Genomic DNA, 136,217 nt, shown 5'->3' with positions numbered 1-136,217 from the left:
CTATAGCATAACGAAGACAGTTCCTTTAGGTTTTCACTTGCTTATGCTTTCTAAAGACCTCGTAATAACAGCAGGATTTCTGCTTAGCCTCTGATACACAAACATTTAAACCTCTCTTCCACGTGGTTCCCCAGATGATGTCCTCGAGAAGGAATACACGGACTGCTGTGAACTGCACAAACCCGATTCCACAGCTGAATCACCGAGCTGTAGGGCTTGGAAGGGACCTCAAGAGACCACCAGGTCCAAGCCCCCTGCCAAAGCTCACCTCTGGGGCCACGCACTGATCGACTCCACGCAGGTAAAGTCGCTGGGATGACTCCGCTCAGACACATCAGCTTCTCGTGTTACTCCAGAGCTATCCAGTTCCTTAGTTTTCCTCTTTTATTGCGTTGTTAACACCACTTGATAAAAGCATATAATTAAATCGGGGGAAAAAAAAGAAAACCGAGAGAGTTCCCGCAGAAATCTTCACACGTTTTTCCCAGGCAGGCTGAAGTTAAACAGTACCCAGGGAAGTCACTCAATTAGGTTGCCTTCAATTGTTAAACTGAGCAATTGAGCCTGACAGAGAAAGAGACGTGGTAAGAGCGGAGATTACTGCAGCCTTAAATTCACCCTTGGAGCAAAAGCATCTCAGAAAATCACAGAAAAAAGGGCTGAAACACTCAGAAGAGGGGGATCAACTATAACTAGACGGCCCCCTGAGGTCCATCTTTGCCTTCCAGTTTGATTAAGCCATTAAAAATCAAAACCAGATATGCCCTGCAGACTCAGCTCTCTTCAGTCACATTCATCTTGCAGTTGCATATAAATCTGATCCCAAAACATTAGCTCTGAGTAGTGCGTTGCGTTTTTCCTTTAAAGGCCTGTACAGAAACTGTCAGCATGACTTTAAAGAATCATTGACAATCTAATTAAAAGACTCACCAAAGGATAGTATCTGGAAGTGTTTAATTTTTCACATGCTTCCTCAGCTCCAAAGTACAAAACGAACGCTCCTCCTCCCTCCCTCAGCCAGGGAGGACTCAAAGCTGCCAGTAAATCAGGATGAAGATACAAATTCTTTGCATGGTTTTAGATTACCTGACTTCAGGCAGTTGCTGAGCACTGAGAAGCAATATCTAAACCTCTGCTAGCGAGGACAGCTTGGCTATTCACAGGAGTCTGGGAGATTCACGTCTTGAACTAAGCTTGGAACGAATGCATGAGCCACGAACAGAGGAAATCTTGGCAAGACAAAACAGTCTTCGGTTTGAGAGAGACAACTGTTGCTGGGAACACCTCGACAACGCTTTCCACAGCCAAAAAAACGAAGCCCAGCTCTTATCTGCAAGGCAGACAACCGCTTTGTCTGCAGGGGACTGAATGGCTGAGGCCTTCTGCTGAATCCACTCCTTTTGTCAGGCAGGGATCACCTCCCTTTAGAAACAGAAGGCAGCAAACAAATAAAACAGGCACACCAGGTCCCGAAGTGCCAGATCCCAGCAGAGTCGAAATTTCTGACCTCAAACTGAGATTATCTGAAACACAAGCAATAACACGAGCAATCTTCGCCAGGAGCCATTTCAAAACAGTAACTGGTAATTACAGTCTCAGCTCTAAAATCATCACGGTTTAAAACGCACGTGGAAAACAGAACGAGCCAACACCTCCCATCATTAAGAAGAAGCCACAGGCGTCCCAAGCAGGTGACATTTGCCAACCTCAACGCTTTCCACATCGACTGTTGGATTCAGGCCAGGCCACGAGTCCCACCCCGCTGTTGCAGTCACCTCTTGCACACAAGCAGTTGGGGCAGAGCTCAGCATCCCTCTGCGTCGATCGAGGTTGTTAGCCCAGCGGCACTAACCCTCCCACGACACGGACACACCATCATTAACTGCTCAACAGCAAGGAGGAGCAGATTTAAAGCGTAACTGGAGAGCAGAGCAGTCCTCCAGCACTCGTTTTTTCTCATGACCTGGAGTAAGTTGTTGGCATTTCAGTTCGCCTTTCTGTAACAAGTGATCTCCCCTCATAAAAGGGTCACCAGGAAGATTTATACAGCATTTGGAAAATGGGAAACACTGCAGTGGGAAGTATTGGCATCAGTTTCATGTAAAGAAGGTGTAAACCTAAATGCATCTTCATCCAACGAACAGCAAAGTCACTCAAAAAAGTCCCTTCGGGTTCCTGAGCTTTTTTTTTTCTGACAGCAAACCTGCCTGACCTGTACCAAGCCCATCTGCTTCATCAGGTAACCACGCACCCAAGGCCACAGCGGTGCCCGCCTTGCATTTTTGGTGACCTCTCCAAACAAAGCTTCGTTTGGGTAAACATACCCAAAACCGCGCGTTCTCGGTTGGGCCTGCCTGAGCCAACGCACGAGCTACAGCTGCAGGTCAAGCAAAAAGAGATTACTGCAGCTCCTGACTCATCCCACGGCGCTATCGGGAGCTGAAATCCTCCTGCCTGAAGCAATCACCGGGGCCAGAGAGTTCCTGCTGAAATCCAACACCAAGGACAGTCCCGTCCTGTCCCCCTCCACGGCAGCTCTCTTCCAGCCCAGCCTGCAGAGCTCCTAAATGATGATTTTAATTCGTGTTCAACATTCACAGCCCTGGTGGGATGGAGGTGAAGATGCTGAGAGTCAGCCCTGGACCCAGCCCTGGCGCTCTGGATGCCCAGCCCTAGGATTATTTTTAAGCAGGCTCCCCCACAGGTTGTTGGTGTGGCTCCACCGACCCGCTGGTACCCTTATTACTTGCTCTCCCTTCCTGCAGCTGTTTTCTAACACCCACAGGCGCCTCTCCTTTTCCTTGACGCACACCCTCCTCCCAAACCAGAGGCACTTAAAAACCAGCGTGTTTTCCAACACTCTAAATCCACCAAACCACGCAGGAAAACACGTCGCAAAAAGCACACGGCATCCAGAAAAAACCCTGCAGTTAGCGTGTTTGAAGCGTAAGAATCCAACCAAAAAGAGCCAAGCGCTGGCAGGCTCCAAACCCTCTCTAAATTCACAGCCAGCGGGAAGGGGACAGCCAGGCAAACCCAAACAAAGCTTCACCTCCTCCAACCTTCACGTTAACACAGGTTTTAGGTCAATAAAGGGACTGGGGAAGCAGGTGCCAGGCTGGTGGGGCAGCAGGTTACGCTGCAACGCTGCCACGACTCCCATCCCGAAATATGAAGGAAAATCCCACCTGATAGGGAAAAACGACCCCGCTCTGCAACTTGTGGCTTAATATAGGGTTAGATAAAAGCGAGAAGGCACCGAGGCCCGCGTTTATCACCCTCTGCGCCCCCTGACACCCACCCCACAGCACAAACACCTGGCGCTGGGGGCTCCAGAGGTGCAAAAAAGCCCCAAACTGCTCATTTTTGAACATCCAAGGGCGCAGGCGGAGGCGTGAGGGTGCCCTCCTGAGCCCGGCGTCCACCCAAGGGCTTCGAAGGAGAAGCGGAGCCCGCCAGGAGCTCGCCTCAGGCACCGGGGGGGGCACGAAGGGCACCGGGGGGGGATAACGGGGCTGGGGGGGGGGAAATGGGGCAAGGAGAAACGGAGCGAGGGGGTAACAGGGCCGGGAAATGAGGGGGTAGCAGGGTAAAGGGGTAACGGGGCCGCCCCCGCAGCCCCCCCACATCCCCTCAGCCACCCCCGGGCCCCCTCAGCCGCCCCCCGGGGTCCCCCTCACGCCACAGGACGGCCGCAACCCCCCCCCCTTCACCCCGTCCCCGTGAGGCAGAGAAGCGGCGCAACCCAACCGACGTCCCCCCGGCCCTGCCCGGGCTTCGAGGCCGCGGAACCGGGCGGATAAAGCCCGGTCGGGGGCCGGTAGCGGGGGTTTGGGGGGGGGGACCGCGGTCCCGGCCCGCACTCACCGGGGCTCGGCTCCGCTCCGCGCTCGGCTCCCGGCCGCCAGGCCTCCTCCCCCCGCCCACCCCCGCCAGGGCTTGGGAGGAGGCGGGGCCTCGCCGGGCCCTGCAGCCAATCAGCGCCGAGGGGTTGAGGCTTCGCGCGCGCCGAGTGGCCGAGAGGCGGTTGACGGGCGCGGCGGGAGGCCAATAGGAGGCCGGGCTGCCTCAGGGTGAGGGCGGAGGGGCGGGGTGCAGAAGGCGCGCAGGTAGCGGCGCAGGGAGCGCGCAGGTAGCGCGCAAAAAGCGCGCAGGGCGCTGCGCTGCCTTTGGAGGGCTCCGGGAGCGGTTTTGAGGGGTCTGGGGTGCGCAGGATGGTCCCCAGCTGCCCCCTGTGCTGCTTGGGAGGGTGTTCTGCCCAGCCCCTGGTCCTGCAGGGTAGTGCAGAGCCTCTGCTCTGTGTCCCCGGGGGCTGCGCCGCTTCTCTGCCCTCCCAAAGTCAAAAAGAGCGGGGTTGTTTCAGGCTCCCTCCTCAAAATAATAGGTTTTGCCCTCCTGCACAAGGCTCCCACAGCACCCAGGGGATCTTCATCAGCTCTTCTCGCAGCTCTGGGGTACCTTCATCGGGGCATCTCGGCTACGAGGGCAGAGAGGGCCACCAACACGGCGAGGATTTTGCACAGCAGGAGCAGAGGAGGCCCCACTAAGGCATTTTCTGCCACTCTTCTTTTTCTTTCCCAAAAAGGCTCTGCGAAGAGCCAGCCACCCTCCAACCATCCTTTTTTTTTTTTTTTGGAATGTTTTATAGGATCACCCTTCCCACAGAAAATAGCACGTTAAAAAACATCCGTTCAAGTACAACAGCAGCAGCAGAGCAGGAGCAAGGTTTTATCAGCACCCCGAGCAGAGCTGGTAACGCAGCACAGCAGCAGGAACCACTTGGCTGGCGGCATGCAGAAGCTTTTAGCTGTGGCTTCAGAAGCTTTCTGGATGTTTCAGCTCTGTCTCACCTCCAAGTCCACAGCTGCTTTCAGACCACGAGGCACACGGCCTCTTCATTATCCTAACAGCCCTCTTGGATTCAGGGAAATGCTGCTCTGCTAAGAGGTAACCAAAGCCTGGGTTCCCCAGCACTAGCTTCTGGCCAGTTCGTCCCGTCTTTGGTATCACCATCCCCGCTACCAGCCCCCAATTTGCCCATCTCACTGGAGCAGAATACGACCTCTCCTCCTGGAAGCAAATGGCAACATCACGAGCCATGTTGGTTTTGGCCATCCCGCTAGAAATCCTTACGTGCTTGCGTTTAAAATGTCACGTTGGCTGAAAATCCCAAACAAAGAAGCAACACAGAATATGGTCAGCAGTAAAATAAGTTAGAACAGCACAACAGGACAGAACACATTCACAAATGATGGGATCCCTCCTCAGCCCTCCCATTACCAGATCAGGCTGCTGGCCTCCATCGGCAGAGAGCAGAGGAGCAAACCAGCACCAGCTGCCATGGTACGCACCAGGCTCCTGTCAGGAGAGATCCACCTTTGCTCTTATTGTATAGAACAAAGCACACGGAACAGCCCTGTCTCGTACACAAGTAACATACAGAACAACAGGGGGGAGCAGATCATCTTCAGGCATTAGATGATTCAAGGAATGATTACTACAGAGCTGGTTTGCAGCCTTGGAATGCACAAAGCCATTTCAGCTGTAGCTCCCAATAAAAAGTTCACCGCAGCCTCACAAGCTAGGCATTTGCATCAGGTATTCCAGGTCAGTTTAACTGCAAGTTAATCCATGCCGCTTCGTTCCCCCCCTTAGACTTCATGTACATAGGTGCTCTGAAGCTCCGTTGCTCAGTGGGCTGATGATTCACTGAGCGAGGCTTCCCTTCTGACCTGTCCACAGCTCCCTGAGCTCCACTTTGCAGCCAAGGTCTCGCAGGGCAGCTTTGGCCACATCGTCACAGTCCCTGTGCGTTGCACGAGCTTCTGTTATTAGGTTCTCAGCTCCCATCTCTAAGATGGGCTGAGAAAAGTCCCGGCTCCGGGAGACCAGGTTGCGGATCAGCATGCAAGCCTGTTTCTGAGGAGAGAGAAAAACAAGAGGGATTAGCATCTCACACAGGAAAATACCAAGTGGGATGCTGGCACACACAAAGCAGATCTGGCTCCAGCTAAGGAACCTTTTCTGAGCAACCAAATGTGAGATGCTATTTTCTGGGAGAATAAAATCCATAGACAAAAGCATGGCTGCTATTTTACACTGATGTTTATGCAACAAAGCCTCCTGCTTCCATCTGAGAGTTACTGATGTTCCAACAGCAGCCAAGCAATACAAAGTACTTCTTTAAACAATACTAAGATTTATTTTTTTTTACCGCAGAGCCACCTTTCCACCCCCCATGTATGCTCTTCCATGTACCTTTCCTGTCACTTTGCTGCAGTAGCTTATGCTGCTCTTTCAAAAATATTTCCTAGGGTATTTTAATATTCTGGAGAGCACAAAAAGAGAAATCATAAGCTAACTCCTTGCCATGGAGTTTTGTCAACTCTGGAGAAAACGTGGCAATGTCTCCTCTCTGACGCATCACAGTAGCACAAGATGGCTCTGAAAGAGTCCGTCCTCACCCTGCTCTTTTGAAGAGAAGTAATGCCTTCAAGAGAAGCACTCCACAGTCACTTGAACCTGAAAGCAGGTGGGTTTGAAACCCAAACTGAATTTTGTTCTGACTATGTCAGGATGACAGACACAGGGTGCCCTGCATTTAGATGCTGTAACTATCTTCCCAACATGCTCGACTTGTCAGTGTTCATCAAGTGAAGGACAAACGAAGCAGTGAACACAACCAACACCAATCCTGAATGAATAATCAAGAGCTCTAAGGCAGGTACCTGGACAGCCACTTCTCGAGGGTGTGCTTTCATGGCCTGAAGAGCTGCCAATGCCCCTCCGCCTTCCATGATGACATTACAGTTCTCAGGTTTGCGCAAAGCCAACATGCACAGCGCTGCACAACCTTGCTCACAGATCTACAAGGCAAAGAGGAACTCAATTGCTGAAGATGTTGCTTTAAGAAAACTAAATCATTCAAATTCTGTTTTCCTGTTTGGAGGATTTTTTTTTAATAAATAATAATTTTTAGTTTCCTCCACTAAAACATCTTGCTTCTCCTGAATGTAAATTAAGTTTCATATGGTCACTTAAAACAGATTTTAAATAATTTCAATAGTGACTGAAATCTGATCTGTAGTCCCAAAGCATAAAACATTTTATCCACTATTCCCTTATTCAAGGACAAAGAAAAAAAGTGATGTAGTAAGGTGGGCATACCTTTACATTTACAAAAGTATTTGCCAAAGCATGCACTTAACCACTCTCCGTCAAGTGGATGTCAAGGGTTTAGCACATTGTTCACGTTCTGAAAACAATTTTGTTAAATGCAATCGTTTAACAAACGTACTTAGAATATATCTGCTCTCAGCACAAGCTGTTTATCAGGAATAAGAGCACAGCTGCGGGCCGTTCCCCTATACAATGTGAGATAAGGCTGCTACATTATGCAGCCCAAAGCCCTCCCTTCCCACCCACTGGGGGACGTCATCGTCAGCCCAGCAGCTGCATACCTGAGGGTTGGCAAGGTGATGGCTTATAGCGAGCACGATGAGGTCGGTCCCACCAGTGCTCACTATGGCATCTTTCACGTCATCGTTACCTGCAACCGCTCGGATGGCGCTCAGCACCTGCTTCACCACATCCTGCGTTCAGCAAGAAAAAAAAAAAAAAAAAGAAAAAAAGCTTAGAAAACAGAATTAAAAAGTTTCACAGGCTTTTGAAAGCCACTCAGAACATCCCGCAGCAACTCCACTCGAACAGCTGTAATTGCCAGCAATGTTATTCTCATGTTCTCACGTGTCAGGTACACCTTCTTGTTAGGCACAATAATAAGGAACTTGTTAGTTGGCAGAGGTTTTCAAAGTTTAAAGAATAAAACATCAACCCTCTTGAACCTCTTCTAGCTAGAATGGTGGAAACCCAGCAGAGCTCAGCTTTTCTGGGAGGAAGCAGAGCTCTGCTTGTGAACCAGGGAGGACGAAGGAAATGGCCATGAGTATGGGGCACAACCACTCCGTTCTTATCTGACCAAGCAGGTGTAATCTAGTTCTGCATATAAGGCTTCTAACAGGGAGGTAAATGGGATCAATGGCTGGATTTCAACACTAAGTGCACCTAAAATAATGCATTAATTCTAAGGTTTATTCACAGCCAGGATTTAAAAAAAAAAAAAAAAAAAAAAAAAAATTAAAAATCACAACCTGCTGCATTACGCCCTCTCCCCCAAGTACACATTATTTCACTTACTGGATGGTCAATGCTGTCAGCCAGGAGAGACACCATGAAATTTAAGCCCCCAAGGTCCACAATTTCTTGACAGAATTCATTCCTGACAGAGAGGCGAGAAAGGGTGGCACACAGCTCACTGAGAACACCAGAGTTATCTGTGAATGCTGTGGAGGAGAGATGATGAATGGAGGTAAGTATGAGCAAGCAGAGCTGCTAGCAGAATCAAGGTGGTTTAGTTTGCTTCATTAAAAAATTAAAAGCCACACTACCCCAGGAAACAGTGACTTCCCCTTTATAATTAAAACAGATCATCACAGATGACATTCTGTTCACTCTGTAGCTAGACTGATAGAATACCTTTCCCTGGCAGAAATGCAGCACCTCAGCAGGGATAATGTGTCTGTAAACCTGCACTGGGCTGTAAAATCCTTCCTAAAGAGACTGACAGATAGCTCTGATAACTGTCACCTTAGTGCTGCTGATAGCTCTGGAGCAGTCATTGTATTTCTCTCTTGGGGCACACTTCAAAGGAATTAAATCACGTTAGTAGCAAATTTCCAAACCACCTCTGGGGAACTTCAAGTTACGGCAAAGCACGGGTTTGAGATAAAAAAGCACAGACGATTCCAAATTAACATCAACAGCCAGGGGGTTAATTGTACCTTTCGCGGCCTCAATGAGCACCCTTAATCCGTCGTTCTCCAACACGATCATTTTGGCATGATCGTGAGCATGACCAAAGGGCACACGGATGTCGTCGTCGAACGTCATGATCCTGAGCGCCGAGGAGGCCGTTCGGACGACATCAGCGCTGTCTCCGTGCTGCACGATGGCTCCGGTCAGGAGCGGCAGCACCCCACCTTTCACAAAGTCCTGGCGGTTCTGCTCGTGCTTCAGACAGGCGTGCCGAATGCATCGGATCCCAGCCAGAGTCATGTCAGCATCCTCTCGATATTCTTTCAGGGTTTGTAGCAGTAGATCCTGACCAGCAGCGTCAAGCAGGTCTGGCTGCCCATCCAAGATGGCAGACAGAGTACAGAAGGCTTTCAGCATTAAATTTCTGTCTCCCGAAGCCAACTGGCAGGCAGAGAATACCACAGAGTAGGCACCGTTCTGCCCAGCCAGGTAGCGGAAAGCCAGCTGCTCTTTGCACTGGTCAGAGAAGACCACTAGCTGCTCGGCCATCTCATTGAGATCAGAGTCAGCAACACATCTCGCAAGGGAATCTAAAGTCTAAAAGACAAAAGAAAAGAAAAAAAGAGAGAGAACAAGAGTTACTTCTCAATCTGAACTATGAAGGAATGAGAACAGCTCTTTAGAGTTGGTTAAATTTGTTTATTTATAACAATGTCCTGCTTTTAAAGCTCAAATTAATTTGAAATAGCTAAGAAACAGCTGTTTCTTAGAGCAGCATTTTGTCTTCAACACTTTGTCTTCATGCATCAGTGTCGCAACATCCCTGAATGTCAGTCTGACCAGCACCAAAGGAACTGGGTCCCACTAGCACATTTCACAGGGGCCAAGGGCACGCACAAGTACTTTAATTTCTGGCTGGTGCGTGACTGTATTCAATCCTCAGAAGAGCTAGCTAACAGCTCCCACTTATGTTACTCATATTTCCTTCATTAAAGTTCTTCTGTGCTTTGACCACACCTTACAAAAGCAGAATCTGCTTCTGAGTTGTGAAAGAAATTCAGCGTTTCCTAGCCAAGAAATGTTGGTATTTTGCACTTATGCAGATAATGCTACTGAAAAGCACAAGCCAGCTCTTTGACGCTAGCTCTGAGATCACGTGGGATTAACCACTCGTTTAAGAGCTCACAAAGAAATGGGGCAGAGGCAGTAGAATATGTGTCTCATGATTCTTAGTCTAATACTCAGATTCTTAGTTAACTCTGACCTTTAGGAGACAACACAAATGTATAGTCCTACCAGCAAAATTTCATGCTTTTGCTTTTGACCATTTTCAGAGGCAGGCTGCCGCACAGCTTTCACAATATTGCTTAGATCAACACCTAAAAGGAAAAAAACAAAAACGAGATTCATATTAGCTACAAGAGCTTAATTAAAATTTAAGTTAACTACAGCTAACAAAGACAGGCTTGTTATAAAGCATGGATCAATGCATAAAGATGCTGAAAGGCTGCCAAAGTTCTGGTTAACTCTGATTGTCAGGTACATCCTGGAACAGAGAACTAATTCTGACTAAATCACAGCTGGGAAAAAAAAATTCAATTTCATTCACAAAACCACATCTTGCACTTTCACTTAAAGCAGTTTCTCAATCATAATTACTCCGTTAAACTAGGTTAGCGTTAATAATATCTACATTCCGCTTTACATAGACTTCATTTCAATACTGAATGATCAATCTTTGCACATTGGTTCTCCGAAATTTTGAGAAACCTCGATCTGTAATAACTTAATTGCAACAGTGGAATTAATCTGCAATACCTTGGGACTCAAACTGCTGCACAGCCTCTCTCACCGCCTCCTCCGGATCCATTTCAAATTCCGTGATGTTTTCCTGCACGGCATCATCAAATGTTTCCTGGGCAATCTGCTTGGATCCCATTTTGCTGGAACGGAGTAAACTCCAAACTGCTCCTTTGTCCTGTCAGGAGGAAAGCCCCCAGTTAGCTTTGCTGCGAGACCTTGTGAGGTTAAGACAAGACACAGCCAGCGACCTGCTCACAGCACGGAGCTCAAAACCGAAAAAAATACTACAAAAGGGTGATTTTTTAACGTGTAATAAGAGGATAAAAGAATTCGGGGGGCCTGCAGAGGCCCAGGATTGGGGCGGGGGGGTCGCTGCAGCTGGGATGCGGATGGGAGCGGGACCGGGGCCTGGCTCTCAGCCCTGTCAGCCGGCCCTGCACCCCCGGGGGCTACCAACACCCGCTCCTGGGCTACCACAACCCACCCCTGGGCTACCACAGCCCACCCCCCGGGCTACCCAAGCCCGCCCAGGCCCCGCGCCTCCCTCAGCGGGCCCGGCCGGCCCGGAGGGCCCAGCACTGACCCCGGAGAGGGCCCAAGACCCGTACCCAGACGCTGGGGGAGGCCGAGAGCGCTCAGCAGAGCCCAGTTCGAGCCCGGTTGCCCCCCGGTTGCCCCCGCCGCCCACCTCCGCCTGACAAAGAGCAGCGCGCTGAGGCGCCTGACCCGCCCCGGCCGCCGTCCTCCCTGGCTCGGCCCTCTCAGTGCGCATGCGCCGAAAGGGGGAGGGAGGGGGATGAAAAAAGTCCCGCCCACCTCCCCCCTCCAGAAGCGGCGCGGAGCGAAAAAGAGCACGGAAGCTCCCAGCGCGCATGCGCGCCGCGCGGACTCCTCCCCACCGCTTTCGGTCGGGCGCGTTTTGCGCAGGCGCAGTGTGCGGGAGCCGCCACAGGCTGAGGGGAGGGGGATGGGGGGGGAGGGGGGGAGGAGCGCGGGGGCTGCTGGGAGGCTCCCGGGAGGCTGGGGGGGGGGTGCGGGGCCGGGCGGGGGGCGCCGCCGCCTCGGTGAGGGCAGGGCCGGGGCCCGGCGGGGCGGGTCCGCGGGGCGGGGCGGGGCTTCCCCTCCTCACGGGGCCTCCGAGAGGGGCGGCGGGCTGCCAGGGCCCGGGGGGGGCCCGCTGAGGGGTGAGGAGGGCGGGAGGTGGTGGTGGTGGTTGCGGGTGTTGCCCCCCTCACGCCGGGCTTCGCCTCAGGTTGGGCGCGGGGGGGATGGGAGGGGGCTGAGGGGAGATGGGGGGGGCTGAGAAGGGGCTGAGGGGGCTGAGAAGGGGCTGAGGGGATGATGAGGGGGCTGGGGGGAAGGTGAGGGAGCTGAAGAGGGGCTGAGGGGGAAGATGAAGGGGAGATGAGAGGAAGATGAAGGGGCTGAGGGGGAAGATGAGGGGGAAGATGAGGGGGCTGAGGGGGAAGATGAAGGGGCTGAGGGGGAAGATGAAGGGGCTGAGGGGGAAGATGAGGGGGAAGATGAGGGGGCTGAAGAGGGGCTGAGGGGGAAGATAAGGGGGCTGAGAAGGGGAGATGAGAGGAAGATGAAGGGGCTGAGGGGGAAGATGGGGGGCTGAGGGGGAACATGAGGGGCTGAGAAGGGGTTGACGGGAAGATGAGGGGGCTGATGAGGGAGCTAAAGAGGGGCTGAGGGGAAGATGAGGGGGCTGAGAAGGGGAGATGAGAGGAAGATGAAGGGGTTGAGGGGGAAGGTGGGGGGGCTGAGGGGGAAGGTGGGGGGGCTGAAGGGGGGCTGAGAAGGGAGCTGAGGGGAAGATGAGGGGGCTGAGAAGGGGAGATGAGAGGAAGATGAAGGGGCTGAGGAGGAAGGTGGGGGGGCTGAGGGGGAAGGTGGGGGGGCTGAAGGGGAAGATGAAGGGGCTGAGGGGGAACATGAGGGGTTGAGAAGGGGCTGAGGAGGAAGATGAGGGGGCTGAGGAGGAAGATGAGGGGGCTGAGGGGGAAGATGAAGGGGCTGAGGGGAAGATGAGGCAGCTAAAGAGGGCCTGAAGGGGAAGATAAGTGGGCTGAGAAAGGGTGCTGAGGAGGGGGCTGAGGGGAGCTAAGAGGGATGAGGGGGAGCTGAGGGATGGGGGGGCATGAGGGGAAGCAGTAGAGGCTGAGGGGGAGCTAATAGGGCTGAGGGGAGAGCTGAGAGGGTTGAGGGGGGGACTGAGGGAGGAGCTGCCGCCACCAGGCACTCTCGGGAATCCGCCTTGGCTGAACCCGGTGGGCGCCCGGAATGTGCCGGCAGCGGGAGGATCTCTCCAGCGGCCGTGCCCCGGTCAGGGACCGCATTGTGCTGTTTTGCTACAGGGGGAAAAATGGCCTCTCGGCGGATCACACGGGAGACGTTTGATGCTGTGGTGCAGGACAAAGTTAAGAGGTATCGCATGGAGCGGACTGACGCTATAGACGACACAATCCATCATTTTAAAGGTAAAGGAACCCGGGCATGACGTGCCGTGGATTACAGCGGCTGCCGTGGTGATAGCTCTCTTCGATTTCTTGGCTGCTGCTTAGGCGTATTTGCCTGAAACGTGGACTCGTGCTGGTGTTTTTCCACATCCATTTTCGTTTTAGAGGCTAATGGCTTGGTATGGCTAACGCTATTTTAATGTGGAGTGCAAATTCCAGGCAAAACCCGAATTTTAAACAAAGGAATTCTGTTTGGGCTGCATCTGAGAGTGGGTCCAATTTCAGGGCGGTCTCCAGAGACATCACTGCAGGGTGGAATTCTGTTGATGTCTGATAAGTTAAATAAATGTAGGAGTGCATTTGAGGCTTTTGAATCTTTGTATTTCGTGTTATTTTTAGAGAGAAAAAAAAAAAAAAAAAAAAACCAACTAAAAGTGGGATTTTAATTTAGGGAATGCATACAAAACATCTGCAAATTCTTTTGTCTCCTAAATTTCATATTTAAAATGTCTAGGTAAATAACAGGGATTACATTCATACAAAGCTGGGTGTTTTAAAACGAGATCTGTTTTCTTTAAGTTGTCTTAGCTTCAAAGGAATTACTTCTTTTAAATACTTAATCATTTGCCTTCTGAATTTAAGTTCCAGATTTGGGATTCCTGGATACCGTACAGGAAATTCTAGTATTTCTGACTGCAGTGTTATCTCAGATGATTGCATATGAATTTGTAGAAAATATCTTCTGTTCAGCTGCGGAATCCTGGCATTCGGTGTGAGAACAGAGCTTCTGATTTTTTTACACTAGAGAGGTCTCAGTAGAAGCATTATTCACACAATATTGGAATCTTCCTAGACTGAGAAAGTTGTGATCGAGTAGAAAAGAGGCTTTCTAGCAGAACTTCTATTTCAGCTTTAACAAGAGCAGAAGAGGATTTAATAAATTGTTTTGCAATGTACACATAGGCATTTTGGGTCATTTGTTGCTTTTTACATATTAGGAGTTGTTCAATGGATATAGAAAAGCAAACAGGGCTATCCTAAAGTTCGGGATGCACACTGTTCTTCAAAAGTTTTGGTACATCGACTCTGCAAGCATCTAAATGTGCCTATTATATTTTTTTTTCCTAAGACTACTTCAGTGCATCAGCGTATTTATGTTTTTATCGTTGCAGCTCATTCAAGGCCTGTCCCAAGACCAAGATACGAAGACAATTTCCATGATGATGGACGATATGACAATGCTCAGCACCACCCCCACGATGAATGGAGTGAAGACCCTAGAGACGACTTCCCGGGACCATCTTACAGAGCTGCGAGCCCTCTCATTAGGAAAGAGAACTATTACCACGAACAGTACGGCCGCCCGGTGACTCGTGACCGGGAGTTTGGCCATCCAGCATCTCGAGAACGGGAATTTGGCCGCCCAGCAGCTCGTGACCGGGAGTACGGGCGCCCGGCTACGCATGACCGGGAGTATGGGCGCCCAGCATCTCACGACCGGGAGTACGGGCACCCGGCCTCTCACGATCAGGAGTACGGGCACCCCGCAGCTCACGACAGGGAGTTTGGGAACCTGGCTTCTCATGACCAGGACTACGGGCATCCCGACGCTTGGGAATCCACTGGAGCGCATGAAGCTGACTTTAGTTCTGCGGATATTTTAGGTGATTTTAGATCGCCGGGACTCATGGAAGATGAGTATGGCAACATGGAAAGCCAGGAGTACGAGGTGGAGTTTGGGATTCAGTCTGACAGCGAGTTCCGACCCCCGGTGCGGAGGGGCAACATTGGCAGGGGCAGAGTTCTGCGAGGAAAACGTATTGCGAGGGGGGCTGCTAAAACGAAAATATTCAAAGGAGATATCAAAGCTCCCCTAAAGAAGTGGAACACGAAAAAACTGCAGCCAGGCCCTGAGCAGAAGCCAGCTGTGCAACCTGATCAACTGCCAGAAATTGCTGAGCGTCCTAACCTGAGGCCGGTGCCTCTCCAGCGCCCTATTCAAAGGCCAGCCCTAACAGCCCAGAGACCTATTCTCAGGCTTCCGAAGCCTGCGCATGTTTTTAGAAATCTCAATTTTGATCTTGTGGACAAGTCTGACATTTTCTCAACGTTTGGAATACAAATCATAAAGTGGGCTGGATTTCACGCCATAAAAAACGATGCGGAATTTTCCCGGCTCTTCGGAGCTCTCTTTGAGCTGGAGACAGAAACCTGTGCGAAAATGCTTGCTTCGTTCAAATGCTCCCTCAAGCCAGAACACAGAGATTACTGTTTCTACACTATCAAGAGTTTACAACATGCTGCTTTGAAAACTCCCAAGGTGGACAATGAATTTTTAAATATGCTGTTGGACAAGGGTGCTGTGAAAACAAAGAACTGCTTCTTTGAAATAATAAAACCTTTTGATAAATATATAATGAGGCTACAAGACCGCCTGCTAAAAGGTGTTACACCTCTGCTCATGGCCTGCAATGCTTACGAGTTAAGCATTAAGACCAGTGGTTTTGGTAACCCCAGAGTAATGGCAAGTGCTTTTGAGACCACTGTTTCTCTTTGTCGTAAGTCTTTAGCACTTCTGGGTCAGACCTTCGCGTTAGCATCTGTTTTCAGGCAAGAGAAAATACTTGAAGCTGTAGGGCTCCAGGAAATGGCTCCAGCACCGACGCTATTCCCCAATTTCGACGATTCCACATTGTTTGGAAGAGAGTACATTGAAAACTTGAAGGCTTGGTTAGAGAAAAGTGGATATCCAATTCAGATGAAAAAAGCTGAAGCAGAGTCCACAGTACAGCTTCAAAAACCCCCTCCTGACACTCAAGTTACAAGTGAGTGAACGGCTGTAGAATGCCTCGCAGTACATAATTGCTTTATTTGTCACTACTGCTTCATCTCGTATCTTTTATGGCTTTACTAGGTCAGGAATTCCAAGTTCTGGGAACTCCATGTAAATCCCTAGCAGTGCTGAGGCAGGTAATTTTGTCTGCTGTAGCTATCACTTCCAGTTCTGTGCTAGGCTGTACAGATGGAAGTACATCCCCTTCCTGCCCTCTCCCACGTGTGTGAATGTTTCAACTCAAGGATTTTCACCTTGTGCATTATTGCACAACATGGAATTTGAGGAAGGAAGGTGAGGAGAGCAACCTAGGGACACAGACTGTGCTTTCAGCTGGCACAATTTGGCTGCCTCAGCTGCCCTATCCTCTTAACATCACATCTTCCAGATAGGCCATGACCACACCTGCAGCTGGCTATGTTACAGAATAAATATTGGCATATAAGCAGAGTCCGAGACGTTACCATTACCAGTTTTATCAGATGCAGGCCCATATTTTTAAGTTGTTTACATAAAATCTATAGGAATGCCATTTTCCCTGCTGTCTTAGGCCAGTTCATCCTGTCTAAAGCATTCCTAGCCATGACTGTACTCATCTGCTCTTCCCTAATTGAACTTCGGATACTTTTGCAGTGAGGTCTTGCACCACCAACACCAAGTGACTAATAATTTGCAACTTACCCCTTTCAGAGTAGTGCTTGAATGGGACTTATTTTGTTAATTCTCTTTAATTTCTTTCAGTACCAAGAGAGGGCATTTTTTGTGCCAATACATTGAAAAATTGCAAACGTCAGGATGCCAAAGAATAACAAAGGTGATGTATTCATACCCTGTCGATGAAAATAACTCAATGGCTGCATTTTATTTCTTCCTACAGTCCCCCAGCGAGCTGATCGGAAAATTGTAGAGACAATTGAACAGCTAGTGAACAGCATTGTTTCGGGAACCTTGTCTGCCAAAGAGAGAAATGCTCAAAAGAACAGTCCTGAATACTGGTAGGTGTGTTTGAACAGTATGCCCTGCTACTGCTTTGCTCTCCTGAAGGTGTTTGGATTATATTTCATTAAATTCACTATTTTATTCAACGGGTGTAAGATCAAAGCCTGTTGTATGTTTAACTAGATTATTTGAAAATCCGCGTGCTTCCTAATGTCCCTGGAAATTGTCCTCTTGCTCCTGTTTTGTGTAGTAGACCTCGTTCCTTTTGATCTGTCAAGAATGACTGTATGTCAATCCAAGTTCAAGATACTCAAAATGATTTACATTTACAAGGTGAAAATATTAAACGAATGCGGTTAAAATAAATACATAGTAACGTTTCAGACTTCCTAGTGTTCTACAAGTAATGTTGGAAAATGAAAGCTGAGATGCTTCCAAGTGTAATAATCTTTTAATATGACAGTATCGCTCCATGTGTGAATTGCAGCATAGCTGATTAATTACAAGCCAACAGATTTATGTCAAAACCTTCCGTCATTTATTTGCTTGGCATACTTTATATTTACTTGTTGCTTTCAGAATGAAGTTGCCTCTTAGGCTTTCAGGTTTAGGCTTTGTTTTATGTGTATAATTTTCTTTTTATTTAGGTTCTTGTCTGATGAAGATAGTCTAGAATACAAGTACTACAGGCTGAAGTTATCAGAGGTGCAGAGACGGACATCATTGGGAAAAGAGGCAGCTGGTGAGGGCAGAACACTAGAAGAAGCTGCAACAGAATCGGTCAGAGCTATGTTGTATGCCAGGAAAGTCGCAAGTATTAAGAGAAGGCTATTTAAAAGGAAAAGGCTGGGAATTATAGCACAACATGGAATTCGAGGAAGGAAGGTGAGGAGAGCAACCATAGGGACACAGACTGTGCTTTCAGCTGGCACAGTGCTGAAACACCAGGACAAGCATCTTCAGAGTTCAGTCGAATCCAAGCCTTCTATGTCAGAAGCCAACACATCTGAGAAGAATTCTTCTCTTGATGCAACCTCATCTTTGCAATGTGCCACCAGTTCAGAGGCCCCTCTGCCAGCAGAAGAAAAGGCGGATTCTGAGGATTTATTGGCACCATCTGAACTTTTCCTACCGTTGCCCTCTCAGTTTCCTGATGGTAAGTGACAGTTCAGGATTAGATTTTAAACTGCAAATTAAACTGGAAATTCTAATCATCATTTGTTTTGTGAAAGTAGATAGTTCTAAACTGTGCTGACCTTCCAGCGATGTAGGTTTTGTATGGCTCTGTAGATAAGGAGTGTTCTGTTTTCTGCAGTGGATGCTAAAACGATGGAAACTGCTGAGAAGCTTGCCAAGTTTGTTGCTCAGGTAGGACCAGAAATTGAGCAGTTCAGCATAGACAACAGTGCAGATAACCCAGATCTGTGGTGAGTAACCTACACGTTTATCTGTCTGACCAGTAAGAAAAATCAAAATATAGCTAAACGATTTTTAAAGTGAGATTTCCTTTTATTATTTTTTTGACACGCATGCTTTTATTTGATATGTTTAGGGATGGAGGATTTTGAGCAATACTTCCTCTTGTCCTGTTCAGCACCTCTATTAATGGTAAATGTCCAAAATAACTAAGAAAGAAAATCATTTCTCCAAAATGCACGTATACTGAAATATTTATTCTTTTTCTTTTGTATCCTAAGTAGTCAGCTTGCATCTTGAAGTAAGTGTTCTGCCAAAAGTGTTTTCAATCTTTTTTATTTTTTCTTTTAAATGAGGCTTTGATTACAATGGCCTATGTGCCCCAGCATAAATTAGCACAGATCTTTCACTTCTAGTTGTACTGTGCCAACAAAATTGGAGCCCTGTTGTTTTTTCTGTCTCCCTCAGAATCAATAAATCTATTTCTACATACACCACATAACTGAAATTTGGAAGGCCTGAATTCTCTTCTGGGGTCTGCTGTTTGCCTTCTGGGTGATCTAGAGCTAGCTTTTTGTCTTAGTTTGTCCATCTGCATAATGAAGATAATTATACTAAATTCTTCACAATGCAATTTGGGAACCACACCTCTTAAGAGCTAAGGAGAATGACTGCTGTACTTAGCACATGTTGTAGGGGAATCCTACAGTTCTTCAAAAACATCTGGAATGACTATTCAAAAAGCTAGTAAGAGATTTATTTGTAGTATCTTGCTTGTAGATAAGAAAATCTTACTGATATTAGTTTTCACTCTAATTTTTGTTCAGGTTTCTACAGGATCGAAGCAGTTCTGCTTTCAAGTTTTACCGCATGAAAGTCTATGAGTTATGTCCATCTATCAACTTCAGTGCTGTGCCAGAAGCAACCGATGCTGGGGAAAATGCTAAACCTGAAGAGAGAAACTTGGATATTTCAGAAGAGGAGGAGGAGGAAGATGAAGAAGAAGAGGAGGAAGACAATGAGGAGGAAGCTGAGTTTGAGGAGGATATTTCTCGACCTTCGGAAGAAATGGAGCAAGCAGAGGAGGGAGAAGAGGATGATATCTCAGCAGGTAGAAGTGCGGAAAACCTTGCTGAAGAGTTGATTTCCAAGACAGGAGAGGAAATTTCAACAGGTGAAAAGCAGCTAGCTACATCATCTGATGGTGCTATACCAAATCTGTCAACACAGGCATCAACTCCTGCTCCTGGTACCCTATTTCCCCGTAAACGAATCAGCAGCAAGTCTCTGAAAGTCGGTATGATTCCTGCCTCTAAAAGGATATGCCTCATAGAAGAACCAAAAGGTGAGTGCTACAAGTAAGTTTTGTGTATATCAGTACAGAATTTGTGTGTTTTATGTACTTTGTTACCGATGGTTATTGGCTGAAAGATTAACAAAAATGAATACAGTGTTCACTTGAGATGGAAAAGGAAGTTCTGAATAAATGGTGTGACATTTTTTTTTTGTATTGTGGCATAATAGCAAACTTGGTTATTTGAGATAGAGATTAGCTGCATAAAACATCATTCCTCACCTCTAATGTATGTGAATGTTACCTTTTTTCTGGGGCTTAAAAAACCCACAGTAGTAACTTTTGCAGGTTTCGGTTCATCAGTGTATGACAGGTTTAACAGGCCTAGGTATAGCACTGAACACGTTTTGAGTATCTGACAACTCTATAAATATATTTAGACTTTGGATTGGCCTGCTAAATTTTGTCAATACAGCCACAGCAGAGAGGTGGGTCATGATATCATGAAAGTTGAGAGATAAGTAGCTTAAAGCTGATCATATGTGCTCTGCAGCTGCTTTAACAAATGTGTTTTCTCTGTGTAATGATATTTATTGGTGAAGGCTGTCATTTGTGATATGAAAATGATATACAATAACCCCATATAGGTCCAGTCTGAATTTTCTGTCAGAGTATTACAGAAGCTCATGGAAAAGGAAGGCCTAAAGTCCTTATCATCCATCAGTGTATTGCTGGCAAGATATATCCCAAACTCTATGCATGAATGCACTTGATTCTCCTTTTTTTTATGTAGTTTGGGGGGCAGAGGGGAGTTGTCTGACTCTTTGTTTTTGTTGTTGGGTGGTGGTTTTTTTTTTCATTCTGATCTTTCTTGATGATTCTGGCCTTAGGCCAAGGCATTGAGTTAGAGTTCCACTTGAGCATGTACTTTTTGAATTCTGTATTAAAATTGGTTTTCTTTACAGCTGATTCTTGTCTTTGATTTGACTTGCAGTGCACGAACCTGTCAGAATAGCTTATGATAGGCCTCGTGGTTGCCCAGTTACAAAGAAGAAGAAGGTAAAGAACTCTTCTGGTTTGCCATTGCATTCTGAGAATCAACTGTCTTTATAGGAAATAGCCTCTGAAACTGTGTTATTGTCAAAAATTCAAATTAAAATCGTAAAAGCCTGGTTCTCAAAAAGACTAAATCTGAAGAGAGCCATGACTCCTGTTATCTTGTAACTACCTCTGTCAAAATTAAATATTCTATGATTAAAGCACTATTGAATAGCTGTGTGTTAACCTTTTTTTTTTTTTTCTTGAAAGAAAGGAGTGCATTGCTGTCTGGAAAATGTAATTTTTTTAGAACATTTAGTGAAATACCATTTGCCTGCTGCTGTATTTGTAGTATGGATTCAGTCATTAGATCATTTAGTGGTTGTTAATAAAAAAAAAAAAAAAAAAAAAAAAAAAAAAACCAACATAACTACCATTTAAAATATGAAAGTGTACTCTATTTTAATAATGTAATTAAACAGATTCTGAACCCAAAATATATATATATATATTTTTTTTTTTTTTTTGGTAAACTAGCAATACAGATGTTTATTATCATACTTCTTTTGTGTGGCTACAGGAAGTGCTGCTTAAAACATAATTTTGCATTTCCAGAATCTTAAAGACAATTAGTTTATACGCTTTTTTGGGGGATTAATTTTTAATATATTATCTTCTTCTATACAAACAACAAAATCTTTTTAAATTTTTTTTCCTCCCCACAGAAACCAAAAGATTTAGAATTCTCACACAAGAAACTGACAAACAGGAATGTAGGTTTCCAGATGCTTCAGAAGATGGGCTGGCAAGAAGGACATGGCCTGGGTACACGAGGAAAAGGAATCAGAGAGCCTGTAAAAGTGTATGTAATGGGAACAAAATGCAGAAATCTGACAGCTGTGGAAAAGGCTGGGATTCTGGTAGCAACTATTTTAATCTAACCCACCTTGATGTGGCCAGTTCCGTGTTTTGTTTCCTTTTTGATGTTTCCTCTGGCCTCAGCAAAGTTGAGCGTGGAGACTTCACGCATTTTTCTGGCCAGGCTGGGCAAAGTGTGGTCTGGAAGGTGGCTGTTCCTTGCTGTGCAATTTGACATCACTGAAGGCTGCAGTGTGAATGCTGCAGGGTGTGGACACTTCTAAAGATACCCGGGTGCCTCTGTTATTCAGGAGGTGTTTTGGTTGGTGTATTTATCTATTTTTTTTTCACCTAGTATTATCTTGGGAATCTCCTTGCTGCCATGCTAGGTACATACATAACACATAAATAGATTTTAGGAATATTATAAACAGTACTCCCTAGATGTAGGCAACAAAAATATTTTCACTGTAAATACGTAATGCATTCCACTGCATGCTGAAAGAGGTAAGTGCATCTGCAAGGTAAGTGTGTTTTTTCCTTTTAAGCGTAGTTTTGTTTTTGAATCTTCGTTTTGTCTTTTAAAGTTGCTGTATCCAGTGTCCACTGCTGCCAGCACAGAGAACGGATAATATCTCCTTCAACTCCCTGACTGAATAAGGAGGCAGAATCAATTTATTTCTATCTAAATCCATCTGCTAAGCTCTCAAGTCCATGCATATAGTTTGTGCGTTAACATTCTGGGTTCTGCAGGGATTTCTATTTTCTTTTCATGCTTTTCACAGTATTGGTCATTTTAATTGGTGGCATACTTCCAGTTGTTTGTTTTCCTTTCTTTCTAACGGCTCCCTGTGGTCTCGTGGCCATTACTTTATTTTCCATTGATCTTTTATCTGCAGCAAATGGACAATGACAGAGCAGTGCACCTCTCCTATGGCTGTCTGGTGATCACAAATGTTAGAACCTCGGGTTCTTAACTTCAGAACTTGTTGGGAGCAAAGATAATAGTAATTTTATTTAATTTCTAAAGCACAAGTCTTGCCGCACAGCTAATCGTAGGCTAATTGTAGCTCATCTGACAGTTAGTCCCTCACATTCTAAAAGTTTCTGGCTGTGGTTAAGAACTGCATTTTTAGTATGTGAAAATACTGTTTTTCCAAAGTAGTGAAGGTCTGCTTTCTGTACCCCTTACAAAAACTTGGTTACTTTTTCTGTAACAAAGAGGTAAGTCCATATCTGACTGTTTTCATGGTGTCTACCTCTCTTTACTTTCCAGCCAAAGTCATTCTGTGGACAATACAACAATCTCAGTGAGAATGAAACCAGTGCAAGTTAACATTTTGCATTCCCTTGTTTGTTGCTTTGATACAGTGCTGGTTTGTTTGTTTTTTTCACCTAGCAACCTGTAGCCTCTACACTTTCCTCCCCATTTCTCCTCCTAGCTCTTCTGCTGATGACTTGTTTAAAAGTCCATGTGCTGTCTTATCTCCTCTGAGCAAAACGGGAAGGATTAATAATCGTAGCCACTCCAATCCCAGCATAGAGTTTATCTTGATCATTATATAATGCTGGTATCTAAAATTGATACATGGAAGCACATCAGTTGTTAGTGGAACCTGAGGCTAGTTTTTATTGGAAAAATTATGGTTTGTCTTTGAAAGGTTGCAAGAGCAACTAGTATTTTAATTTGTTATTGTAAAAGATTTACAAATTGGGTGGTGACTCCTCAAGGAAATGATGACTCTGAACATTTTAAAGGGAGTTTGATGTTAGCCTTGTGTTGCTCTTCCCTGTCTTGAGAATTTTAATTGTCACAGCTAGGGGTCTGGCCAATTCTATAGTTCAAGAGGCATCCTAAAACCAAAACAAACAAAAAAACAAAACACACCCACTTAAAGGCAGAACACTGTTGTGGAATAGACATTACAGTGAGTAATTATCTTATGTCTTTGATTAGTCTCTTTATTCTGAAAGTAGCCTAGAAGAGGAACTATAGTGTAACCATCAGCAAAAAAAAAAAAAGTGTTCTTTCTAATTGGAAGTATGAAGCAGCCATTATGTAATGGAAGCAGCAAATGAGGTGTCTGCTTCAAAGAATTCATGCTCTTAAAAAAAAAAAAAAAAAAGTTCAAATAAGTGTTTTAAGAGTGTGTATATGTAAGGTATTTAGTATTCTGTAAGCTGTCAAATTCTTTTTGGGAAGGCCTTAAATGCAGGGAGCATATAACTCCATGTGGGAACAATAGGCCTTCATTAGATCAAGAAATCAAGAGGATCTTTTAGGTGCTTTACTTCTAAATGTAATTTAAAATGTGACTTTACTTGTTCATACAGCTGCAATGTCAGACTCAAGTACCATTCAGAAATAAAAAGAGCATCCAGGATTTCTGCTGTGGACTGTAAAGTTGAATTTCCTTCTCAGAGCCTTTGAATGTTCTTTTAGACTTGCACAACAACCTACTTGGCTTAAGTGGACCTGTTATTACAGAACTTAGATAAGAACCATTTTTCTCTAAGATCCTCAGATTAATTTCAGTACATGGGGCAATCTGAGAAGTTTTTCCTACTTCATGTAATGAAATCTCTAATAGGTAACACTTACGTAACTGACCTGGAGGATAAAGCTGGCACGGGGTTCCATTCCTGTGGCAGAGTTTTCATTAATCTTAGCTTGGTAATGGGTATGGCCTATGCAAATAGCCTGGAGAAGGAGATGTTTTTGTTAATTATTTGTGTCTCTGCATTCTTGTGGGTCATCCTCTCCCATCTGCTTCCAGGGTAAAAAGCTGTTTTGATATAGTTGAGGCCCGTCTGCTTCTGTTGGCAAGTTTGGATGAAGAGAGATGAGTTAATGACTTTTTTTTCTTGAAAGGGCAGGACCTCCAGGTTTTGTCTATGGTGTCTGTTGTGCAAGACTTTAGCTTGCTTGGGGTACTAGAAATCTCAGGCAAGCAGCATTATGTTCCCTTGGTAAAAATTTCATCTTTCATGCAGAGTTAGTGGTGTTTCCTACTTACTCCTCAATGTCTCTGACTTCTGCAGTTTTTGAATTGTAAGAAACGAGGCAATTTTCACCATCTTTTCAACAGAGAATCCTATCTGCCATGAATAAAGTGGTTAATACAAAAATTCATGTAAGAATTTGATCTGTTAGATGATTCTATCTACGCTGTTCCCTTAATATGGTAGGAACATTTTCTTCTAGTGGGTGTTTGCATGTGTAACGGGAGGTGGGCATTATTTTCTAGTTGATCTGGTATGTCAGGTACCAAGCCTTTGCTCTCTTCCTCCCCCCAAGTGAAGCAGAGGTACTTTCCACTCGAATTGTGTCTATTGGAAGGTATTGTTAAGATCTCTTCTGCACATTGTCAAATGTAACGGAAACAGTGTGTTCTAACTATTCATTTTACTCCCTAGGGGTGCTACCTCTGCAGGGGAGGGCTTGGGTGTTGCAGGGGAAGAAAATAAAGAAGATGCATTTGATGTTTTCCGTCAAAGAATGATACAAATGTACAGGCAGAAAAGAGCAAGTAAATAGGTATGTGCAATGGGCAAGTCTGGTTTGTGAATTCCTGCAAACATTAAAATACCATTATTTTTTTTTTAGTCTTCCCTTACCAAGAAAATATGGTTGTTTCCATGGGTTTATCTGGCTCCTTAACATTTCAAGAAAATCCAGCCCTACCTTGAACTGCTGAATTACCCCAAATCTTACTTTCTAGGTATGACATAAAGAAACTCGCTCACTAGAAAGTGCATGGATATGCAAAGGCTGCTGTGTGAAAGATCTTCAGCAGAGTATGCCAGTATGAAGAACAATTTGTTCTGTAGTAGTGGACTTGAACGCTAATGTATTAAAACATTTTCCAAGGTTAAAGTTAGTCTTGTATTTAATTGTGCAAGCTAACAACTTGGATGTCATCTTCTGAGGAAGAAACAACTGATTTTGTTCTCGGAAGTGCCTGTTTACCTCTCTCTTTGGCCAAGTTTGCCTGTTTTGTGATGAGATGGCTTACTACAAAGCAACATGACTAGCCTGCTTCAGCTCTGTTCCTTTCTGAAGCCAAGAACCTTCTCAGAAATTCAGATCTTAATGCAAGGCAGTCCAGTTTATATTTTACTACATTTTGTTGATGGGCTAATCTTCTGATTCACTTCTGGAGTCTGCATAAAGCAGTTTCTTTTCCTCTACACACCAATTTCAAGAAGAATCTCTACCTGTGTACTTATTTTATATAGGATTCTATATTATAAGTGTAGGATGAGTAACTCAGTTCATCTGAGTCTGAGAACGCTAAACTCTTCCTTGAAAACTTCGGCTGCTAAGGTTTTCCATTGTAGCAAGCAATCAGTACATATTTTATGTGTAATTTTTGATTTACACAAATTTGCAGCTCTTGTCCAGCAAATTCTTGAGTAATCTCTTTCCTTCTCAAAGAAGTTTTAAGTCATGACCAGGTGCAATCCATTTGTCTGCAGAAAATGCTGAAGGAAGATACTTGGAAGTCAGATAATCAGAAGCGGAGCATCAGTTTTTTAAGACCATCAGTTCAGAGAGTTATTTCTGTTTCCATTAAACATTTGTTTTGCAGAAGTTCTTGATTGGAAAAAATCCCAGGAAATAAGACAAAAAGCTTGACGTTCTGAGGGACTATTCCAGAACATACTGAAAGAGAAGACTGGATTAATCTACTCTGCTTCAACAAAAAGCAATTCCTAACTTCTTGGTGAAGCAGCTCTGAAGACATGAAAGTTTTAGCAGTGTTACCACAAGGTCCAATCATTCATCTTTTTCAGGCTAGCACATCAATAAGAGAGAGATCTGTGACTGGATTACTGAAAGTGACAGAATGTAATATCACACTTTTTAGCATACTCCTTTCTCAAACAAGTCAAAAGTCTTCACTTGAATGTTACAGTACCGAAACCTACTTCACTGACATTCTCTTTAAAGAGTTTATCTTGAGCTGACGCATGTTCTGCTTACTAGGATTGAGTGCTGATGTTTTCATCCTGCATCATGCTTCTTGCAGAGCAAAGAGCTTGTGGTGCACCACTAATAGCACCCCACAGTAACGTGGCAGCATCTCAAGTTTCTAACTGATAAATACGCAAGAAAATGTGCTCTTCAGTTATCAACTTGCCTGTACCTGCTGTTTAAAGAACAAAATTATACTCTCTCTATTAAAAAGCCTGCTGGTTGAAAGGGAGTGTCTTCGTTTTCATTCTGTAGCAACAAACTTTTCTTGCCTGTAACAACCAGTTCTAGTTACAAATGCAAGCTTGTTTTTTTTCTTTACAGTATGAGTCTGTGAAACCAAAAGAAACAATATCATGTCATGGTGTAATTTTCTGATCACTCAGTTTTAGTTGCTTTGAAGCAGATGATCAGTAAATAAAACCATAATGGCAGGTATAGAAAAATATCATGCTGGTAGTTGTTTTTCCATGAGCATCACGTGTCTTCACCTTTACATTGCAAGAAGCTGAAGCCTGAAGGCCAGAAATACAAATGAGTTTATCTGGTTATTAAACTTGATTAAAGGATAGGTTAGGGGGTTCTCATAGGCTTTACTTAGAAGTACTTAAAATCCATGAATATTTTGGACCACAGGCTACTTTAAAGTTCATCAGTTACCATATTTGGCAGTGTACACTTATCTGTTAAGTTCCCGTTTGGGTTTGTTCTTCACTGCCTCTCTTTCTTTCCTGTGCCTGTTTAGCAGTTATGCAATGTAAAACTCGAGCCTTTCGAAAAGGAGATCTATCAGTCACAGCCTGTTTTAGAATGACAATCTGGAACCAATATTGTTGGCTTCTGAGCTATTTCTCAGATCCACTCAGAAGCTGTTCTTTTAGTTTCATTGATGAAGCTGCCAGTATTTCTGTTCACGATTTGTATTTCCTTGCAAACTTCCAGTTCACCTCTTCTTTGACGTTCACATTTTGGAAGCAGTCTTGATTATATGTTACACTCCTTGCAAAAAGGCACAAGGCAAAGTGCAGTTTCACTTTGGATTGAAATCCACTCTCTCGCCCAGATCAGCATTCTGTGATATTCTGATTTAACCTGAGTTTGTTGGGCACAGTACCATTTGGGGTGCGTTTGCTAAACACCTACTTACCCAATCTGGGAAAACTGTTGGTGTCCAGATTGGAAAATGGTACTTTCCTTTCTGATTGCAATTCAGAGTGTAATGCTGTCTTGAAAATAAAGGTGAACATTGGGAAAATCTTAATCTGCTACCCTGGATGACTGTAGTGTGGTCTATCTTTCTTGTGCCAAACTTTAATTTTGGACGAGATATCAGCAGAGCAGTATTGGTGCTGAGATTCCAGTGTTGCTCTCAAAGTGGGTTGCCGTTTGCCACTTTTATCTTGTGTTACCAAGAGATGACCCTACGCTCCTTTTCCAAAAGGAATTTCCTTATATTTTGTCCTGCTTTTGCAGGCAGCTCTGATTTGAAAATTTAAATACGTGTACATGTGAAACGTTTGTTATGCAGATACATTGCCTTGTTTAAAGTTTACTAGCTTCTTTTCTGTTATTTTAGTTCCAGGCTCTCTTCCACGAAGACTGCAAGCTTCAGTGAACATTTTAACTAACTTCAGTGGTGTGTCTACTGTCTTTTGGTTGTTTTTTTTTTTTTTTTTTTTCCCATTAATCTTGTAGAGCAATTTGCTAGTTTCTGTTCCGTGCAAATTGGCAGTAGTGCTTAGCTAGTAACATTAGCTGCTTATGTTATTGGATAACTGACATTTCTTTTTAGTGTAAGTAAACATGTTAGCATTGTTAATCTTTTAATATCTGCAATAAATGTAGAACTAAACAATTTCTGGTTTAAATGTTTTGCTTGTGAATTTGGCCATCTGTAAGAGATATGCATCATTTTTGGCACTAACAAGTGGAATTGAGATTATGCAGTGTTACATTAGTGTAAAGCAGGATTTTATAGTATACGAGGGAAGGAAGGTCCCTCTGTTTCTGTGCTGCTAAGTGTTTCTGTTGAGAATACCCACTAAATCATTTCTTAGTCACTGTTTCATGTGGCTTCCAGTGCTTTAAACCCATACACAGCAGTGTTACTCCACAGGAATGCCAAAACCAAGGTGCCCCAGTCAGAATGCAAGAGTTTTACCTTTTATTCCCATATCCCAGGAATTAGTTGTCTCTCTGATTTTCTTTACGTACTGACTTAAAGAGAGCAAAGCTTTCTCTTTACGTATGTGTGTGTGGTTTACTGTTGCCTTTAAATTCAAATTCCTTTATAAGACAGGATATGAGGGGGAAAATTGCAACAAAATGAAATTTAACAATTGTGCAGCCACCTTCTATTTAGAGGTGAAGTGAGAGTGTTTATTTTGCTAAAGATACTGGCTAGGTGTCCTGTCCCTTGCTTTTATACTGACAGCTGTGGCATGCTTTACTAGACAAGCTGAAGTCCTGGCTATGCCTTTTTCTTCCTTTTCCTCCTTTGCCTTCAACAATTTATTATATTTAAGGACCTGGTTCTAGAAGAAGGGATGCTTGCTCTCGTTGGAGAGAAATAAGGAGATCCCCATTTTGGGGGAGGTGCTCTAACAGAGTAAAAGAACTATAGTTAATAAATAATACACTGTTTGGAGTAATTGTGTTGGAGTAATATGGATTTTTTTTGCCTTCAAGGCTTTTCTTTGGTGTAATATCAGTGATATTTTTCCTATTTATTGGTTTTTGTTTGTTTATTTTAGACAACACTACAGCATCCTTAGTGTGAACACTTAATCTGTGCTGAGATGTTACTTCTCAAAATCAATGTACAGTATTTTTTTTCTATTGATATTCCGTTCTGCTTTAAAGTTAATCCTGATGTATGGTGCCCAAAGAAAGTCTGGACTCAGAAATTCAAATACTGTTATTTTGGATTGTTTTCTATCCTACAAGCAGGTATATTTTCTAATTGAAAATGAACTCCTGGAAGTGCTGTACCATCTGTCATTCTGCATATCTCATGACTGAGTGGCCAATCACAACCAGACTGTAGATTTGAGCAATAATAAACACCTGAAATGAGAATATGCTCAAAGAACAATAGGGTACTTCGGAAATAACTAGTTTTTGTGAACCTTGTTAAGTAGGTAACTTGCTGGATTGCAGCAAGTGTGGAAAATGTTTGCATTATCTGTGGGCAATAAAGTTACTGCTGTTTAAGAAAGTGCTAGCACACAGTGTGTTCTCTTCACTCTTTGGTTCCTAATTCATGTCATTAGAAAGTTGTGCTAATTTCCTTGAAAATCACTTCCTCGCCAAGACTTTGCTCTGAGAGGGAAGTCATATCTCATTATCCTGCCCCTAGGTAATGAAGCAATGGAAAAGCGGCAAATACAAAGGAAGAAAATCCTATTTTTAAACAACTTCCTCTTTGGCAGTTGTCTGTTACAGACTATTTCATTCATGGGATTAACAAAAGTTCCTATCTTTCAACAGTTTACAAGACCTGTTTCAGAAACTGGAACTGTTGTTGGATAGGAAATCAGAACTTTGAAAAACAATCTAAAATGAGAGAAAATTGACAAGTCCCAATCCATAAATTCTGGCTTTATTTGCCTCAGCAGTTACTGTGGGCTATTTTCCACTGTTAGTGGGAGGAAGGGTGGTAAAGGCAGTTTGGTGCAGTTCTGATTTATCGTGTACACCACATACAGAAAACTCCAGTGAAATAGCTGTTCCTGTTCAGTGCTGGCAGTGACACGTAAGTCGCTCTGAGGATGCAGATCCCTTCTCAGATGTGTACGTATGTGATGTGTATGCACCTCCCAAACTCGGCATTTAATCCTGTGTGTAACCACTATATGATACTATATAATAAATACTAAATACTACTAATAATAATAATAAAGAAGACAAATTGTTCTGGGTGTAATTTGGCACGGAGAGAAGAGAAATAAAAAGCAACTGTCCCTGCCACCTGCCACCAGTCACTTCCACACCTTGGCCCCACCGTGGTGCTGGAGAAGCATGCGCTAGGAAAGCCAGAGGGAACGAGGGGCTTCATTAGGCACCGGGGAGTGGGATTTTCCTTCTATTCCCTCTGAAGTCCCCTCACGGCTCCTGGTATGGGGACCCCAAGCGGCCACGGCCCCCAGGCCTCGGTCACAGCATGCGGGGTTGTGACGGGAGCGCCACTCCCTGAGGCGCTGCGGCCATCTTAGGGGGGTGGGAGTGGGGTCCATGCCCGGCCTCAGGGGTTGCGGTGTGGGGTGCTGGGTTTGGGGTTATCCCCTGAGGGGCCGTGGGGTGATGGTTGTGGTGTGGCTGGGTGGCCCTGCTCCTGTCCTTCAGGTTTGGGCCACCTCTGCTCCGCTGCGCCACAGGTGCCGCCCAGCAGTGCCCCTCAGGGAAGGGGTTGGAGCAACGTGCTATGGGAATCCGGGCTGGGAATTAAGTTTTTTTCCACAGAAAGAACAATGGGATGGGATGGTCACAAGCGCCTGGTGTCGTTTACTGCCAGGACTAGATGTCCCAGGTGCTGTGAGCAAAGCTGGGCATGGGAAAGTCTGAAGTGTGTGGAAAACGTCTGTTCCCAAATAGCACGGTCATATCGAAGGAGGCCTCTGCTGGTGGCCAAGAAAACATTTTGGCACTTACAGGCACGGGCAATACCTGTGCAGAATCACACGCTGGATTACAGTACAGGGTCAAACACAAGTTATTTAATAGTATTTTGAAGTTTCCAACCTGATTTATTAATTTAAAACTATTTTAACACAATATTTGACTTGGCTTATGCTAATGTGAACAGTTTCCTCAGCTGTTGGCATTGCAACCAGATGAAAGTGCAAACAGAACAGAGATTCCCTTCATGAAAGCAGATGTGGAATCTGACTTCGTGGTTTCTGTAATTGCAGATGACACTACCTAGCTTTAATTTTGCTTTGAGTTGGCTGGGGGGCATATTCTTTTAGGTGTGCTGCCAAAATTTCAGGCGCAAGAGTATCTGATTGAAACTAGTTTAATACAATATAAATTCTTTTTTCATAGCATGGTTGATTTGTATACATATATTACTTTATAATACATATAGAAACTGGTGAATTATTGTAGAGAAGAAAGCAGTCGTAGCGATGATTTTTCTTAGACCCTTAAAGTAGCTGACTGCTGCAAAATGCTCCCACTAGTTCTTACTCTTTGTAAAATCATACTTAGATACCCTGCTGAAAATCCAAAACATTTCAGCTTGCAAATGAGAATCACAAACTCAGTGCAAAGCTAATAAATAAATGCATTGTTTGCTGGTAATAACTTGGACTTGCCATCAGAGTAGGATATAGTTCTGATTAGTATCAATATAAGTAATAGCTATAAAATCTTATAAAAGGGGCACAGTTGACCATGTCTTACAAAAATGAAGGTAACCAATGTTATGTTAACTTATGCTTTCACATTCTATTATAGGCAATTTCTTAGAAAAGCTACCTTACAGTTATGCTCTGCAAGAAATGTGGGGTTATTAACTAGTTTGTAGACTGTGAGGAAAATAATGATTTTTGTCTTTCAAAGTTTAGTTGAAATAACTAAACATCTCGAAGGAAATTCAGCATTTTTATAAACCTTTCTGAAATGTAACAGTAATTGTAATCATGTTTGTTATTTTTTATTTCTAGTGCATTGATAATTTTGCCCGGAGTATTGGATATAATACTTCTTCTGACTTGCCTGACAAAGTCTTGCAGTTTGTTAGAGATCACCCTCTAATGGATAATTCTGTAAATCCATTCGGTAATAGGCTTGTGCACTGAAGAGAAATTCAAATTACACCATGATTGTAGTAGACAGAGTCACTGGCCTAGATAAACAAACATATGATGTTATGTTTCTAGGAACAGGTAAGTGTTTTAATTTTAGCAAATGATACTTTTCATTTTTATGTATTTTGTAGCAGAATTTTTATGGAGACTTCAAAAAAGTAGAAGTATTCATTAGCTGTGTTTGAAGTTTTGCATTCAGATGCTGTCTTGCTAGTTTAATATTTTCATACCAGTTAGATTAAATGTTTTTGGCTTGTTGGACATTAAAAGGCTCTCTTTAGAAATTTTCCATATCAAAGGAGGCTTCACATAATGATATTTGCAAATTCAGGGATTGTTTGAGGTCTTTTTTCCTGGAGAAAAAAAAAAAAAAAAAAAAAAAGTCATTGCTTCTCCCTTACTGAAATAAAAAATAAACAGTGCTTTGAAGAATTTCAGAAATTCCTTATGCCTAGGAATGTCTTCTAAATCTCCATCTAATTTCATCATGAAATATCAGGCTGCGACGTTATGCAATGTTAAAACAAGTTTATCTTTAAAAATACATTTCTTTTTATGTAGATGACGGATATTTACATAAAGCTTTCACTCGTGATGGAGAAATGTTCATTGTGGAAGAGCTACAGCTGTTTCTGTCCCCTAAGACTGTGCAATTTCTCCAGCTGTCTTGTAAAAAGGTAGAACTTCTGTCCCTGCATATGGAAAGTGACTGCTGTAATAGCTTGCCTCAGGCCTTGCTCTTCTGCGTTGTTCTGACTTTTAAATAGTCTGTAAATGCTTCATAATTCTACTTCTATCACATACTCATTAATATCAGAAGCACAGTACATCTTCTTATCTGTAGAATTTTGTGTGTGTCAAAAAATAACTGAAACAAGCCTTTATGATCATTAAAAAAATAAGGAAGGAGCTCTGACATTTTACATGCTGTTTACAAAGCTGTTTTTTTCTAATTTGTATTGCCATTTATTCTTATAAGCTTTTTAGATAATGATTTTTTTAACAAATACCAAAAATATTGTAATTCATGCTAGAAAATAGGAGCTTAAGATCTCACTGACATTGTAAAACAAGAACTCCCTCCTGTGTTTCTAGGGAATGCTCTATGTAGGATCCCTATCTCAAGTAGTCCAGCTGCCAGCTCCTGTATGCCACCGATACAAGCACTGCTTGGATTGCATCTTGGCAAGAGATCCTTACTGTGCATGGTCTGAGTCTCCTAATGAAGGTGTTCTACTGGCAAATCAAACTGGTGATACAAAATAAAGTGCTGTTGTTTCACCTGCACACCTGATGTCAGATTGCTTTATAAGTGCACTCTTGCTGTCTGCAACACAAAATCAGGGTGATTCCTAGAAATAGCATCACACAAGCTGAAACACTTCTTTTCTGTGTTTTTATTATTATTATTATTATTATTATTATTATTATTATTATTATTATTATTATTATTGTTTGTGTGTGTGTGTGTGTCTGTTTGGTTTTTATTTTTGCGTTCCCCCAGGAATTTAATGCAAAGTGTGAAATATGGGGATGCTTCCAGCTGCCTTAACATAGGTATGTGAGCATTTGTTGAAAGAAAGAATATTTTAACATTATGCAATCAAAATATCAAAACATTTTCAGTGTGTGGTCACTGGAATTCTTACGTTATTGAAAACCACAGAATTAAAATCATGCTGTTTATTACTTTTGAACTAAGAAAGATGAGAAAAACACACTGGACTCGTACCACCTAATGCTCTCAAACCCCCACAAAGTCAGAATACTTTACTTCAGGCTGAAACTCTTAAGGGAAGCACAAGTGTAACCCATTTGGAGCTACTGGTTTCCCTGTTAGTAAAGGGATTTCGTTGTCTTTACTCCTAAAAAAATCATTACCTGTTTTTAGACTGGTGGGCTCAATTTGATATTTATTTGAATATGTATCTGGCTTTGTAAGTTCAACTAAATTTTCAGTGTTCTTACTTAAAAACATTATCTTCATCATTTCAGAATATAACGTGAGAAAATTGGTCTTTCCCCCTGAGAACGATGTTCATCTTAAATGTGTTCCTCTGTCGAATCTGGCAAGAGTAGTGTGGAAGTTTAATGGGAGCAGACTTCAGGAGAAGGACTCTAAACACCTCCTCTGTGATGGAGGAATACCAAAATTTAATGTGATAATGGATGAGGCTGGATTCTCTGGTTGTCTCTCAGTAGAGAAATCCAAAGGGAAGGAATTCCTTATCACTGGGGCCTGCTGTGGCTTTTATGTCCATCAAAATAGAGAGAAGACAAATATTAATGCCGCAACAAATAAGTACAACGAAGCAGGAGCTGAGGGTTTTAAGTCTTCAGTACCAGCTTCTTTACTGAAAGAGGCAACAAAACAGAAAGCTGTGGACAGCCGAAAAGAGAAGGTTGTTTTAAAACTCCTGGGGGCTGGTTTTGCACTTCTTTTCTTATTTGTTTGGAATTTCTACAAGGGTCATTTATCTCTGCCTTGGAAGACGAGAGAAACCAGTTCAAAAACCACCAGTGCAGATTGTTTGGGAAGTCCAGCATTGGCTACAGAGGGATCAGGCAGCAAAAAGGAGAGTTCAGCCACACAAATGGACACGTCTTTTGTTAACGAATAAACGCTTGTGAGCTTTTCTTAAGGAGTGCAGCCCCAATGCACGGCACAGTGCAGGTTTTACGGAGAGCTTGCAGCTCACAGAGATGTTTGGTTAAGATGATGTTTCCTGTTAAGGACTGTGGAATGTAAATTTGGGTAGGAGTCAGAAGCTCGGAGTTGGAGATGACAAGCTGCATTGTGTATTACACAGATGCGTTACCACGTAGTGCTTAAAAACAAAATTCCTTCTTTGGGTACCTTCTTGACACCTTAAAACCACAAGAATAAATTTCTTTCAAAAATTGATGCTGATCTACTTTTTTGTAATGTTGGAGTTGCCCAATTACATAAATTAATACTTCAGAAGCTAATAATACTTAGTATTTAGTGCTTTTCACCTTCAGACTTTGTGTTTAATCTACGAATAGCAACTAATTAAGTCTCCCAATTCCCCAAGAGGTTGCTACTACCCTCATTTTTCATGAGGTTAAATTACTTGTCACTGACCATAGTATTCATGTCAGATCTAATGCTTTGTTAGAAGTTCCTGAGTCATCTTCCTGTGTTTTTTCTTTCTCTATTTTCCTCTCTTTTCCCTTTATTTAACCTTTCAAAAGGCTTTCCATACATTTATTTTTCTAATGTGTTTTAAGTGACCTTTGTGATGCATCTTTCCCTGTCCGAAAATGCCATGAGCTGACTTATGTACTGCATCATTGTTCCGGATTTATTTCTGAGCTTTGGTCAAAACTCAGACACTGTAGCTCCTTTTATTAAAGGCCATTGAAAGTTGAGCATTTTTTCTGAGACACTTTTTTTTTTTTTTTTTTTTTTTACATTTTCTAATAAATGTTCTCTTATGTTTTGTGGTTAGAAAAATAACACGGGTTCTCTGTTACTGAAGTCCCTGAACAAAGGCTATGCTGCCTCACTCTGTCTCATGCCAGACATGCATAAAGTACAAGGCTGATTCTCTTCTAGACTTACCTCATTTTTTCCAGTTCTGACATAGCTATGGAAGAAGTCTGCTTGGAAATGGATTCCTCTTGTGGAAGTCTGCACCAAACACATAGCAAGACACCTGCTTTCAGGCTCTTTTTTTTTTTCTTTTTTTTTTCTGGAGGCCTTTGTTCTCCCTGAATGCTTTATAACAACAGGTTCTTGTGTATTATTATGTGCAAATACCATAGAACCAAGGTGAGGCGAGCTGTTGAATGTTGAATTTGCAAGGAGCAGATTCACAGATTCCTGCATCTGTCTTTTCTGCCGGTACTTGCCAACATGCCGATGTTTGCACTTTCTACGGACAGATGTCAAGGTGCAAAGTGTGTCAGCCTTTCTAGCAAGGTGAAGCCTTGGGCACAAAGTGTGGACAAGAGGACTGCATGAAATGGACATCCGAAAATTAGAAGACTGGATCTCTGCTGGCAAACTGTTATTCCACAAACAGTCAGGCTGCGTTTCAGTGCAATGCCGAAACCAGATCTGAAGTGCATGTCTTGTCTCGTAGTTTGAAAGTGAGTCTACATCTTTACAGGGTTCCTTTACCTCTATTCCTAATCCCTCTATGCAAAGGGCTATATGGAGCTTAATGATGCAGACTGGGTGGTGATATGTAATAATCTAGGAAGTGATCAAAATTTCCATTCTTATCTTTGGGGACACTTAACTCGCTTCCCTCAGTGGAAGGAAGTGCAGATGGAATACAAAACCCTATTTCAGAAAATCCTCACAAGGCTACCAGCATTTGGTTTTAGTTCAATTCCTGCTGATCTAATTACCCTAATTTAAATGTGTAAAATAATTAGCTTCGAAGAGTTGCAGATAAGTTTCTGTTAACAGGTCGATATGAAAGATACTGTGCCCTACTTTCGGTAGTGTCTTCGGTGCAGTTTTAGTTCTTTTGTCATTGGTTCCCATGTTGCACGTAGGAAGGACAGAGAATATGGGGCAAGAGGATTGCTGGCGCTCAGCGGTGCGACAGAGCCACGGTAGTCCTGGAGCTGTTGGTGCAGTTGCCAGCTCAGAACAACCATCCGCAGCTGCTCCAACCTGCATCCTGCAACGACTTCTGAGTCTACACTGTGAAAACAAATACCTCCCCTACAGCTCCTGACACCAGGTCAGCTTTCTTGGTTCCAAAAATCCCTTGTGCTGGTAGCTGCTGCCATCATTTCAAGCAGAGAATTACCTTGGTGTTCTTCGAATATGCCTGTCTGATGTTACACTTAAAATCATGGGCAGCAAACAAACCACAGCCTCAAACATGGGCAGTAGTGCGGACACTGGAGGTGAGGAATTCCAACTCTCATTAAAACTCCCTTTTAAATGCCTTACAGAAAAGGATGGAGGTGAAAAGCTGAAAGCAGAGTATGAGGTGGTGGTGGTATCACTAGTGATTATCCTGTTGGTGTTGGACTCTGGTATTAATATTGCTGAATTCTGAATGCTACTCCTACCTTTTATTGTAAAATTACCAGTACAGAGCTTACTTTTTTGGTGCAAATTCTGAAGTTATTAATGCACAGAGAAATTACTGTGCAGATCTGCCTGGGATTAACAAAATCTCTCTTGGGAAGACTTCCCATTAAAGTGTCCTGATAAGTAAAGAGGATGGGGACCATTCAGCAGCACCATAACTCAGCAGCACAGGGTCTGCTCATGGGAGGCTCCGTTAGAGTAGTGCAATACTTTAAAACAAAGCAAGCATTTTGGGGAAATGAACAAGGACTTTTGGTGTTCGATCAGGATTTGAGTGTACTGGCAGAGGTGTCTGGGAGGAAATGCCAAAGCTACACTTCAGCTTCATTACTCGACGTGTCTCTATGAGAAGCTTGCACAGTGACACCTGCTCTAGAAGCCTGTAGAACTGCCTGTACGCTCACACACTCGTGCACAGCTCCTGAGCTAATGACATAACGTGCTTAAAGCTTGGGATAACTGCAGGCAGTGGAATTGGTTCACGCTGCCCAGTCCAGTTGATAGCACTCAGTCTTGATTTTTGTCACAACGAAGTGACAAAATACCTGGTGCTCACAACCAGGCCCCCATCGTACCCTTCTCATGCGTGGTGACACCAGGGTGGGTGTGCTTCGGGCTTTGCCCACGAACACAACACAGGCAGAGCAGCTACTGCGTGCCAAACCTCTGCTGTTGGATTTACGGCTGAAAAGGAGCAGACAGGAGAAAAATCCATTCCTGGGCTGGCCTTCTGTCACCTTCGGGAGGCCAGGTCGCTGGTGCACCTCTACGCTGGTGATGAAAAAGACATCTCTTCCCCAGACTGACCTGTTCAGCTTCTGCTGCCAGCCCTACAGCTCGTTATACCTGCGCCAGCTCAACTGAAAAGTGCTCTCGTATAAATTTTCTTTCTACCAGGAAGTTTTTTATGGCTGTGATAAAGTCACCCCATATCCCTTTCTTTGATGAACAGATGAAGTGCTTTTATCCCTTCAAGACAGAGCATGCTTTGTTCTTTCCCAGGGCTCTGCTGGGAGCCCCCTTTGGCCCGGTGCAGCATCCCAGGACCCGGAGGGAGCAGGGGAACCTCTCTGCTGCTGCTCAGCACCAGGGCCCCATCACATTTAAGGTCAGCATTGGCTCCTCGGACCTCAGCAGCACGCTAGGAGCGGCTGGGTGCTAATTACCCACTGCCTCCCTTCTCCCCAAGGCATTTTGCTATGTTATAAAAAACACATTCACACCTTACGTTAATTTACCATTTATACAGACGCCTTCACAAGAGACGGAACAACAAAGAGCGGCCTGTTTGTGATAGAATACGATTAGCCAAAGATAAAAGAAGACTTTTTTTTTTAAAAAAAAAATATTATTATTTTATTTTAAAATCTCAGCGCAGGGCTGGAGCCCCGCACGCCGGAGCCAGGCGGGGCGGCGCAGGGCTGCCTGTAGCCGGCAGGTGGTGCCGCCGAGCCGGCCCCGGGAATAAAGTCGGGAGAGAAGGGAGCGGAGAAATGTGACCGAGATGGGGCAGTTGGCACGGGGAGGAAGCGGATAGGAGAGAAAAAAAAAAAAAAAAGAGAGAGAGAGAGAGAACAAAGAAATCGCGCTGCAGGAGGACGGGCGGCAGAGCTGGCTGGACTCTTGGGGGGAGAACTTGCAGGGCTGCGGGAGCAGAGGCGAGCAGACGGCTTTGTCTGAAAAGGGCTTGCAAAGGCACCACCTAATCCTGCCGCTCCCCTCCCATGCTGAAGGGAAGGAGGGCTCCTGGGAGGCAGAAAGAAGGGGAAAGCGTTGGGGGCTGCGGCATCGCGGCGGCCAGGGGAGAGCCCGAGACCCCCCTGCTGCTGGAAGGGGTCGGGGGGGTGCGAGCAGCCCCTGCCCTCGCTGCCCCGCACGGTCGGGGATCGCCGGGGGGTTGGAGCCGAGAGCAAAACTAGCAGCTTGCAAAGTGAGATTCCGGAGGAAATTTAAAGAGCATCCGGATCCGGAGAAAGACAGAGAAAGAAAGAGGAAGGGAGAAATAAATCAGAACGCGGAGAGAACCCGAGGCAGCTGAAGAAAGGACGGGCGAGAAAGAAGCTGACACCCAGGCGGAGATGGGGTGAGCCTGGCAGTTTATTATTCTTGAATTGCTTTATTATTGATGGCAGCCGAGCTATTTTTAAGGTAGCTGCAAAAGAAATCAAGGCTTTAAATTGCATTCTTTATTTTTCTTTTTTCTCTTTCCATATTGCAAGCTTTAAAGTTTAGACTCGCCTTTGATTTTAGGGATCAGAAAGTAGGAAACTGCAAGTCTGCAACTTCTTAAATCAACTCGTGTGTAAGGGAAGCCTCTCGTGATACATACATTGTGTGAAGCCCAAACTGGGAGACTTGCTGGGAGGACTGGAGCTGGGCTGTGTTCCCAAACTTTTCCAGAAGTTGGAAGTTGGAGGTTTTGTTTGGCTGTTGTGACTTTGGCACTCAGTAAAATGGATTCTGTTTGCATTTCTAAATGAATAAATGGCTGGTTGAAATTCCCTGCTGCTTTAGTTTATGATCCTCCTCAGATTTTCCAAGAATGAAATAATGCGGCGTGGATGTGGCAGTGAATTCTGGCATGGAAATAGGGGCTTAGCCTGGTATTTAATTTATGCCCTATTTATAAGTCTCAATCGTGTAAGTTTTAAGGACCTGACATGTTGTAGTGAGTTTCTTGTGCAATAACTCCTTGTGGCTGGGGATCTGTAGGAAACCTGTCTGATCAACCCCCTCCAAATGTGTGGGTTTGACATTACAAGACAAATAAATAAAATTCTTTGAGGCTTGTTTTCCTCTTGCTGACTTTCCTCTCGGACTGTCTAGATAAATGATTGAGCATTCAAACACACATTCAAGAGGCAGGAAAGGCAGAGACAAAGAATCAAAAGTGACAGCAGTGTGAATGTGGCACAGATCCTTTGAAGTTGGCAGAGTTTGTGCTGATCCAGGGTAAAGCAGCAAGCGTCCCTGTTTTCCTGTAACTTTTCCAGTGATCCACAAAGTCGCTGTAAAACTTCTAAAGCTGCCAGGAAGGGTGTAGCAAGCAGAGTTTGGGACTAGCTGGTTTATTTCCCGGGGCTGTGGGATGAATCCTTCTTGGATCAACCACAGCTAACACCCAGCAGTTACGTGATTTTTTTAGAGGGCCACCAGCTCCTGTGGAAGAAACATTTGGACACTGTCATCATCTCAGCCTGCTTGGATTTCACTCTGTAATTGTAGCGGTGTAGTAGCAAAACTATTGTTAAGCCAGAGATGACGTTTCTACCCAAAATTCCTTACTTCCACTTAACTCCTGAGTTAAAGTGTCTTCTTGCTCACACGTTGATCACATGGGGTTATTAAGTAGCTTTCAGCAGCATTTAGATTCCTCTTCATACAAAAGAGATTAAAAGCACACCACCTTTACGTGATGTTCTGGCAGTAGATCTTAGTTATTCCTGAAGCAGGGATTCTGGTCTTTGTTCCTCCGGATTAGATTTATTTTATTTTATTTTGTAACGTCGTGTTCTGCTTTTCATGGACAGGCTGTCCCTGGTCTCTTCTGTACCCACTGCCCTGTAGGTATTAATGTTTAGCATTTCCTCTCTGAAGAGGATTGTTGTCAATAATACTTGATCCTGAGGGAAGTGAACTTAGGTCCCAGCTGAGCCTTCAGTGGACACTTTATTTCTCTGACTCTGCTAGGCGCGCTGTCACATAGAAGCACAAGCAGACGCAACTTCTAAGTTGATCAGGATAGAGTTTACCCACTTGTCACGTTTATCAACCAAAGAATTCAGCCACTCTTGTCCGTACAGCCATCCCACTGACCTCTGCTGAGCAGGCAATTCACATGGGCCTCGTCGAAGGGGCTGCTGCCGCTCCTGGAGCTCTGGCAAGGACAGGTCGAAAATAGCAGCAGACCTCAGTGAGTTCTACGAGCGAAGGCAGGTGTATGTGCCTGGAAGTGTGACGGGTCCTGTAGCTCGTAATGAAGATGCAGAAGCAGAATTTGTGTCGCAGGCAAGGGGCATTTTGAATTGCATACGTATCTCCACGTCTCTGGTTCTAATTATTACCAGACGTTTTTTTCTCAGGAACGTATAAAGAATTATCTAGCTGCTCTCCGGCTCTGCTATTTTCTAACTGTAATTATTGTACAGACTTCCAGCAATGCTGTGAGTGCGTCAAAAGAAAGAGCTGTTGAGCTCAGCAGCAGAAGTAACAGTTGTCCTGGGAGGGTGAGTGTGCAGATTGTGCTGGAGACACCCAGCAGCAGGTTACTCAGCAGCCAAGGTGCTCTGTAGATAGAGACTGGTTTCCAAAAGGGGTGGAAAAAGACTTTTGTTCTCAAAACAAAATGAAAAGGGAAAAAACAACAAGTTATGTCTTTAAATGCCCTTGATCCCCTTTCTCTGTGCCTGACCTTGTGTGCTTGCCGCTATTCCCCACGCTGATCCCGACAGGAGCGTATTCAGCTGGGATTCCTTTGCTGCCCTTTATCTGCAGGCAGGCCAGGAGGCAGCTGCTTTTCATTCCTGTGCTAAACCCTGCCGGGTAATCTCTTGGGAGTGGGGGGAGGCCGAGGGGAAAGCAGCCCACAGCCAGCTCCTGCTGCTGGAGCTGCGCTGCTGAACCTTCCCCGTGAAGTCTGGCCTCTCCCACCTGGGCGCTCGCAGCGTTGTGCCCAAGGTGACGTGATGCAGCACAGATTGAGAGCAAAGCTGCAGCTGAGGGGGCTTGAAAACCTCCCTGGCTGTTAGAACAAAGGGCTGTGAGCCAGCCTTCCCAAACTTTGGTCCTAAAGCAGTGGGGTTTTGCAGTTCAGTGTCTAACACCCAGTGTCCCTGTGGTTGCCACAGGCTCTGGAGGGAGCTGCACCCAGCGGAGGGGAAGGGTTGGACTTGCAGAAGAAATGCAATGGGAAAGAGACAGGGTTTGATTCTGCAGCCCCATTAACCCCCACTTCTTCCCCAGACAGCACTGACACACAGTCAGCAGCTCTTCAGGCTGCTGAGGGAAGATAAAAGGAAACAAAGGCAGCAGCTGAGGAGGAGGAGGAGGAGACCACTTCTCCCGTCCCCTCTGCGTTCCAGTTCTGCCTTTTGAAATATTGGGCTCAGAAACGCGTTTTCCCTCAACCCACCCCAGGCAACCCCCTCCCTGGAATTATCCAGGGCCGTGCTGTGCTGTAGGGTTTCTCTCTCACGAGCTGGTGATCCGACAGAAGGAAGAGCCCCGGCCCTGACGCAGCCAGCGCGGCCTCCCAGCTGACTCAGCGTGGCGGCGGGCTGAGCGCCAGCGCTGAGCCACATTTCTCTCATGCTCGCCTGCTCACGTACCCCTCTCGGCTCTGCCCTGTGGACACCCATCCAGGAAACCAGCCCTTGCAGAGGGAAAGGGTTTTGAGAAAGACGGCAGTGAGAATCGGAGGGTTCCCACCACGGCAGCTGGGAAATTCTTATCTGCTGCTGTGGCTGGCAGAGGGCCTTTATCACAAAACCACCTCTGTTTTGGGGTCTTTGAGCCCAGCCACAGGGCGCAGTGTGAAAATACATTCCTAGGTCTCTGTGCTCTTGAAGGTATCGTGCTCCTGGCAGCAGGAGTAGCACACCCCAAAGCCCTTCCCTACCCTTGTGGCTGAGCGTTGTTGTGCCCAGGGGTCACAGAAACAAATGATTCTGCTGATCTGGTACTTTGTGATTTCTCAGCTGGTGTTTTTGATTAGTTTTTTTTAGATGAAGGGGGACAACAGACTGCCTAGGTGTACAGCGAGGTGTTTAAAATGATTCCCCTGCCTGCATCTGAATGCCAAGAGGCTCCTTTCTCTGACAGGTAAATGAGTGTCCCTGCAATGAGAAGCTGCAGTGAGAGAGGAGTCACACATGAACTTCTAGAGGTGCCCTTGACCAAACCCCATCCAGGAACACCAAGGCAAATGCAGTTTGTGAGGATGGAGCTCACATGTTCCAGCTGCTGCCTCAAGTGCCTAAATTGCTTATTCCTAAACCTTGGAAGTCTGCAATATTTGTGTCTCTGGAGTGCTTCAAACTTGGACTTGCCCTCCAAATCTCTCTCTTAAAGATCTATAGGTTACATTTGTGTCTAGGATTCAATCCTGCCCCCTTGTCACATGCTTTTAGAACTGAAAACAGGATGGAAACAGGATCCGTTTGGGGAACGGTGATCCTAAAAGCTTCCCCCTCCCAAGCACACACGACAAGGTTTCTTTCTGGTCATGCAGCAATGGGGCAAGTGAGCAGGAGGTAATAAGTAATTCAGCTAACCAAATGGGCATGTTTCAGGTGGGTAGACAGGATTGTGAGGCTACAATTACTGAGGACAAGAAATAAAAGGTTCTCAGTAGGAAAAATCCTCCAGATTGCACAGAAAAAAGAAAAACAAGGACAAAGCATGAGCCAAATGCAGTGGTGCAGTCAGAGAGAAACCCCTCCCCACACCCTGCGTCGAAGCTACTGAGCAAAGACATTGCTGGATGCCATAAAAGATCTAAACCAAACAGTGTTTAAAGAAAAAATAAATGAAAAGGAAAAAAGGTTTCTTCCTCTTGCCCTTTTCCTTTCAAAGAGGTCTGGCAGGAGGGCTGCAGTTAGCAGCTACCCTCAGGTTTAGGAACCTGCTGATGAGAGCGAGCCTGTAACTGTCAAATAGGATTTTCCTGAAGAGGTGGTGTTTGCCTTGGAAATACCCCAAGAAAGTCAAAGCAACAAAACATTGCTTCTCCAAGAAGGCTGCGCTGTGTGAGGAGCCCACCAGGCAGCTGAAGTCGGGGGTGTGGTGAAGAGAAGGGAACACGCGGAGCTGCCACAGCGCTATTGAAATTCAGGCATGGAGATAAATGTTTGGCTGAGCAGCTCTTTCAGAGGCTGGCCGGCCCCTCTTTTAACCTGGGCTATTCCTTAAAGCAGGAGATGTTCCCTCGTGGGATTTTACACCCTTATCTCGGGGCTGGAGGTTGCACAGGGGAACGTGCCCAGTTTCCAGCCCGGTCTGTGTCTCCTGTGGCTTAAGCACAAAATCTCTTCACCTTTTTGCTTCTCTTGTGCTGCTAGATTCACCTGCTGGCTTGAGAGAGTGTCTCTGGTGAGGATTAGAGAAAGATCTCTGTGAAATCCTCCCGTTCAAGACATCCCTAGCGGAGGGACTCACAGTGGGTTGAACCCAGTGTGGAATTCAGGCTGTGAGGCAGGGCTGGCCCTGCTGCAGCTCAGACATCGTCATATTGTGGCGTGGTGGGTCTGGAAAGCATGATGCCTGTGGATGTCCTGATCCATGTGGCCCCACACACTGCAGGTGCTTTAGGGGATGGTGCTGGTTCCAGTCCCTGGTGCTCCCATCCCCTTTGGAGAGGCCTCTCCTGGCGGTGGTCCGTCTCCCATTCTGTTGCAAGGGAGATTCTCCAGCGTGCTCCATCTGCAGGAGCCCTGGATTATTCCAGAAGCTCCTATTTAGGATCAGCCTCACAGGCCTGCAAAGAGCCTGCATCCAGGCAGGACATTCAAGGACAGCCCATAAATCTGGTGACATATGTGTTCAGATTACGCTGAATCGGAGAGGCAGCTCTGCTTTTAATCTCCTCCAGTCTTTGGCACCTCTTTGCCCGCTGTTCCCCCACCAGGTAAGACATGGCACGAGTGCAAGGGAGTGAACTGATGCCACCTGTACCTCCTTGGCATCGGGCAGTGCTTGCAGGGTGTTCTCCCCCAGGCTCTTGGCAGCACCTCGATGCATCCCAACCTTGCAAGTTCCCTCACTTGGAGGCAGTGAACTCAGTCCCTCTGGCCCACTCAGTCCTCACCACCCCGCTGACCCCATAAATTAAGAGGACAAATAATGATTTGCTCTCGTAGCAATGGTGAAATGAGCAGCTATTCATTAAGAAATCAATTTGGATACCGTAGTGATGAGGATAATATAAGAATCGAGGTAGCAATGAGACCAGTGAGCAGTTGTGCATGTCAGCTTAATGACCACTGAGTCAGACTCCAGCCAGTGAGCAGATCAGCAGCGATTGATCCAAACCCTCTCTTTGTGCATCCTTCCCAAACACCCAGCGACCTCCTTCCAGCATCTCTCCTGAAGGAGAATCAACAAGAGGAGGCAGCGTCCCAGAGCCAGGTGCTTTGCTGTTGTAAGGAACACGTAAGGAATAGATGGATTAATTAAATTATGTCTCCATTTTTGGGTTTAGCCTGGTGGCTGGGAGCCTGCTGCTGGAGTGTTGGGGGACATTTCACTTGGGGGAAATTTACTTCTAAGCTATCTGTGGGGTGTGGGACTCTTAGATTTTACCCTTCCCCCAGGGCTGGGTACAAATGCTGGCAGAGTGGAGACCTGGATCCTTTCCAGTTGCCATCAGACACTTGCTGATTGTGTGTGCATCTCCGCCAGATCTTTGTCTTATCACTCATTTGATTCGCTTTTTCTTAATTATCTATGAAGGACAGCCCTGGGGGATGTAAGTGGGTTTATTTACATGTGCCCTTTCCACTGGTATGTCCACGTTGTTACGGGGACTCCCGGCTGGGAGCAGGAAAAGAAGAGTCAGCAGTTGAGGGTGCGTGGCGTATGCAGCATACACCCTTAAAACACAGGGGAAAGAGGGCTGTGGAGGGAGAGAGAACATGACAGTTTGAATCCTGTGCACTTTAAAGACTATTTTTAAATGCTTTGTAGTGTTTTTGGAAACAGGAGGTCAGCAGCTTGGCCAGAAGCAAGCTGAAACAGGCGGGTGCTCCTCACACATTACTCTGCCGTGCATCTCAGATGTCTTTCAGCACCGGCTCTTTCCCTGCTCTGAACTTCCTCCAGCACCTATTCCAGTGCCACTTGGTCTTGCCTGCGTCCCCTCCTTGCTAATCCACTCAGCTGTGCTGAGCTGTGTCTGATCCTGCCGTGATTCTGCTGCTGAGGAACATAGAAAGGTTGAGGCAGAGCCTTTTTCATTTGTACCCTGTTAGAGACGTGCCCTGAGATTTGCAAACGTCACAGGCTCTGTCGTCAGGACCTCCCCGGAGCTCACATCCCATATTCTCACATCAGTGGAGTCTCAATTCCTTGGTTTTCTTCCCTCTTGGCTTGTACTGCTGCCTACTCACTGTCTGTTTTTCTTGTGTTCCACCACTTAGACCCTGGGAGAGCTTTTGTTGCGTAGTGTTTGCTCTAACCTTGTCAGACAAGTATGTGAGCAGCGAAAGGAAGGCTAACGTGCTAGCCAGCATCCTCTGCAATAGATTCATGTACTAGCTAGATACATTTTGTGTCATTTTACTGGATTAAAAAATAAAAATAAAAAAATACCACACCTTTCTAAGGCAGTTGGGAGAAGGCAATGATGGGCTGCCCTCATGGAGCAATCTTCAGCCTCCGTTATCAGGGGCATGCAAGGTGGCAGCAACTATTCCCATTTGCAGTGAGGAAAGGGGAGACATCGCAGAATCTTCTGAAATTCTTCTTGTTTTGCTTCCCTCAGAGGCAGACAGGTGCAGGAGTTCCTGCCCTGGCACCAAGCAGGCAGGTGAGGCTGCAGACATGCCCTGCTGCTGTTGCTGCCAGTTTGCGTTCTGCTGGAAGCGAAGCACATCTGGTGTGGCTGGCAGCCGGCCTGCTCGTGGAGTCTGGGAGACTTTCGCATTTCTAACTGGAAGGGAAAGACCTCTCGGAGACAGTGTGAAGCTTTGTTGCTCCAGGGAAGACCACAAGGCATGAACAAGCATACGAGGAGCATCGAAGACAGCAGCGATTATGTAAGGACATGAAAAGTGGAGCGCCCTTCCCCACTGACACCAGCAACAGTGCATATTTCAACGTACCTGGCACATCTCTTGGTGTACCTGAGACCAGGGGAAAAGACCTCGTGCCCAAGGGCTATGAGCTGCATGAGCAGGCAGCCAAGAGCCAAGCCAGCCTCATGCAAGTAGAAAAAACATAAGCAAAACCCTGTGAAGATGGGCTACTCTGTCTGATAGACCTTCCAGAACTATTTGTTTTCTATTCCTGGTGCTCAAAAGGAAGGCAATGCTGGCTTTTGTGGTTACACTGATTATGAGACAGCAGGCAGCAGGGTGCCCCCTGTCCTGGACTGACCAGGAGGAAGGCAGAGGGATTTCCATGTATCGAAAGGCTCAGAGGTAGGCCAAGCAGAGAGGGTAAGGGATCTGGCAGCCTTCGGGTTGCAAATTCACTTTCTTACCCCTCTGCTCCCTTTCTCTTTTTGAGACCTCCGGTCCTCATGGTAGAGACAGAGCAGAGCAGGGTGGGGACCCCTCACTGCAGAGACTACTTTACAAAGCAAATGAGCAGGCAGCTGCCTGCGTCTTGCTGGGGGACAGCACAGGGCAGCCGCAGGGGTTCCTCAGGTTGTGCCTGGCTCCGTGCTGCATGCACTGGGTGAATTCCCAGGTCCTGCTGCAGCACCAAGACTGCAGGCAGAGAAGGTTATCCCTGGAGATCTGTCAGGGCATGTGGCAGGGGCTGTCCCATGCACCACTTGGTCCCAAACCTGCTGCAGTCAGCAGGAGACTTTCCACTGACGCTGGGCACGGAGCTCACCACTGAGGAGCGAGCACAGGAATAACTGCTGTGCGTGCGAGGGGTGATGTGAGGAGGGTTTTCCGTCACGGTGTCACTGCAGCCAGCATCACGTGCGTGTGACTGGAAATGTTAGAGCCTTCCAGGCTCCTCCGTGGCCCTCTCCCAACAGCCAGCTCCTGCTGCCAAAGGGATTTGCTCCAGTTACACGGCTCACCCAATTATCTGCCATGACAGGGAAAGAAAACTTATTTAGTGATGAGAGATCGTTACGAATTACAAGCTCTGCAAGCTTGGGACAAACGAACCCCTTAAGTGCTGCCTGGTTGAACGCTCTGTCTGTGCTCTGCGTGATAAATAACAGCTGAATTTCTCCATCGCTAGGAAATGAATCACTCTGGAGGCAAAACCAAAAAGGAGCCTCAATCCAGCTAGGAGACCTGAAAAGGAGGCTGCTGGAGGAGAGACGTGCACTAACCCCCTTGGCCTGTAGTCTGTCTTACGCTTACTAACAAATGTCAACAACTAAGTAATGTCCCTCCTTTTTCTTTCTGACACTAGACCAGGACTTGGGGGTCAAGATGCAGGGACATTAATTTTCCCTAACTCTGTGTCTTGTGTCTTGAAGGATAAGTCATGATCAATGTAAAACATGGTTTCTGTTAGTGGAGCCCAGAGAATTTGAGTCTCATTTGAAAATCAGACTGTGGCTGAATAAAACCAGCCAGCGAGGATGCCCAGGAGGGGCTGGTTTAGACCTTTACGCAGTCTGCTCCTGAGCAAGCGATCTGAGTCAGGACTGCAGCCTGGGGACAAGGCTGGAAGCTGGGAGGGAGAAGGGAATATTTCATTTTTTTTCCTAAGTTTTGGTGATGCCTACAGAAAACACCGGGTACTGGCATCTTCGTTCTGCTCACTGCAGCTGTGAGGACTTGAAATGGGCTGGAAATAGAAATTCGTGGATTTCAGGGGCTCACATGTCGCACGATTGTGACTGTGCTTTGTTTGCAGCTGTTGAGCCCAGGGAGGGGGTTATGGGATGTATCCAATCCCATCAGACTTCGTTGGCTGTAAATAGAGTGTGGAAATGACCAGTGCCTTGGGTTTTAACCAAAGGCAAATGGAGACTCCATAGGCTGGTGCACCTGGGCTGTTGTGTCACGGAAACATTCCTTCCTGCCTCTTGAAATGCTCAAGTTACATCCTGGTGCCTGGGATTCGACTCCTTAGTTCGGCTTAGACACCACTGGTTACAAAATGCAGGCAGTGCTTGGTTCGGTGCTTTCACACAGCAGCTGCACATTGTGTGGTGAAGTGTTTCCTCTAATTCATTCTTAAGTGACTCGCCTTTAATCCTGCAGCGTGACCTCTTGCTGCAGGATGCGCTTCCCAAGCGTGAGTCAAGGGAGGAAGAGCTGTGCTGAGGGGAAGGCACTTCTGGTGCTCACAACCCGAACCCACAAACCCATCCTCCATCCATCCACCCATCCACTTACAGGAGTGATGGGGAGCTTTGGTCATGACTCCCCTGATAAGGAGGGACACTAAATGATACCAGTGCAAGGCTGTTTGAGAGATTCAGGTCCGTGGGAGCTGCAGTGCTCAGCACCTATGTCACGGATCCCTGGAGTGGAGGCAAACAGCAGAAGTGCCCCTGGCATCGCATAATGCAATGCGGGTGCTAGAATTTCAATCCACCTCTCCCATTGCTCAGCTTTCCCTCTTCCCTCACGGCTCCGTTCATCTCTGTTGCAGGGAGCAGCCAATCTTCAGCACCAGGGCCCACGTTTTCCAGATCGATCCCGCCACCAAACGGAACTGGATCCCCGCCAGCAAGCACGCTTTGACTGTCTCCTATTTCTACGATGCCACACGCAACGTGTACCGGATCATCAGCGTGGGGGGCACCAAGGTAGGGAGTGTTTGCTGAGAGCAGCACACAGTTTGAAAACAAGTTTGTCTCCAGCCAAAATCTGTTCTGTAATTGATGTTTACTGTGTCAAGCTGGCCAGTTCTCAGCATGGGGCATGTGCTAGCATTCCCACTGCAAGGAATGGAAGATAAAGCACTGTTTCCATGCTCAAGCGTATTTAGTGTTGGACAGTTGACTCTGTGCTGATGGAAAGTGTGCCATAGGGTCTGATGTCCTCCTCCTCCACTCCTCTCTCCCTGCCCTCCCTATCTCTGAGCATGCAAAACATGAGATTTTTCTAAGAGTCTTGACCCTCTGTTAATTCTGACCCTGTAGACAGAATGGACAAAGGCTGAGGGACTCTCAGAGGCAGTTTGTTCTGTCACCACCCCAAGACAAGCTTAACTCTCCCTAAATTTTTCTTGACAGACATTTTTCTGACTTGCTCCTGAAGGCAGATATTCAGCAATCTTCCTAGGCAGTTTATTTTGTTGCTACGCTAACCAAGAGTCTTTCGTAATAGCTAGTCCTAAGTGCAGTTTAAGCCTTTTCCTTTTTTTTCCCCTTACTTGCCATGAAAATGGAGAACATCAGAAAGTTTTTCAGTCCCCAGAGACACTCTGTCTCGTCTCTTCTCTTCTAGCAATGAAGGCCCAATGAAGCTTGTGATACTTAAGCTTTTTTCTTTTTTCCTTTTTTTTTTTCTTTTTTTCCATTTTCCTTCAGTAGACAAGAAGATTTATATTTGTTCATGTCACAAAGCTAGACTAGAAAGACTTCTGGTCACCAGAACCCTGAATTGCTGTTTTATACAGTAAAAGCAGGGCTTCTACCCCCAGTCCCTACAGTACATAGTCACTATGGTGGTCAATCCCACACCATCATTCTGAGGCAGCAGCGTGGAGATTTCTCTGACTCACTTTTGCCTCTCTCCACAGGCAATCATCAACAGCACTATCACCCCCAACATGACCTTCACGAAGACGTCTCAGAAATTTGGGCAATGGGCAGACAGCCGAGCCAACACGGTCTATGGACTGGGCTTTGCTTCGGAGCAGCACCTCTCCCAGGTAACGTAGCAGGTGCTGCCAGAGCCCTGATCCCAGCAGGGTGAATGTCCCTGAAACCCAGAAGGAGAAAAGATTTTAGGGTCTTTAGACGTAGTGCTGTTCCCACTGTGCTAAAGTCCGATGCACGATGCCAGGAAATGCTTTAAAGGAATATTTGCAGTGTCCTGGATGTCACAAAATGAATTTGGATTTAGGGCTCAATTTTTGTCATCTCTACTTAGCTAACCCCACAGTTGTCAGTGCTGTGGGTAGTGGCAGGCGGGGGCTATTCCCTCAATTTTATTATTAATTGAAGAGAAAGTAGAAAGCACGTTGAACGAAGTAGCAAAGGGAGGAGGAGTGACCCAAACATCGATTCTAGTTTGTTCCGCATTTCAGTTCAGCAGCAGAGTGACTTTTCCGCTCCCCTCTAGTTTGCAGAGAAGTTCCAGGAAGTGAAAGAAGCAGCCCGCTTGGCAAGGGAGAAGTCCCAGGACAAAACAGAGCTGACCAATCCTGCCCTGAACATCACATCTCACCAGGTAATGCTCAGAGCCAGGCGTGGGCAAAGCTCACTGCTAGGGAAAATGGTCCCTGTGCTGATCTCTGGTAACTTGTGTATGCTTCTATCCTTCATCCTTTTCTGCCCAAGGGCGTTCTCGACAGACACTGAGGTTGGAGATTCACATTTCGATGACATCTGTGGCCCTGAGGTCACTCTACTGAAGCACATGAAGTGGATTAAATAGTGCTTAAGTGGAGCTCCTGGGAGGGTTTACAGTCCTCCCTCTTTGACAGTTAAACTATCGTAATCATTTGATGTCTGGTAAAGCCGTGCTGGAAGAGGTTTGGGGTATTTTGCTGGTGGTGGGTTTTGATTTTGTTTTCTTTCGAATGGCTCTCCCAGGGCTCAGCGTGACAATAACAAGCAAGCAGCATGCAGGGGCGTGTGTTTGTTGCCTGGCTGAAGATTGTAGGAAGGAAGATGCAAGGCATTTCCAGCATTTTTTTGCTTATTTTTGGGGGTTGCTGCAGAGGGGTTCTTCTCCCAACCGTTTCTGGAAGGTGGTGATGTTGTCCATGGGGGTCTGTGGAGATACAGAGACTTCTTAGCACTGCTGACTGAGAAGTCCTCGCTAGACTATTTCCATTTCTGTCCTGTTCCCACTGTGGAAGAGAAGGAGCTGTGCTGTGAGAGCAGAACTCACTCTCCCCTACCTCAGGAACTCTCCACGAAGGTAGAGCTGCAGGCGTGACAGCCAGTCATTCAATTTTCTTTTCCCCAGGAGACCAAGCCAGAAAGCTTAAGCCCATCACATATCATTCTCACACGTGTCACGCTTGCAATTTTTACCCGTCTCCCTGGATAACTAAATCAACTCCAGCAGCAGTAGGGTGGAGAGGAGGGGATAAGTGGTGGAGAAGCCTTCCCATCTTTTTCTCCTGGTGCAGCTTTTCAGCGTTGAGGGTGAAGTTGCCCTCCCAAATAGTGTGCTCCAGAGGTTTGCTGTGTGTTTCCCCGAGCTCCTGGCAGTAGGAGAGGAGCTGTAGGATGGAGGACTCTGCGTTCTCTGGGTTGAGTACAGATGGAATGGCAGCAGAGGAGGAGGAGGGAGTGCGAACAGTACCTTGGCCTGCAGTGAAGAGAGGGAGGTGGAGGCGGTGGCTCTGCGGAGACTGGAAATGTTGCCTGGGGTGGAAAAATGGGGAAAATCTGCCTTGCTGATGGCTCCCACTAACTCGACCCCATCCTAATGGGTGGCAAATGAAGAAGGGAGTAGAACAAAGCAGTCACAGCACAACCAAACTTTTAGGTAAAGCACTCCCTGGTCAGTAATACCCGCCCAAGACAGATTCACAGCCAGCTGCAGCCTGGAGAGCTCTCCTGGCTGGGAGACGGGCTGGGAGTGGAGAAACTCCCTCTTGTCCTGTTTGTACCAGGCAGAACACATTAGGTGTCCCAACAGACACATCCAGCACCCCTGTGCTGCTCTGGCAGCTTGCAACAGAAGGGATGAGGTGATCAGAAAGTGTTAAACACAGCTCTGGTAGATGGGCTAAGGCTCAATTTGTCCTTTGTACTTGACTCAGCAGTGCTAAAACTGCCACAACCGAGCCCATGATCGCTCTTCCCTTCCTACCCCTTCTCTCCACACGAGAGCTCGCACACAAGGATGCAAAGCCCCTGCCTGCAGCCATCTGGCAGCCAGGATGCCAACACAGTGACACACGCAGTGTCCCCTGCCTTGTGGGCACGTGGACCTTGTCCTGCCTCTCCCAGCCCGTACACATCAGCCCAGCAGCCCTTCTGCTGCCGTCCCGCTGGTGATTTTCAGTCTCTGCATTAATAGAGCTTCAAACAGGAGCTTCACCCTTGAATAATTGATTGTGTTTCTGTTTGCGAGTGAGCACAGAGCGGATCTGTCTGCTGAAATTAAATCAGAGCGCTCTGATTTTCTGCATCTGCGCTAGTTTGTTTAGGCTTCAGACTTCCAGAGCTGTGGAAATCCCAGGCCAGCAGCTCTCTGTTATCCTCTAGCACCTAGCAAGGTGAGGCAGGGTTTTGCAGGTCTCGCTTCTTGATCGCTCTCTGGAAGGTTTCTTGAAGCTGGTGTTCAATACATCTCGTGGCCCTGTCTGGCTCTATTTATAGATGTCAGATGACTCCAAAGGCAGGTGGCTGTCCTTACCCCAGGCGTGTAAGGGCTACCTATCAGCTCCAGCAGGCTCACCAGCCACCTGGTCTCACAGCCCTCAACTTAGGATCCCAGAGACTCATTGCTCAGGGAGTCTTTTTATAGCTCAGTTTGCCCTGTTTGTGCCAAGTTTCTTCCCTGCTGTGAGAGGAGACCATGAAGGAAGGGTATTCTGGAGGGACCTGTGGATATAAAGTTTGCTTTGGTTTCTGTGTATTCATCTCTGCTCTGCTCTGAGTTCCTTCCAGCCTGGGAGGGTGAGTTGTCTCTGCTAGCCCTGATGTACGCAGGAATACAGAGCTGTATCTTAAATCAAGGTACAGAAGTTGCAGCTGAACCCAGGTGGCAAAGCAGGTCTGTCTTTAGAGTTTAAGTCTTTCCACTGCTCTGAGAAACTGCAAGAAAATCCCGTTAGGAATTCAGCAAAACCCTGCAAGAGCTGACTTGAGCAGCTTGGTGTGTCGGGCACAGCCGTGGGACTTGGGTTACAGGCTGCAACGTCTCTGACATTTGTCAGGGGGAAGCTCGGGGCCAGAGAATTCAGTACCTCAAGTTGGGAAGGAGAAATAGCTGGTGTGTGCAAGCTGTGAGCCCACCTGCTCAGGGTGTCTGTGCACTGGGATCGCTGCCCCAGCATGGCATGGAGACAGGGAAAGGGAGGACGTAGCAGCAGAACAGGGCAGCTGCTGGAAGAGCTGAGCAGGACAGACACTGGCTTACCTATCCAAGAGAAAGCCCTGTGTCCACACAGCTTCTGAAGTTATAATTATACCACGACTGGTGCTGCTGAGCCGTACGTGAGGGTCTTTGCCACACCTTGTCATGTAGATGTTGAGCACACCTCCTCCTAGGAGCTAGGATTGAAAGCCAAGGTCTCTCACGAGTGTGATAAGAACTAGATCTGTGAACCCAGGCCATGAATGAGTTTACAGGGACCTTGTGGCCACATGGCTCATCTTCACTGCCGTAAGATAACCTCCTCTTCCTCACCCCTCAGGTACTTCCCAGCCCCATCATCAGCTCCAATGGACCAGGAGAAGACAAACTATTCCGCAGCCAAAGTGCTGACGTTGAGATAAGCACAGAAAAGGAGCGGCTGAAGAAGATGCTTTCAGAAGGGTGAGGCTGTCAAGAATGCTCTCTGCTCCTAACACCTAAACTCTCTGTTTTGGCAGGATTTGGAGCGTGTCCCTGTCATCCCAGTGCTCATAGTAGCCTCAGACCAAATGTTGTTAATCCAATACTCCTTGCTGAGTTAGCCAAATAATGCCCCAAGTCTGCCCAAACCCTTCACAGTACCAATTTCCTTTCTTCCCTGGGAGAAAGTTCTCTCATTTCAAAGGTGAAATTTGCTGTTGTTGCAGCATGGGAAGGAGAATGCTTTGTGCCTGCAGCAGGGATGAGTTGTTGCCAGTTATCTGCAGATCAGTAGTCTGTGATACCAGATGTTCACACTTTTCCAGCTGGCCTAGGGCTGCATTTGTGTTAATTCCCCTGATGATTCCAGCAACATCCCTGCTGCTTCCTGTCTTTGTCTGTTCAAAAGACTCGGGGCTAGATTCTGCCCTGTGGCTCCTGCTGAGCTGGGAGCTGAACACTTAGAATATTTTTAAGTTAAAAGCAAGAGTCCTGTGATACCTTCTGAGTCTAGGGTGGTAGGGTTTCATTCAAAGCAAACTTGGATCCAACAAGGGTTTAAAAATGGATTCACAATCCTATGTGGCAGAACCCTTTTCTAGTAGCTGTATCTCCCCTCCTGCCCCATTAATCTCACAGTGTGGTTTCTGCAGTTTCAGGAAAGCACGTGTGGCCTCGAAAGTGAATATTATGTGGGGATAAAGGAAAGAGAAGTAGATTCAAGGGCTGGAGGAAGCATTTAAATTTGGGAATCAAGATGAAAGTCAAATAGAAAGCTGTGCAGGAAGAGGGAGCACCTCCAGGAGCATGGTTTCAGTGCATGTTTGCACTGCGGGGAGGGAGGAGAGGGAACAAAACCTTTACACTGAGACCCTCACACTGTCCTGCACACCCCCCTGTTCGCTTGCACAGCTCGGTGAGTGAGGTCCAGTGGGAGGCTGAATTCTTCAGTCTCCAGGACAACAACAACAAACTCGTGGCTGCTCTCCATGAAGCCAACGCCAACGTGGACCAGTGGAAGAAGCAGCTGGCTGCCTATCAGGAGGAGACGGAAACACTGCGGCAACGGGTGAGCGCTGCAGGGCCCTTGCAGAGCAGATCCGAGGAAACCCTGTCCCAGAGCCAGATGGTGCCCTTGACCCTGTTCTCCCCTGAGGTTCCCTGAGTGTCAGCAGGAGACAGGATTCAGATCCAGGATGCTGCATGCGCCTGGCAGGGAAACATGCCAAAGAATAAGGCCGCATAACAAGGGACCTCTCAGAAGAGCTCCTGTTTTCTGCAGAGCAAGCTGGGGCTGTGCGGAGTCCCTGCAGATAAAGGGAAGAAACCAGAGCCCAAAGTCAAAATGCTGCTTCCCTTCAGATTTTCTGGGGGTAGTTCTTAGCTGCCAGAACTACTGAGTGAGGACCATGCTTCCCTAGAGCTGGACACCAGGGCAGTCTTTTGGCTGCTGGCAGGAAGGATGGACATGGCTCTATCTGCTATAATTAGCTGGAATCCAAGCTGCAACATCACGAAACCCATGTGGCACAGTACAAACGAGCCCTTGTTCGGTTGGAATAATGGGATCATTTGACCCACGTAATGTCAGAGAGGTCACAGATCAACTGAGGAGCCCTGTGTGTATCTGGACAGAGCACTGACAGTCACACAGCTGGATTTTATTTAGGGGGAGGGCAGCAATGTATCTGGGAGAGGGTGTTAGGACAGTTGGAGTTCAGCTGCGAAAGGACTCCAGAGCCCTGGAAAAAGAAGCATAAAACCATTTGACTTCTAGATTGCACATTATAAAGACAGCAGGGATTAGAGCAATTAACAGCTGTTTCCACTTGATGGCTGTTGTGTGGCCAGTCTGTGCAGCAAACAACTGTCCCCCAGGATTCACTGTGCCCGTTGCTAATTCTCAGAGCTGGAGTCAGGCAGTAAAAGTTGAGCAGAACATTTTTTTTCTCCTCTGCAGCAGAAGCCTGCCCTAGGCATGGCATAGGTCTTGGCTGTGCGTACGTATGTGTGCATTTTGGGGGCTGGCTGAGACAAGCTTCCAGTTCCCTGCCGTTGCTCCACGCATTCTCAATTGTTTGGTGGCTGTTCTCACAGCCAGGGGTTAGGAGTGAGGCTTTCTTGAGGCTTGGGCAAGGGGCAGCCACTGTGAACTTTATAGAATCACAGAATAAACCGGGGCTCAGTGAAACATCTAGATTTTTTGTCCCTAAACCAGGGCATTTGGAGACCAGAGCTGGTTGATTCTGGCCATGGCCATGTGAGCTTCACATCTTGTAGTCACAGTTACAGGAATCCTAGTGCAGGATTCATGTCACACCAGGGGTTCAGGGTCTGTCTGTGTGAAAACACCCAGCACTGGAGCTCTGCTTGGAGAGCTCACTGCAAGCCTTGTGAGAGCTTGGGCCTCATCAACAGCTGCTCCAGACCTTCTGACGAGCCTTTAAAAATGAATCCTTGTCATGAATAATGTAAGCCACTGGGCTGAATTTTTCAGGAACGGGGAGCACTCTTGGGCAAACCCTTCCTGCCAGCTCTGCTCTGGTTGAACTGCAGTAACTCCCTCGCCTTCAGCAATATCCGCCTGGGGATGTAAATGGTGCTGGACCTGGCCATAGCTGTGGGTTGTAGGCTCATGTGCTTGAGCTGAAGCCAGTCAGGACTTGCTGGAAGTGCAAAACTGCAGAAGGAAGCAGAGACAGAGTCTCTAGGCAGAGTTTTGCTGCAGTGCGTTTCTGTGCACGGTCTATGCAGAGCAGGAGGAGGGAAATTTTTTCCTAACAACCACAGGAGGGAAGCTGCTACCCTGTTGTGAAAGCCCAGTTGGATTTGCAAGAAAGCCAAAATGTGAGAGAGAATGACTGTTGGTGATAAGACATTGGGACACTTCTGTATCTCTGAGCCTTCCTTGCTTCTGTGCAGGTAGCAGAACTGGAGTCGCAGGGGGCTCATGATTCCTCCAGCGAGAACAACAAGGAAGAGCTGAGCCAAACCCTGGAGGAGCTGGAACTACTGATCAAGGCTAAAGACGAGGTAATACTCCCTCAAAGCAGAGGAAAACCTGAATCTGGGTGGGCTGTCAGTCACCAACACCCTGTCTTTTATAGCTTGTCTGAGATCTGAGGGCACCTCATGCTCCTGCACAAGATGTCCATGCAAGCCAGGAGCTTCTGTAAGCCAGCACAGCCCCCTCAGTGATTTCTTCTCCCCAGAGAGACAAATCTGAGTGTGAGTGAAGTGCTGGGAGTTTCCCGTGCAAAGGGTCTTGAGCACAGAGTCTCAGCCAGTGCACAAACGACAGGGCTGTCTTATCCCTTCCCCTCTCAACCATCTTCAACTGTAGTTAGCTTCTAGTGGAGTAATTGCTTCTTGCTTTCAGTGCATTTAAATTAATGATTTAACGCTGAGTTTTAATTACAGAGGCTGTGAAGGAAGGGAGATGTGTAGAGAATCTCCCTGCTTTGCACAGCTGTTGACTCTCTGGTAGCTGTGCTTCAGTAGGATGTGTGACCAGAGCCTTAGGCTTGGAGCCACGCAGCAGAGATTGGGGCAGGCAGGTGCTTTGGGGTTGGCACGTGTTTTGGGGTTCTTCTTCTTTGAAGAGATCTCTTGCCCCACCCCAGATCTACTTGGGGTAGAGGTAAAACCCTCGGGCAAAGTGGTGCAGTGTTGACCCAGCAGACGAGCAGAACCCCCATGAGCCTGGGATGGGATATTGAGGTCATAAAGGGAGGTATAAGGAAGTCAAAATTTGGAGCTGAGTGTGGTTAGGTGATCCATGGAGCAAAAGAAGGGGCTTTTTCTGGGGTCTGCGGTGGGAGGTGGCCCTGCTGGGACAGGGGTGGATCTGGTGTGATGGTTTTCCTCTTTGTGTTTTAGGAGATTCAGATGCTAAAAAGCCAGAAGTGTGGTCGATGGGAAGCAGAGGGCGAGCGTGAGGAGACCCTGCAGAAGCTTCAGGTAAGGATGGCAGATCTGGGGACACCTCTGCACCTGGATTAGAGGGACCTGTCCCCATTTCTCATTTGAGCCAAAGACTGAATGCTGCAGAGCTGCCATGCCTCTCTTGCTTCAGGATGATGAGGACTGGTCCTTGCACGTCTCTGCCTTCCTCCACCCAAACTGTGTCCTTCAGAGATACAACGTGGGGCACCAGAAGCAGGCAGTAGCAAATCCAGCCTGCACGTACTCTCCTCTGGCACTTGCAGTAGCCCCTGACATGGGACTGGGAGGGATGGTGGTGTCCTGTAACCCTCTACCTCTCTCAAGTCCTGCTCAGCTTGCTGGATGGCTAGGGGAGAAGGGCTGTGGCTCGATCTGGCAGGCAGGAGGGATGCAAGCTGCTCTGCACTTCAGGGCAAGGGCACAGATGGAAGCACGATCTGTTGTGCCGTCTCTGGGGGCAGTGCCTGTGCGTGCTTATCTCCGAGCTACTGAGCGAGGGGATCTGCTATGGGGCTCAGCCCCATACCAAGGCACTGGTTTTCATAGAAGGATAGTATCTGCAAACATCAAATGCCATCAAACTTGGAGATGATAGGTGTCTGGGGAGGACCTCTTCAAACCACAGATATATAGATGCCTGGGTTTGAGGGACACACACTCACATGCATGTGTTTACTGTGGTGCTGTGGCTCAGGATAGGGAGGACGCCCTGTGAGAGAGCTGCTGCAGTCCTGGGGTGGCTGGGTGTGGGCAGCCTTGTGCTGGGGTGCTGGTGGAGCTGTTCGGTGGAGATAAGCGTGCTGGTCCGTGAGCAGCAGGTATCGGTGCTGGGGCAGCCCCCTCACTGCACTCGTGTCCTTTGGCAGGAGTTGGAGGCTCGCAATGCAGAGCTGGAGCGGCGCCTTCACCTGGCCGAGCAGACGCTGGCGGAGACCCTGGCGGAGAGGGAGAAGGTGCAGAATGAAGTCACCAAGGTGGCGGAGATAATGGATGTGAAGATATTTGAGCTCAGTGAGATCCGTCAGGGACTAGCCAAGCTGCTGGAGAGCAACTGAGCAGCAGCATGCTCGGAGGAGACGCCTCCGGAGGAGGGGAGCCTGAGCTGGGACTGGTCGCTGACAGCAATTACGGTCACGGAACAGCCTCGAGGCCTGTTCAGGCAGGATATGCCACCATACCAGCAGCTGCCTGGACAGCGTGGAGACCAGCCGCAGCCACTTCACTGCCCCTTGAACACCCAGATGGAGGGCAGAGAGGATCCAAGCTCCTGAATCCTCCGCAGGGAGGATCTACAAGCCACAGCCAGGCCTCTCTGGACCCTGCCATGGCTGTGGCGTGGTCCAGAGACTGCAGCTGTCCCTGTGCTGCCTTCCCAGCCTCCCTGCTGCCACACCGTCTCCAACATTTTTACCGTTTTCTAGGGGAAGGGACTAAGCAGCCTTTGCATTTTTTTTCAGTAGTTTTTTAGGGAACCACTTGCCTTTTGCAGAATAAGCTGCCTGTTTCCCCACCTAGAGAGGGAGGAGAGGTTCCAGCACGCTGAGGACATCAGTTGCTCCTCATCCTCTCTCCCAGCCCTAACAATTTTGTGTCTTTCTAACAGGAGCCAGTAACACTGGTCACTGTCAGGAGCTTCCAGAGGTAGCAGCCGCCCCACTGCAGAGAAGGGTGCTTCCCTGACCGCGTGCCCTTTCCACTGTTCAGTCACATCCTCCAGAGGAAAAAAAGAACTGCAGGTTTCAAAGTTCTTATTAGTTTAACACAGTGGGATTTAATGACTTGTTAAAACTTCTTCAAGCTGAGAGCAAAGGCCTGGTTGGGAAGGGGGCATTTGAGAAATGAGTCGTCCCCGTGGGGATGGCCAACCGACTGCTAGATTGGCATCTCTCCCAGCCTCTAAGGGCTGCAGTTAATTGAAATTAAATGGAGCAAATCGCAGTTGCTCTTGGGTGTTTTTTTCTTTTTTTTTTTTTTCCCCTTCTCTCTTTTATTGGGAAACAGTCCCCAGAGATGTCCTGCTCTGTGTCAGATGAGCCATGTTCTTTTTGAAGGGTACAGGTCCCAGCTTGCCATCCTTGGGCAGATTAAAGAACATTTGGAGCATGCTGGGACCAGTGCCCTCTGGGGCCTGTGGGAAGTCCGTGGGTTATTGTAGATGTTGTCTAGTCATAGGAATCGAGGGAGGCACCACAGAAACCTGAAAGGTTTTGTCTCCCCCGCGGTGCCCTTTGAGTCTCCCGTAGTTAGCCAGGAGCACGCTTAGCCCTGTGCCGGATGATGAAGCAGTGTCAGTGTAGTAGTTAGTCAGTAACCTCACAGGAGTGTTGGATTTGGATTCTGTGGTCGTTTTTTGCCCTCTTTGCTGCTGTAGGTCAGGCAAAGACAGCAGAAATCCTGGGAATGTTTCACAGGTCTGCAGAAACTTTAGTTACGTGGTGAGCGCTGGCTGCCACGCACTGCCTTCTCCGCACCCAGGCAATCCTGGGCAGCTCCTCAGGGCCTGCCTCTTCTTTCGCTCACCTGGTGACCAAGAGAGGAACCCACAGCTTCCACGCACCGCCTGCAAGTTGGGGCAGGATTAGGTCTGGCACCTCGGGAATCTGCTGGAGCCGAGAACTGCTGGTGACTGTGTGCTGGATTGTGTCTAGGCAAAGCCCTTCCCTCTCCCAGGGGTGATGAAGAAACAGCGAAATTGCCAGACCTGTGTAGCCAGGGAGGGGCTTTTGTGTTTGGGTGTTTGGTTGTTTTGGTTTTGGGTTGATTTTCTTTTTTTCTTCCTTTTTTTTTTTTTTTTTTTTTTTTTTTTGGCGTGTGTGTGATTGTTTTTAGTGTTCTGCTTTTTATTTTTGTTATTGATTTTTATTTTATTTTGCATGAAGTGTTCTCAACTGTATGGAACTGGAGCTACTGTAGTAATACTTGTTTCAGGGTATTTAAGGAGGGAAGGAAGGAAGCTGGGTGGCAAAGATTTCTAGGGCCTTGTTTACCACCCCACACCAGTGTTGATGTTTTATTCCTACAGGAGCAGCCTTCTTTGAAATAGAGATCAGCTCCACGAAAGGTGTGTTTGATTTGTATCTCTGTCAGTGGAATACAGGAGGATGGAGGTGGGACCTGGGTTTATGGGAGAAGAAAAAGCTTCTTATGTTCTCTTTACCACTGCTCTCTCACGCTTCTCTTCTGTGGCTGTGCCCCACACAGAGGAGCTGGGTGAAAATCCTTACATTTGGATAGTTACCATTTCATAGCTCTGCTTGTGCTCAGGTCCTTGCCTGTGTTGTGCTGCTCATTGATCGGGGCTGACCAGGCCAGCGGGTGCCGTGCCTCCCTCTGAGGGAGGCCACGCTCGGGCTGTTCCCAAAAAGCTAGGGGAAGGCTCAGAGTCAACACACTGACAACCTAAGCTGAGTGCAAGAAGGTCTAAAAGTCACACGACAAGTCACAAACGTAAGGACTCAGAGTTAATCTTCCACTGCCTTCATGCAGGAAGCTCTCCTTGTTCCACAGTGTTCAGTGTCTTCTTGTCAGGTGTCAGCCAGGAGCTAGACTGTTTAAAAATGCCATGAAAAAGACACAATGCTGTGAAAAAGCCCAAGTTCTAGGCTGCTGCATATCCCTGTGTCCTGTATGAGACACAGGGTGCCTGTGGAAGCAGCCTCCAGCTCTTTCCTCTTGTCATTAATACTGTGTGAAATCAGCATTGAGAGTGCTGCTGAGCTCAAATTGTGGATGGGGCATATACGTACTACTAAGAACAGGGTTTTATGCGCTGATCATACAGGCATCCTAAACAGTGCCTCCCTTTAAGACTCAGCAGCCCAATATTTGGTGTCCTGAGGAGGTACAACAAACACCCTGAAAGTATTCTTTGTGTGTAGTGGAGGAAGCATTGCCCTCGGTCATTCTAAGTGCAAATTCAGCCACCGTGCTCTTATGAAATCAGCACTTCTGCAGCAGGAACAAACGCACCCTTTTCACTAAACTTTCTGGGCAGCCTGTTCGCTGTGAACAAAGTGCCTCTGGAAACTTTGCCCTGGGAGCTGCCCCGCTGCCCTTAGCTTGGCAGGATGCTGGACGTGGTTTCCTTGCACACAGCACACCTCGAGGCCAGCGGCACTTTGCATGCGTTCGCTGCACCTTGCTCTCATCTAGGCACAGCCCATACTGTGCTCCCTTGCTCTTCCATTGTCAGGAGCCAGGAGCAGAGGCCGTTTTCCTTTACATTCTCCCCCACGGGTACTAGCTGCAATTCTCCTCTTCGCCAGAACAATCTGAATAGTGGCTGTTTGATGAGATCCGTCCTGTGCTCAGCATTTGTTAAAAGTCTTCTATCGAGGCATTGCAGAGCAGCGTGATGGATGGCTCTGCGAGGCACTTTCCTTTGCAGCCTTCCCTCTTCTAAACTAATGAAAACCCATTCATCACCAGCTATTTCCACGAATGCCCTAAATCCGTGGTTAGCAAAGAGACAACCCTACTGTCGATGATACAGCCGAAAAGCACTAATTCCACCTGTCCCCTTCTAGTGACCATTTAAAAAGGTCTCAATTTGTGTTTCAGAGCAGCATCACCCTTAACACACCCCCACCATGCCCTTCCCACCTCTCACCCCTTCCCTGTTTCTGCTTCTACTGCTTCAAAAAAAGAAAATACCACAGTACAAAAGCCAGCGTTGAGTGTTGAAGGGCAAGGCTGCAGTTTTATGTTTGCTTCTGCCTCGCAATAACAATTACTGTCAGCAGCTAAATAGCAGCGGCTTCCTTGCTGGAGGAAAAAATCTACTGATTGCAGGTACCTTGAGAGACCTAATTCTTTTGGCAAATGAGGTTCTTAATTATTTATAGAAAACCTAGACAGAACATTAATAAAGAGAACGGAGGGGAACTGGTTCACGTGTAAGATGAGGATGAACAAACAAGAAATCTTGCAACCTTTCCCTGCTGGCACAAGGCTCAGAGGAGCAGCGACGAGGGCTGAGCTCCGAATCTGGACTTGAGGCGAGCCCCTTCTGACCAGCTCAGCAAGAGGAAATGAAGCTTTGCTATTACAGGACATGCCAATAATAGAGCCTCAGAAAAAGGATGTGTCTAATGCAAACTCCATCTGACAGATGCCAATACGAGCCTCCCGGGCTGAACAGGAATGCAAATCCAGTCCAGATCTACAACAGGCCTGGCAGCCAGGGTGCCAGCCACCACCAGCTCTGCCACTGGCTCATCCTGCAAACTCCCTCTGCTCTCTGGGCTTTGATTCCTCCTCCTAAGTCAATAATCACCCTCCCTGCAGGGCTGTTAGACCCCAATTACTAGCATCTACATAGCCTGGAGAGCCAAGAGCGGAAAAGGTTAGCACAGACGAGACTGGTAATACCCTGTCTGAGGGATTTTAAACCAGAGGTAAAATATTTTTTCCTCCCAGACTGCCACCGTAGAGCTTCCCTAGCAATGTGTGTTGTGTTGTTAGGTGGCCTCGCAGCAAAGCTACTGAGCAGATTGACTTTGATGTCCACATGTTTGTAAGAACACACCAAAGCAAGCTCCTGATGAAGGGAAAGCAGCTAGGCACTTTATCTGAAACTGCCAGAGGATCAAACTCAGGGGAATTGGTAATTAAATAGCACCAATAATGAAGAATAGGTGACCTAACCGTTTTGGGCTCCCTGCATCTGGGCTGCAGAGATCATCTGGTCTGTTACTCAGAGGATGGGTTATTTTTAGTTCAGAAATGGTCTGTTTACACTTGACAGCACAGGCAAGTGAACTCTATAAGTGTAACCCCCCCCCCCCCCACACACACACACACGCACACGCTGGAAGATAATTTCCGCGTGCACCAGAGAAGGCAATTAAATGTGAGTTTTGGAAAATGGCCATGAACACGTAATAAAGCCCCGAACACCAGTGAGGTTCACAGCCCCCTTTCCCAGAGTAATTTATAATTATTATTGTTATTAGATTGTGGTGTGTAAAAGCAGTTTCTGCTCCAAGGGAAAAGAACATGAGCTACAGCACTAATCATCTCTGCACAAGGTCCTACCTCCTCCGTGAGCTTCCCTCCACCCTACCAAAAAAAAAAAGCAGCAGCTGGAATAATGCTGGAAAGGAGACACTTGAGATAAGAGCAATACTCCAGATGTGAGATGTGGCAGCTCCAGCACCAGGTAACCTAAAGGAGTAATGTTCATGCTCCAGCCAGCTCACAGCCAAAGCACCGCTGTCGGTCACCGAGCTCCAGGGCACTGCTGAGCACAGCCCTGGGAAGCGAGAATCAAAGGGACCAAATTCAAGTTCTTCAGATGCTGCTGTCCAACTGTGCCAGGGGTTGTCTCCACTGTAGGTCTCTGGGATTTGCAGACACTGCCACAAATGTGAATTATCACCCCTTAAGCACCCTGTCCTGTGCATCACTTGCCTGTGACGCACTAGGAGAACAGGGCAGCCTCTCTGCCTCAGCACTAGCTCCTCACCCTGTTGCTAGCTTATTTTTCCCACAGGCTGGTAGAACAGTGAGAGAGGATGTTGTATCCAGGCTCTGCCTTCTGTTTCCACCAATGCTGGGCTAACGGGGTTTCAAATCCCGGCAGGCAACAGACAGCAAAAGGCGTGTGGGAGAAAAATCATTTCACTCAAGCCTTACTGGTTGGTGATATTAAAGTCCTGACCTTGTTATGGGCAGATGAAAACAGTGTCTGAGCGTACAGATTGGTGTCATCGATGCCACCTTTCCTGTGGTCTCAGAACGGGAGCAGCACAGCTTATGATGTTTGGGTTTGGGAATGCAGGAATGACCCAAGGACATTCCATATGCTGTAACAGGAGTGTAATTACGCTCAGGCCTCGGTATGTAGAAAGGGAAGAATCGCAAGGCTGACCTATGGTTTGCTTTGCAAGTGTATGGCAGTATTAGCTCTCATCTCTACTCATGCGGTGCTCGCACACATCACTTGAGGCAGTGAGCAGAGCTGAAGGGGTGGGAATGAGCACTCCAGCAGGCTAGTGCTGTGCTCGCAGCTTCTCTTCAAAGCCGGAGCAGAGGCTCCTGCTCCTTGACGACTGCTATCCCTTCCCAGAGGTGACAGGAATCCAAAGCAAGTCACGCAGGTATGCACTCCCAGGAGACAGCTGCTGCAGGGAGCGAGAAGAAAGTATGAATTAAACAGAGCCAGCAGGGAGGTTTTCACAGCACAGAAGGAAAAAAAAATAAAATAAGTCCCTGGTATTCCCTCCCTCCATCCCATTTTGAGAGTCCTGATGCCGGCAGAGAGGAAATGGGGGAGCTGTGACAGTGTCAGGCAGGTCATACCTGTACTTCACCCAGTGAAGACACGTGTCCAGGCAGCTGCAGTCAAGCCCTGGATGAGGGTGTGCCACAAACGAGGAGTTTGTTTAATCAGCAGGAGCTAGCAGGGAAGAGGCAGGAGGTGCAGCAGGGAAGGTGGGAGTTCAACAAAGCGACTGCAAGGAGCTGGGAGGAGAGCCCTGGAACGGAGAGGAAGCCAAAGCTCCAACGGAGCATTGCAGGCACACAGGATCAGTCCTGCTCTGCTCTCTGTAAAGGGAAACCACCGCAGCTTGGTGGTCACAGCATCAGGCCTGCATGCCATAAGGGCAGGGCTCAGCCACAGGGCAGTCCTGTCCCCACACTCTGCATCCCTCTTTTCTCCAGCTAAATCTTTAGGATCCCCAGCCAAGAGGCCTTGTGCTGTGCTTCCCTCTGAACAAGGACTAAAGCCAGCAGCGAGGGCGTCCAGAGCACAGCAGCTGCCATCTACTGGCTGACCCGGCAGCAGGGCCACCCCAGGGCTCCTCACAAACCACCCCAGGTTAAGGGCTTGGGTGAAAAAAAGGTTGGTCCTGGTAGGAAAGCATGTTAAGCAGCTTTTTAAGGCTTTCAAAACAACCGAGCTTGAGTTCACAAAGCGCGTCCAGAGGTAAAGCAGCGGCTGACACAGCGCAGGTTGAAGCGGTGAGATGTCAGGACAGCTCAGAGAACCAGGAGCACCCGAGCTGAGCCTTGCAGCACCAGGACAACGCCGCCCCTGGGTAGCAGACAGGACAAAGCTTACATCAGGAAGCTGGCAGGTCTCTGGCCAGAGAGGAGTTTTGCTGGGTGGGGAGTTGGAAGCGGCTGCACCTGCAGCCAGCAGCAGCAGAGCTGGAACACAAGCTCCAATGCAGCTCTGCTGTCTCAGCAGAGATAAATCAAGAGCCTGGACCAAAGACTCTCTCATTGCAGCTGCTTTTTTCTTTGTCACAGAAATCCAGAGCTTTCCAGCCTCATTCAGTATCTATTTATATGTGAGGGGAGTGCCAGCTCCTGAAGGTGACCACCACGTCCCTGAAGCTGTCCCCACTTCCACTTTTCCCCGTTGGACAGAACTGCCAGCACGGAGGATTTACCAAATAATCTATATCTCACCTAGGGGGGCTCCTAGCTTTGCTCTTTAGAGGTGCCAGCATCGCCCTTCTCCCTGCAAAACTTCTGGGAAGCGCTCCTCAGCCCTGTCCTCCCCCAGAGGGACAGAGGTGAGAGAAATGCTCCAGGAACAGGCAGACACTTCCTAAAGCGCACGTACAACAGCCTTGAGGTGTGCCTACAGCATAAGGGCCGGACAGAATCGCCCCCCAAGGTGGGAGCTGGAGGTGCAAGCTCTTGCTGAGCAGAATAAGGAGGTGTTTTCACACCTGGTCAGGCCAGGAGGATGAGGAGGGCTAGCAGAGGTGCAGGACTGACCTTCACACGCTCACCGACACGGCCCCCACCCCAGCGCCACGTTCAGCACCCGCACGTAGTCCGGGTGAGGGAGAAGGCAGCTCCGAGATGCTGAATTGAGGAGTTTCCATAGCAACCCAGCCAGGGAAACCCTCCCTGAGCTGGGGAGCTCGGTCTGAAGGAGGGGAGGGAGCAGAATGTGCAGAGCATGTGGAAGGCACGCGGCGAGTAGGCTGCAGCTGTGCTCAGGCAGCAGGCACAGAAAGGCAGCCATGCTCGGGCTGGTTCCTGCACAGCACCTACAGGGATGTGTGTGAGTGCCTGCTCGGGGTCTGGCCCGTGGATCTGCTCACAAAGGAGGGCAGCAATTCAAGACACGATCCAGTGTGTGATGAGGAGCAAGTTCTTGTATTCCCGGGGGATTCCAAAGGCTTGTGGCAGTGCTTAGAAATCCCACAATGGAATATCCTACGTGGAGGGCAGCAGGTACAGAAGTGTCCCCCAATATCCTGGGCTCTGGGCAAGATGCAAATTCCTGATCTGGGGAGTTTAAGGCATCTTCTTACATCCCAACCAACACAGCAGCCTTTTTCTGTTCAGCCACTCCCAGCACTATGTGGAACAAGCACATCCAGGCAGCACTACAGAGCTCCTCTTGCCAGCACGTGCCCTACCTTCAGAGAGGCTGCTCAACGAAGACACGAGACGTATTAAAAGGAATTTTGAATAAAGCTTTAAGAGAAGAGCCTTGATCAAACCCCACGCGTCACATTGTGCTGGAAGGAGACGAACAGAGAAACCCCCACCAGGCTGAAGCAAAGAGACTTCAGACAGCAGGTTAAGAAGTGTCTGTGAGAGAAGGGGGGAAAACATCTGACACTCCAAGGCGGTATCAGCACCTTCCCCAGGAAGGCGAGAGCAGCCTGTCCCAGAGAGGATGTCTCTTTAATCAGCAGCTCACAGGCTTGCTCCACAAATTAGCATGCAAGGGGCTGTAGAAGCATTTAGTATTCAGAAAGCATTGGTCTGGTACAAACTTATTTGCTGCTGCTGCAGCAGCTGCCAGCGGTGACAGCGAGCTGTGCTACCAGGCAGGCTCTGAGTCCTTTTTCCTTCCTGGAGGGCACCCAAGGGGACAAAGCGAGGAATACGGATCTGGCATCTCCTAAACCCCAGTGTACCGCACCCCTCTCATCCCACACCTGCCACCAGGCAGTCAGAGGGATGTGCATCTCTCCAGCCCTTCAGTGCTGCGCTCCTGCGTGGCCTAAATGCACCCTGAGGCCATGCTGCGTGTAGCTGCAGGGGTTTTCCTAAGGAAAACATCATTTTTTTGTGCATAGACCACACCTGAGTCAGGCAAAGGCACCCTAGGGACTGCACACTCCCAGGAAAGGAGCTGGGCTCAGGTTGCAAGAAAGGGCTGAGGACTGTAACACCCACAAGAAACTCAGTCCTGCTCTATTTATTGATATAAAACTGATTTTTATCTCCCAGCTGTTTACCCACAGAAGGTGCTGCTCCCCCACAACACCCCCACACCTTGGAGAAGGTCAAACATCCAGGCACTTGTTGCAAAAATATTTATTTGGGTGCTGACCATAGGAACTATTTTTGTAAGCCAGAGGACAGAAATAACAGTTCTGCAGTCCCGAGGCAGAGGAAGCTCTGAATAATAAAGAAGGCACAGACGATGAAACCCAAACAGAGCTTTTAACTGATCGTCTGCAAAAACAGAAGACCCCAGCAGGCCAGGTCACTGAGAGAACCCCAGGACTTTGCTGTCCCCATGGTTGAGCTGGGCTGTAGTTTGAGCTGAGGCAGAAAATCAGAGGCAAGAGTGCCACTAAACCAACAAAGCAGAATTATCACAAGGCAGTCCCAGGACCGCAGTACAACCTCCCCATGTGTTCCAGGAATTTTCCTCTCGGAAAACCCTGGACTATGGCACAGGCAGGGGCTGAAGTCATCTCGTCACATTATTTTTAGACCCTGGCTCAGGGGAGAATCTGTTGATATAAACAAGTGTGAGTGGCAAGCACCAGCCCTTGAAAGGGAAAGAGCAACGACTGAATGAAGGGGAGAGAGGGAGGATTTTTATTTCCCTTCACGTCACCAAGAATTCAGGCCTGGCCTCTCCTTTGCAGGAGGAAGGAAACATGCTCTTGAAAGACATTCTTCAGGAGACAGATCCAGCCTGTCAGGAAAGGTCCTGGTAACGGGGATGGTTTATCAAAGCGTCCCTTCTCCCCCCACCCGCCTTTCCCATACTCTCCAACACTGATTTTGGGTCAGAATTGTCCATATTAAATACCCTTAGATCCCAGTATTCTGAAAGGAGCAGCAACGTTAGGGCAGTCTGAGCCAGCCAGCCTGGCTCCCGTGCTCCCCATGAACGGGAACGTGTCAGTCCAAAGGATGTTATTTCTCCTCCTTAGCTTGCAGTCTGTTCTTCCGCTCCATTCTCTTCTGCAGTTTCCTCTTCATCTGCAGCTGCTTTTGCTCCTGCAGTGTCTGCTGGACCTTGTCACGGAATTTCTTGTTTTTCTTCTTGATCTTGTCCAGCTCCGCTTTCCTTTTTGCCTCCAGATCTGGATCCTGCAACGGCAAATATGAGCACACTAACGATGTGCTGAGGGACAGCGCCAGCCCCTTGCCTTTCCCAGATGCCCACTCTGCTTTCTAACCCCTGACAGAGCGGGCTGCAGGAATCAGACACCACCCCAGAGCACTTTTTTAAGAGCACCCTTTAAGATAAACTCCACTCTGAGGCAGGGGCGAGGCTGACACAGCACAGCAGCGCGGGAGGAACTGTCATTTCTCTTCCACGTCAGTGGCATTATACCAGCTGCTGATTAAAGTAGTTCGTACAGCAGCAACTCTCACCTTCCCTTCAAGGATCATTTGTTTCCGCTTATTTATTTCTTTCTTCTCATCAAAATCCATGCACTCCAGTTCCTGTCAAAGCAGAAATACAGCAGGGCAATCAGTCACTGAGCACCAAGTCTGACACAGAGGAAAGCAGCCCTGCTCCAAAAAAATCAGCAGAGCCTCAGCATTCACACGTTTGGCAGCTCGCAGCCTTTCCTCCACACAGCGCCAGCCTCCAGCCCCAGTGCTCAGCAGCGCAAAAATGCTGCAGAAATGTGCAATAACAGAGCAAACTTATGGAAAATATCTAAAACCAGCCCTCCACCACCATGACATGTATTTAAGGGCTTCCACTAGGAAAAAGGAACAGAAATTCTTAATTGTGTGCTCAAGAGAAAAGCTGCATATCCAGAGGCTAATGTTAGAGCACAACAAATCTGGCTATGCCCCAGATGTTCTGTCCTCTGAACAAAGGGTGTCACATTTGCACACTCACTATTTCACACTCCCTCCTGGTGACGTTCACGTGGGTGAGGATGTCGAGCACAAACCGCTCCTCCACAGAGAACTCCTGCAGCTTCATTTCTAAAGCAGGGCGAGATGTTTACATATCGTGGTTGGTTACAAAATCCAGAGGCAGATTCTCAACATGTTAAAAAAGTAAAAAAAAAAACAAAAAAAAAACAAAGAAACACAAACACACAAAACCACAATTACAGAGTTCCACTGACCAAGAGTGGAATTGTTGTCATGTGTTATCAACACCCTCACTTCTACAGGCCTACAACAAAAGATTGCACCCTCCCCTCTGCCTGGAATTCCCCACAGTAGATGTTGCATTTATTGGGTCTGTTTCCTACAACAAGATGAAGTCTGAACCTATGCAAAGTACCTTACTCTTTCCACGCACCTCAGCATACACAGTAGTGGGGATGTAAGGAAGAAGCTGGCTGCTTTAACAAAAAGGCTAGAGAGTAAATTTCCACCTTTTCTACTCTACTAGAAATAACAGGAAGACAAACTCGTCCAGGCCTGGACAAGCACGCTCGTGCCTGGCAGCTCAACAGCAGAATCAAAGCTGATGGAGGTTCAAGTGCTCCAACTCTTTTCCAAGCCGTGGCCACCGGAAAGGGAAACCATTTTTATACTGCTGTTCTGAACCATGCATCCTGAGCTGATAAAATCAGGGCTGCAAGTACCACAGGCACGAAAGACCATATATAACCCTAAATTATAGCAGCATTCATGCTCCCCACTTACTGATTTCCTCCTCGATAGCATGTACGAGATGGATGTCATACTGTGTCACCATTGTAATGGCCATTCCGTTCCGACCTGCACGATAAAAGCAGTGATATATGAGGCCTGACAAGCAGAGGGAAGGGAAGCCTAACCCATGCCAAATTCCATCCATCCACGAGCCAACCCAGCACATTATGGTGACAGGATGCTCAGAGAGTCCTTGTTTGCTCTGAGAAAGCAGTCAGGTATTGGTGCAGAGCAGACACAAGTCAAGGGGAGCCATCCTTGCAATCTGAAGGCAGGATGCCGAGCCAGAGATCTGAATAAATCTGGCACTGGCTGAAAAGATCACACTGCAGCAGTTCTGAAGGCTCCTGAGCACTGGGATCCCAGATTTAGCCACCTGCAGCACCACCATGCTGCGAGCAGCGCATGGTTTTCCCTGCTCACCTGCACGAGCTGTCCGGCCAACACGGTGAATGTAGATTTTGGGCAGGCCTGGAGTGTTGTGGTTAATGACAACTTGCACTGTGGGAATGTCCAAGCCTCTAGAACGCAGGGAGACAGAACAGAAGTTGAGAAACACCCCGTTAACATATAGAAAAATACATCATTCTCATGCTTAGACAGCAAAGTCAAGGCCTTTAGCACCACGGACTGCAGTTTTCTCTTACCTGGCAGCAAGATCTGTAGCGATAAGAATCTTAAAGATGCTGGACTTGAACTTTGCTAAAGCTGCAAACCGCTGCCGCTGTAAAGGGAGAAGTCTGGGTTAGGGAGACTGCGACCCATGGGAGCTGACCTGGACAGGCGTTTGGCTCGGGGACGCTCCTAGAAGCATCCTCCTCCCAGCTCTGTCCAGTCACCCACCTGTTTCATCATGGAATGCAGAGCTACGGAAGGAAATTTGAACTTCCTAAGCATCATGTTCAAGATTTGGCATTCCCTTGAGAGAAAAAAATAAATCAGAATATATCGGGCAAACACAAAGCTGTCAGATGAGGACAAAACCAGGGATCCTCTAGAAACCCTTGCAGCACAATTACCACGATGCAGTCAGTTACTGAAGCACCCTGACAGAGGAGGGGCACAGGACACCCACTCCACACCAGTTCACCCCCAGAGGACGCCTGGATTCCCCCTTACACTCAGGGGAATGCCACCAGAAGCGCTCCTCAAGCCCCAGAAGCCTGAGCCACCTGGAGGTGGCAGGAGGACTGGCAGCACGACCTTCCCCACCCCTTTTCCAGTACCATCAGCAAGAGGAAAAGCAGATGCAGGGCAGGGGAGCAGCTCAACCCTCTAAAGTGCTGCATTTCTGGGCGGCCCTTCAGCCCAGGCTGCTCAAAAGAAAGTTCTACCAAATTTCTGTACAAGCCAAGGAAGCAAAAACCACCGTAGGCTGACAGCAACGCAGCGGGAATTTGGGATCTGAACTAAAACAAGGAAAATGTGTCTTATTTGTAAAAGGAAGCGCTAGGAAAAGACTCCACTCACTTGCAGGTTTTGGTGAAGATGATAACAGACCAGTCCTCGTGCTCGTCCTGGAAGGTCTGGATTAAATGGACGAGGTAGGCGTCCTTGACTGCTTCGGGTACGAGCAGGTAACGCTGGTCCAGCTCCTCCACCGTCCGCACCCTGTTGGGAGGGCAAAGCACCAAAAAAGATAGATTGGACAAGAGAAAAGGGAACAGGAGGGACAAAAGAGACAGCAAGGAGACGAAACAACAGAAAATAAACAGGATTTGGTGTCAAATGCCCAGCAGAACAGGTGTAGACGTACTCAGACTCAGCCTCCCAGAAGAAGGGTTTGTTCATGGCCAGGCTCTTCAGCTCGGACAGCGTGGCGGTCAGCGTGGCGCTGAACAGCAGCGTCTGCCTGCGTGCTGGAACAGCCTCCAGGATCACCTCCAGGTCGGCTGTGAAGTCAGCGCAGCCCTGCTCAAACAACCGGTCGGCTTCATCCAGAACCTAGGCTCGGCCGAAAACAAACGAGGTCACCCCTGCACTCATCCCTACGCCGCCAGAAGGTTTTAAAAGAGGAGAAAAGAGGTGAGCAAAGGGGCCCTACCAAGAATTTCAGCTTTTTCAGGCTGAACGTGTTGGAGCTGCGGAGGTGATCGGCCAGCCTGCCGGGCGTGGCGATGACCACGTGGGGTTTGCGGGAGAGCTCCAGGGCCTGGGCCACCATGTCTGCAGCAAGAAGCACACGGTCACGACGCGTTAACCGAGCACAGACCCTAAAAACTTTTGGTTTACAAGCCTCGAAAACATCTCTCTCACTTCCACCCCCTCAGGTGCTGCTAACGCCACCCCAGCGGGAAGGAACCATGAAGGATGTTTGGCTCTTTCTCTCCCCAACCCCATCAGGGCTGGAGGGCAGAGGAGGGTCACTCACCGAGGCCGCCCACCACCACGCAGTCCTTGAGGCCGAGCGGCTTCCCCAGCACGCGGAATTGCTCGGCGATCTGGTACGCCAGCTCCCTGCGGGGGAGGAGAGAGCTGAGGAGGGAGACACGGGGACACCGGGGCCGGGCGGAGGCCTCCCGGGGTCCCTCCGTACCTGGTGGGTGTCAGCACGAGGCAGAAGATGCCGTAGGGGTCCTCGGAGAGTTGCTGCAGCACGGGCAGCACGAAGGCTGCAGTCTTGCCACTGCCCGTCTTGGCGCAGCCCAGGCAGTCACGGCCTGGGGGAGAGAGACAGAGAAAAGTGAGGAGGGGGGACGGGAGGGGGGGGGCTGGGGGAAGATGATTGGGGGAAATTGAAGGGACCGAGGGGGATTGAGGTGACCAAGGGGAATTGGAAGGGATTGAGGGGACCTGGGGAGGACTGGGGAGATTGAGGGGACCTGGGGGGGATTGTGAGAGATAAGGGTGGATTGGGAGATATTGGGGTGGATTGAGGGAAGATTGGGGGAAATTGAGGGGAATTGGGGTAGATTAAGGGAAATCAGGGTAACCACTGGGGATCATGAGGGACTAAGGGAGCTTGAGGGGACCAGGGGAGTTTGGGGGAGATTGAGGGGGATTGAGGGAGATAGAAGAAGATTAGTGAAGATTGGGGTGACCGAGGGGGATTAGGAGGGATGGAGGGGACTGGAGAGGACTGGGGGAGATTGAGGGGACCTGAGGGGATTGCAGGAGATAGGGGTGGACTGAGGGGTACTGGGCGGGATTGAGGGAAGATTTGGGGAGACTGGGGAGGACTGGGGAAGACTGAGGGGGGGCGGGATTAGGGGAGATTAAGGGAAGACGGGAGGGACTGGGGAAGGTTAGGGAAGCCTGGGGGGACCGAGGAGGGCTTAGAGGGGACAGGGGATGGGGGAGGCTGGGGGGGGCCGGGAAGAACTGGGCGGGGTTGGGAGGCCCGGGGGGGATTAACTGGGACTATGGGGGGATTGGGAGAGATTATGGAGGATTACGGGGGTGGATCGGGGGGTCCCGGCGCGGCCCCGCGCTCACCCTGCAGCACGGGCGGGATGCAGGCCGCCTGCACGGCCGTGGGCCGGCTCAGCCCCACCTGCCGGGCCTGCTCCGCCAGCCACGGCGCCAGCCCCAGCTCCCGGAACGTCGCCATGGCGCTGCCCTGAGCCCGCTTCCGGCTTCCCACACCCGCTTCCGGCTTGCCGCGCCCACTTCCGGTCCTCTCCGCACTCTCATTGGCCGCCTCCACCCTCAGCTTCCGGCTACTCCATGACGTCACCCCTCCTCGCGCGCCTATTGGCAGGGGTGCTCTATCTCCATGGAAACGGCGGCTTCCGGCAGCCTTCGGGCCGCTTCCGGGGTAGGGACGTGGCTGAGGGAGGCGAGATGGCGGCGGGGTCGGGCCCCGGCGGGCAGGGCGGGGAGGCGGACGAGCTGTTCGACGTCAGGAACAGCTTCTACATCGGCGCCTACCAGGCCGCCATCAACGAGGCGCAGCGCGTCAAGGTTGGGGGTGGGCACCGGGGGGCTTTGGGGGGCACCGGGAGGGGTTGGGGGGGGGCCTCGGGGGCCTCAGGTAGGGCCTGGTTCTCGCCCAGCGCCCTCTGGGGGCTCGCCTGGGGCTGGGATGTGGTTGTGGGGGTCCCCGGGACTCTGAGGGCCCTGTTTTGGGGGTCCCCGGGGTGCTGAGGGCCCGGTCCTGGTGTCCTTGGGGTGCTGAGGGCCCCGTTTTGGGGGTCCCCAGGGTGCTAAGGGTGTTTTTCTGTTGTCTTTTCAGCCTTCCAACCCCGAGAAGGAGGTGGAGAGGGACGTGTTCCTCTTCCGAGCCTACATCGCCCAGGTGAGCCTCCTGCGCTGTGCTGGCAGCAGCGGGATCTGACCGGAGGTTGGGGTGGTTGTGAGCCCTGTGAGCTCAGCCTCACACACCTTGTGAGTCCTTCTGCGCTGAAATGTTGTGCCTTCTGCAGCAGGAACGTAATTACAGCTACAACAGGTTGTACGTAGGGTCCTGGTGACTAAATGAGACTTTTAAAAGAGGCGTTTTGTTTTAAAATGATGTGTGGGAAACACTCCTCGGTGTGGTTATGGAGTTTGGTGGTGTTTGTGGACTATGATGGGAGATGTAAAGTAGAAATTTGCTGTGTTTTTGTTTTATTTCTTGCTATCATTCTAACAAAGGTTTTACACGTAAGAAATGAACGGCTACTTTCTGTGTTCTTAAAAATGAACAAATTCTTGGTTCTTGTTTTTTCTCTCTAATAGAGAAAATACGGTGTTGTTCTGGATGAAATTAAAGCCAATGCCAGTCCCGAGCTCCAAGCAGTGCGCATGTTTGCAGAATATCTCTCGAATGAGAGTCAAAGGTAAGTCTGATAACAAGTCGGAAGTGAAACCTTGTCTGGCATAAAATATGTTTGTACGTGGAAAGCTTTGTGTAGCCTGGTCTTTATTCGGGGTGGGGTCTCTGTGGTTTTGCAGTGAATCTCAGAAAGGCAGAATTCTGGAGGACCAGGATCTTTTAAAGAAATATTTCGGTGTTTTTGTCTGTGCTCCTGCAGGGATGCAATTGTTGCTGATTTGGACAAGAAAATGGCAAAAAGCGTTGATGTAGCAAATACGACTTTCTTGCTGATGGCTGCTTCCATCTATTTCCATGACAAAAATCCTGATGCAGCTCTGCGTACTCTCCATCAAGGGGAAAGCTTGGAATGGTGAGTGTAACTCCATCCCTCATCACTGAGGCGTGTGCTAGCAAAGCTCTCCTTTCTAGGGAGAGTTGTAATAGAAGTCTCTATCTAGAAGGGCTGGCTTGTCTCTAAAAAGCTTTGAAGCCATTGAGAAACCGATGGGAGCTTTGCTTTCCAAGTAGTAAGTGATTTGGTGCACGATATGAAGTCTTATTGCTCCCTTGTGGAACTTAAGAATCTGGTTTATCGATTTGTGAGCATTCGGAACTGCTGAAGCGAGTCCCGTGGCACGGGCAGCGTGTTTCTGAGAGGCAAAAAGGTTCCTGCACAAAGAGCAGGGAGGGGTGAAGCATGCCACTGAGACAAGCACTTTGCTCTTCTTGGTTGCAGCATGGCAATGATGATCCAAATTCTTCTGAAGCTCGACAGGCTCGACCTGGCTCGGTGAGTTTGTGTTCTTTTTGTTTCTGAATTGTCTTCTTGTAGGGCGGGCTTTGATAAGAGAATGTGCTTCTCCCAGCCTCTGCCACGGTGCAGCAGAACACCTGCAATGGACAGTAAAACTTGTGTGTAGGTGTGCTGCAGATGGTTCTTGTTCTTTAAGGTGCAACAGCTTTGGAGATAACGTAGCTGGGTACAGTTAAAGAGGTGAAACGCGGGGTTTAACCTCACCTACAGCAGAACGTGGTTTGAATCTCTAAGCCTGGGTTTGTCCTTTCCTTAAGGAAATAAAAGAGGCCTTTCAGAGATTGCTTCAGTGAAATGTTTGTGCCTCACTACCAACTTACTGTGGCTGTTGTGCCATTGGGGTGGAAGACCTAAAGAGAGGAGCCTACAGCCTTTTGTTTGAATCTTAAAGAACCACGGAAGATGCCTCGTCTTTCTGTTATGACACTCCTAGTTTTGTACCTGCAGCAAGGAACTGAAGAAGATGCAGGAGCAAGATGAGGACGCGACCCTTACTCAGCTGGCTACTGCCTGGGTGAACCTGGCTATCGTGAGTATCTTCCACGAGGATCTGTAGCCTACAGTATGTGAGAAACAGCACTGGCACAAGACTCCCTGCTTTGTTCCCGATTCCTGCTCTCTTATGCCATCAGAAAAACGTTCAGTTTGATTTTTTTTTTTTTTTTTCCTTCCTTCAAGTAGCTATTTTGATGGGTTTTTCATCTGTGCTGCTTGGCTTTCAGCGCACACAGGAAAGAGCTAAACCATGCTCGGATAACTCAGAAAGCATCCCATTATAAAATGGAATACTGCAGCGTGACTTGCATCCAGACCTTGGAAATAGGCAGAGAACTACCTTTTTTCCCCTATAACTGTCTTTAAGCATGTCTGTGGTCCCACAAATAACAGGACAATACAAGCTGAACTCGATTCCAATGCATTGAGTGTGGTAGAACGAGCTGCCGTAGCTCCCTGTTTGTCTTCAGTTGTGGTTTCATTTTCTGAGCACAGATGTTTGGCACTTCCCACCCGTAGTTCTTCATCTGCCCTCCCATGTAAGCAAACCTGTCTCTGCAGAGCTAGAAACTGGCCTTTCACCTTGTTATTGTTCCACATTAAATCTTATGGTGCCTGCCCCAGCTGGCAAGAAACTTTATTATTATGAAATATTTCAAGTAATCAGCCAAAAATGTGTATTCTCTGGCAGTCCAGATGTCAGGTGCCTGAAACTAAGCAGTCTCCTAAAATTCAGTAAAGCCCCAGGGTGTTTAATAATACTGGTAAGACTTTTTTATTGTTCACTTAGTCTCATTATGAAATCTTTTGCACATAGCTGTTGCCTTACACCTTGTGTGTGGCTAAATTATCCCTAAGATCTTATTTTCCTCTAGGGAAACTCTTACCTCTAATCAATGGAAGCTGCTGCATCTATATAGAACCCTTCTGAAGCTGGAAGTTTTTGAAAAGCCAGGTGTCTGTACCTGGGTTTAATTATAAAATCTCATTTCATAATCCTTTATTACATCAGGCATCTGAAGTGGTTCTTCAGAAGTGTTATTTCTTTTTCTTTGAATGGAAACCTGGATCTTTTGATCATTTAAGTGGTTCTTAACATTTAATATTTTTGCATTTCTTTCATCTGCACTCTTACGCTGATCTGTTGTGTTAGAGGAGATGATGGGAATGCCAACAGCTGCTGGCGTTGGTTCTTAAGCATTTAATTTTATAACCCTTCAAACTTTGTGGCCTTCAACCACAGCAAGTTCACGCAGCCTTCTTAGCAATACATCGTAAAACTGTGCTTGTTTGTCTCCTCCCTCTGCAGGGTGGTGAGAAGTTACAAGATGCCTACTACATCTTCCAAGAGATGGCAGATAAATGCTCCCCAACCCTCCTCCTGCTTAACGGACAGGCAGCCTGCTACATGGCTCAGGGCAAGTGGGATGATGCAGAGGGAGTGCTTCAGGAGGCACTGGACAAGGTACAGCATGCTTTGGCCAGGCAGATCAGCTTGAATCCAAATACCTGTTGCTCCCATGGAGTAAAAAAGCAAGGAACATTGCCATTATGCTTCATGAAAATGCCACTAAGTGGTTGCTGTTAATACCTACCTTTACTTTACCTTTTCCAGTAAAGTGAGCTATGGGTTTGGCAGAAGTTGTTCTTGCAGAGCTGTGTTGGTTGTTATAGTCTCTCACGGTAGAGGTAAGTCACAAAGATCAGGTGATTGTTTTTATTTTCAGGACAGCAGCCATCCTGAAACCTTGATCAACTTCGTTGTCCTGTCACAGCACTTGGGCAAACCACCCGAGGTGAGGCTGATTTTTTTGTACTTGGCGAGCAAATCCGCCTGTGCTGCTGGGGTGGGTTTTATGTTCCTGGTGTGTGTGGTAACTTTTGGGTTCTGCAATTTTGTGTGTTCTCACTTCCATCAGGTCACAAACCGCTACTTGTCACAGCTGAAAGATGCACATAAAAATCATCCCTTCATAAAGGAATATCAAGCAAAGGTACTGATAACTTCCTAATACAAAACAGGATTTATGACTCCTAGCAGTGTTTTATGGGCTGAGTTGGTTGTTTACTGGTTAACATGACCACCATTCTGGGGGGGCAGGTCCATATTATTCCTGGGCTGTCACATCACTTGCCAGCCCTAGTGAGAGGTGTTGGGAAACAGCCAAGTGCTAAACAAAGGGACGTACCTGAAACTTGGGAAGATCAGCTTTGAGGTACAGGTTCTTAATCTGGGTTAGAAGTTTGTTACCATCAGACATTTATACAGAGGGACGATCCTTCTGGAAGAGAGGGAAGTGGGGGGTGAGGCAAGAAGGATAATTGGGAAGGGAAAATGAAACAAACTGGAAAAAATTGATAACTCTGGTCTAGGTGACCTGCTTTTTAAAATTCTTTTTGCCTTAGTAAACTGCAATCGTAGTGTTTTCTTCAGCTCAGAGGCAACACAACTGATAATAAATTTTCGGCAAAGTTCAAGCAGTGTTCATTTTATTCTGCTTCTGTTTTGAAGGAGAACGACTTTGACCGACTAGCCATGCAGTATGCACCCAGTGCATGAGGAGAGGGGAAGGAGCCTGCGAACCTGCTCTGTGGTACCTGGGAAGTGGGGTTGATACACAAAGCCTTTCTGGTAACATGGAAAAATGCCCTCTGCATCTTGGTCTGGCTTAACTCAGTGTGGCAGGGTCTTGTAATCCAGCAAGCCATTGCTGAAGTTGTATATAACACGTAGCTGCTCAAATTTGGTAGCTGAGAAGCCCATGTTCTGGCTTACTCGGTTCCTGAGCTGTTTAAAATACAGTGCAAATCCAGAGTTGCAACACTGTACCTTAAACATTCCTAATAAAGCCTTTTCTGGATCTGTGCACCCCCTACTTCACATTCTGGAATCCAAGTAATTCCAGGAACTGAGCCCTGTTGTAGGTACCGAGGATTTACTTACGGGAAGACTGTCAAGGTTTGTTTTAAGCATCCACCTTCACATGGGCAAACCCCGAGTTACGGCTGTTCGTCCACTCTGACTGATGATTCCTCCATTTAGGTCAGCACCCTCCGGAAGAAGGACGCCCAGCTGTAGGGTTTATTGCTGGTGAGAGGGAAAGCTACCCCAAAATAGAAATAATCCAACTGTAATAAGCTCAGCCCTGACCTTAAGTTGGTAAAATGCAGTAGCTCGTGTCCTGGAGCCAGGAAAGCATTAGATCTTCCTTTAACATAGCACATCCTGCAGTACATGTGAAAGTGTCCCCAGTCATTCTTAAAAATGTGATGGCTGCTCCACCTGACATGTCATGGAACATTCCAGATTCAACACCACGCAATTGTGCTTCTGTAGCCTTGGACTCCTGCGTAGCCTTTCAGCGCCCTGCGTGCCGACTGATTGTGTTCTGTCAGATGTGAAGAGCAGATGTCCAAGTGGAACCCTCAGCTGGGACCTCACGAGCTCTAATATTTGAATTATCTTTTGGAAAGTGCTTGGGGAGGGGGAGAAGAGGTTTATACTACACTGTAAATGTGTCTAACTGGCGTTTCCTTTGTGCCCACCTCGGCCTTGGTTGCTCTGAAAGGGCTCATTGTCTCTTCCCTTGGCTTGTTTAGCGAGCAGCTCTTTTCAGTGAGGGGTTATTCATGGTCCAGTCTTGAATGAATGTTTCCTTTGTGGAGCTGTCTGAGGGAGATGTGAAAGGGGCTTGTGTGCTCAGGGCAGCCATTACCCACTTGATGGGCCATGATAAATTGACTTAAAAATGTAAACAATAAAAGCAAGTGGCATAGTAGGAGCCAGCGCTGTCAGTGTGAGAATAGGGGAACATGTTGTTCAGCCTTCTGAGAGGGATGAATTTGTGTTTTCTCATAGCTGTCCCAGACCAATTAGAGAAGTTCAAGAAAGCTTGAAAGCGAAATGACTCTCCCAGAATGGCTGTGGGCAGAGCCATGACTTCAAATGGCATAAAGCTCATATTTTTCTTGAAGTTAGAATTCCTCAGCTGAGTTTTCTATTTATAAGTGATTATTTTTTCTCTCTCTAGTAGCAAGGATCCCCCATCTGCAGTCTAGCTGGTTGTTTAGGTGCATTAGGGCACCACTTACCCTTCCTGGCTCACACTGAACACGGCTGTGCTGCCCTAGTGCCTTTGCTCTGCAGTTCCTGTGGTGCCTCAGCAGGAGAGAACATAGGTATCAGCGTTTCAGGAGGATTTTCACCTTAAACTTGCATTTCTGAGCAATCCAAAGGGTTGACTGTCCATAACTGTCACTGCACTGCTTTTAAACATACTGATAAGGAAACTCCTCTTCTGTGAACCAGCAACTTGTGCGTGCAAGCTGCCTGCCCTTTGGGGGAGGTGTTCAAGAAGGTCTGTCATAGGGGGTGACCTTTTTTGGAGGAGTTTGCATTTCTTCAGGTGCATCTTGTTATCCCAGAGCCTTCTCTCTCTTAACTACAGCAGGTGCAAAAGTTTAATGGTGGTATGGTGGAAACACCTGCTGGCTTTGCACTGCAGTACTTTGTTGACCTCTGTAAGGAAAGGTTAAGTCTTCCTGCTGGTTTTGGGGAGACCTATAGAAAAGAGAGAGGGCTAGAGAAGTGGGAAAAAAGCTGTTAAGGAGCAAACATTCAGGATTTTGAACATGGAGGACTGCACAAGCCTGTTGCTGGACGTTTCTGAGGCACTGTGGGTAACTTCCAGCTCCCCCAGCGGGTGTACCATGGCACACACAGCTGTTTTCCACTGTCATGTCATTAATTGTCATCTTCGGACACAGAAATACCACCATTTGTCCCCAGATCTCACAATTGGAGCGACTCCAGCCCATTGTCACGGCTCATCCTTCAAGCGTCTTGCTTTTTTTGTGCAAGAAATTCCCCCATCACCTCCTTCAGCACGTCTCGGGGCTGCTTCCCAGGCCCTTAATGAACCAGAGCTCCTCTCCTCCATGCTAATTACCACCGCCCCCAACTCCTGGGGCTCCTCTCCGTGCTAATTACCACCCCCACTAATAACCCAGGGCTCCTCTCCGGCCCCACCAGCGGCTCCTCCCGCAGCAGCCGGGCACCGCACACCCCCCCCCCGGGGGGCTGGAAGAAACGAGCGGATCCCGGAGGAGGGGGCCGAGCCTTGCATTGGGGGCGGCTCCTACAGCCCGGTACCGGCGGTGGCGGACAGGGGGGGGCCGTCCCCGACTCCCGGAGCTTGCGCGGTGCCTCTGGGCACCGCTGGGCACGGCGGGGCCATGGGCAAGCAGCGTTGAGCGCCATGCAGCAAACGGAGCCGGTGGCCGAGCCGGTGGCCGAGCCTATGCCCGGGTACGGGCAGCTGCTACGGCTCGGTTATGGCAGCCTGGCCGCAGCCGTGAGGAGCTGCAACGATTGCGGCTGGGAGCTGGCGAGGACGACGTGGGCCGAGAACGCGCACCTGGGTTGGGGCGAGGTGCTGCTCTGCGGGCTCGCTGCCCTCGGCTGGACCGCGCTGCGCCGCGCTGCCGCCCGCCGCCTCTTTCGGGTCGGTCCCCGGAGCGAGGGGTTTGGGGTGGGGGGGCCACCGGGGAAAAAGGGAGGAGGAGGAGAGGGGATGGGGAGGGCACTGGGTAGAGCCGGGGGGATGAAGGAGGGTGGTGGGGGGATCGGTTGGCTTCATTTGGGGTTGCATCCTTGGGGGGGGGGGGGGGTGTTTAGGGAGCTCCCAGCCTGGGTTAAATGCTGGGGGTCTGTTGCATGGGGAGTTTATTCTCAGCCTGGGGTTCAATCCCAGGTTCTCTCGCTTGGGGAGCTTGTCCTCCCACCCTAGGGTTAAATCTTAGGGGTCCATTGCATGGGGTGCTTGTCCTCCCAGCCCGGGTTAAATCCTGGGGCCCCCTTGCATATAGATCTCATCTCACCCTGGGGTTAAATCTTGGGTGTCTTGTTGCGTGGGGATTTCATACTCCCACCCTAGGGTTAAATCCCAGGGGTTCATTGCATGGGGAGCTCGTCCTCACACCCTGTGGTTAAAACAGGGGGGGGTCCATTGCATGGGAAGGTCGTCCTCCTGCCCCAGGATGAAATCCTGGGGGTCCATTGCATGGGGAGTTTATTCTCCCACCCTGGGATTAAATCCCGGGTCCCCTTGCTCGGGGAGTTTGTCCTCCCACCCTAGGGTTAAATCCTGGGGATCTATTGCATGGGGAGCTCATCCTCCCACCCTGAGGTTAAATCCTAGGGGACCCTTTGCACAGGGAGCTCGACCCCCTTCATTTAAGGCTGCCTCCCGGGAGGCTCTCTGTATGGGAAACCTCATCCTCTGTCCCCTGGGGCTGTATGCTGTATGGGGGCTGATTCACGAGAGGTCTCACCCCCATTTTCCCCTATGCTCTGGACCAAGCACCCTCTGCATGGGAGAGCTCTCCCCGTTCCCCAAATAGCGGGGTTGGGGAGGATTTGGGGGTTATTTCTCGCACACAGCCAGGCCGCACCAGCTGTGCACGGGGGAAGGAGGGGGCCACGTTCCTGCGTGTCATCTGCAGTTCGCATGAAAAATGTCCTTCCCCGCTTTCCCTCCTGGCGCGACGGCGGCGAGGATGGCGTGGGGATGGCTGTGCTGCAGTGCCGGGCTGACCTTCAAGCGTGGGGGATGCAGGGATGCCTGCAGCCAGCCCTCGCAGCCTCCAAACGGGGTCTGCTGGCTGTTGTCCCCCCTATTAATATAGCACTGCGTAAGGGACGGAGCGAGCAGGACGTCCCCGAGGGCGAGGAGTAGCCCTCTGTAATTTTTTGCTGTGAAAAGCATCCGTAATGAACCGAGACCTCCCCTTTCCCTCTGATGGCTCGGTCCCAGCAGAGGCGATTTCTAATCCACGCTGCCTTCTGAGAGATGTGCTGTGCATGCTGCTGGCCATTCCTCTGGCCTGGGGAGGAATTAAAAGCCGAAGTAATGCAGGTGCCATGCTCTGCAGCTCGTTACTGCGAGGTGATGGAGCACAGGCTGCCCAGAGGGGTTGTGGAGTCTCCTTCTCTGGAGAGCTTCAAACCTGCACATATAAAATCCTGTACAACGTGCTCGGGGTGACCTGCTTCACCAGATGATGTCTGGAGGTCCCTTCCAACCTCATCCATTCTGTGATTTGGGGATTTTGGTGCAAGTCCCCAGCCCTCAGAGACGCAGCCCCAACCGTCCCCTCACCGCCCCATGAGCATGGTGGCACGTGGCCCTGAGGGAGCTCCTCAAGCGCAGATCTCTGTGTCTACATGGGTCGGGCCTGGTTCCCTGGGGAAATCCCTTCCTTCAGAGGCCGTTTCACAGATGACAGGGTGCGAGGTGGCTTTCTTCGATTAGAATATCAAGAGTTAGAGCTTTCCTCTCTGCCCTGTGTGCCGCTGAGGCCTGCCTCTCAAGCAGCTCTGCCTCCACCGCTCTGAGTTGCCTTTGCTTGCCGGTGACATGAGGTGAAGTTTCACCTCCTGCAAAGCTCCAGTCCCAGTCTGGAGCCGTTTGAAGCTGTTGAAGTGGTTTGTAGGCGAGGTGTGAGGTAAAATGTGCTGGCCTTTGACGTGGGGCTGAGTTTCACCTCGTTGCCTGCACCCCTGTCTGCCTGGGGCTGCTGCTTGGCTGCGTGCCGTGCCTGGGACCGCTGGGGTGAAGGAGGCTGGAGGTACCCCTGGGTCTGTCCTAATAAACTTGGAGGCATTTCCTTCGTGCTCCAGTCCCTCCTTGTGTCAGGCTCACCTTTACAGAGCGAGAAGTAAGCTGAGTGTGAAAAAACCCCACAAGAGCCCGCTCGGTGCCCTTGGCGGACACTTGGCAGCAGGCGCCATGCTGAGGTGTCGTCCCTCGGAGAAATGGGTCACGGCTGTAATTGCAGAAGGGCCAGCAGGGCTGAGCAGAGCTGGTTCTTGTGGCTACACCTGCGTGCTGCAGGGATGAGATGCCGAGCGAGCGTGCGATACCATCAGTTTCCTCCCAGCAGCCTAGGTGGAGGGGCAGCAGCAGGGAGAGACGGCTCTGTGTGTGTATGTATTTAGTTATTGACTTGCAGCTTTTCTCAGTTTATTCGGCTGGATTTGCTATGGGAAAAGCTGGAGGTTGTTGTGGCTTTTCTCTTAAAACCTCTGGCAGTTTTTAAGGAATTAGTTTGTATTGTGTGGTCCCTGTACGAGCAGCAGTGGAGCGGGTCATTCGGCAGCAGAGCAAACGGCTTCATCTCTGAGGGAAGGGAAAAGCTGGGAAGAGAAAGTAAAACCTTCTTGTTCAGGTTCCCTGGGAGGGAACTTTTATGATCAGGGCCCTTTGCTTCTCGATGGAGGCTCAACGAGCATCCTTTCTCCTTTTGAGTCTCCTCACATTCCCTGCAAGAACTGAAGCATGGTTATAAAACCGAGCCCGCTCAGCGTCCGGAGAACGCAGCCTTCCTGCGCGTTACTTATAAAGGACAGATCTCGCTGCCTGGATCGTGATTCTCGGCCTCCGAAGAGGAAGTGACTCTCACCACAAGACCTTGAAGCGTAAAGTGCACCGTGCTCAGCTCTGGCTGCGAGCACTCCTCTGCGCAACGCGTGCCTCGGAGCCCTGTACCTCTTCCTGTGCTGTCTGCCCTATTTTATTTTTATCGGTGGGAGCGAAAGGACAGCGGCTGGGCTCCTCGCTCTCATATCGGACCGCAGCTCCGTTTAACCTCCGCCACAAAATCGCATCATCGTTGGGTTGAAGGAGTGGTAGAGGTTGTTCGTGTCACTGGGGCGTTGGTTAGGATTTGAGAGTGTGTCCTTTTCACCTGTTAAAACTGCTCGGTCTGTGTCTTGCCTTAGACGTGGTTTTCCCGTCATCCTTTGAGCAAAGACAGCTTTTGGCCTGTTGCCTCTTTTTCACAGAATCTTCGCTGGCTACAAATATGGAAAGGAGTTGTTTTGGTGTAGGAAAGATCCTAAGGAGCTGAGCAAATGCGAATCACCAGATAGGGAGGGGCCCTGCAATCAGTTGTGATGGGGGCACGGGCATCCCCACAAAGGGCTGAGAGACATTTCCTTCCCCTCTGAGCTCTGCCCTGGGAGTCCCGTGGGCTTCTGAGAGCACAAACCTGGATAATACTCAGAGCACATCTGGTTGTACCAGCTCACAGGAGCTGCTGATCACTTCCACGTATGAAGACCAAGCCAGGCCCAAGTAGATGTTCCCTCCTCCTGAAGCTTCCTCGGTTTGTGCCCTGTCCTGCCGTGGTTGGTGGCTCAGCTCCATCGGTCACTGAAAGCCGCTGTCCTTGGCATGTTCCCTGCACAGAGTGGCTGCAGCCAGACCTGAGGAGTTGGGTTAAAAGACACAACCCGAGCATCTCTGCGTCCCCTCCTGCAGGGCAGCTGAGCCGAGCAGTGCTCCCTGCTGCTGGGATTTGAAGCCCCCGCGAGCAAAATCTGTTCTGAATCAGTTCCCATTCTCTGAATCTGGTGACTGCCACATAGCCCCTCTGTCCCCAACGGCTGCCTGCCTTTTTTCTGCAGTGGGTGAATATTTTCCATTTTTGGCCCAGATGCCAGCCAGCTTGCTGGCTTAGCGGTGGTGAAATTTGGAGGACGTTGCAGCGTCCTCTGCAAGGAAAAGCATTGTGTGAATTGGAGAATGGCCCTGGGAAAGGGGGTTTCTAGGTAAGTGATACAGCCTAGTCCCGGGAAGGATGCGACAGTTGAAAAGCAGCGCTCTGTTATCCCACCCAGTGATTTATGTAACTTTTCTCTATCCTATGCTATTGTCAAGACTTTTTTCCAAACCCCAGAAATGGGCACGTGAGTAGAGGAGAATTCTCCTCCCCCAAAACCCACCACCCACAGCAAGCTCTGCTGCGAGCAGAGGACACCTCCTGCGCCCCCGGGGAAGGGCAGCCTGCCTGACAGCTCCCCGGCTCGCCCCACTGCGCTCTGCCCGGCGTTTGAAGCACGAGCCCTGCAAGCTCAAGGGGAGGAAGCCACAACAATGGCTCTTTTCTTCGCCCAGGGACTGAAGCCGCGCTGCTGCGGCGTCTCGGAGCGGGGGCTGCTTCCCCCGTGCTGCTGTGTCAGCGTGCAGCCATGGGGAGGTTTGTCAGCCCCCGCAGCACCCTCTTGGCAGCTGTGGCAGGTCTCGCCGAGCTCTGCTGTTGCTTTGCTCTCCGAGGGGTGAATTTTACTGCTTGCAGAGGAACCGAGGGAGAAGTGCTGTCCGTTGGCTTGTTGCAGTTCTCCTGGTGCATTTTATTACGTGTTTATCCGGGAGGCGTTGTCCCGAGGGTGGAGAAACTGAGGCACTGAGAGCTTCAGTGCCCGGTGTAACGGAGCAACAAGAGCTGGAGGGTGACAGCCCTTGGGCCCACAGCCTTCAGGAGGTTCATTTCTTTAGATCTAGCGAGTGGTGATGTTTTCCTGGGCCTTCTGCAGGCTCCGTGCTCCATCCCCGGTGTGGCTGGGGGTGGCAGCAGGTCTGGGAGCAGCAACCAGGTTGGTATGGAGGGGATATGGTCCTTGGGGTCCACCACAGCTCTGAGAACCACGAGTGGGGCTGCTGCCACCACGGAAGGGGCCGTAGCTGGTGGCCGTGGGCAGGTTTCGAATCCGAGCTCTGCTCGCTCGTCATTATCATCTGCATTGAGGAGAGGCTGATGTAGAGCTGCCAGCTCCCTGGGCTGAGGATGCTGCGTGCCAGCCGTTCCTTTGTGTCCCCCTGGGAAACTGGCAGTGCCCAGAAAGCAGACGCAGCGCGGCTGGGATCTGGCCAGGTCCTCGTCTCGAGGCTGGGGAGGGGGCAGAGGCGATGGGAGCAGCCTGGGGATCCGATCCCTCCGCAACAAGCTTCGATTCATAGCCCATCGCTGCGAGCCTGCCAGCTTGCTGGCAGGGCTCCTGCCCTGCTGCGAGAGCTACTCGTGGATTTAAGGGGATGCTCAGCTTTCCCCTAGCGCCTCGGGCTGCGAAAAGGAAGCCAGCACGTGTTTGCTTTTTGCAGGATTTATTTTTTTTTTATTATTTGACACTTCAGCAGTGCTGCAGGCAGCGCCGGTTTCGATTCGGTTTCTCTTTCCAGCTCCCGCAGGTCGTGAGAGGTGGTGCAGAGGGGGCGGCCACGGCCCCCAACCCCGCTCCCAGTTCACCTGCAGGTGAATCACAAGCTGCTGGTGGAGGTTTGCGTGGGGGTCAGGGCGAGGAGGGGAGAAGGAGAGCTTTTCCGTGAAGCCCCATCGCTTGCCAAGAGCTCCGGGCTCTTCCAGCTCCGCTCTTCCCACCGCAGCGCCGTCACCCGTGGCAACAAGCATCCCTCCCTGCAGCATTGCCATGGGAACGGCAGCCGGAGGCATCTCCCACCCCGAGCATCTCCCACCCCAGGGACGGGGCTTTTTTTTTTTTCCCCAGGTTTTGGTGGCACCTCCCCGCGGGCAGCCCCTTGTCCCCCTGCTGCAGGTCTGGGGGATGTTTCTCTCCGACTTTCCCCAGGGTGAGGAGCTCCACAGAGCCAGCTCCGGGTTTGCTGCACTGCTGCGATCTCTGCCAACAGCCCCAGCATCCGTAAAATCCATCTTGGCTTGGTGGCGTGTGCCAGCCCCACAGGTGACGGTCCTTTTCTAAGCTGTGCCCACCTTGGGGTAGAAATGCAGTGTCCTTCCCTCTTGGCGGGGGGGAACTGAGATGCAGAGAAGCAGCTGAATGACTTGGCTCTGGTTTTGAGGCTGGGACTTAGTTTGATGCATCCTAAACCTTGCCCAGCATCCTAACTCCAGCCCCAGCTGAAGAGGCCAGGAGGGGCAGGGGGCTCCCCAGCTCGCTGCCGTCGCAGCGCCTTGAGCTGTCCCCACAGCCGAGCCGCTTCCGTGCTCCACTTTATGGAGACACAAATAATTCATGCTTTCAGGGCTCGGGACTTTCTGTCTCTGCATTATTCATTCACCCTTCGAGCTTCCTTCTCTTTTTCCTGCCGTGGCTCCTGGTGGAAGAAGCCCTGGCAGCGGCGCGCTCCCGGTCTCACCGTGAGAGCCGTGCTCTGCGTGCCAGCTGCCAGGGGGAGGCCGGAGCTGCCCCTCTGTAGCTGGAGGGGATGTGGGCAGCTTGGCAGAGCGCTGCGGGGCCGGAGCTTCCAGGTCTGAATTTCCCAGCGCTGGTCAGAGCCTAGAACAAAGCCCTTTTGGGCTGGGAGCTGGGAGCTTTGAAAAAATCTGACACAGAGAGGGGCTAAAAGCCAGGCCGGCCTCTGCCTGGGGACAGCTGGAGCCTTAATATAGCCTTTGAGCATCGAGGAGCCGAGCACTGGCTGCAGAAAGTGCTGACCTGGGGCAGGCTATGGTTACTTTGCAAGCAGTTTGTTTTCAGCTCCAACTTATCTGGTCCCTCCCGCTGGAGCTCTCTCACCCCGGGGGCCTTGGGGTGTTATCAGCAGCGGTGATCCCCGCGGGACCTTGAGCGAGGCTCCCTGCTGCTGGCCGCTCTGCCGGGGCTGACAGGGCTCTGTCAGTCCGGTGACGAGAAGCAGAAACGGTGCCTGGTGTTGCTCACTTGCCACGGAGAGGGGACGTCAGTCCCTGGAGCTGGGGCTGAGCTTGGGGTGCGCTCGGCAGGCGGCATCGCTCGCGCCTCCTGCAGCAGGCACCCTGTCCGGGATGCAGGGCAGCGTTTGCTGCTCCCTTTAGCTCCGAGAGAGCTGATGCTGTGGTGATGCAAAACACGCTGGGGTTTTGCTTTTGCTGTCGCTGACCTCGTGGCCCAGCTCTCGCTGTTGCAGGGAGCCGCGTGGTGCTCGTGGTCGGAGCGAGAAAGTTTCATTCTTAATCGCGCCAGCAGGCTGCTCGTCCTCCCGTTTGTCTCTTTGGCCATATTTGGGGAGGCTTCGCCTCCTCTTCCTGAGCCCTGGCTGGTAGGAGGGGTGCTGCAAACCCCGGGGAGAAAAAAAACAGCAGCCTTGCAGTGCTGGTCAGCCAGGAGAGCTGCCAGGGATGAGCGTGGGGAGGTGTGAGCAAGCAAGAGGTGCCCCAACCCTCACTGCCTTTAAAATCGGCCTCCTCTGGTGCTGGTTGCCCATGGAGAGGGGTCCTGTGCCGTGCTGGGAGGCAGCAGCAGGAGCCGTGCATTTGGTTCTCTGCAAGGAGAGCTCACCCAAAGTGCTTCCTCGCTTGAAAGCTTCTTTTCTGGGAGTTGGTGGTGCCATAAAGTTGGTGCGCACGGGGCGGCATCGTTACGGCCTCCTCCTCTGGGCTTCCTGATGCAGATGGGGCTCGGCCTGATTGAATTTGGTATTGACTCGGTTCTCCAAAAGCCAGCTGTGCTCCTGGAGCGACGGTGGTGGAGCGGTGCCCAGGCTGGGATGCATGCTGTGGGCTTCCTCCTCCTCCAGGCTCTGCTTTCGCAGCTTCCCCGCGCGGCCAAGGCTGAGCGAGCGGCTCCCTGGCCTTGCAATTCTCCCTGCGGACTCTTCCTAGAGCCTCTTCACCCTCCTTAGTCACGCTGCAAAAAAAAAAAAAAAGCCAGAAAAAACGGGGCTCGTGTCCCTGGTTTTGCCCTGCCTGGTGGTGGAGCCTTGGGGGTTCCCTGAGTTCTGCCTTGGGCTCGCCGGGGTCCCTCTGCCCTGCATGACGACACTTCTCCCCTCTCCTTGCAGCCCTTCGGTGAGTGGTGCAACTTGCAGCCCAAAGATGCTGCCAAGATGCCCGAGAGTGCCTGGAAGCTGCTTTTCTACACGTTATCCTGGTCGTATGGCACCTACCTGCTCTTCTTCACTGACTACCCCTTCTTCTATGACCCTCCGTCTGTCTTTTATGGTACAGTAAGAAGCAGGGAGAAGCGGGTTTGGATGAGGATGTCCAGGCTGTAGGATAGCTGAGCTGAGTGAGGGAATTGGGATTGGTGGGGGCAAAATTCTCCGACTGAACCCCCCCAGATGGCCTTTTCCATGATGCTGCGAGTGCAGAAAGGGCACAAGAGGCTGCCTCCGTTCGTTACAGAGAGAGTGTCACCTAGTGGCTACTGCAGACAGCAGGGACTGGGATGCCTTCGGCTACGGAGGGTAAAGGATTTGAGCAGTTAAATGAAGAGGGAAGTAAATCAAGGCTTCTGCCCTCAGTCTCGGAGGGGAACGGGTCAACCTGGCACCAGGATACCCGGGTCCTCCTCCAGCCTTTGCCCCTTTTCCACCAGGGAGGTCCCGAATGGGAGCTGAGGCCACCTGGGGCAGCTCTGGCTGCTGCTTGCTTTTTGCTCTCTGCTCTCCTGTCTCTCTGTGGCTGACGAAGGCTCCGTGCTCTCAGCTCTGGGCTCACCTGGCTGTCTTTGTCCCTCTTCAGGCTGGAAGAAGGGCATGGACGTGCCCACGGACATCGCCATCGCCTACCTGTTGCAGTGCAGCTTCTACGGGCACTCCATCTACGCCACCGTCTACATGGACACGTGGCGCAAGGACTCAGTGGTCATGCTCCTCCACCACGTCGTCACGCTGACCCTCATCGCCTTCTCCTACGCCTTCAGGTGAGGGATGTTGCTGTGCCACGCAGCCAAGGCCTTGGTTTTTCCGTGTGTCTTGTGGCTATGTCCCAGGAGGACTCTTTCTGGGTCAGGAAGGATTTTTCCCTCCTTACTGCTATCCCTGGCTCCGTGCTCCTCCTCGTGAGCCACCACACGGTGCCATAGAATTCAGCCTGGGTTATTCTGGTGCGATGGGTGGTGTGCGGTGGGTGCCCACACCGACTCACTGCCCCCACGTCTCCCTCCCTGCCCCGCTCTCCCGCAGGTACCACAACGTGGGCATCCTGGTGCTCTTCCTGCACGACGTCAATGACGTCCAGTTGGAGTTCACCAAGCTCAACGTCTACTTCAAGCACCGGGGGGGTGTCTACCATCGCCTCAACGATGTCATCTCCAACGTCGGCTGCCTCACCTTCAGCGTCAGCTGGTGAGTTTGCCTGCCTGCCCAGCCCCGATCCCGCTTCCAGCCGTGTCCCCACCAGCTTTTGCAGCCCCCCTGGTGCCGCAGGGCACAGCCCTGCTGGGTGTGAGTGCCTGGAAACCAGCCGATCCTATAAACTGTTTGGGAAGAGGTTCCCGCAGAGCCTGACCCCATGCTGGGCTTGGAATCCTTCTGTAGTCACTTTGCCGTCTGTCACCACCCAAGTGCCTGTGAAATCTCGCTTGCAGCATGACAAATGACCCCAGGGGAGGAGGAGCTGTTTCCATTTTCCCACTCCTTTGGTTTTAGCAGCAAGGAGCAAATGTCCCAGATTCCAGGCTCGTTGCTCCTCCTGGGGAAAAGCAGGAGAGGAGGATGAAGAACGGGGATGAGTAAGGCAGGTTGTCACTGCTGATGTGTCCCTTTGTCTCCCTCCTCCTCCCCGCAGCTGCTCGGGAAAGCAGGGGCGGCAGCAGGAGCTGTCGATGTGAGGGGGAGGAGAGCGAGGAAGATTTTAGTGATAAAGCCAGGATGCACAGGTCTAAGAAACCCTTCCAGTTTTATTCCCCTCCTGTCCCCCATCCAGCTGAGAAAATCTGCCTCTACCCTGAGAGGCAGATCTCCTCTGGTGCCCAGCCTTTTCTGCCCGTGGTAACAGTGCTCTCCCTTCTGTACCTGCCTTTTTGGGGGGCTGTGTGAATTCCTGTCCAGAACCAGGCCTTTAAACCCCAATCAGATCCAGATGGAAGGGAGGCTGTGGCTGGAAGAAGCTGCCTGGGGTCCCCGTGGGCCATTAACCCCCCCTCTGCTGCTCCCTCTGCCCCACCAGGTTCTGGTTCCGTCTCTACTGGTTCCCCCTCAAGGTCCTCTACGCCACTTGCCACTCCAGCCTCCAGACGGTGCCCAACATTCCCTTCTACTTCTTCTTCAATGCTCTGCTCCTTGTGCTCACCCTGATGAACATCTACTGGTTCCTGGTGAGTCGGGGGAGCTCGGCGACCCTCCGCTGGCTTCTCCCACCTCAGCTGCAGCTGCGTAACGCCGGCCCGGGGTATTTGGGGTGCTGCAGGGGTGGGGAAGCACAGGGATTTGGTGGGGAGGAGAGGAGGGAGGCTTGTGTCAGTGCCCTGTGTGCTAGAATTCAGATCTGAATCAGATCTCGCACCCTGCGGATCGAAGGGAAGGAACAGGGACAGCAATTGGGACTGCCATAGCCCGGGGGGCTCCTTGGCACTGCAGCAGGCTGGAGCTTGATGCAGGTGTGAATCCCACAGCGTTTCCTGAGGGGTGAAGAGCGTGGGCTTGGAGGGCTCACAGCAACAAGCTCAACCCTGGGCAGGGATGGCTGAAATCTGGTAACGGTACCTGCAGGAGCGCTGCCTCCCACTCCAGGGTTTTGGCCCCTTTTTGGGGCTGAGGACAGCAGAGAAACGCCCAGTTAGTGAGGGCTTCGGTGGGACGGCTGCACCCCGCGTGTCCTGGCTGATGGTGTCTCTCCCTCCACAGTACATCGTCCTCTTCGTGGCCAAGGTGCTGATGGGGCAGATGCAGGAGGTGAACGACGTGCGCGAGTACGACGTGGAGGACAGCAAGAAAACCGCCGTGGCTAAGAAGAAGGAGGGTGGGCTCCAGCTGCCCAGTGCTCTGAAAGAAGGGTGCGTGGGCAGGGGGAGATGCAAACAGCACCCGTGGGTGGAGGGGAAGATGCCCTGGGGTGTCTTTCAGAGCGTGCTGGAAAACAACAGGGTGCCGTGATGCAGAGTTTAAAAATTGGTGTTGAGAGCAGGAGGAACTTTGTCTCCCTGTGACATTGAGGTGTGTCAGTCCAGTTTTGTCCCGCGAGTCCTCACCAGACAGGGCTGGCTCTTCACTGAGCAGCATCTGCACCTCGTGCGGTGAGGACGAAGTCTGGCGGGATGCTGGAGCCTGCAGAGCAGGTCTGGCTGACTGGGAACCAGGCTGAAATTGTCTTCGTGAGCCTGTTAAGGCAGGTCTGAGCTCGGCAGCGATTCGTGAAGGTGAGGGAGGGAGAGTGGGTGCTGAGGCTGATTGTCTGCTCTGCTCTCTTTCGCAGGATGCACCTGAAGAACGGACTTGTAAAAGACAAGCGGTTGTAAGAGAAGCGTGGCTGCTGCAGCCTGGGCAGCCTGGCAGGATCTGGGGACTGAGCCAGGGCCCGACACTCAAACCCAGCAAATGAAAGGCACAAGAAGAACTTCATCCCCGATACCCCTGCGTCCCCTGCCTGGAGCTGGGGAAGAGATGCCACTGATGGGAACAGGGCTTGACCCGATGCTGATGTGCTTTCTGTAGCCAGTACGTGCTGGTTCAGTTGAGAGGCTGTGGCTTTGCTGGTCCAGGTAGGATTTGGAGCTGGCTTTAGGTCCCCTGGTGTTTCTTCTGTCGCTCCATCCCCCAGCTATTCTCAGCCCCGTTGTGATTTCCCATCTTTATTTTTGGTCCCTTCCAACGACCCTGCCTCAGCAGCACTGCAGGGGCTTCGGACCTAGCATCAAACTGGAGAGGGAAACATCCTCTGCTCACTGCCACCACTGTCCCAGGCCAGGGGAGCCCAAAGCCAGCTCTGCTCCAGCTGCCAGCAGGCACTAAGGAAGGGTTTGCAGGGCACCTCTGAGCCTCGCTGACCAGGAAGGGTCCCTAACACGGAGCTGTCCCTGTGCACCTCGAGGCTGTAGCACGCAGCAGTTCCCACGTGCAGGTCTGCCTGGAAACCCAGCCCTAGAGCGTTATTCCAGCCTCCTGCCCTCTAGGATGAGGACCAGGACATCTAAATTGCTCAAAACGCCCCTGTAACTCTTACAGTTCCTTAAAAAGCCAGCCCTGAGCACAGCTCGTGCAGGGTCCCCAATCTCCAGACTCTGGCCCAGCGATGTCTGCCTGCTCGAGTGCAGAACAAAAATTCTCAGCTCCCTGCGGTGGTTTTCCAGGCAGCACCAGCCCCGAGCCTTGCAGGATCCCCGAGGCCAGGCTGGGCCACGTGCCTCTTTGCTGGGAAGCCGTCAGGATTTTACTGCCCTCGGTCTGAGCCCGTCCCACTGTTCCCCTCTCGCAGGACCCGTCCCCGCAGCGCCCTGGGAAGCAGAGCTCCCCCCAGCCGGGGACAATAGGCAGGGAAGGGGGATTCAGGGCATCGATTCCAGGGTGGCTAATTGTTGTTTTATTTGTATTTTTTGTTTGTTTGTTTTTTTCTATTTGGTCTCGCAATGATGATTCAACTCCAGGCCCACTGTGTGCGCCTCAGGGAAAGTTCCTCAGTAAACAGAAAGCAAAATGTGACTTTGGCTGGATGGAAACTGTGCCAGGCAGGATCCATCACCTCGCTTGTAATTACCCAGCAGTGTTTCGGAGGGCTGCGTCTCGGTGCTCTGGTTCTGTGGCTGGTTGGCAGGAAGGAGGGAATGAAGGAAATCGAATTTCTTAGCGTCGGCTTGCCCAGGCTTCAGGGTTTAATTGGGTAACTCATCGGGCAGCGTTTTGTGTGTGAGTTTGGTCCGGAGGGTCCCCTGCGTGGGGAGCGGGTGCTGAGCGCTGTGTTCTCGTGGGCGTGTAGGTGTGTGAGGCAGGAGGGGAGAGCTTGAAGACGTGGGGTGCTGGAAGTTGTCAGGCTTTAGAGGGAAGTGTCAGACGCTGAGATTGAAACGCTGATTTGGAGGAGGCAGTGAGAGGAGACCCCGTGTCTCCCCCTGGACCTGTGTCTCCCCCTGGACCCGGGTGGGTTGGCCACCAGTTCTGCCCTTCTCCAGGGCCCTGGAGCGGTGCTCGACGTGCTGGCAGCTTTGTGGAGCCCTTTCCCATCACCAGGGGCTTTGTCGTTGGGCCTCGGTGGTGGGGAGACGTGGAAGGGACTGGGAGCAGAGGGAGGAGGGCAGCCGCCCTCCCACCCCACAGCCTCAAAGGGTTAACAGGCCCTGGGGAGCCTGGAGGGCTCGCTCCCACCCTCTGCCCAATCCTGGGAATCCCTCTGTGCTAATTGAGCACTAACGAGATCAAAGGCTCCAATCAGGCAATCAACACCCCCCCCTGGCCCCTGCCTTCAGTGCCCTGCGAGCGGGTCCCCAGCACAGCTCTTTGTCTGCGGGAGGAGAACCGTGATGGGGCCTCTCCCCTCGCCTGCCAGCTTCAGAGCTGGCCTGGCCTGGGCTCTCCTTAGCGTCAGCCTGGGGATGGATTTCAGTTTGCAGGAAAGCTTGCTGTTAAAATCCTTGGGTCTGAGCACCAAGCCCAGCCCCAAAATCCCCGTTCCTGTGCCGTCTGTGCTCTGGCGGATCTTCCAGAAGAGAAAGATGCCTCCTGCAAACACAGAGCTGGCGGATGGCTGTAGGGTGGAGGAATTTAATGTCCCGGGGAACATCATCCGTGTCCTCGCTGACCAAGGTACAGAACTGCTCTTGTTTGGGACCTGCCTTTCGGAAACCTCTCTGTGCTCTGGGCTGGGAACGGCTGAGGGAGGACGGGCAGTGGGTTTCCCTGAGGGAAATCCCTGCTGTGGGAGCTCTGGTCCCTGAGGATGGTGTAGGTAACTGGTTATAGTCTGGAACTGAGGGGGTGAGGCTGTGTAAGGTTCTGTCCTGCAAGTCACCCAACGCAGTCGGAGGCGTGGGTTTGATCCTAGGTGGTTGGCTTGGCCCGTGGTGGGGCTCTGGGTGCAGCGATGAGAACTGGGGTCACACCTGCACCCCGGGTGGAGGCGGGATGGATGCTCAGCCATTTGGCTGTGTCCTGTCCCCCCTTCTCCTCCTTGTCCTCATGCCTCCGGCTGCCCATGCGGCACGTCTGGCCGCTTCAGCCCGTGGCTTCTCTGAGCCATTCCCAGTTACATGGGAAGTGATCGGGGTCCTCCAGGCCTCGAGACGCCACCGAGCTCTTGCGAGTCCAGGTTTCCAGTGGAGATCTAGGGCTGGCTGCAGCAGGCAGCTTTCCCACTCCCATCACTTTGCTGCTATCTGCCCTCCTTCCCCCTGCATCCCAAACACCCAGCGCCCACAAGAACCCCCCTGTCCTGGGGGCGAGATATGTACAGTTGAGGAAAAATAATGCCCCAAGGTGTCAAGTAGCTTCTAGAGGAGTGTTGGTGCCCTGCCTGCGAGGGTGTGGAGGCAGCAGGGAGGGACAGAGCCGTGCTGGTGTGGCTGTACCACCTTGGTGCTACAGGCGCCGGGCCAGGCTGTGCCGTGAGGCCGAGAGCCCCCAGTGCTGCAGTTCTGCCATCCTGATCCAGCAGCTGCGGGCGTTTGGCTGCCTGCCTCTGCTCAGACCCATCTTCCTCCTGCCGTGCCGCCAGGAGCTGAGATCGGAGCTGCGGGAGGCTGATCCTGCCCAGCGTAACGGAGCTCAGCCACCGCCACCTCTTATTTCTCCTTCTTTGTCAGGCCACTTCATTCACAGCGGGCAGCCCCAGCCGTTGCTGTGCCTGCAGAAGCGTCTGTACTTTAATCTCTCCGTGCTGGAGGAGGGCGAGCGCTTGACAATGGCTCAGCTGGAGATCAAATTCAGCCACAACTCCTACCACGCGTCCAGCCAGGGGCAGGTTTTTGAGCTGAGGCTCTACCAAGCCCCCCAGCTGCCTCTGCGGGGGACGCCGTCCCCCGAGCCCGGCCGCACGCTGCTGGTGGAGCAGTCCTTCGCCCGGCTGCACAAGTCTCTGCTCTTCAACCTGAGCGGGGTGGCGAAGGACTGGAGAACTCACAGCAGGAATCTGGGCCTGATCCTGGAGATCTCGGCGAGCGGCGGAGGCGGGGAAGCAGCCGGGGCGAGCGGGGGGCCGCAGAGCCTCTGCGCCAGCATCGACTCCTTCCTGGATACCTCCCTCCTGGTGGTGAGCCTCAGCCAGCAGCAGTGCCGGGCCTCCAGGAGGAGGAGAAGCGCTTACAACATCCCCGTCACGCCGAGCAACCTCTGCAAGCCCAGGCGGCTTTACATCAGCTTCAGCGACGTCGGCTGGGAGAACTGGATCATCGCCCCGCAGGGCTACATGGCCAACTACTGCCTGGGTGAGTGCCCCTTCCCCCTGACGGCCGAGCTCAACAGCACCAACCACGCCATCCTGCAGACCATGGTGCACTCGCTGGACCCCGAGGGGACGCCCCAGCCCTGCTGCGTCCCCGTCAGGCTGTCCCCGATCTCCATCCTCTATTACGACAACGACGACAACGTGGTGCTGAGGCACTACGAGGACATGGTGGTGGATGAGTGCGGCTGCCGGTAGCGGGAGCGGCTGCGTGGGTGCGCGCCATGGGTGGGGGTCCCGGGTGAAACATTGAATGGTTGATGGAATAAACCCACGTGCGTTAAATCCCCGCTGTGCTGGTGTTTAGGGAGTTTCCCTTGGGATGGGGAGTGTCAGAGCTCCCTCCCCTCTGTCCTGCCTCCTTCAGGTGCAGCCAGGGGGGGAGGTCGGGCACAGAGGGATCGTTTTGGGGTTGTGCTTTAGTGACAGCTTGTGCTTGGGCCTGCACGCCACGCAGCCAGAGCCAGCAGATGGTTATGGGATGATGACCAAGGCCCTGGGTGTCCGGTTGTCCATTCTTTGCGGGCGATGGTGGCACCAGGTTGTGAATCCCGGCCCCCTCTTGTGCCTGGCAGAGCAGCCAGGGAGGCACCCGCACGGCTCAGCAGCAGCCGGGCTTGTGCTTTTTCAGCTTTTGGGCTAAATGCTGCAGCTTTTTGTGGTGTAAAATAGAAATGACCTAGTTGATGACGTGATGCTGGCGTGTCCCTGCTGCCCCGCGGCTGGGTTAGGCTGCAGGATTGTTAGGTTTGGGGGTGAGGGGGGCAGTGGTGCTGAGCGCCTGCAGGGTGCTGTGACGTGTTTTGGCTGAGGGCTGTGTGAAGCAGGGGCAGCCGCACTGCGAGGTGAAGGGGAGCAGGGGGAGGCAGTGGCATCCCGGTCCCTTGCAGGGTGTCTCAGCGGTTCCTTCAGCTCCTGGGCAAGGCGCTGAGAGCAGGATCCCTGCTGGTGGCTGCAGAACCAGCCTGAAAAGCAGCCAGAGCCTGGTGGCACCCGGCAGCAGCTTTGCACACCGCAGCAGTGTTACAGCCCTCATAATTCAGGCACCACGTTGATGTGCTTATGCAGTTTTGGGGTTCCTTTTGTTTAGTTTTTATTTTGGTGATTCTTTTGTTTGGCTTTTTAAGGACATCAGGCCCAGCCTGCAGCTGCTGGCTGTGGTCCCCAGTCCGTTGCAGTACTGTGGGTGTGCTCCTGAGGCTGTGTAACGCCGTTAACAAAGCCAGCAGCCCCGTATCGGGTGAGACCCAGCTTTGCACCGTCCCCTCTAAGCAACGGTGACCACTGAGGAGTTGCTGCTTTGCTTCCCCCTTTCCCTACGTGGGCTGTAAAGTCAGAGCAGCTGTACTGTAACGCCTGGGGCAGAGCTTTGGGGCTGTGCCCTGTGGGGTTACACAGGCAGCGTGTGCTGAGGCAGCACCAACGCTTCCCCAGGGGCTTGCCTGGCACACCTGCAGCTTCGCTTTGCATTTTATTTTTTTTTTTTGGGGGGGTGGAGTGGGGACACACAAGGAATCTGAGTTAGACTTGAAGTTTTTTTTTTAATTTTAATTTTTTTAATATGAGCCTGACAGTGTAGCATGGATTTATTTTTTTTTTTTACTTATTCTTTTTGGTACCTCCGTTGTATTGTCTTCAAGGCCCGATGAAGTATTACCAGGCTAAGCTGGGCCTTCTCCCTCCTGGGAAGCACTGAAGGTTTAACCACTGTTTAGTTAGCAGAGGAAACATCCTCCCGCCCTGTGACAGTGTTTTTGAACACACCTGAAACACGTAGCTGAAGACCAAGACTGGAGTAGGTTGATATATTAGTACTGTAGCATGCTAACACTTTCTTGTCCAAGCACATTTCTCAACTTCCCCAGAGCTGAGCAGCAAGCACCAGGGTCAGCCCAGCCCCTGAACCAGAGCTTCATGGATGGCAGGGTCAGGCACTTAAATGGTTTAAGGGGTTAAAGTGGGACTTCACTTGCTCTACTAAAGCAAGCAGGAACCATTTCTTCCCACTGTGAGATGGGCAGGATTCACGAAAAACAAAGTTTTTTGTATTTGTGCTAAGGAACAGAAGAGCTCAGCAGCCAGAGCCAGGCTGAGCATTGATGTAAGTCACTTTTAAGTGCCATGAGAAGGGGAAGCACAAGGTAGGAGACTTTCAGGCTGGACTTGTCACCTCCCGAACCAGCGCTTTGTCACTGCTGCAGTTCCCCTCCTGTACAGGGTTGTAATGTTTGCATTTGAGCCAGAGGAGGGAAGGGAGGTAGGAAACTTAGAGTTGTCACAGTTCATTTGCTTACCCATGTACGCTGTGCCCACACCACACTTTTGTACTAGTCTGTGTTTAAAAAAAAGTAATAAACTTGAAGTTTATACAATCAGACTAAGTTTTAATGAGTGTTGCATGGTTTCATCATTGAAAGTTAGGGGCCACCTTGAATGCAAGAGCTGTTTATTAATATTTTATTGATGACAAACAGGTTTAAAACAAACTGAGACAAAATCAAAAAAGAGTAACACCGTGCTAGCACTGATGTCTGGATTTATAAAACTCAGAATAACTGCTACAAAGGAAAAAAACAGCACAAAGCAGAGGCAGGCATTCTCATCAGTGAAATAAATGGGGTGAGGGGAGAGGAGGGGGTTACATTACTCAATGGATTGCATTGCACAGAGGGTTACAGCTTAAACCTATCTGAAAAGTCTATGCAACTACGCAGCCTACGGAAGGAAAAAAAATTAAAAAGCCCTTCGGCAATGTTAATAAATAAAACAGTCCATCTTACAAGGAAGGAAGGTGGCCTGTGTCTCCATTCTTTCACATTTTAGAAGTCTAAACGCTGGAGGCTTTTTATGAGAAAAGAATGGTTTTCGTTTCTGGAAAGTTTAGTTTATTTTGCAGTTCCCGAACTACGTTCGCTGCAGGACCGAACAAAAATTTTGAACACCTGTTCCATTTTATGTGCACACTACTCACGGTTTGTGGGTATGCTACACCAGGTCTGTACTGGGGGAGAGACACTCTTGAAAAACTACAGCAAATACAGGTTATGAAAGCGGGTCAACACTCTACAGAAAGGACAGTAATGAAAGGGCTTTCCCCCCCAGTTACAAAAAGTGGGTTTTACATCATTTAAGTACATTCATATGAGAGGTATTTTGAGTTCCCCCAAAAAAAGACTAGAAACACTTGGAGCCCTTTGAGTATAAAGCTAACTTAATTCAAACTTTAAAAACATCTAGGTTAGTGAATCACACTCTACTGATCTTTGCCAATTAGGAGGTAGAGGTTAGTCTAATTTAGGGATCCAATAAAAATGGGTCTGTAGGAATTTCAATTCTCTGCGCTGTTTCTAAAAAGGTTTAGACACAAATAAAATGCTCCCAGTGTTCCCATATGACTTATTTAAGACATGGGTACAACTTAGAAATTGGATGGCTTCTCTTATGTGCTGTTTTCAGTTTTGACTTCCAGCTATTTCTCAAGCCAGCACTGATGGCACAGCCGCGTGCGCTACCTGAAAAATAGGCTCCGGGTTTGTTTTTCAACACCTGAATCTTTCAGCTATATCTGCATTAATCACCGAAGAAGCCACACAAAAGCCTAACCCATTATCTCTAATTATACCCATCCATCAGAGGCCACCTTCCAACAACTGCCTGCTTTGTCCATTTTTCCAACCTGCTTCGGTAACTTTGTAGTCTTTACTTCAGAACCAATATAATCCCCAGTTTCCACTACTTCTTCCCCACATCTGAGGGAGCGAGTAAAGCAGGCCTGTTAGCATCTTTTCCTCCAGGGCCGAAGGGCACAGGAACCCATCCCCTTTCAAGCGCAAAGTTCATCTTACAGAAAGGCTTGTTTTTCACAGAGTAGAGTCCAGACAGTAGCCAATTAAAGCATACAGAAAACACTTTGAAACCCTCCTCCTGCTCGAGCGCGCAGGCTCCTTCCACTCTAACTGCTATCCAATGTAGGAAGAAGAGGCTGATTGCTGCAACTTTAAATCACACTGAAAGTTCTCAAGGTTGGTGCTCTAATTTAGTTTTAAACTTTTTGTAAGCTTCTCAGAACAAGGATCTCCCAGGTCCACCACTAAGATATTCAGAGACAAACTTCTAAAAATTCAGTGCTCCTTTGAAAGCATCTCTTTAAAACCACCTTGTCACGAAAGACCCGTTCAGAATGTGGGCGACACGATGACACTAGGATTTCAGAGCCAGTGTTGGACAACAAAACCTCCATCTCAGAGTTGAGCATCAGCTATGTTCCGCTGGATTTCTGCTTGGCTTGCTGTCACTTAGTCAGGAACTCTCTCAGATACTCTGCTTCTAAAATGTAAACAGTTACTGCTAAAATATAGTACCCCTTTAAAATGAGAACAACTCTGAGATGAGGGTTTTCCTCTCCCCGTCTGCTCTGAAAAGTAATGCCCTGCTCGCAAAGAGAAGTATGGAATGAAGTGAAACCTGCTTAAGGCCCTTCTCTCGAGCTTGGTTGACTGGGGGAGCAGGGACTCAGCTGACCACTCATTTCAGGGTGAGTTGCCTTCCCAGTGAGGCGCCAGCCAGTCCTTCGGTGCTCTCTCTCCTCTCCGGTCAGTCTCCTTGTCTCAGTGAGCTAGCAGTGGGCTCTCTCGCGCGCGCTCCTTTCTCTCTCTCTCCTCTCCGTTGGTTGGTTTCTTTCTCCTGTTGCTCTCACACAGTGGTGCTTCAGTTTTAGCAGTGGGAAACAGGTATCCATTTTATTTTATTTTTTTTATTACCCAGAATAAAATGCTGATGAACTAAGCTCCACACAAGCTTAGCTCTTCTTCCTCAACCTGAAAGCAAGAAAGCAAAACGACAGTTGCATGACAGATGCCGCAAGACAAACACTGCTTTCATCAGCATAAATCAGGGAGTAAGAAGCAGAGGAGTGAACCTCGAGTGCCTTACACTCTAATACTGTGACAGTCCCGTCACTCCGCCATGTTGATATGCGCGTTCACCCTGGTAAGTAGAGTCCTGTGACAGCGCCACGTCAATCTGAGATTTAAACTCATCACCAAGGTAACTGTCCTGAAAATGAGAGTGTTTGTTAAGCCTCTAACTCATCATCAAGCTCAAGTGCTCCCTTACACAGCAGGATATCTGGCAGCCAACATTAAAGGAAGTCTGAGATTTTTGGTTTTCGGTTTGCTTTTAAAGTTGACCCCGTTTTGCTGCAGAATTACTACAAAGAGCTTTGCAGTAGCAAGCTGTTGAACAAGCTAGCAGTTCAAAGTTAAGGCTCAAGCTGAAGTTGATACATGCAGCACTTCATTCCTCTGCCCAAATGTATTTAGGAAGTCCAACGAGTGGAGGGGTATGAAATGGTTTCAATGACTGACTCATTGAAAACGTTTTAGCTCCCACTTACCTCAATTCTAGGAAACAAGGACATACGCACACACCACTGACATAAAACCCAGGAGAAAGGGCAGACTGTGCATCAAATTCTGCTTACCTGTGATAATTCTGGTTGGGAGAGCCCAGGCTGACTCATCTGTGATGGCTGACTCATGGAGATATACCCCTGAGTCAGTGGACCCTGGGAGAAAGGCTGGGACACCACATCTTGGCTCGCTTGACTATTTGGAAGGTTTGACTGACTAGTTCCAGGAATCCCAAAACGATTTTTCTGGCGCCCACCACGACCAGTCTTTCCTTTTGGCGCCCCACGTCCTGGAAAAGCATTTATTCCAACCAAGAGTGAGAAGTTTCACAGACAAAAGTGTGTGAGAATTAACTGTTCTATAAAGTCTTGATGACTCACAAGAGGCAACACTTCATACGTACTCAATGTAGCAAGTGAGAAGAAATCAATACAACTGAGATTTAGTAATAAATCACATCACCTACTCTCACAGGAGAGACAGAAAACATTCTCCCACTTCACACCTAAAACGTGGCTTCTGCACCATTTCATCCTTGCCCCCGTACCTGCAGCTGGTCCGTTAGCCTGGCCAAAGTATCCCGGTGGTGGCATCGGTGGCATCACAAGGTTGAAAGGGATAGGAATGTTCATAGCAGTGACGTGGCTGGGGCCGGCACTAATCATCCCGATCTGGTCGTGGGTTTGGAAGTACATGTTGGATGGGCGCCCTGGAGAGGGGAGGAAAAGCCACAATGATATCAAACATCCTGAATGGGTTGGTAGTGGCTCTTCCAACACTTCCACGTTTGAAGTAAGGTATCTTACATCAAGAACTAATTTATAAAATCTGCAAGGGCGTTAATTTTGACAGCTTCTTTACCTTGACTGCTCCGGTCATAGACAGATCCTGGAATAATAGCTTCACGTGCATCATACATGGCAGTAGTCATGAAACGGGCACCCTGAAAGCATGACAGCAGTCAGACAAAGCTTTTGCACAGACAACTTCGCGCTGCAACTTGTGCAAGCTATTTCAAGTAAGAATTCAGTAGAAACTCCACAGTGTTTATCGAGTATATGTTATCTGAGGAAAGCTATTTCTAATATATGGAAAACATCCAACTTTTATTTCAACCACATGGTGACAACTAGAAAAAAAATTGACTTTACAGACAGCCTATTTAAAACTGAAATATTCAATGAATTTTCAAGTCTATTTTGAGGTTCTGATAAAAGTTTTCCCTTGATCTATTTCTACCACTGTCTTTGTGATGGCTGACAAGCTTCTTTTCCCCCTTCCCCAAAACAACTTCTTATCTTATATTAAATAACTAAGATAATTCTCAGCTTTGCAGCACTGTACCTAAAAACTTTCTAGAATGCCTGCCTGATGAGCTTGCTATTTCTAAACACAAGGATCATTTGATGTTTCATGCACCTAAGAAGTTACCCCTACATGAAATTTTGCAGAGAATAAAGACAAAAACACCAAAAAGGCCTTTTCTACAACTGTTCAACTTCAACTGCACCTTACTTGGCCACAGTCCACTAACAACAAAAACGGAAAGATTTGGGTGTGTGAGGGTATGCAGGTGACTGTTCATTCCATCCAAAATTCATCAATCAATCCCCAATTGCTTCATGCTGCAGATATCTGAGGGACAGGAGAGGTAAACTTACTGGGTTGATAGTATTGACGAGTTTTCGGGGCTTGCTGAACTGCATAAGGCTTTCCCGGAGGTTATTCAGTGGTCCCTCCACTAGAACTTTCTGCTCCTTGTAATAATTCAGCAGGTGATTCCAAAGTGGTTGTTTGGAGAGCGCTTTTGGGTTCCCAACAATAATTACTCCATATCTACAGAACAGCAGACAAGCACAGAAACTAAGATTAGCCATAACCTAAGATTAGCCATGCCATAACCATGTTAGAACAGCAGTAAATCAAGGCATCTTATAGAAGCCCGCGATGGTAGCGTAGGAGACCCTGATGTAACCATTTTGTTTACAGCAGAAGACTTCTGTAGTATGACAAAACACTTGAAAGGAGATTGCTGCAGCCAATTTCTCAATAATCACAGGCTTCCTTTTGCAGGCTTGCCAAACATGTCAAAGTGTTCAACCAACCACATAACACTGCTCTGGAACTCTGCAGACACCAAGGAAGCCAACCAAGGCAGCATTGACTTTACCCAAACTATTCTCAGCACTCAAATTCATTTTAAGTAAAGCAAAATAGTAGAAGTGGTTGCTGAGAAGGATAAAGAAGTAGTTGAAGGGAAGACTTCTGTCCTGCAGACAAAGGGGAAGAACATGCTCGTTTCTACAGACTACCAATACCAAATAGGAACCAGTTAAATTGAGAGTGCTCTAAAAGAATGGGAGAATCATCCACAGCTTCCTTAAAGCAGTTGGGGTGGGGAACGGGCCTGCCACCCACAAAACTCAGATCTTTTGTTAGCCTGTCTGGACCAATTTTGCATATTTTATAATGTTACTTTACCTTGCTCTTGTTAGAGCCACATTAAGACGCCTGGGGTCATTCAGAAATCCTATTCCTTGGTGTTCGTTGGCCCTCACACAAGAAAGGATAATAAAGTCCTTCTCTCTTCCTTGGAAGGCATCCACACTCGCAATTTCTACTTCCTGAAACAGAGGAAAACACGTAAATCACAGAAGCACAGTGCCTAACAGTTGTACTACCAACAGGTATTACAAAATGTGTTGGCCGCACACTAACAGTTCCCATCGTTTGGGGGAAAAATGCTATTTTCCTCATGCTGATGATTTGGTAATTCCACTGGTCACTAAATAGTTTCCCTAAAAGAGAACAGACAGTCTTAAGTTTAGGGCAAATTACTTTTTATGTTTGTATGTTTTATAGGTTTACAGTTCTCATATTTCCCCCCAGCTGGCATTTGCACTACAGAAAGCATCCCTTTTCTAGGTATGTTGCCAGAATCTGCCTGTTCCAAAACCTCGTAGTAATACAGCTCCAGATTAGCACTGCTGCTCCCAGCTATTAAGAAACCTGAATAAGAGGGACAGATCATTCCTGGCAGGAACAGAAGTATTTCCACCGAGTTTTCCTTCAGTGAAAACACTGTCCAAATTCTCAATATTGCAAAACAGACTATATTAAACATACAACTGTCTTGTTTGTAGCAACAAGTTTTAGTGTTTGGTAGATGAGGCGCACTGACGGGAGGACATATTCCTAAGCAAATAAATAGTATGACCACCAGAATTTATGGAGCTTGGTTTCCTGCATGTCTCTTGGTTTGAGATGCTTTTATCTAAGACATAAATTGACTAAAGCTTTTCCACAGCTCAAGCAGCAATGACCTTTCCCTTCTGTGCCTCAACGAGTCCTCAAGGGATGGACTCATTGAAGCTTTCCTTTCAACAGAACTTAACAGGGCTTCCTCCTTTATCTGGCAAACTGCTCCTCTGATACTTACCAGCATTTGCTGCCTGCTAAACTACTTTCCCTTGGTCTAATTTAACTAAGATCAACTAAAATGCTCAGAAATTACTAAAGAATAGATTGATGCCTAAGAAATCAGGCTAAAAATGAGGATTTCATAATATCTGACTTTTCTGCATCCAAAGGTTCCCTTGTTTGTGTAACGACTCCATACCTGGTAGAGTTTTGTATGCAAGGAACCACTGAACTGCATGTACTGCACCAGATAGGATCGTTGGCCTTCATAAGGAGTAATAATTCCAATCTGATCTGGTTTGGCACCAGCTTTCAATAGCTTTGTAGTTATCTTCTCTACATTGGCAGCTTCAGTCCTACAAAAAAAAAGGATAAATTTATCTAAGGAAAATTAAGGCACTAGGTCTAACTATTTTTAATTAATGGGTTTAGAAATCTTGAACATGTATGCTATGCTAGCCTTTTGTTAGAAAGGCTACTTATATCTCAGAACTACACAACTAGGCTTCCTAGAACAGCACAACTCAGGTAGGCTACCACTCTAAAACATAATTTTTCAGCAGAGTTAAATGTACATGTGTACTTTGAGATCATTAAAATGTTCCAGCCTGCCGTACAAACAGATCCTTCGGTTCCTTTATCTTAAAGTTTTAAATATAGAATGTTTTTAATGCCAATGTCCCTGTCAGCCAACTATTGTGCCATTTGTTTGTGCACAATCTGGCTTGCTGCGTTCAGTAGTCTTACACATGCTGTTCGTGAAACTGACTGAGATTAAAAATATCACAGCAGATATTTTTTGCAAGTTGGTCTGGTTTTCCTTCCAGGCGCACGAACAAATGCATATAACCCAAAGAAACAAAGTGTTTTAAACTCACTGTTTGAAAATAGTTGGAACATACAGAAAAAAGGTTAAAAAAATTAAATTCCCATCTCTCCAACCTTCTCTCATGCTACCTTATTCCCTTCCAAAACCTACAAGTTAGGCATCAGCTTCTGGAGTTACTGGAATTCAGGCACTGAAAGGGGACTGGACCAACATTTTCTGTTGCAAATGCAGTCAGTTTACTTCCTGGCCAAAATTCATCCTGCTTGCATTAGACATCAATTGCCCCATGCTCCTTGTACTATCAGTGAGGGAAAACATATACCTCTGGAGAACAATCCAAACCCACTTAAGATCTGAACTGCTCCCACTGGAGCTGCCTTTCTCTATTCATTTACTATAAAGGGAGCCTAGGGCAAATCAACTCTAAAAGGCAGGCTACTCAGCCAACCTGCACTATCTTTGTTGACAGCAGTTATTAAAAAACACACAAGCAATTTTAATCATAACTGTTAACAGGAAGCAGCATTTTATTAATTTAGGAGGAGGAGTGCAGAATACAACAATCAATAGCACTGGAGTACTGTATTGTGTGCCGGGATATGTTTTGAGATCTATGGGCTGGCTAGTTTAAAATACAGGTGCCACTTCCATGGAAACAAGTAAATTCACCTAAAACATAAGCCTTTATTCAGGTGTTTTGCCTTTATTTATGTGGCAAGGTACCGAAAGTTCTGGTTAACTTAAAATATTACAAAGTCTCTGCCAAAAAGTCCATAAGATACAGAAATGCTTATATATTTGGTTTGGAACTGTATATTCTACTTCCCTTTGACTTCTTTAATTGTAACTCATTTACAATCTCCCTTACATTTGACATACTCCAGGACAAAGTATTTTTAAGTAAGTCGGTGTTGACTTTTACCTGTTTAAGTAAGAGGTGCCCGAGCTGGCAATTTCTTCCTGTCCTTGCGTAACATAGAAAAACATCGGCTTATCTGGCTGCGGCCACTGGAAATCAAACCCTTTTTTCACACGGTCAGCTGAAAAGTACCAAAGAAGTAAAAAGTTAGCACTATTGTACTAGAAGAAACACTCTTACATCAAAGCATCTTAAAGAATCAAAAATTTAAGTGCAGTGGCAATTCCCTTTTTAAGGGAGTGCGTTTAAAAACTCATCTAGATGAAAGAATCTTTTCTTTGATCCTTAATGACTTGAATGGAAAACAATCTCTGCAGAAGTGCCACTCTCACTCACCTGCAGTAACACCATTCTGGAGTGAACCCTCGTAGAAGATATTGGATGGAAAAGCACTAAGTGCAGGATGCATGCGGTACTGCACTTGCAGGCGAATCGGGCGAATCCCCAGCACCACGAGCCTCTCAAAGAGAGACTGAGACAGGCCAGCCTTCGCAGCTTTTTTACACATCACAACAGGACCAAGCTGGCAGTGGTCACCTACAAGGATAAGCTGTGGAAAAAAAAATGTCATCAGTGGCAAAAATGTAGATATTTAAGTTCATATTCTCTGAAACCTGCCGAATAGCTAGAAGTGACAGAAACAGCCGTCTCTAAAATATATTTGGAATTAATCAGTTTGACTTGTAATAAAATTCATATTTAATTTAAGGCTTATAAACCTTTAGTGTCAGCTAGCTATTCAGCCATACTACTGATCATTTTAGAATAAGATCTTGTTCAGTCTCCAGATTGTTTCAACAAGACCAATATGTTCTAGACAAAGATTTTGCCACAGAAATAGATGTAACTAATATAACTAGCACAATATAAAGTCACTTACAGACAACAGTATTCAAGAGTCTTCCCTGAGAGGAAAGGATTTCGTAAGCCTACACGCCTAAGCTGTAAGTGTAGTCTTCACCTATTTATAAAACCAATTTTCTTTAATGAAATCCAGGGGCTCCTACCTGTTTCGCTCCCAGGACAACTGGCACCATGCACTCTGGCTCAGTAGCCTGGGTGCTTTCATCAATCAGAATGGAGCGGAATTGCATCTTTGCAAGCCTTGGATCACCAGCTCCCACACACGTGCAACAGATCACATCTGCATTCTGAGACAAAAACACAAATTAATCAAGTAGGATATCAACAGATAATACTTCCCCATGGAATAGTACTTAACAGGAATCTCCCAAGTTACATTGTACTCTAGTCTTCACCAATAAATTGCAGCTAAAATTGCAGTGGGAAAAGGCAGAAGTATGAACTACTAGATCTGATGGAACTTTACCATAAGTAATTCACGTTCTGCTGTTCGTTTTAGTGCACGGTAGCGCTTCTCATCAGCGGATGACAGTTCTCCAGTTTCATCTTTAAGCTGCTGCAGTTTCTGAAGCTCTGGCATGCTGCAAAAACAGGAATTTTGTTTAAAAACAACTTAGGATTACAGTGCAACATTTTAGATTTTGACATACCACTTGCAGTACTACAACAGCTCACAATGAAGTCCTTTATATATTGCCACAGAAACCAAACAATTATTTTCAAATTAAAAATGACACACATGTACAGAACCAAAGGTTATCACATCAGAAAAACACAGTCACTGTTACAGTTAAACAACTGTGTCCCTCACAACACTTAAACTTGTGATTTTTGTTTTTTTGTTTGTTTGTTTTTGCCTTTTTTTGTGTTTCTTCTCCTCTATCCCCAACAATTCCTTACCTATCCATGTTTCTGATCTGGTTATGCAATGCCAAGAAGGACACAGGAGAGTCAATTGCCTCACGACTTTTAGCACACAGACGAACCACCTTCAGTCCAGTTTGATGAATCTTCTCAGTCAACTGATCTACAGCTATATTACTTGGAGCACAGACTAACACAGGCCTTGAAAAAATAAGCAAAAAAAAAAAAGTTTGTGAGCTATAAACTTCTGCCTGGTAGACTTGCAACACAAATCAGAACTGTTACTATACATGTCCCCTAAAAATAAGCTACTGAAGAATTACCTTCTGAAATAAGCAATAGAACAATTGTTCTATTGTAGAACAATACCGTTCTACAAAATCATTTCAGTTCAGTGATCTTAAAATGATCTTAATGTTTAAATGCAATCTGATTCTTCAGACCATTAAAGATGTAACCTCATACATAAAGATTTAGAGAGAAGTTCTTACCCATTGCCCTGTCTAGCCAGATGATAGACGATTGTAGCTGATGTCACTGTTTTTCCGGTACCAGGGGGACCCTGAATAAGGCTCAGAGGACGCTGCAGGACAGTCTTCACAGCATAAACCTACAGAATTTTAAGACTATTTAGCATTCCATGCACAGGAAGCTATAAAATCATTCAACCTTTATTCATAAATCCTTTGTCATATTCTTTGCATGTAGTAAAAAATGGAAATGATGTTACCTGAGAATGGTTGAGATCAGGAAGTCCTTGTGCTGTAAAGCGCTTTGGCAACTGACATTTAATAATTACATCTTCTACCTCATGGCCTAACAGTTTGTGATAGATGTACCCTGACACTGAAGTCTCATCCACAGCAAATGTTTTCAAAGCACTCTGCATTCTGAAATGAGGGAAGGACAGAAAAAAAGTCAGTATGACCTCATACATAACGATCTACAAGTGTCCAACACAAAGGTTAATCTGCCATCAGGCTGAAATTAAAATACACACCCTGGAAAAAGAAGACAATGCAAAGAATTTACTAACAGAATTAAGAGGCAAAAATTAGATTCCAAGAACACAGATTTTTTTTTTCTCCTAACATGTGTAGTACAAAATATAACCAGAAAGATCTGCAGGGAAACCAGCCTTTGACAGAGTTTGCAGCAGAGATCTTCGGTGCAAAATCTGAAGAGAAGATATACTTAGTACATCTCTTTCAGGAAAATAAACTCCTATCTTATAAAATGCAGTACAGACATGTCTCAAGTCTCCTGATGCCACAGCTGATTCAATTGCCTTGAGATTTCAGCTACTTAAAATGATCCAAAGTTTAGGAGAGCAATTAAAACAGAGAGCACTTCACAACAGTGTTTAACAAGCTGAACTGCAAAACAGCTTTTCTTCTTAAACTCCGAATGTTACTAAATGTGAGGATAATTCTTCCCACTTAGTTTGAAAGTTTTCTTGATGTATTTGCAACAAACCTTACGTTCAAAATGAGAAACACTGACAATATACACCTACTGTTTCCATTATCTGCCAAGTTTAAGTGCTTTCTCAATACCTGTCAAATGAAGTAGACTTCCATACAAAATCCACTTGGAAGTTATGAGTAACTTCCACAGGGGCTCCAACGCTGCTCCTCAGCTCAATGGCTATCTCATCACCATAATCTGTAGAACCTCGTTAAGTAGTAATCTATAGCAAAAATTTGAACTTTATTTTTCCCGATTTTGATTTTTATTTTTTTTAATCAGATGCCCACTACCGAAATTGCAATAGTTTCAAAATTACTTTATGTAATTTAGTGGTTTCTTGGAGAGGCTTGAGCCTTCCATTAAGCCTCCCTAAAGGCACGTTAAGTAAAGGATACTATCAGGAACTTTGATAACATGACCAATTCCTTTCCACAAAGGGGCCAGGTCTCCTTTATACCTCAAGCAGATCTCATCTCCTTGCATTAGACGCATATCTACAAAGGAAGGAAAAAAAATGTTCTCAGAATATTCACCAACGAACAACCACCTCCAACACAGAAACCCTACAGGAGTATCTTAAATGCCAGGCCACACATCACAGCTCTTTAAACACTGATGTTATTTACCCAGCATAAAAACACGCAAAACACACAGTCAAGATGTCATTACCTGAATCAGTCTTTGGCAAAGTGAAATAAGCAATTCTTTTCTTGTTCAAGCCCAGGTCCCATCTGACTGTGATGTTATCTTGGGTCTAACAGTAAAGAAAAGGCGAGTTATTATGTTTTAAAGAGTTGTTCACCAGCTACTGCAATCCTCACTGTCCCAATACTTAAAAATAATAGAGAAATACAAAACGTGATGTTCTAATGTCACAGAACCAAGTATACATATTTATTCTTACAGACTCAGATAACACCTTCTGGAGAAGTTAATTGTTTGATAAAAGACTTATGTAGTTAATAGTAAGTCAATCACCACTTGTTACTCTTTTTAAAACAAAAGCCCCTCATGAAGTGCTTACATGTCCCCAGTATAAAACAAGTTTGACTGGAAACTGACTGACAGAAAGGTAACTGCATGTTATGATAACGTAACAGAAAGTGCCAAGTATCAGTTCTAAGATAGAAAAATATGATTCTGCAGAAGACAAAGTTTGAATGCAGAAGAGATGAAGTTTAAGTGTTTCAAACATCTTTAAAACCTCTGAGTTTTCTCCTTTCCCTTCCCTGACAAAGACACTTATTTCACTCAAGTCTTTTTTCTATTAATAGTGACTAGATATTTGATACCAGAGATCTAGTCAGAATTTGCCCTCAAACAGGTGTATTTCAAGCATATTACCTGCGACTCTTTGAGCTTCTTGTCATAGTCAGCCTCCAGCTTGACTAGAGGACCAAATATATTCTGGTATTGATAAGCATCTTCATATCTGAGTAGGACATGCTGTGGCTCTTCATCAACACCAGGCTTTTCTAAGTCCTCAAGAGTTGCAGATGGATTTTCCTAGAATTGAACATACAAATGTTTGTGCTTAAAACTTTGAAACAAATCTCACTCACAAAGTAAGAGATATAGTCCTGCATTTAACTGCTACAGAAAGTTATAAAGGCATAACAACCTGTTAAAACTACCAAGACATTATGCCATGCTCACCTGCATCCAGTCAAGTTTGATCTGCATTAACAGATGTACAGAAAAAGCTTTGGAAAAAAAAAAACAACAAAAAAAAACAGTAACTGTCTACCAGTTGTCAACTATCTAGTCTTAGCTAGTCATTAAAGCTGAAACAAATGAAAGACTTGATATGGTGAAATGAAAGTCGCTTTTCCACGTTGCCTGACAGTTGAACTTGACATAACAACAGAACCTTGGGATGAAACTTTCCTCCTTTAATCTCCTAAATCCTCTGATCAATTTCCAGTTGTGCTGCTTGTGAAAACTGAAAGGTTTGAACCTTGTGTACATTCCCTGCCTCACACAGTTGCTGGAACAGTCTTATCCCTACTTTGTAAGGCACAAAACTAGGACTTGGTGAAACAAAATTGGTATTTGAAAAACAGCACGTACCTTCCAAAGTTCTTCCAGTTTGTTAATCTGCTGAGCTGTAATCTGACGTGCTCTCAACTGTTCCTGCTCAGATGGAATCTTCACCAGCCACGAAAGGAAACAGCGATCTTGTATAAGAGGCTGCCACTGTGAACTGTCCCAATTAATATCCTTTAAACTGCTCTGACTCGCACATGGCTGCCTGCACAACCAAAACATTGAAAAAAATTATTAAGTTAGACAAGTGTAAGAAAATCTACCACATGAAGGATAAGAACATGTTTGTCTTGTTCCTACAGCAACTCTGGTGTCTCAGTTACGAGAAAACCAACATTAGCCTGCTGATCTATTTCATTAGTTCCTGTATTTGCTATTTCAACATTAGGGACACAAGGTAACGTAAGTAGAATTTCTTATGCATTTCTAGAACTGAAAAATTTCAGCATCTAAAATAATGGACTTTCCAAACGTGTCATATTAATTAATATTATGCACATACTTATCAGAAAACACCTGGGATTACTTCCATCTGTTATTTAAACAAATGGGAGAACCTGTAAGAATACACCTCCTACTGTCAAATGCATGGCAAGTGACAGCATTTAATAAAAATCCATACAGAAAAGACCATGCTTTCTGATACGTCCTGTCAAAGAACAGCTTCCAATCTTCAAATTATTCTATGAACTGACAGAAAAATTTGTTCTGCAATTCCATCATTACTCCACTAGGGCTCCAGAGTCATTTCCTGATCTGTTACTTCTCCAGAGCTGAAAACAGCAACTTAACACAGGGGAAAAACACCTGAACTCTTGCAAGTGAGACAGCCCATAACGGAAGAACTTTTCTATAGAATGAATATATTTGCCCAGCACAAAAAAAAAAAAAAAAAGAAGTTTCTTTAGATGAGTGTCTAGAATTAATGAAATGTATACAAATAAATAATGCAGTAAAGAAAAAGTGGTGGCAAAATAGAGTATAAAACATATTTAGGTAGAAAGTGAAAGGCAAACACTGCCATTTAGAAATAACATTATGCAATAGACTTGATGTAAACACGCCAATAAAGGCATTCTCTCACCTGCACAGCAAAACAACCACAGAGTCTGCCTTAGCTGGAATAAAGCCAAGGAGAAACACATTACGACATCCGCAGTTATAACATTCCAAGACAGTCTCTCCTAGAGGTCCGTCTTTATGGAGAGTCACCTCTTTGCACTTCGCTCTCACAAGATGATTAACAATGTGGCTGCAACCAGAGAAGACATACATTTATACGCAGTTAATAGGAAAGCCAGATTTAGCCCTAACTCTATGTAACGTAGCACCTCCATCATTATAAAAAGATAAACAAAATCTATTCATGTTTTGGCATACATTAGTAAGACCTTGCTCTTTTGATTCTGGCAAAGATGAACATTAACAACTTCACTGGTTTCTCAATGCATGAATACTTTAAAGTGAACGTGAAAGAATAGATAATGTGTAAAGTTTTTTTTTTTTTTTTTTTTTTTAATGTTATTAATGATTGGAAGCAGCTTCCTGAAGCTCCACAGGTCAAAAACATCAATTATACTGCTTTGCAAGAACACAGGATGGGGGGGGAAGAAGCAACAAGCTCATGCCACAGAAGTAATTCAAGTTTTGCTGAGATCTAGCTGTATGCTCAGAAGAAAAGCTAGAGGAGGTTGGAGATTCACATTCAAGTCACAGACTTCAATTATCACAAAAACAAAAGTCACACCCATTATGCCACTTCAAAACAAACACTTTAAAGCAAGGTTGTCAATATCACTTCCATCATTCAGTCACTTACCTGCCAGATGTATTTCCACGCCCATTGCAGAACCACTTCTTGCTGGTGTTGCAGTAAACCACACAGGCAGGGTCATGGATACCACAGTAACTGGAATTAAAACGAGGAGAGGAAGTGATTGGGAAATTGCTTATAAGAAAATACAAGATTTAATCTATCTAGTAGCATGCAAAGTAAGGAGAAATGAAAGTCAGGAAACACAAGAGTTGGTATAAGTACCAAACATGAGTTAAATTTCTGTTCTGAGCTACAAGTATTTTAACTCTTCCCATCATTATCATTCCTAGACTGCTTTGCTTTGTATTCCCTGAGAGAGGTCAAAGACCTACTGGAAGTGGCAGCTGTCAGAGTACACGAGCTCACCAGAGGGCACTATTTTCCTACCAGTACCTATCTGTCTCCAAGGGAATTGCTCTCAAAGTCCCCAAATCCTCTAAGCACACACCTTTCACTCCACATGCTCCTGCCCTCTGGAAATAATAAGTCTGGGGCAAAGATCAGCTCTTACCTGCAAGCATGCACAGGAAGATCCTTTGTGTAATAGGTATCTTCTTCATCTTCTTCAAAGTTCAGCTCTGCCAGAAGCTGGCTGGTTTTAGCTACGTTATCATCTACTGCTCCATTCTGCAGAATGCCATCGGGTCCATTAACCTGAAAGACAAGGTCAGTGTTTAAGTTACATAATCAAAACATACTCCAGAACAAAGCCAAGAATGGCAATTCCTACTCCTCTAAGAAAAGACTTGTTTCTAATTTAGGAGAAATTCCGAAGGAAAGAAAAAAGCTAGTACGAGCTAGAAATACATACGACTTTATATAATCAATACTTCCTTCGTTAGCTCCTACTTTACAGGTTTATTTAAATGACAACTGATGAGTAGGAAAAGTTAGTAATTCAAGGAAAGAGTTTTTCTTCAGATTACATTTTTCCTACAGTCCTACACAATGCAGAATTTCATACATTACATACAGAATCAAACACACCTGCATACCAGCACATCAGGTATGAAAATCACTATTGTATTACTTGGAACTTATTTCAGCCACCAAAAAACGTCCTTTAAAAAATGTCTCTCTACATAAGTTAACCAAGAAACCCATAAAATTCCATTAAAACTATAAACGCAGCCCAAGTTTTCCTAAAACCACACTTGAGAGATCGTGTGCTAATACAGCACACCAGAACAGGTGTGCTCTTTCCACTGCTGATGGACTAACTGCCAGAACCACCAAGTTCTGCAGCATTTGGTGCTGTGTCAGCACATTTTACACACCACGTTAAATATAACTCCTTTCTGGCAATACCGAGTACAGTGCTGTTACCACCAGGAAGGAGCAATCAAAAAGTGTGAACGTCACAAAACAGATTTTAGCATGACTAAAGCAGCCGTGGCCCCTTGGGACTTGCAGGTGTTCTCATTTAATTCCTCTGCTGTCTCAGCAGACCAACAGCCACAGGGAACTTAACATGTTGCTGTCAGGAACCCCCAAGATGGCCAAAACCCTCACCCCCCAAAGCTCTGTTGACTCAGTCACTTGATTCTTGACTTGTAGAGCAAGATCTCATTAAAACCTGAGAAGAGATGAGCACACCTTTTAATCTATGTAAACTTTGAGTGAAAAAAAAAAGATGGAAAAATGACCCCAGCAACTACAACAATCAGCACAATATTAACTAAACATTTTGAATGAATGCTGAGGGAGTTTCCCCACCAGACCAAAACTGTCGGATACATAAAAATCCAGCTGTTTCTGACAAACACTTAAATACTTATTTTGTATAGTGTCAACTGGTGTCACTCATGGCACTTCTTTATCAATACAGTATTTTAGTAAATCTTTAGCACTTCGAGTTCTGGTGCAAGTTGTCAGAGCACTGTTATGAATATCTGATAGGAGATAAGAAAGCTGTCCAAATGAGAAGCGCTCTAATCTTTATTAAAATATTTTTTAAGTAGTTGCCTTAGCATTTAAGCTAGCAAGCCAGAACAAGCCTGCTTCGCTGGAAGTCTCATCCAGGTTCCACACAAACTAGTTTCAGTACTCTGAATTAAAATTTAACAAACAATTGCTAGAGTTAATTTTAAAATTAAGTGTGCAGTGCTTCACATTCACCCTCAGCAGTAAGGGACTGGACTCAGCACCACAATCTTTATGTTGTTATCATAAAAAGAAGCAAGGTGTGTTTACGCTGCCTAAACAGCACAATGTTTTATTGATTTTACCTCCAAGAATTGGCTTGGGGAAATCTAACGAATCAGCCAGGATGTACACTCAGTAGCACGTGCAAAAGAAGCAGGGGGAGTAAGGAATAAAAAAACTGCAGTAGCATACAACAGCTCATTAGTATGATGAGCCTGAACACCTTCACAGCTGTTTCAAGATAAATATCCAGTTTAAATTGTGTCACTATACAAAATATGACCATAGCTTATTAACTGGTCAAGGCACAGGTGGAAATCCAAAGCCACAAGTTCACCTGAATTAATTGGAAGCACAAACACCAGGCACTCCCAGGTGCACCTTCTGCCAGTCTCTTAAGAGCCCTAACACAGTGTTACACACATTAGTTGACAAACAATCAGTTTTTCAGAAGCTCTTTTAAAACTTGGATCACTGAGCAGACAACATAATTGTACAGCTTTCTTTCCAAAGGCAGAAACACGAGCAACTACAGCACCTACATGCCACCTGTCCTTCCACACAGGTGACTGCTCGTACCCTCTGGAGCATCCAGCAGCCCAGGATGAGGCCTTGGCAGGCACACGATGAGGAAGTGACTCAACTATTGTTCTAAAACCCGCTGCCACGTTAGCCTATGTGCATATTATTAAAAATCTGGCACTGTCGGCTGTTGTATAAGGGCGGGGGGGGCTTCTCTATTTTAAACGCGTTGACTGAAACTTCTGGCACAGCACGTTTAACAGCTACATCCAGCGAGCTGCAAACTTCAGCGCTCTCAAACGACCGCCAAGTTGCTCGGCCCTCCTTGGCTCCCTTTCAGCCTCTGAAAGGCTCCTTTTGGCCTCTAACATACCGGTCAGGAGGCAACAGTGAAGGTCCAGGGAACCGAGCTGCAGAACAGGAACTCGGGTGGCACAATTTATAAAGCAACTTCTACTGCCCACGTCCCTGAGCCCCTGGAGCGGTGGCAGCAGCGTTTCAGGAGCATCGCTGCTGCTCCTCGCGGTGCCTGTGGCTACCATACAGCAGCCCAGGGCCAACAGGTGAACACAGCTGGAGCCACGCAGCACAACCCTACTTTAAAGCAGGGTAAGTCAGGCTGTAGTGAGAACAATGAGAGTTATGCAGGCGTTCTGGACTCCTGTTACAAGAGCCCGATCGGTCGTGACAAGGCACTCCAGCGCTGCACAGTAACCGCAGGACACCCAGGCACGCTGTCCCAGTTCAAGGCAGTTTTTTCTCTTCCTTAAAAAAAAAAACACACTTTGGGATTTGCATAGATAGCCAACTGGTGGTTGTTTGTAGCTACATTAAAGCTAGAGAATATTTACTGCGCCTTATTACCACCTATTATACTTATTTGATCTCTTTCAAAATAAGGAAGTGAGCATTACTGACACCATTCACCCTCGGGATGGCGAAGGATACGCTGCATGTCCTGGTGGGGACCTGAGCAACAAGGAGGAAGTTGTTCCACGGAGATAAAACAGGCTTTGGTGGAACTGACAACTAAATCCTGCCCCCGCCTCCGTCAGCCACTGGCTCAGCTCCGCACACATGAACACCAGGTGCTGCACCCATCAACAACGCGTGAGCACGTGGCAGCTTCCTAGCACGTTACCTGAGTCCTTGCTGGGAGAGCAAAGAAATAAGGCAGAAATCAGAATTTATCTTGAAATGAGTAGACAAGGCAGCGTGTGGTTTGTTTTAATTATTTGTTAACAAGGGAAGTTTAGTTTTCTGAGGAGAAAACAACAGTCACTGTGCTAACCTCTCACTGCCTGCAGTAACATCCTCTAAAGCTACCAAATGGACACTGGGATAGAAAGCTCCTATAGCACGGCTAAATCAACCAAATTTTCTGAAGTTCTGTGCTTTGTCTTGCCCAACTGATCTTTCTAAGTATGAGGACACTAAAAAGGTGCCAAAGTGAAAGAGTAAAATGTTACACCTCTAGTGTTTATCAACATGAGATAAAAATATTTATACAAGATTTTTTTTTTTTGTGATCGCAGTGACAAATTTAAACGAAGCAACAATGCGTGCTTAGTTTAAATTTCAGGGCCTTACAAGTAACGTATTTTGTAGGTGCCCTGCCAAAAAAACATAATAAGCTCACATTATTGTTCAAGGCAGCAAAGCCAGCCCCCCCCCAGATCTTTAAACGTGCTCCGTTTCTGATCTTATCGCTGGTGAGACCATTGAAAGGCACAAGTCTGAACAGAGCAAGGGAGCTGGGGTTTGCTGAACTTTGGTGCGGGAGCACACCACGCTCAGCACGCTTCCGAGGGGTCTGCTGAAACAGGCGTCCCTCCAGGTGTCCAGAGGGGAAAAGGACCAACGAGACAACCCCAAGAGTTCACACAGAAACCTAAAAGCACAAAAAAAAAAAAAAAAAAACCTTTCTTCCTGCCTGCCAGGACAGACAGTTACAGACATACTAGCACCTGAATGTGCTCTCCAGATTTTTTTTTCTTCTTTTACTTCAAAGGCTTTTCAAACATGTTTAGACAAAAAAAGACAAATTAATCCACTGGTCTAGTCTTTTAGCTTGCAAAGCTTATTTTGGAGTAGTTTTTCTTCCTCTTCTGGCCAGATATACTCTACTGAGAGTTCTGGAATGATCACAGCCATTAAGGCTTTAAAAACACAAAGATTTATTTAAGCTATATTTTTTAATCAATTAACCGTACACAAACACTGACCACACACAAATACATTTTCCTATTTAATAATTTTGATATTTCAACACTTAAAAGGGGGGAAAAAGGCTTGCTTTGCTAAACCCAGATTCTAGTACTAGAAGTAAACACAAAATAAAACAGACAGCCCCCGGGGTCTCATCTCTAACTCCACTTTATAAACACTAACCTGGAGCAGCTCACACCACCGTAGCTGCGTCCAGGCTGAACGCTGAGCATTTGCAAGTGTTAACAAAGTCATTCAGCATGTCCTGGGATAAGGCTAGGCAAGGATAATTCCACCTTCAGCCTTGCCCTGCACACCTGTAGGTTTTCACTGCCTGGGCACGCTGACCTGCTTCACGTTTGCTCATTTCCGCATCATTTACAGACCCCAGTACATCAGTTTTTGCAAGGAAAAGGGAAAAAAAAAATCCACTCTGAGTATTTTTGGTTTAGGATTAACAACTTTTACCTACAGCACTTCAACTCTTCTAAACTCACGCCCTGGAACACGGATAATTTACAAACATTTAATTGTTAATACCAGGACTACATATTTAGATAGGTGTAAGATGTAAACTTCACAACATATTCTATAATCTTTAAAGGCAGATCAGTTTGACTTTATTTTTTGAACTCTTTTTTTCTTCATAGAGTCAAGTTGTAGAACAGCAAGGAGCAGTATTTTTATTTACAACACTTCTTGGCTTGTGCGTGTATGGCCCTAGCTGCCTTTTTTTCTTTCGTTTCTAAATTGTTAAACCATAAACACAGCCACCATCAGACTACGTGAAAAAAAAACACTTTTAAGCGACGAGGAACCGGACCTCTGAGCACGAGTGCGAGGCCGTATCAGCTGTCACTCCCATACAAACCCAAAACAAACCAGCCTAGCAACTATACCGCAGCAAAGGTGGCAACGTAGGGAGGAAAAAAAATTAATTAATTAATTAATTAATTAAAAGCGCACGGTGGCTGGAGTCGAGAAGAAAGGCGATTTTTAAACGGAGCAGCGCTGAGTCCTCACAGCATCCAACTTCCCGCAACAGAACGCTGCCTCGGATGGGATTTTAAAGAGGAAAAGAAACCGAAATCGCCCATCTCCCCCCCCCCCCCCCCCCCCAACCAGGAGCCTTCGGCACCGCACCGGCGGGCGCCGCCCGGCTGTCAGGAGGCCCGGAGCTCCCTCCTCCGCCCCGGAGAGCGGCGCTCGGTGCCAGGCCCGGCCTCCAGGGGCCGCTTCCCCTTCTTCTTCCCCGGCCGGGGGCCGAGCTCCGAGCCCCGGGGGCCGCCCAGGGCTTCCCCTCGGCGGCCCCGCCCGCCCCTTCCGGACCCCCCCCCCCCCAAACCATCTCCTCCCCGGTACCGGAGCCGCCCCCCCCCCTCGTTGTGTGTGTGTCCCCCCCCCCCTCGGTACTCACCTGCGCCTCGATGGGGCCTGGCGGGCCTTGGGCCGCTCCGGGGGGGCCTTGGCCTTGTCCCGGCCCTGCCTGACCGGGCCCTGGCGGTGTCTGGGTCTGACTGGGGAGGGTGAAGTCGGTAAACTCGAACTCGGAGCCTTGCGTGTCGGCGCCGAGCAGCTCGGCCTCCTCGGTGTCCAGAAAGGTGAGGGTCTGCGAGCTGGGGCCGTACGCCTCCACGCTCATGGCGGCGGCGGCGAGGAGGAAGAGGAGGAAGAGGAGAAGCGGCGCTTCTTCCCCCTTCCCCCCCTTCTCCCTCCTCTCTCACCTCACCTCAGCCCGGCCTCACCTCACGCAGCCCCGGGCCCCGGCGCTACGCCAGCGGCGGGCTCCGCCGCGCGCACCAGGCCGCGCTCGCTCCCGCCGCCCAACGGAAGGCCCGGGGGCGAACCGAACCCGACGAGGGGACGGAGACGGAGAAGGGGGAACCCTGAGGGGAGCCCTGAGGCGGGGGGGACGCGGGGAGGAGCCGAGCGGGAGCCCAAAACGGAGCCGAGCGGCCGCTGCCGCCGCCGCCGCGCGCCAAGGCCTGGCCCTGAAGCGGTGACGCGCAGCGCGCGGCCCCGACGCCAGCACGCCCCGCCCCGCCCCTTGGGGGGGGGGGGGGCAACGGGGACGCGGAGCGCGCGCACCCGGGGAGGGAGGGAGGGAGGGGGGCGGGGCTGCAGCCTGAGGGGGCGCGCGGCGCCTGGAGGGAGGGGGGGGAGTGGGGGGGAAGGGGGGGGGGAAAGGGAGGTTGGCGCCAAAGGGAATGGGGGAGGTGGGGGGGGTAAGGGGGTGGGGACTGGGTGGTGATTGATGGAGGTGGCGGCCAATGGGCCCTCGAGTGGAGGTGGGGGGGCGGGGTGAAGGGGGCGGGGTGGGGTGTGGGGGGGGGAGAACGCTGAGGGGGGGGGAGAAGTCGGGAGGGAGAGGGGAGGGCGCCCTGAGGGGTTGGGTGGCGTGAAGGGGTGGATCGATTGTCCTGAGGGAGTGGATCGATTGCCCTGAGGGAGCAGATCAGTCGCCGTGAGGGAGCAGGTCACCCCGAGGGAGCGGATCGATCGCCCTGAGGTGGCAAATCAATCACCCTGAGGGAGTGGATCGCTCTGAGGTGGTGAATCGGTTGCCCTGAGGTGGCGGTGGATCACCCTGAGGGGGCAGATCGATCACCCCGAGGGAGTGGATCACCCTGAGGTGGCAGCAGATCTCCCTGAGGGACTGGATCGCCCTGAGGGAGCGGATTGATCGTCCTGAGGTAGCAGATCGCCCTGAGGTGTCAACGTATCACCCTGAGGGAGCGGATCACCCTGAGGTGGCAAATTAGTTTCCCTGAGGTGGCTGGCATCTTCTCCACAAAGGGCCCCGGGACGGTTGCAGGGAGGAGAAGAAGGGCTGTGCTGGCTGCCAGCCCTGGCAGAGGCAGCAGCTGCAGGGTGTAAAGCCAGGTAGTGCCCCCACGGTGCCATCAGGTTAATGTGAGGGGCCTGGGGTAGGTGTGGGGACAGCTTGGGGCCTTCATCCCCTCCATACTGCTTGAAACTGCTGCTGCAGCCTGCCTCATGTCCCCGTTTGAAGGGGTGTGTGGTGTCTGCTACCAGAGGCACGGTCTGGGCAAGGCTGCTCTGCAGGGGTGTTAAGAGTTTTGAGACAGACGTGCTGATTAAGAAGGATTTGGTATTATGGTAATGCCTGCTCCAGCTGTAATACCTATTATGCCTGTGATACCTAATATAACTGTGTGATAGTCTGAAGGCTGAATTGGTACGAGATGAATGCAGTGGGGTGGGCCATGGATGCTCTCTGGAAGATGAAGGACTGGGCTGCGCAGAGATGAGTAGTAGTACATGCTTCAGTCCATAAATAAACAGCAAGTTTGGGATTTGGGTGCCCTCATTTCAACATTATTAGCACAAACCAAAGCTCTTCTAAGGTATCTCCTGAGTGTTGTGAAAAGCATTGATTTGAAAGGTTAAGGTACTCAGTCCCTTTTCCCTAATAAAGCCTTCCCCGCTAAGATGCAAATATATATCAGTATACAAGTATATAAGTAACTTCAATTTTGTTCTTGCTTTTGGTGTAGGGTAAAGCCTGGAACGGAAGCAACGTACCAGATTTGCAGCTGTGAAGCTGAAAAGATCTAGATGAAGATTGAAAAGGATCTTTGTCCTAGGAAAATAGTGCACCAACTAGAGGAGGGGAAAAGAAACAAGTAGAGAGAATGCAGGAGTCATCACTTCTACATACAGTTTGTTTGAATTCATCTTAAGCTTTAAGCTTCTGTGAAGGAATAGACTCTACCAACAGCTTATCGTAAAGGTATCTTAATTCGGAATTCAGATTAAAAGAGGCTAATCAAACATACCACTAAAATCAAAAGATAGAATGGAAAATTGATTGTGGACTTATGACTGTCACGTCAGCTCTAATTTAATATGGTGACATCAAGATAAGTCAGCGTGTACTCACATGTAATTCCATCAGTGTTAAAAGACAGTACAAATGTTGAGACTCTTGATTGCTGAAGTCGAAAAGCAATTAAATTAGAACCCACATATAATCTGCTTGGAAAGCATCCATAGATAAACTGAATCAGTGCTCTCTTACAACAAACCAGAAACTAACTGTTAGATAATATAGAATCTGACTTGAAAATGAGAGCTAATCTGAAGAAGAAATTTGTAAAATTGGGTAGGTTGTTTGGTATGAACTCCTATTTACGAATAAACAGAATACACTTGCAATATCTGGCCAGTTTACAAGAATCCTCGGAAGTTTTGGAAACTGATCAAAGTTTTGATGTGCTGCTGGATTTTTTTCCCTGTCCCCTACATAACACAGAAAATAAGAATGCTTTTAAAGAGAAGTTCTTTGGAGAGGTCACTGAAAATTGTAGATCCTGTACTGACTGTGCCATCGGAAGGTAAATTCAGCTTCTTATGGGTAAGCACCAGTGCCCATTGGCTGTGTTCGTGGACGGGATCGTGCTGCTGTCTGAGGTGCTGAAGCCAGAGGGCTGTGAGGAGGTTCTGTAGATCCCCCACCTCACGGTATGTCCAGTTCCCCTGCTACACAAGTCAAAAGTAAAACCGCAGTGCATCAGGTGTGAGAAGACTGCAGTTCACGTTGATATGTTTTGACAAGGGATCAAACTGGCAATTAGTTGTGGCCATTGGGTTCCTGCTTACTGTGTTTAAAAACGGAAGACTGTAATTAGTCTTTACAGCAATACAGAGGAATGGCCTGGGGAAAGGATGCATTTGAATTTCATGACATTATTACTTAATCGTAGATCACTGCATGCTGGAAACTCTTTGTATTACTTTGGTATGCTTAACGATAAGTATGTATGCAGTCTATACTACAGTGCTTCCTTTATTATTTGTGTGTGTGTGTGTGTGTAAGCTATGCTTTATGAAAATTTTATCTTTTAAATCTGGGCTAATGCAGAGAGGTGGCACTCTGACTGTAAAACTTCATTTAAAATATGAAATTTTAAAAGGTACCACTTCACAAAACCAGAACACATTATCTGAGAACGATGGCACTTCACCATTTGTGCGCATGGTTAGGAGCTAGAATTGACAGGACGTACTTAGCCATAAGAAGCTGTCCAAGAGAATAGAATTCAGTTTTGAAAAGGATGTTTTCTGCTTGCTTGCATGAGCTAGAAAGTTTAAGGTGATTATCTTGAAGAGCTGATAATAAAGGTTCCTGATGATTATAAGTGTAAAAGGGATGTGTACAGCAGTTTAGCTGTTGCTAGAAATAATGCATTCCTGACTCAAAATAATTGGCTGTGCCAGAGAATTTTCCTTTAAACTCATTTCCATTCCAAGACACACTGTCACTGGGATTCGATAACATCCTCCAGTCAGGAGTGCACAAGAGAAGACCGAAATCAAGCTGCTATGAAAAGGAGTGAACTGATTGGTCTCTGCAAACTCCAAGCCATGGAGATAGTGTTAGAAAGTGTCATGATGACGTGAAGGGCTCAGAGCCAATCAAATGGAGGGTGAGGAATCTGCAAAACTGCTATTTCAAATGCCAGAGTCAGCTAAAAAAAAAAAATATATATATATTTTTATCCTGGGATAAAACAATTCAGGTTAGGGGAAAATAAACAGGAAGTGGAGATCAGGTGTTCTAGACAAAGAATGCTTAAGGAATGCTTGCACATTACTCATCTGATAGTGATGTCTGTCTAATAAGTACCATGGTTGTGCAGTATGTCAACATATTTTAGGATGAGAAATAAAATCAGTTAATTTATTATGCAAATTTTATCACTTTCTGCTCTGCCACTTCTGCACATATACACTTGAACATTTCCACCATTTTTGTTTAATGTTAAGGTAACTCATGTCATTTTAAAAGTCCTTCATTTTATCTATTTTTTTTTTTTTGCCTCTTTTCTAAACAAATCTTTAAATGAAAATCCCGTGCAGTTTTACCTAGATTATCTAGATTGAATAATAGGAAATGGAAAAGCAAAGAGTACCTGTAGGTTGTTTTTTGTGTTGTTTTGTTTTAAATAAAACTGTTCCCCTGTCAACATACACTGAGAAAATTACAGTATCAAAGAATCTCGAAAGAGAAAATCTTAATTTAAAAAATGCACAAAAAATGCAGCAACAAAGCATAAATGTTTGAAGGCTACAAATTAGCTATTCCATTGCAGATGTTACAGTTCTGCCTAGTTACCACAAGAGGGACATAGAGGAAAGCTAACATAGCACAGGAAAAAAAATAAATCACAAGAGCTTCATGCAGGTTCATAGCAGCATACGTTTTGCCTTTGTTTAGAAGGATCTTCTGGGATCATAACATTTCTATAGCTTCCTTCATCCCAAATAATCTTTAAAAAGCTTTATAGACCTTAGAAAATGTGATAATGAGCATTAATAGCTAAAATGGATCTTTTCCCAGAACTTTATAATCTTTCCTCAGCTTTTTCCTATTGGAATGTCTGTAGCAGTGTTGGGACAGGGAGTGGTTGGGCTGGCTGTGTTTTTGTTCCATCTCTAGTTATTGGACCAACAAATATTGCAGCATTTAGTAGGCATGTGGGCAAGAAGGCTGTGGAGCCATTTTTGTTTATTTCTATTTAATTTTCACAAATTAATGGGTGATGATGCAAATGTTGTAAGATCAGAGCTCGTATAAATGCCTTCATGAAACAAAAGGACCATAAAAACCCTTTAAGTAAATATCGAAGGATTTATTGGACTATTGTGGAATGAAAAGGCACAGTCCTAATACGCACTAGATTGAAAGTAATGGAGCATGTGTATTTAAGGATCTGCAGTCTATTAATCCCTAATGTCAGTAAAGCTTTACTTCCAGCCGTAGTGAGACAGAGGCATCACTAGCTGGGCAGGCTGCTTTATCTGAACAATAATACTGGAAGAAAGGGCTGCTCTGAGTAAGAGGGAAATAAAGACTTTTTTATTATTATAACTTTATGGACTTTAGTCCTTAATGCTTAAATTTATATAACAAGTATTTTAACATCACATTACAAGATCTCTGTCAAGTGGCATTAAACCGAAGTCATTTTTAAAAAGCCCTTTAATGCACAGAATGTTTTCAGGAGCTAAAAGGACATCAGAGAAGTATTAGTGTGTAAATGAAAGAATTTCTCTAAGGTGCCAGAAATCTAAGCACATCAGTTGATGCAGCTCAGCTTTGATTTCAGGAGTACATGTAATGTAGCATAGAAAACTTATGGAAAAGTGTTATCATTCATTATCAGTGGAATATGAACATTGTTATCCTTCAGCAAATTGTGTAATATTTCTGTTTCGACTGATTTACTGCAGGTTCAATTGCCCTCTGGCTATAAAAATATTCCTGAAGCACGTCATGGATCAGTAGTTTAAAACAATGAAGGAAAAGGAGGAGAAGATCTTGATATTTCTTCTGTGATCGTGAATGGAAAAGGTACTTGGATATTAAGGTGACAAGTGACCTAAAAAGATAACAGCAGCATATGAAAGCCAGTAAATGAAACCAGCTATAAACTCTGTACTACAAACCAGTTTTCTTTCACTAAGCTAAGTGAATACTAAAAAGCTAATAAACTATGAAAAAGTAACTTGATATTAAAGTACTAGTTGAAAATACTTCACTATAAAATATATAATGCCTCCCTCCAAAATGTATTACAGTCCTTTGTACCTTCCGCTCCTTGAAGACAGCTGAAGTTTATGGTTTATCCTAAACAATGCCACGTTAACACAGAATCTGAATGCAATGAAATTATATAGGGGAAAAATCTTCTTAAGAACAGAGCTTCTCACTTTTTGCAGTTTTTGTCTGCAAAAGTGCTAGGTGAAGTGAGGTACTTCTCTTTAAATGACCACAGAAGTCAGATTGTTAGCAAAAAGGCATGGCTTTCAAAGTCCAAGGAAAATTTGCTGGAATTGATAGGTATATTCAAGAAGACATCTGAGAGTATCTGTTGCTTATTAAGTCTGCCTCTTGTAGGAGTTATGGAAGAAACAGACTTGTTAAAAATATTCTGTTTCTAAAGGGGCATCACCATTTCTTTAAATGGGATTTCTTCAAAACAGATGTTGTTGTATCTCAGCTTAAAAACAAATTTTGAAGCTCTTGATTAACTACAAAGAGTGTGCATGTTTCTTTGTTTTAATTTCTGGCAGTTATCCTAGGCAGATGGAGAAGCAGTGAGGTTATTTCGGTATAATGTAAAATCCAGTGCTTCACAAAGGGTTTTGATGTGTGTTTGACTCTTGTGGACCTGTGCGTCTCCTTCAGTTTTAGTGGAGAAAATAGAAGAGTGGTGAATTTTCAGGTTATCCCTCGTGTCTCATTTAAGTTTATAAATACTTTGAGATTTAGCAACAAGACTTCTGATGTGGTAACAGCTTGCTTTCTTCTCAAAGCATTACTGCTTTACACACATGTTTTTAACTTTTAGGGAAGGTAACTTGCTCAAGGTTAAATGTGAGGTTGTTTTTTGTAAAGAGCATATTCAGAGAACAAATTATTTGAAAAATGTTATGTTTTTTTAAGTCCCAGCCTGTCTTTTTCTTTGTTAATTGTTTAAGTGAATAACATACTTGTATTCTCTACATATAAAGTAAATCCTTCCAAGTTAAACCTTCCTGCTGTGGGAGAAGTCTGTTAATTTGGCACTTGTCTTAAAAATGAAATAATCTAAGCAATCCAATAACTAGGTGTGTTGCCCTTTGGGTTTTGTTGTGGGAGGGTGTCTAAAGCTTTCTGAAGGTTATACATGTAAGAACTTGTGTTTAGTCATATAATGTGGCTACATGGCTTACATGAGAGGTTCACATTCCCATTGGCCTAAACACCTGAATTCAAAATGGTTCTTGTCCCGAAATACCAACCATTTCGTTTTCTGCTCTCCAGCTCCCCAGGATTATCACCTTTTTCTTTTTTTAACCTCAGTTTCTTTTGATGCGAAATGCAGACTTTGCCAACCAGGCCTTATCTTTCCACTGCAAATATTAAAGGTTTAGAAAATGACGAGTATAAAACTTTCATACTGCATTAGCAGCTATAGGTAGGATAAGTAATATTAACAACTGCTTTTCCTTTATTTCTTACCTGAAAAAAAAAAAAATAAAACAGATGTAGAATTGAGGGAGACCAAATATATTAGGTGTTACAGTAGTTTTCTCATGATGGAAGCCCTTCCACTAGGAACCTTGTCTTTCTGATGTTTTGGGGTGAGTGCAGGGCAAGAAGAGGTTGGGTGTTGAACCAGACTGGTTTCAGGATGGAGAAGCTTACTTGAAGTGGAAAGAATGTTTTCCTTGCAGAATCTTGTGGATTTGAGGAGGAACCAAGCCAGTACTGAGCACAGGTCATGAATGGTTACAGTGTAGCTGTGTAATGCCTTCCCAGAACTCATGAGTTCCTTGGAAATGTACCCAGGCCGCTGGTAGAATTTCATCAAACAGTATATGAAAAGATCAAGAGGACAGTGGGCTCCCAGATTTAGCAGTACTCCTGAGAGAGCGAACATTTCAGCTTATTTTACTATCTGCTTCCTAAAACCAATGGGCTTGAGGTAGCAGATTTGCCCCTGCTTGCTTGAAACAAACTTTCCAAGTGTCCATGGATGATAATGAGTGTTTCCTAGAGCTCCTTTGCCTGCAGTAACTGTTTTTGTCTTTGCCTTGGGAGCAGCAGCACCCTGCTGGCAACACCCTGGGACCTTCTGTGGCCCCAATCCAATCTGCCCTCTACTAGGCTTTCAGCAGCACTTCCAAATTGAATGGAAAGATGCTGGAAAGGTTATCCAAAGAGAGAAGGAGAAAGAGGCCTTCCACCCTGTTCCCTCCAGTATCTTGCAGGCCAGCAATTATCAAGTGGTGCCATCTGAGATCACGCTGAAGAGGCTGCAACGTGCTCTAACGCAAGTGGAGCTTGAATTCCTGGACCCTGAGCAAGGCCCATGGCAACTCTATGAACCCATTGTGGAGTCTGGAAACTGTGATCTGGGGCTGTTTTTAATAAAGAATGAATTACGAGGCTTAATTTGTGATCAAACAGAAGTTTTCAAACCGTTTCTCAGTTCTGGTCCAGAAATCCATGAGCCTTACGTCATGTGGAAGAAACCCAGGGCACAGAAACGTTTTATGCAGTTGATAACAAATGTTATTAAGAAAACAAAATGTTGTTGAACTAGATCCTATGGTCTTTATTTAAGTTATAGTATGAAGACAGAGCAAAGGTGCTATGGGAAGCTTTCTGGCAAGTCAGTGGCATTCCAATCTCAGACAAGATACTAACATATTAGGCCACCTTCTTGGCAACAGGTTAGTATATGACTCTGCTGGAATAGATGATTGCAAACAGGATCTGAAGAAGGTCTGCAGAGCAATAATTCTAAATAGCACTTTGGTAATGATGTCATTTAAACAAAAAAGCAATATTAAACATTGGGCAATGAATTCCTTTGGATCAAGAGCAACGCGGGGCCACTGGCCAAGATGCAGAAGAATTTCTACAGCAGGAGAAGTTGCACAGTGTAATAAACAGCCTGTGGGAAGTCCAAAGCATGCAAGGTCAAGGATGGAAAAGCCGTATTAGAATGACTGAGGAGCAGCAGGATAAATGACCCAATATTTTCTATGAGCATGAACGCTTACAAGGAGACAGAGGGAAGGAAGGAATTATAATTCTAGGCAAATAGTGTATTCATTTATGATCAGTCTGTGTGTCTTGAAGTGAGAAGCCAGATCTTGGGCTAGCTGGAGCACTAGAACAATGTGAATGATTGCTGTGATCTCAAAGTGATCTTGAACTATTTGTTCTTCTTGGAGCACAAAGAGAATCCAGTTCTAGCCTGCGTCCACTTCCTCTCTACTGAGGAAGCAGAAAGGTTGAAATGAAATGAGGCACACTATTCTTGTGGACCTAACAAATTGATGAACATCAGGAAACGTCAGAAAGAAGAAAAGCTGTGTTATTATTATTTTTTTTATTTTTTTTTCTTTATAGGATGACCCATTATGGCTCTACACGTGGCTCTGATTTGAAGGATCAGGCTAGGATATGGAGATTAACTCTTTACTAACACGTTTATATAGTTTTAAACAAATTCCAGCTCGGTTCAGCTATGAATAGCTGAAGGCCTGGTCAGCTTCTGAAGAGGTTCCACAAGCCTCACTCCTTTTTTCCACATTATATCATTCGTTCCATGTTCCGCTAGAGGCCACCACAAACCTCATCTGAAAAAAAGAAAGGGAGGGGGCACCTGCAGTACTAAATGGCAAAAGCTCCTGTTTTATAAGAAGCTTTAGAAGTGGAACTTGGATCTCCCTAGAACAACTCTTCCCGCTGTGTTAGGAGTAACTCCCAGATGCGACTTGAGGCCAGCAAATGATCTCAGGCTGTGAGATCAGATTTTGCTGAGTATACAGGGTTAGACATGTTCATTACTCTTTCCAAATCATCTCCTATCCAAACCATGATATTTGATTTCCTTGGGAAATATTGGCCTTCACAGTAGCCTTTACTGCGTTTGTGTATAGAGACTCACAGTTCCAACATTGTCTCCTGCCTCGCCAGTAGAAAGTTGCTTTTGTGATTGCTATTTATTCACCTGAGGCGTGGGGTTCCTGGAATTGTGTGCGCTTTCCTGGAAGAAGTGTCGAAGGGTGTAATAGCTTGTGCAGAAAGCATTCAAAGACTGAAACGATGTCAAGGAGAGACAAGGCAGCTGGAGTTTAGGAAGAGCTCTCAGATTCCACTCTCATGACAGGTATTTCTCTGGTCGTCATTGTCTCAGGAACTCAATGTCACTTACACCCAAAGTGTTTTGGCTTGAATAAAGGTTAATGGAAGAAACTGACTGCTGTGCTAGCCAAAAGCAATTGGCCTTTATTGAAGGGAGCATTGCAAAAATACAGAGGATCGAACTTCTAGTTTCCACGTGGAATTAAAATTAGAGAACTTCTGTGACCATTACAATTGGATGAAATATGTGTCCTTGCAATCTTTGGATGGGGAAAGCTATTTAAATGAAGCAAGGACTTATTCTGAATCTTTACCCAGACCCTGATACTGAAAAATATTGTGAAAAATGTTAGTTTTGCTTTTGTGACTGTTTTTCAGATTTGGGTGGGGTCAGAAAAAGGAATTGCCAGAAATCTCCAGAGCCAGTTCATTCCTGTGAGATTTCTGGTCTGATATTTTCTTGAAAACTCAGGAGGTTTGGATTAGTCTCCAGACTCCATCTTTCTGGAGAACTTCCACCACTTTTGAGCCTGTGTACATGCATGCCATTTTTCCATTTCTCCAGGGGTGAAAAGAAAAACCAACCCATGGTCTGGATGATGTTGAATTTTCCTCTGAGGTTATAAATGATGTAAAGGAGCACAATTTTCAAATAAGGCCAGTAATCTGTAATGTCTCAAAGCTCATGAAAACAGAATGTGCATGTGTGAAGAGATGTATTGTAAGATGAGCTGACAATATAGTGTGCAGTGAAAGGCATGTGTTTAGTAGCCAGTAGCTTCGTTTCCTCAATCAGTGGCATTGATGAAGCAAGAGGTTTCACAAATTTAACTGTTCATTTTAAGGCTAATGGGCTTCTTGAACTGATTCTCTTGACTTGCACCTGCTAATAACTTTCTAGGTAGCGTGGACGAGGTAACATCGACATTCCCTTCAGCGCTGAGAGCACTGCAGCTCGGATAACATTCTTGAGTCATACCTGTGTGCTTTCAAGCCTCAGTGGGGAGATACTTCTGCATGAGAACAGCTGACTATTTAACATTGTTATCTAACCAAACGTGAGTGAGGAGGGCTCAGCTGCCTGCATCTGTGCTATTATTTCTGTTTGAAAATTCATCTTCATATTGTATGAGATCTCTCTTTTGAAAGAGACAAAGTGATCCTGCTTCTGAGGACGATACCTGTCCTTCCCCACCCCCAGAGCGTGGGCTGTGTGAACATCTTAGTCTATTCATACCTGTGACAGCTGTAATTATCTTCAACAGAAAGCCTATGGAACGCCTCAGGCAAACACTGGAAGAGGGGACAGCAGCGTGGAGAATACACTGCCTTGTGATATAATGGGGTCTGTCTAGAAGACACTAGGCTTGTCAAGCTCTGCATATCCTTGAGGAGCTGGTATTCTTTTGTGGTCAAGGTTTTGGGAACAAGTAACGGAGGCACAAAAGGCAGTTTCCAGGAAGAAGATTTGTTCTTGCTTGTTCAAAATCTAACAAAAGTTTATTAATCAGTTGAGGTGGGGTATAAGTAAAGGAGATTGAGAGACAATGTTCTGCTCTACCACCATCATAAGAAGAATGATTTTTTTGTGGAATATTAAGGCTTTGTAATAATAACCTCATTTTCTTTTCTTTTTTTTTTTTCATATTAAAGATCCTTGTTTTGTATAGGAAAATGAGACCACTTTACTTTCACCAATCTGCTGGTGCTTCTTAAATCCCTCTGTTCTTTGTGCCCTTGTAGTCATCCTGATTCCTTGGCAATTGAAGAAAGCACCTACACCTGAAGAATCTTCATTGTAATTCACAAAGGCTGCGTTTCCACACTGCCCTTGTGGAAGAAAAAGTCATGTTTCTGTATGCAAGTATTAAACTACACATAATAAAATTGAATTTAAGTGCATAGCCTCTTTCTGAGAAAAAGTGTGTTGTATTTAGTGATCAGCTTCTTTTCTCCCTTTCTCTGATCCACCCACTGTTCTGAAGAATTGAGTTTGGAGAAAGCAATGGTCAGGCTTCTGACCTACTGCTTTCAGCATCCCCATGGTCAGTGAAGATGTAAGGGCAATTAATTTAATCCTATGTGATCTACCCTTTCTTCCTCTTTGTAAAAGATAATTCTAATTTTCACCACTGAAAAGTTTACGTCTCTTGCAAGAGCTGACTGCAGATGATATTTTTACTGGATACCTTAACAGTGGTCTTTTAATCACTGGTGTCCCGAAAAGACCTGATTGCTTGGTGCTGGTTTTGCTTATTTACAGCTGTTAAATCACACTTGATATCATCCTTCTGGTTTTTGGTGGTTTTTTGTGTGTGTGGGCGTGTGTGTGGTGTTTTCTTTAAATATAAGGAGTAGAGCTAATTGCTATGGTGAGGTTATTTGAAAAAGAGCAAAGGGGAAGGGGGAAAAAAAAATGGGCCCTGTTGCAGGCAGTGAGAGGAAGTGTCAAGAGAGCTATCATTAATCTTGAATCAACACTTAGTAAAAAGCTACAGCTTTCTGCTGCGTGTATCCAGGAGGCCTGAACAAATTTGCTTAATATAACTTCTGGCATGGAAAATTTCTTGATGTTCCCTTGAGATGTCCCCAGAAAGGACAGCTTTGTGGTCTGTCTGAGCACCGTTAGTAGGACTCTTGGTCCAGCGTGTTGGAAAAGGTAACTTACCACTTCATACTTCTGAGGCAGAATAAACTACGAAGTTCAAATTTTCTCTGTGGGTCTTTGGGATGAGACCGTAGAAAGCACAGTTCTGTCTCCCGTGAATGGATGCTAACCATTCCTTGGCTCTCTCTATAAAAAGTGGTTTTCTCTGGAGTCCCAAGCCAAATGTTTCCCTTTTTTTCCTGCTGCTCTGCACTCTGTTATATATTTGGCCGTGCTCTCTGTCCCAAAGGTGTCTATGTTCTGGTGGTATTAGGTATGAATAAATTGTCAAGCTCCTTGGGATCTTCCTTGCTGAAAGGCACGATGGAAACTTGATCTTTTTTTGAAGTTGCATGGCAAAGGGCTAATGGCCCCTGTGCCAACTTGTGGCCAGCAAGCAGTAATTTGAGGACAGCCAATACTCATCTATGTAATACTTGTGTATAGGATACAGAAATAGCATTATTCGGACACAGTGCGTGCGCTTATGTGTAGCTACTGAACTAATCACGTGCAGACAGCTCCAGGAACATATAAGAGTAGATTTCCAGGGCCCCTCAGGTTGAGTATTCTGCCTGTGAAGGGGTCAATGCCAGATGTTTCTTTCAGTCAGTCAGTCTTGGGAGATGATCAAAAGCAAGTCACTGCTCCCTAAGACAGGTCCCTAGGCTATTAAAAAGTGTACGTGCTGTCTGCCCACCTACATGCGTGATCTCAGAGCCCTGAGCACTTCCAGTCCCTTCTGTAATGAGACAATTCCTGTTTACACTATTGCTGAAGACCCCTGGATTGCACAATAGGAAGGTTTGACCACGGAGATGGATTATATACATCATTTAGGGGAAAGGAAAAACCAGCCTGCTTAGAAGAGATTTTGTTTTTAAGGTTTGCCATCCCTGAGAGTTTTTGGGAAGTGACTTAGTGCATGCTGAGCAACGAGTGAAAGCAATCAGTAAAACTGTGTTATTGTCATTATGACTCTGGGAGGTGTCTTTTA

At 47.4% G+C, this 136,217-nt stretch overlaps 11 protein-coding genes and 2 long non-coding RNA genes across 27 annotated transcripts in view; 8 read left to right on the top strand and 5 right to left on the bottom strand.

The window, feature by feature from the left end:
- Nucleotides 1-3,932, bottom strand: part of SLC25A42 (solute carrier family 25 member 42) — a 20,700-nt gene extending 16,768 nt beyond the window's left edge. The window contains exon 1 of one of the 2 annotated variants that reach the window (XM_084498927.1): nt 3,868-3,932. The gene's annotated coding sequence lies outside the window, so the exon portion shown is untranslated. Of the gene's footprint in view, nt 1-268; nt 765-3,867 lie in introns of those variants that run through there. The other variant, XM_084498930.1, reaches the window with a different exon arrangement.
- Nucleotides 3,933-5,192: 1,260 nt separating this feature from the next.
- On the bottom strand, nt 5,193-11,445 carry ARMC6 (armadillo repeat containing 6). Of its 3 annotated transcripts, none has more exons than XM_084498925.1 (8): nt 11,306-11,445; nt 10,633-10,792; nt 10,111-10,193; nt 8,841-9,411; nt 8,197-8,342; nt 7,461-7,592; nt 6,729-6,866; nt 5,193-5,919 (listed from the first exon to the last, which is right to left on the bottom strand). In XM_084498925.1, the coding sequence occupies exons 1-8, from the start codon at nt 11,387-11,389 to the stop codon at nt 5,707-5,709; spliced, it is 1,527 nt and encodes a 508-aa protein (XP_084355051.1). In that variant the 5' UTR covers nt 11,390-11,445; the 3' UTR covers nt 5,193-5,706. The 3 variants fall into 3 exon arrangements, with proteins under 3 accessions (XP_084355051.1, XP_084355052.1, XP_084355050.1); XM_084498926.1 differs by having other exon boundaries at nt 11,226-11,383; XM_084498924.1 differs by having other exon boundaries at nt 11,201-11,361.
- Nucleotides 11,446-12,846: 1,401 nt separating this feature from the next.
- Nucleotides 12,847-32,251, top strand: SUGP2 (SURP and G-patch domain containing 2). Of its 7 annotated transcripts, none has more exons than XM_084498460.1 (10): nt 12,847-13,100; nt 14,252-15,904; nt 16,790-16,907; nt 17,499-18,007; nt 18,167-18,278; nt 19,095-19,612; nt 20,556-20,620; nt 21,325-21,461; nt 24,875-24,995; nt 28,012-29,652. In XM_084498460.1, exons 1-9 carry the CDS (start codon nt 12,986-12,988, stop codon nt 24,993-24,995), a joined length of 3,348 nt encoding a protein of 1,115 aa, XP_084354586.1. In that variant the 5' UTR covers nt 12,847-12,985; the 3' UTR covers nt 28,012-29,652. The 7 variants fall into 7 exon arrangements, 6 of the variants coding, with proteins under 6 accessions (XP_084354586.1, XP_084354587.1, XP_084354585.1 ...); XM_084498461.1 differs by having other exon boundaries at nt 26,050-29,652; XM_084498459.1 differs by having other exon boundaries at nt 25,180-29,652.
- Nucleotides 32,252-33,744: 1,493 nt separating this feature from the next.
- On the top strand, nt 33,745-35,090 carry LOC311423894 (semaphorin-4E-like). Its single transcript, XM_084498465.1, has 2 exons — nt 33,745-33,802; nt 34,241-35,090. Exons 1-2 carry the CDS (start codon nt 33,757-33,759, stop codon nt 34,864-34,866), a joined length of 672 nt encoding a protein of 223 aa, XP_084354591.1. The 5' UTR covers nt 33,745-33,756; the 3' UTR covers nt 34,867-35,090.
- Nucleotides 35,091-38,818: 3,728 nt separating this feature from the next.
- Nucleotides 38,819-60,538, top strand: HOMER3 (homer scaffold protein 3). Of its 4 annotated transcripts, XM_084498441.1 has the most exons (10): nt 38,823-39,408; nt 49,617-49,773; nt 50,712-50,843; nt 51,257-51,364; nt 54,516-54,637; nt 55,568-55,724; nt 57,578-57,688; nt 58,535-58,615; nt 59,467-59,553; nt 60,204-60,538. In XM_084498441.1, the coding sequence occupies exons 1-10, from the start codon at nt 39,404-39,406 to the stop codon at nt 60,243-60,245; spliced, it is 1,002 nt and encodes a 333-aa protein (XP_084354567.1). In that variant the 5' UTR covers nt 38,823-39,403; the 3' UTR covers nt 60,246-60,538. The 4 variants fall into 4 exon arrangements, with proteins under 4 accessions (XP_084354568.1, XP_084354567.1, XP_084354565.1 ...); XM_084498439.1 differs by having other exon boundaries at nt 38,824-39,473; nt 59,467-60,538; XM_084498440.1 differs by having other exon boundaries at nt 38,826-39,408; nt 59,467-60,538.
- LOC311423890 lies at nt 39,405-42,777 on the bottom strand. The gene is made up of 2 exons (XR_014685922.1): nt 42,653-42,777; nt 39,405-41,295 (listed from the first exon to the last, which is right to left on the bottom strand). It is a non-coding gene; the product is annotated as an uncharacterized lncRNA (long non-coding RNA).
- An 8,343-nt stretch (nt 60,539-68,881) lies between the features above and the next one.
- DDX49 (DEAD-box helicase 49) lies at nt 68,882-75,050 on the bottom strand. Its single transcript, XM_084498472.1, has 13 exons — nt 74,888-75,050; nt 73,989-74,112; nt 73,824-73,909; nt 73,497-73,618; nt 73,209-73,396; nt 72,923-73,063; nt 72,296-72,371; nt 72,100-72,176; nt 71,876-71,973; nt 71,444-71,518; nt 70,680-70,768; nt 70,199-70,270; nt 68,882-69,910 (listed from the first exon to the last, which is right to left on the bottom strand). The coding sequence occupies exons 1-13, from the start codon at nt 75,000-75,002 to the stop codon at nt 69,734-69,736; spliced, it is 1,440 nt and encodes a 479-aa protein (XP_084354598.1). The 5' UTR covers nt 75,003-75,050; the 3' UTR covers nt 68,882-69,733.
- A 111-nt stretch (nt 75,051-75,161) lies between these two features.
- Nucleotides 75,162-80,375, top strand: COPE (COPI coat complex subunit epsilon). The gene is made up of 10 exons (XM_084498922.1): nt 75,162-75,355; nt 75,627-75,689; nt 76,112-76,212; nt 76,408-76,560; nt 76,927-76,980; nt 77,452-77,533; nt 78,809-78,964; nt 79,227-79,295; nt 79,419-79,493; nt 80,012-80,375. The coding sequence occupies exons 1-10, from the start codon at nt 75,236-75,238 to the stop codon at nt 80,057-80,059; spliced, it is 921 nt and encodes a 306-aa protein (XP_084355048.1). The 5' UTR covers nt 75,162-75,235; the 3' UTR covers nt 80,060-80,375.
- A 2,262-nt stretch (nt 80,376-82,637) lies between these two features.
- Nucleotides 82,638-95,657, top strand: CERS1 (ceramide synthase 1). Its single transcript, XM_084498921.1, has 7 exons — nt 82,638-83,003; nt 91,080-91,239; nt 91,762-91,942; nt 92,205-92,366; nt 93,190-93,337; nt 93,867-94,015; nt 94,435-95,657. The coding sequence occupies exons 1-7, from the start codon at nt 82,758-82,760 to the stop codon at nt 94,475-94,477; spliced, it is 1,089 nt and encodes a 362-aa protein (XP_084355047.1). The 5' UTR covers nt 82,638-82,757; the 3' UTR covers nt 94,478-95,657.
- Nucleotides 95,658-95,805: 148 nt separating this feature from the next.
- Nucleotides 95,806-101,192, top strand: GDF1 (growth differentiation factor 1). Its single transcript, XM_084498923.1, has 2 exons — nt 95,806-96,755; nt 97,751-101,192. Exons 1-2 carry the CDS (start codon nt 96,473-96,475, stop codon nt 98,584-98,586), a joined length of 1,119 nt encoding a protein of 372 aa, XP_084355049.1. The 5' UTR covers nt 95,806-96,472; the 3' UTR covers nt 98,587-101,192.
- UPF1 (UPF1 RNA helicase and ATPase) lies at nt 100,818-122,915 on the bottom strand. Of its 2 annotated transcripts, none has more exons than XM_084498919.1 (24): nt 122,320-122,915; nt 116,539-116,681; nt 116,031-116,120; nt 115,296-115,463; nt 114,236-114,416; nt 113,510-113,671; nt 112,835-112,919; nt 112,561-112,659; nt 112,252-112,369; nt 111,426-111,585; nt 111,187-111,305; nt 110,732-110,896; nt 110,298-110,412; nt 109,975-110,118; nt 109,304-109,517; nt 108,971-109,088; nt 107,419-107,575; nt 106,281-106,423; nt 105,461-105,635; nt 104,661-104,742; nt 104,347-104,508; nt 103,871-104,088; nt 103,321-103,443; nt 100,818-103,205 (listed from the first exon to the last, which is right to left on the bottom strand). In XM_084498919.1, exons 1-23 carry the CDS (start codon nt 122,542-122,544, stop codon nt 103,324-103,326), a joined length of 3,363 nt encoding a protein of 1,120 aa, XP_084355045.1. In that variant the 5' UTR covers nt 122,545-122,915; the 3' UTR covers nt 100,818-103,205; nt 103,321-103,323. The 2 variants fall into 2 exon arrangements, with proteins under 2 accessions (XP_084355045.1, XP_084355046.1); XM_084498920.1 differs by having other exon boundaries at nt 112,252-112,360; nt 122,320-122,914.
- Nucleotides 122,916-123,326: 411 nt separating this feature from the next.
- On the top strand, nt 123,327-125,786 carry LOC311424074. Its single transcript, XR_014685987.1, has 2 exons — nt 123,327-123,809; nt 124,421-125,786. It is a non-coding gene; the product is annotated as an uncharacterized lncRNA (long non-coding RNA).
- Nucleotides 125,787-134,940: 9,154 nt separating this feature from the next.
- COMP (cartilage oligomeric matrix protein) overlaps nt 134,941-136,217 on the top strand; it is a 24,472-nt gene continuing 23,195 nt past the window's right edge. For both annotated transcript variants that reach the window (XM_084498914.1, XM_084498913.1), the window contains exon 1: nt 134,941-135,232. The gene's annotated coding sequence lies outside the window, so the exon portion shown is untranslated. The remainder of the gene's footprint in view (nt 135,233-136,217) is intronic.

This window comes from Aythya ferina (genome assembly GCF_964211825.1).
Source record: "Aythya ferina genome assembly, chromosome: 26".
NCBI classification, from domain to species: domain Eukaryota; kingdom Metazoa; phylum Chordata; class Aves; order Anseriformes; family Anatidae; genus Aythya; species Aythya ferina.
This window is presented reverse-complemented; position numbering and strand designations above follow the sequence as displayed.

Excerpts from the sequence above, each read along its gene's own strand:
- SUGP2 (XM_084498460.1), top strand. The coding sequence starts at position 12,986 with ATGGCCTCTCGGCGGATCACACGGGAGACGTTTGATGCTGTGGTGCAG. Across the intron at positions 13,101-14,251 it reads CACAATCCATCATTTTAAAG|CTCATTCAAGGCCTGTCCCA; the intron begins GTAAAGGAACCC and ends TTATCGTTGCAG. Across the intron at positions 18,008-18,166 it reads GCCCTCTCAGTTTCCTGATG|TGGATGCTAAAACGATGGAA; the intron begins GTAAGTGACAGT and ends TGTTTTCTGCAG.
- CERS1 (XM_084498921.1), top strand. The coding sequence starts at position 82,758 with ATGCAGCAAACGGAGCCGGTGGCCGAGCCGGTGGCCGAGCCTATGCCC. Across the intron at positions 91,240-91,761 it reads CCCTCCGTCTGTCTTTTATG|GCTGGAAGAAGGGCATGGAC; the intron begins GTACAGTAAGAA and ends GTCCCTCTTCAG. Across the intron at positions 93,338-93,866 it reads TGAACATCTACTGGTTCCTG|TACATCGTCCTCTTCGTGGC; the intron begins GTGAGTCGGGGG and ends CTCCCTCCACAG.
- HOMER3 (XM_084498439.1), top strand. The coding sequence starts at position 39,451 with ATGGCAGCCGAGCTATTTTTAAG. Across the intron at positions 39,474-49,616 it reads GCAGCCGAGCTATTTTTAAG|GGAGCAGCCAATCTTCAGCA; the intron begins GTAGCTGCAAAA and ends TCTCTGTTGCAG. Across the intron at positions 55,725-57,577 it reads CGGAAACACTGCGGCAACGG|GTAGCAGAACTGGAGTCGCA; the intron begins GTGAGCGCTGCA and ends GCTTCTGTGCAG.
- DDX49 (XM_084498472.1), bottom strand. The coding sequence starts at position 75,002 with ATGGCGACGTTCCGGGAGCTGGGGCTGGCGCCGTGGCTGGCGGAGCAG. Across the intron at positions 73,619-73,823 it reads CGTGGTGGTGGGCGGCCTCG|ACATGGTGGCCCAGGCCCTG; the intron begins GTGAGTGACCCT and ends TTCTTGCTGCAG. Across the intron at positions 71,519-71,875 it reads TGGCCGGACAGCTCGTGCAG|GTCGGAACGGAATGGCCATT; the intron begins GTGAGCAGGGAA and ends TTTATCGTGCAG.
- COPE (XM_084498922.1), top strand. The coding sequence starts at position 75,236 with ATGGCGGCGGGGTCGGGCCCCGGCGGGCAGGGCGGGGAGGCGGACGAG. Across the intron at positions 75,356-75,626 it reads ACGAGGCGCAGCGCGTCAAG|CCTTCCAACCCCGAGAAGGA; the intron begins GTTGGGGGTGGG and ends TTGTCTTTTCAG. Across the intron at positions 79,296-79,418 it reads ACTTGGGCAAACCACCCGAG|GTCACAAACCGCTACTTGTC; the intron begins GTGAGGCTGATT and ends CACTTCCATCAG.
- UPF1 (XM_084498919.1), bottom strand. The coding sequence starts at position 122,544 with ATGAGCGTGGAGGCGTACGGCCCCAGCTCGCAGACCCTCACCTTTCTG. Across the intron at positions 111,586-112,251 it reads AAGTCTACTTCATTTGACAG|AATGCAGAGTGCTTTGAAAA; the intron begins GTATTGAGAAAG and ends CCCTCATTTCAG. Across the intron at positions 106,424-107,418 it reads TGCATACAAAACTCTACCAG|GAAGTAGAAATTGCGAGTGT; the intron begins GTATGGAGTCGT and ends CCTCTGTTTCAG.
- LOC311423894 (XM_084498465.1), top strand. The coding sequence starts at position 33,757 with ATGCAAAGTGTGAAATATGGGGATGCTTCCAGCTGCCTTAACATAG. Across the intron at positions 33,803-34,240 it reads TTCCAGCTGCCTTAACATAG|AATATAACGTGAGAAAATTG; the intron begins GTATGTGAGCAT and ends TCATCATTTCAG.
- GDF1 (XM_084498923.1), top strand. The coding sequence starts at position 96,473 with ATGGGGCCTCTCCCCTCGCCTGCCAGCTTCAGAGCTGGCCTGGCCTGG. Across the intron at positions 96,756-97,750 it reads CCGTGTCCTCGCTGACCAAG|GCCACTTCATTCACAGCGGG; the intron begins GTACAGAACTGC and ends CTTCTTTGTCAG.
- ARMC6 (XM_084498925.1), bottom strand. The coding sequence starts at position 11,389 with ATGCGCACTGAGAGGGCCGAGCCAGGGAGGACGGCGGCCGGGGCGGGT. Across the intron at positions 10,194-10,632 it reads GCAGCAGTTTGAGTCCCAAG|GTGTTGATCTAAGCAATATT; the intron begins GTATTGCAGATT and ends TTTTCCTTTTAG. Across the intron at positions 9,412-10,110 it reads AAAAGCATGAAATTTTGCTG|ACTTTAGATTCCCTTGCGAG; the intron begins GTAGGACTATAC and ends TTTGTCTTTTAG.